Here is a 144,179-nt window from a genome sequence, read left to right as displayed (position 1 = left end):
TCTGGTGAACGGAGCAAACATGCTCAGTAAGTGGCTTCTGGCACATGTGGCGCTTTAAATACCTGTTCAGACAGGTGTGTGGTTGCCGCCCTGACATCACGAGGGTCCCTGGTCTGAGGATCACGCCACTGCTTTCACATCGGACCATCCATTCATATTAATCCTTACCTGACTGCGGAAAGCCCACAGCGATCAAATTACAAGGGAAAGACAGCCCTTTCCAATCAATGCTCAACCGAACCCTTTCAACTGCAAGAAATCCTTGCTACAGTGTTCTAATTCAGTTACCATGTGCAACTAGTACAGTTTGAGCATCGCCGTGTATACTTGCTGGCCAAGACCACAGGGAGTTCTCTCAAACAGTGCATTAAAGTAAATCATTTTAAAAAATGGCTATTTTCTGTTGTATACATTATTTTGAGAGAATATAAAGGTATTTGTGTGAATTTTGTGTTCAATAAAGTGAGATTTACCAGTGCTTGGAAATAGAACCGTTTTTACACTCCCTGTTGGCATTAACCAATTCCAGGTTGTTTTTGCACAGAAAGAAAGACTTCCATTTATATAGCACCTTTCACCGGATGTCTCAAAGTGAATGAAGTACTTTTAGAGTGTAGTCACTGTTTTAATGTGGGGAAACGCAGCTGACAACTTGTGCACAGCAAACTCCCACAAACAGCAATGTGATAATGATCAGATAATCTCCAGGCTCCTCCTCGTCCAGGCCAACATCCCAAGCATTGAAGCACTGACCACACTCGATCAGCTCCGCTGGGCAGGCCACATAGTTCGCATGCCAGACACGAGACTCCCAAAGCAAGTGCTGTACTCGGAGCTTCTTCATGGCAAACGAGCCCCAGGTGGGCAGCGGAAACGTTACAAGGACACCCTCAAAGCCTCCCTGAAAAAGTGCGATATCTCCACTGACACCTGGGAGTCCCTGGCCAAAGACCGCCCTAAGTGGAGGAAGTGCATCCAGGAGGGCGCTGAGCACCTCGAGTCTCTTTGCCGAGAGTATGCAGAAATCAAGCGCAGGCAGCAGAAAGACCGTGCAGCAAACCTGTCCCACCCACCCTTTCCCTCAACGACTATCTGTCCCACCTGTGACAAAGTCTTTGGCTCTTGTATCGGACTGTTCAGCCACCAAAGAACACACTTCAGGAGTGGAAGCAAGTCTTCCTCGATTCCAAGGGACTGCCTATGACTGCCTATTTAAATGGAGAAAGATTGCAAAGTGCCGCAGTATAGTGGGACCTGGGGGTACTTGTGCATGAAACACAAAAGGATAGTATGCAGGTACAGCAAGTGATCAGGAAGGCCAATGGAATCTTGGTCTTTATTGCAAAGGGGATAGAGTATAAAAGCAGGGAGGTCTTGCTACAGCTATATAAGGTATTGGTGAGGCCACACCTGGAATACTGCGTGCAATTTTGGTTTCCATATTTACAAAAGGATATATTTGCTTTGGAGGTAGTTCAGAGAAGGTTCACTAGGTTGATTCCGGGGATGAGGGGGTTGACTTATGAGGAAAGGTTGAGTAGGTTGGGCCTCTACTCATTGGAATTCAGAGAATGAGAGGCGATCTTATCGAAATGTTTAAGATTATGAGGGGGCTTGACAAGGTGGATGCAGAGAGGATGTTTCCACTGATGGGGGAGACTAGAACTAGAGGGCATGATCTTAGAATAAGGGATCGTCCATTTAAAACAGAGATGAGGAGGAATTTCTTCTCTCAGAGGGTTGTAAATCTGTGGAATTTGCTGCCTCAGAGAGCTGTGGAAGCTGAGACATTGAATAAATTCAAGACAGAAATAGACAGTTTCTTAAATGATAAGGGGTTATGGGGAGTGGGCAGGGAAGTGGTGCTGAGTCCATGATCAGATCAGCCTATTTCTTATGTTCATATGATGATGATGATCAGATAATCTGTTTTTGTTATGTTGATTGAGGGATAAATAGGCCAGAACACCAGGGATAACTGACTAAGGGTCGTCGACCTGAAACGTTAACTCTGTTTTTTTCTCCACAGATGCTGCCTGACCCGCTGAGATTTCCAGCATTTTCTGTTTTTATTTCAGATTCCAGCATCCGCAGTATTTTGCTTTTGTACCAGGGATAACTTCCCTACGCTTCTTCAAGGTAGTGCCATGGGATCTTTTACGTCCACCTGAGAGAGCAGACGGGGTCTTGGTTTAACATCTCATCTGAAAGACGGCACCTCCAACAGTGCAGCACTCCCTCAGTACTGCACTGGAGTGTCAGCCTAAATATTTGTGATCAAGTTCTTGGAGTGGGACTTGAACCCACAACCTTCTGACTCAGAGATGAGTGTGCTACCTACTAAGCTACAGCAGAGACTGCAGGAATGAAGATTTCTGTACAGTGACTGTCCCAACACTGTTCCTTGATCTCCAGATGTTTACTGCATCTGTTATGGCCTGGAGCAAGGGGATTTCCATCCTACCAGTTTGAACTGGATTAAAAAAAACAGGAACTATATATGACAGGACAGTGTTCTAACTGACTATACAAGCCATTCGAGGGAGAGTGCCTGAGGGGTTGTAATGAGGATGGCATGCCCTACTGGTGAAACATACTCTGGGAAACAAAATATATAATTCCGACTTCTGCTGACCAGACCTAGCACACAACCTTCATACAGGGATTCTGTTAAATCCCAACATGAGCCAAGTTCTGGGTCTCTCCCTTACTAAGCGCAATGGTTCACTCATTGATGTGCCACCTGGTAAAACTGCCTTCCAACAACCAACGTTGATTGAGATACCATTGAAGATAGTTCAATCTGAAAAAAATTACTTTACTCAGATTCGTCAGGAGAAATTATTTAAGAGTTGGCCTCCATCTCTGGTTTCCTTTACTAGCACGCTGGCAATAAGAAGGTGCCACAGATTTTGTGTTGCCTCCAATAGTTGCTGTTACAACAGAACTTATATCATTGCTACGTGTTGCACAACTAAACTAAAAATACGCACAGCAGATTTTCCAGTGGAAAGAAATGGACAAGAGTTCAGTCAAGAGGAGGTCTAAATAACCCTCACAAAACTGTTTCTTCAACACCCTCTAAACATAGCAAATGACAACCTAACACTGCCTGGGACCTGACTTTCCAAGTCCCAAGAGAAACCACTGGCAGCAACACAAAAGCTGTGGCTCCTTCCGACTGGAAGTCTGCTAGTAAAGGAAACCAGCCAAGTTTCTCTACAGTTCTGCTATTTCAGGACTGCCTCAGCATCAAACACAAAAACAACTATGAGCCACCAGGTTCACCCATTTATCAGCTGTAATTGGCCATTGCCTGTCAACTGTTCTTCATTTATAATTAAGACCATTGTTCTGCAGTAACAAATTAAGTTGAATTCCATTTTATTACATGCAATTCTGGAATTATTACCCTTGTTTCAAGGATTGAATTCCACAATTCTATCAGTTTGTAATTAGGTTACTGTCATATGGTGACAGAATAAATCAAATTCTGTTTCGATTACATGTAATTGCAGGATTTTCAACTGGTATTTTGAAGATAGCATTGCACAATTCTATTTTTTTGTCACTGCTTTATATTATGTATGATGCACGTAAGTATGATAACATAATACTTACAGCAATAACTTACATTTATATAGAGCCTTTAGCAAACAGACCCAAAGGGACTCAAATTCTAAATTCGAGGCATTTGGGGACCAGGAGCCAATGTACGTCAGCAAGTCCATGGGGTAATGGGTGAGAAGGACTTGGTGCTTGAGGCAGATTTTGGATGAGCTCAAGTTTATGGAAGGTGGAGGATGGGAGGCTGGCCAGGACAATATTGCAATTGTCAAGTCTGAAGGTAACAAAAACATGGATGAGGGATTTAGCAGGGCTGAGGCAGGGACAGAAACAGGTGATGTTACGGAAGTGGAAGTAGGCAGTCTTTGTGATGGATAGGATAGGGGGTCAGAAGCTCAGCTTTTGGTCAAATAAGTGATGAGGGCCTGATTCAGACTGAGACAGTGGCCAGGGAGGGAGATGGAATTTGTGGTGAGGGAGCAAATTAAATGGCTTTGTTCTCACCAACTTTTAACTGGAGAAAATTGCAGTTCATCCAGGGATGGACGTCGGAGAAGCAGCTTGACAGTGGAGGGCTCAAGAGAGATGGTGGAGAGGTTGTACTGGTTGTCATCAGTATACATGTGAATCCATTTCTTTGGATGGCATGGCCGAGGGGCAGCATGTAGATGAGGTCTAGGAGGAAGCATAAGATATATTCTTGGGGGACACCAGAGAGAACAGTGCAAGGGTGTGAAAAGATGCCATTGCTACGAATGGATATGTAAATGGATAATCAAGCGAGGGTAATCCCACTCAGCTGGACAACAGAGGAGGCGTGTTGGAGAAGGATAGTGCGGTCAACCACGTCAAAGGCTGAAGAGAGTTCGAGAAAGACACGAAGGAATAGTGCAGCATGGTCATAGCCACAGAGGATGTTATTTGTGACTTTGATTAAGGCCGTTTCCGTGCTGTGTCAGGGACGAAAACCTGGTTAGAGAGATTCAAACATAGAGTTGCGAGAAAGGTGGGCACAGATTTTGGAGGCGATAGCATGTACTAGGACTTTGGAGAGGAAACGATGTTGGAAATTTTTCAGCAGATTGCAAGTACAGCAGTGTCAAGCAGGAGTTGATGACAGCAGTTTTGAAAGGGAGGGGGCAGTGCCTGAGGAAAGGGAACTGTTTACTATTTTACCTAGCACGGGGGCCAGGAATGACCTATTCCGTGACCCCATGCTCCCAGCAGGGAGCTATGCCCATAAGGAATGCATCACTGGTGCACAGTCTGCGATTTCTCATGGTGTAAACCCTGAGTGTGATGGCCCACTGGGGGCATGGGATCATGGAATAAGCATTTATGCACTAAGACACACTGTCCAAAAACATTAGAAAGAAAGAAATAACTTGCATTCATTAGCAAGTTTTTTAAGTTTAAAAAATTGCTTATTGTGTGATGTCCTGGGTTTAAATACATCATAATTCACTTAAGTTAAAATGTTAACATGCACAATTTGTTTCAAAATATTTTGAATGCAACTCATGTCATTTTTCATTCTACCATCTTTAAATTAAGAGCCTATTTAAAGTTGTTCATCCTATTTGCAGGAAATCAATATTGATTCAATGAATCAAAGTGAAGAATTGTTTAATCCATTTAGGCAATGTGACAGAATAGCGTAACTGCATCAGCTTTAATTTTGTATTGACAGGCTGTCTAGTTTGATTCTTTCATGATGCACCGCTTTGGGTACTATTGAGGGGATGACTCATCAGGGGAGAGCAGCAGCAGCCAAGTTCATGGCACCACGGGTGGCTCTGCTGCACAGGAGGGCAGGAAAAAGAGTGGGCGAGCGATAGTGATAGGGGATTCTATTGTGAGGGGAATAGATAGGCGTTTCTGCGGCCGCAGCCAAGACTCCAGGATGGTATGTTGCCTCCCTGGTGCAAGGGTCAAGGATGTCACGGAGCGGGTGCAGGACATTCTGAAAAGGGAGGGTGAACAGACAGTTGTCGTGATGCATATAGGTACCAACGATATAGGTAAAAAACGGGATGAGGTCTTATGAGACGAATTTAGGGAGTTAGGAGTTAAATTAAAAAGTAGGACCTCAAAAGTAGTAAGCTCAGGATTGCTACCAGTGCCACGTGCTAGTCAAAGTAGGAATCGCAGGATAGCTCAGATGAATACGTGGCTTGAGAAATGGTGCAGAGGGAGTGATTCAAATTCCTGGGACATTGGAACCGGTTCTGGGGGAGGTGGGACCAGTACAAACCGGACAGTCTGCACCTGGGCAGGATCGGAATCAATGTCCTTGGGGGAGTGTTTGCTAGTGCTGTTGGGGAGGAGTTATACTAATAAGGCAGGGGGATGGGAACCTATGCAGGGGGACAGAGGGAAATAGAAGAGGGGGGCAGAAGCAAAAGATAGAAAGGAGAATAGTAAAAGTAGAGGGCAGAGAAACCCAAGGCAAAAATCAAAAAGGGCCACATTACAGCAAGATTCAAAAGGGCCAAAGTGTGTTAAAAAGACAAGCCTGAAGGTTCTGTGCCTCAATGCGAGGACTATTTGGAATAAGGTGGATGAATTAAATGCGTAGATAGCAGTTAACGGATACGATGTGATTGGCATCACGGAGACATGGCTCGAGGGTGACCAAGGCTGGGAACTCAATATCCAAGGGCATTCAGCATTTAGGAAGGGGAGACAGAAAGGAAAAGGAGGCGGGGTGGCGTTGCTGGTTAAAGAGGAAATCAATGCAATTGTAAGGAAGGACATTAGCCTGGATGATGTGGAATCGGTATGGGTGGAGCTGCGGAATTCCAAAGGGCAGAAAACGCTAGTGGGAGTTGTGTATAGACCACCAAATAGTAGTAGTGAGGTTGGGGACAGCATCAAACAAGAAATAAGGGATGTGTGCAAAAAAAGTACAGCAATAATCATGGGCGACTTTAATCTACATATAGATTGGGCTAACCTATCTGGTAGCAATGCGGTGGAGGAGGATTTCCTGGAGTGTATTCGGGATGGTTTTCTAGACCAATATGTCGAGGAACCAACCAGGGAGCTGGCCATCCTAGACTGGGTGATGTGTAATGAGAAGGGACTAATTAGCAATCTTGTTGTGTGAGGCCCTTTGGGGAAAAGTGACCATAATATGGTAGAATTCCTTATTAAGATGGAGAGTGACAAAGTTAATTTGGAAACTAGGGTCCTGAACTGAAGGAAAGGTAACTTCAACGGTATGAGGTGTGAATTGGCTAGAATAGACTGGCAGAGGATACTTAAAGGGTTGACGGTAGATAAGCAATGTTTAAAGATCACATGGATGAACTTCAGCAATTGTACATCCCTGTCTGGAGTAAAAATAAAACTGGGAAGGTGGCTCAACTATGGCTAACAACGAAAATTAAGGGTAGTGTTAAAACCAAAGAAGAGGCATATAAATTGGCTAGAAAAAGCAACAAACCTGAGGGCTGGGAGAAGTTTAGAATTCAACAGAGGAGGACTAAGGGTTTAATTAAGAGGGGGAAAATAGAGTACAAGAGGAAGCTTGCAGGGAACATAAAAACTGACTGCAAAAGCTTCTATAAATATGTGAAGAGAAAAAGATTAGTAAAGACAAATGTAGGTCCCTTGCAGTCGGATTCAAGTGAATTTATAATGGGGAACAAAGAAATGGCAGACCAATTGAACCAATACTTCGGTTCTGTCTTCACAAAGGAAGATACAAATAACCTTCTGAATGTACTAGGGGACAGTGGGTCGAGTGAGAATGAGGAACTGAAAGATATCCTTATTAGCCAGGAAATTGTGTTAGGGAAATTGATGGGATTAAAGGCCAATAAATCCCCGGGTCCAGATAGTCTGCATCCCAGAGTACTTAAGGAAGTGGCCCTAGAAATAGTGGATGCATTGGTGATCATTTTCCAACAATCTATCGACTCTGGATCAGTTCCTATGGACTGGAAAGTAACTAATGTAACGCCACTTTTTAAAAAAGGAGGGAGAGAGAAAGCAGGTAATTATAGACCGGTTAGCCTGACATCAGTAGTGGGGAAAATGTTGGAATCAATCATTAAGGATGAAATAGCAGCCCATTTGGAAAGCAGTGACAGGATCGGACTGAGTCAGCATGGATTTATGAAAGGGAAATCATACTTGACGAATCTTCTGGAATTTTTTGAGGATGTAACTAGCTGAGTGGACAAGGGAGAACCAGTGGATGTGGTGTATTTGGACTTTCAAAAGGCTTTTGACAAGGTCCCGCACAAGAGATTGGTGTACAAGATCAAAGCACATGGTATTGGGGGTAATGTACTGGCTTGGATAGAGAACTGGTTGGCAGACAGGAAGCAGAGAGTCGGGATAAACGGGTCCTTTTCAGAATGGCAGGTAGTTACTAGTGGGGTGCAGCAGGGCTCAGTGCTGGGACCCCAGTTCTTTACAATGTACATTAACGATTTGGAAGAAGGAATAGAGTGTTATATCTTCAAGTTTGCGGATGACATTAAATTGGGTGGTGGTGTGTGCTGTGAGGAAGACGCTAAGAGGCTGCAGGGTGACTTGGACAGGTTAGGTGAGTGGGCAAATACATGGCAGATGCAGTATAATGTGGATAAATGTGAGGTTATCCATTTTTGGGGCAAAAACACGAAGGCAGAATATTATCTGAATGGCGGCAGACTAGAAAAAGGGGAGGTGCAGCGAGACCTGGGTGTCATGGTTCATCAGTCACTGAAAGTAGGCACGCAGGTACAGCAGGTGGTAAAGAAGGCAAATGGTATGTTGGCCTTCATAACTAGGGGATTTGAATATAGGAGCAGGGAGGTTTTACTGCAGTTGTACAGGGCCTTAGTGAGGCCTCACCTGGAATATTGTGCTCAGTTTTGGTCTCCTAGTCTGAGGAAGGACGTTCTTGCTATTGAGGGAGTGCAGCGAAGGTTCACCAAACTGATTCCAGGGGTGGCTGGGCTGTCATATGAGGAGAGACTGGATCAACTGGGCCTTTATTCACTGGCGTTTAGAAGGATGAGAGGGGATGTCATAGAAACATATAAGATTCTGACGGGACAGGACAGGTTAGATGCGGGAAGAATGTTCTCGATATTGGGGAAGTCCAGAACCAGGGGACATAGTCTTAGGATAAGGGGTAGGCCATTTAGGACTGAGATGAGGAGAAACTTCTTCACTCAGAGAGTTGTTGACCTGTGGAATTCCCTGCCGCAGAGAGTTGTTGATGCCAGTTCATTGGATATATTCAAGAGGGAGTTAGATATGGCCCTAACGGCTAAGGGGATCAAGGGGTATGGAGAGAAAGCAGGAAAGGGGTACTGAAGGAATGATCAGCCATGATCTTATTGAATGGCGTTGCAGGTTCGAAGGGCCGAATGGCCTACTCCTGCACCTATTTTCTATGTTTCTATGTTTCATTTGAAATGTCAGCCATCCATTACAGATATGGCTTGATATAAAATGGAATTTTTTCCTTGTTAGTCCCTGGTGTGTGGGCCGTCTGGCAAGGCAACATTTATTGTCCACCCCTAGTTACCCTGATGGCGTAAGCATCAACCAGATAGTGTGGGCTGGAGTCATGCGTAGGCCAAACCAGGTAGGGCTGGCTGGATCTTTTTCTGCAGGACAGTTGAGTTTTTACAGCTATCCAGCACGGTCATGGTCATTTTTCTGGTGCCAGCCCACAAATGACCAGATTTATTAGATTCAATTTCACTTTGAGATTTGAACTCATGATTGCTGGGTTTCCTAGTCCAGTAGCACAACCACCAACTTACACTGTTGTTAAGTAGGCAAAAGTGGCAGCTAGCACCTGTAATCTAATAAAACATCCTAAAGCACTTCACAGGAGCATTATCAAATAGAATTTGGTACCAAGCCACATAATTATATATTAGGTCAAATGAGGTAGGTTTAAAGGGGTGCCTTAAAGGAGGAGAGAGTGGTAGAGAGGCGTAGAGGTTTATGGATGGAATTCCAAAGCTTAGGACACAGGCAGCTGAAGGCATAGCCACCAATGATGAAGTGATTAAAATCGGGGATGCGCAAGAATACAGAATTGGAGCAGCGCAGAGATCTTGGAGAGTTATAGGGCCAGAGGAGGTTAAAGTGATAGGGAGGGGCGAGGTCATGGAGAGATTTGAAAACAAGGATGAGAATTTTAAAATCGAGGCATTGCTGGTCAGTGAGCACAGGGGTGATGGGAAACGAGACATAGTGCGAGTTAAGATATGGGCAGCAGAGTTTTAGATGAGCTCAAATTTATGGAGGATGGAAGATGGGAGGCTGACCAGAAGAGCTTTTGAATAGTCATGTCTAGAAGTAACAAAGGCATGGATGAGGGTTTCAGCAACAGATGAACTGATGCAGAGGCAAAGTCAGGCAATGTTATGGAGGTGGAAATAGACGGTCTTAGTGATCGAGCAGATATATGGTCGGAAGCTCATCTCAGGGTCAAATATGACACCAAGGTTGCGAACGGTCTGGTTCAGCCTCAGGCAGTTGCCAGGGAGAGGGATGGAGTTGGTGGCTAGAGAATGGAGTTTGTACAAACAACAATGATATAAAGGCCAATCAATTTGTAGGCTTTTTTGTGTTGTTGGTTGCTAATTATTGACCAGGCATTGTGGGAACCCTCCACAAAAAGTAAACAGTCAGACAGGGTCTTGGTTTAATGTCCCACCTAAAAGACAGCATGTCCAACAATTCTGCCCTCCCTCAGGACTAGACTGGAATGCCAGTCAAGATTACATACTCAAATCTTGTAGATGGACTGGAACCTGTAAACTTGCGACTTAGAGGAAAGAGTGGTACCACTGAGCTAAGCTGACATTACAATATCTTTAAATAGGTGTTATATCTTGCGCGGAGTGGCATTTTGTTATATTTTGGAGGTTACGTTTTCCTATATTTTGTGTAGCATTGTGGTGGCCTGGCAGTAACTACTGTGCATCAAGTTCTCCTTTAGTTAACTAAAATGCAATATTAGAATACAAAAATATTAAACGTAGAGTTAAGAATTATAAAGTCAGATATGAAGCAAGTTGCCAAATCTTTGCTAATGCCTGGATTGGCCACTAAGTGCCAATAGTGGATAAAATTTCCTTTCCCTAATACTAATTTGCACAAAGACTTGCCATAAATAAACATTAAAATGGATGGGAGCTGTAATACTGATTTATATTTCATTATTAAGGATAATTTACATGTTTAATTTGTAAACTCATTGGTTGTAAGTTATGGGGCTATCCTTTACTGTACAAAAGCAAAACACTACGGATACTGGAAATCTGAAGTAAGTGTGTTCCTGAGCTTCTGTTCGCCTGTCATTTTAATTCTCTGTTCCACTCCCACACTGACCTCTGTGTCCTTGCCCTTCTACACTGTTCGAATGAAGCTCAATGTAAGCTCGAGGAACAGCACCTCATCTTTCGAATAAGCACTTTACAGCCTTCTGGACTCAATATCGAGTTTAACAATTTCAGATCATAACCTCTGCCTCTGTTTTTTCACATGGCCGCTAGTGATGATGCTGCCATTCCCTTTACACATCTTCTAGACTCATCTTTTGTTTCTTTATTTGTCCCATTACCATCTCCTTTTGCTTTGTACCATCGTACCGTTTGTCTTTTAATCTCTCCTACCTCACACCCTATCACAGACCGTCCCTTTTGTTCTTTCCTCCCCTCCCTCCTTTCCCTGCCCCTGCACTTGCTTAAAATCTGTTACATCTCTAACTTTTTCCAGTTCTGACGAAAGGTTATTGACCTGAAACATTAACTCTGTTTCTCTCTCCGCAGATGCTGCCTGACCTGCTGGGTATATCCAGCATTTTTGATTTTTGTCCTTTACTAGTGTTGTCCAATGCATTAGCCACTTGCCACATGGGACTAATTCGGAATCCGGACGTGGCTAATTGCATTTATAATTAGTAAATAAAAAACAAGTAATACCTGCTGTTACAAAAGCAAAATACTGCGGATGCTGGAATCTGAAATAAAAACTGAAAATGCTGGAAATCTCAGCAGGTCAGGCAGCATCTGTGGAGAGAGAAACAGAGTTAACGTTTCAGGTCGATGACCCTTCATCAGAAACATAGTTGCTGGTGTTGGGTTTATGATCTCAATCCTCATACTCATATGCATATGTACATTGACCTTTTTGTGCGTTTGTTGGTTAAAATGGGAAGACAGAAAGCAGAATATGCAAATTTTTTTGATCATTGTGAGTGCTTTACTTCCTTTGTTACTAATTGGAGGTAGATGTTTGATAAGTAAATATACACATGTGAAATACATTTACTTGTAGTGTGTGAGTGAATGTAAAGCGTTTGCTACTAAAATTAGTGGCTAAAATTGTATCGTCATAGCCACACCTGAAGCTAGTCAGCAATTTCTATTGGACAACACCATTATTTAATATGAAATATGAAGTCATACTATTGCTGAACCACACTATATCAGTTTCATTGTTATAGCATATTGAGAAATAGATCCTTAAAGGAACAGAATGGCTTCAGGGGTCATCATTAGCATTGTAAAGGATCTCCAAGTTTGTGTATATTTACAAGTACAGTTTGTGTAGACAGACATGTCACAATAAGATTACTTGACAGTACAAATTAGTTGTAATTATCATTCAAATAAAAAAAAAATACATCCATAGTGACAGAATCTCAACACAGCATGTAACTACCCTTAACTGAACACTTATTGATAATAAATTTAGTTTCACAAAAGGGACATAGTCGGTGTGAAAAATGGAAAAAATTCACACTTCAAAAGTTGGGATGTAAGGCATATTTCTGGGAATAGAGCAATGAGAGTTTTATATCCTGTAGCCATGTCATGGTTTACCTTACCTGGGAGCGTGATGCTAACGCCAGGTGCTAAAAATATAGAAAGTGTTCTATTTTCCAACACTGACGCAATTCACCTTGATGAGCATAAATTTGTTTTTAAAATCAACTGGAACAGATAGCAAGGCAACTGTCATCTTGTCCTTCATGTCTGCCTGTTTATCCTCTATGTCCCTTTACATTACAGATTGCAGTCTTGTGTTCAATAGTTATTTGTTATCAGAATTTTTAAAATTAGTAAGTCTTCATTTACTGAGTGTTATCACCGGGCGGGGGTGGGGGGTGGGGGGAGCAGTATACAGGGAGGCAGTCTCACAGCCATGTCCTCGTATCTTCATGTTTATAAAATAAATCTGCCATTAATTGTCAATTTTTATTTATGCATTTTTCTCTCTAACTTTCTCCCGTACCCTGCTCTCCTGATGGGGTACGGTTCCATAGGCCTTTACCCTCAAGTACCCTTATCTGAGTGACAATTATCAATGAGAGGGTTGTCCTATCAGGAGAGATTGAGTAGTTTGTGCCTATGCTATCTGGAGTTTAGAAGAATGAGAGGTGATCTAATTATGCTGAGAGATTGTTTCCCCGGATGGAGAGTCTAGTACTAGGGGACATAATCTCAGGATAAGGGGTCCAACACTTAAGACTGAGATGAGGAGGAATTTCTTCACTCAGAGGGTTGTGAATCTTTGAAATTCTCCACTCCAAAGGGCTGTGGATGTTGAGTCATTGGATATATTCAAGGCTGAGATAGATAGATTTTTGGACTCCGGGGGAATCAAGGAATATGGGGATCGGGCGGGAAAATGGAGTTGAGGTCAAAGATCAGCCATTGCGGAGCCGGTTCAAGGGTTCGTATGGCCTACTCCTGCTCCTAATTCTTATGTTCTTATTAATGTGTGATTCTTTACATTGAATGTCCATAGACTATGTTACTATGGAAAACATCACTATCATCCCTAGCTTATGGGATTCCTCTCTGTAATGAGCTTCTTAGCTTAAAATGTTTTTTTTCTTTAAAGAGAGATAGCACTCTCAAAAGTACGTATACACCTGCATACTTGGGAGAATTACATCTGCATGAAGTGCAAAAAAAGTTGATTACTAACAGACATACCTATCCAGTTATCAAGTACATCCAAGTGCTAGAAAACTATACTGTGTGTCACTTGGGTATGAATCAATGACACAATCTGATCGGGATAGCCCTAACATATTTGGCAGTTGTCAAACAATGCTTGCTTTACTGTATCCACCATAGAATTTACCTATTGTTTGAGAAAAGTTTCTCTATTTCACAGGCTGACTTCTCAAAGGCACAACTTTATTTCAAAGGATACAATAATTGGGCCTTTTGGATGTACCAGGTATGGTTTTGACCTAGCCATAAGAGGCAAGATGACAAGATGTAACTTCATGGATAGGAACATCATGTTATTCAAGTTAATTCCATGTAACAGGAAAGAAGCAGGCAGCTATTCTCATTCTAAGAAGTGTTTTCCATTTTTTTAGTAAGATCTGGTTATCAAAGGAACTCAGCTGATGGGTATGTCTGTTTAACCCTTTCTTTAGCTATTTCAAGGCTGCTAAAGTGTTTCAAACCTGAAGTATTATTTGGACAGACAACAATAATTATTTGTTACTGTTTCCATCTGTAAATTTATCTAAGACAAACTTGTTTGTTTGGTAGTTTAGTCTACGTGTCTGGTGTAACTGATATTAATTGTCCTCTGAAATGATATGGGCTTGTAGTGCAAATCCTGCATGTAAATTGAGCGTCAATAAGTGGGTCCATTGTTTGTATGAGGTATGCTATCCCAGATTATTTTTTGCACAAAGTCTCACTTTAGTTCATAGAAAGTTCAGGCTTTTATGGTGGACATTAGAAAAAAAAAGAGCTGATGGTGCCGGAATAATATCATAGCCAGTGCAATTCGGTTCTCACCACACACATCTAGAGCAGGGGGGGGGTCACTGGATAGGAATCAGAAATGGGAACCCTGACTAATTTTCTCACCCTTAACGGCATTGCAACAGATCATAGCACGGCTTGCCTGAGATCGGTTACTTCAGTGCAGACTGGGAATCAAACCTGAGTCCTTCATAGGCTGCATGGCTCACAGATGGTGTACTTTGCTTGTAAACCATCATTTAAAATTTTTTTATATCATCCTATGGAGTTTGGGATAGTTGATGACTTGATGTTGTAGATGTTATGGTCTTCTGAAGCAATATTCCAATGTAAATTCTGAGGCTTTGTTTTCTCACTGCTGATCTGGTTGCTGGCTGAGATCGCTCAGCCGGCACTCTGCTTCAGTGTCGGGCTGATCGCGTGGCACCACCACTCCCTGGTGGTCCAGATAGGTCCTTTTTTTCTTCTGCAGAGTCGGCAGTGTGGGCCCTTCCCTTTAAGTGAGGGAAGGGCCTCTCGGACGCGGCAGCGCTGCTGAGGTGCCCGCCCCGTTAGCGCTCCAGAAAGGAAGTGTCTAGGTGCGGCGGGAGATCGTGGCGGAGGTGCAGCGAGTGTTTTTGCGGCGGAGGAGCGGTGAGAAATCGTGGCGGAGGTGCGGTGAATGAGAGTACGGGACCCAGAAGAGCCGAGGGCCTGGGGCCTGCTCACACTGCGATAAGTGTGCGCATTAAGTCCGTTTATCCAGTCGTCCTGATTAACCTTGCCACTGGATAAAGGCCTAGCTCTGTCAAGTCCGTGTGGTGGCTGGTGTGCAACGGCCACTACATGTTAAAAAAATCCACGCACAGGCATCTTCCGCCCCCTCAATTGGAGTTCAGGACTAGAACATCGGGTCCTTCATTTAAACATCTGTGAACTCATTTGGAAGCAAGTCATCCTCGTTCGAGGGACTGCCTATTATGATGATGATGGTCTTCTGAAGGACAATGTTGGAAGCTCAGTCCAACCGTTGGATTGAACCTCCTTTTAGTAGGTATTAGTTAAAGAAAACTAGGAGTAAATACTACAATTGAACTTTTAGTTTTCATTTTGTAAATTTTGCAATTTTTAAGCAGATACAGGACATTTTTGATTTCAGTCTTTGTATAGTGTTTACTAAACAAATATTCAGAAAATAATCAAAAGGCATTGCATGATTGCTCATAAGACAGATCCCTCACATTGACACCAATCATAGAAAGCATATGCGCTTAATTCTGTCTTACATATTTGTTATGCCTTGAATAAAGAGTCAGACTAAATACTGCAAGCTCAAAGTAAGGTGTGACTATAGTCCTTTATTGCAGATCTCAGAGTGCCTCTCCAGCCTGTGAGGCCTCCTTATATACAGGTGCTCCCAAGGGATTGTGGGATCCCTTGGGACACCAGGGGATGAGCCCTCTGGTGGTTAGACACGGTATTTACAGGTTTACATACATAACAACACTCCCCCCAAAGTCAATAGTGTAACTATTTACAATGTGAGTAGATCTGGGGCCTTCCTTTCCCTGGTTGATCGTCTCGGTGCAAATGCTGGTTTTGGTGAGTCGTTTGTTGGGCCCTTTCTGGGCTGCTGCGCAGCTGGCCTTGCTGGGCTGCTGGGGCTGGTGAGTCCTGCTGGTCTGCTGCGGGTGATGAGTTCTGCTTCGTGGTCAACCACTGGGTCAGTTGCCACTTGTGTGTGTGTTGGAGGGTTGAAAATGGTGGAGTCTATTGTGGGTTGTTCTGGATAGTCTGTAAATCTGAGTTTGGTTTGGTCCAAGTGTTTCCTGCAGGTGAGTCCATTTGAGAGTTTGACCACAAACACCCTACTCCCCTCTTTGGCCAAAACAGTGCCAGGAAGCCACTTGGGACCTTGTCTATAGTTCAACACAAATACAAGATCATTTATCTCAATTTCGCATGACACATTTGCGCAATCATGATATGTATTCTGTTGAAGCCGCCTGCTCTCTACCTGTTCGTGTAGATCAGGGTGTACTAATGAGAGCCTTGTCTTAAGTGCCCTTTTCATGAGCAGTTCAGCAGGAGGAACCCCAATGAGCGAGTGGGGTTTTGTGCAGTAACTAAGCAGGACTTGGGATAAGCGAGTCTGCAGCGAGCCTTCAGTTACCCTTTTCAAGCTCTGTTTGATTGTTTGAACTGCGTGTTCTGCCTGATCGTTGGATGCTGGTTTAAACGGGGCAGATGTAACATGTTTGATCCCATTGCAGGTCATGAACTCCTTGAACTCGGCACTGGTAAAGCATGGCTCATTGTCACTTACAAGGACATCAGGCAGGCCGTGCAAGGCAAACATGGCCCGTAGGCTTTCAATGGTGGCAGCGGACGTGCTTGCCGACATTATCGCATTCAATCCATTTGGAGTACGCATCTATAACCACTAAGAACATTTTTCCCAAGAATGAGCCTGCATAGCTGACATGGACCCTGGACAATGGTTTGGAGGGCCAGGACCATAAACTTAGTGGCGCCTCCCTGGGTGCATTGTTAACTGTGAACATGTATTATATTGTGCACGCAGGACTCTAAGTCTGCATCGATACCTGGCCAACACACGTGGCTATCGCTTTCATCATTACGATGCCTGGATGGGTGCTGTGGAGATCACTAATGAAAGTGTCCTTTTTTGGCACCACTACCCGATTACCCCGTAGGAGGCAGTCTGCCTGTATAGACATTTCATCTTTGCGCCGCTGGTACGGCTTTATTTCTTCCTGCCTCTCTAACAGGACACTGGACCAATTCCTGTGGAGCACACAGTTTTTTACTAAGGACAGTAAGGGGTCCTGGCTCATCCAGGTTCTAATCTGCCGAGCGGTAACAGGTGATTGCTCACTCTCGAATGCTTCCATTACCATGACTAAATCTGCAGGCTGTGCCATCTCCACTCATGTGGTGGGCAATGGCAGCCTACTGAGAGCATCAGCACAGTTTTCTGTGCCCGGCCAGTGGCGGATGGCGTAGTTGTATGTGCCTTTTGGCTAAGATCAAGTGTAGTATCTGTTCTTAGATAGGAGGTGGGTGGGATGGCTTGACCCATCCACCTCCACGGAGGTGTGTGGGGGACCTGACCCATCCACCTCCATGGCACGAACCTGGTATTGCAGTACTTCCAGGAACGGTGCAGTGGCTCTAGGCCTTTTGGCTAAGAGCATTGGCGCAGAGTGATCCTTGAATGGGCCCAAGGTGACCTCCGGCGTTTGTGATTTGACAAAGAATTGGAACGATTGGCTACGAATTTCCCCCAAAAAATTAAAAATCTGTTCTTATCAGTTTAATATCCCCTATGGGGACATGATATTGAATTGATTTTTGGACAGGGAGCTGGATCAGGGGCATGCCCCGTCCACTCCATGCACCGACCTGGTATTGCAATATTTCCAGGAACGGTGCAACTTCGCCTCTCGGCCTTTTGGCCTAAGATCAAACACATTTGCGCAAAGTGATCTTTGGCGTTAGAGTTGATCTGGAACGAAATTGGATAAAACATTTTTTTTTTAAAAAACACGTGTGCGCCCATCTCTGGAAGCGGGCCGATGCATTCTTATTTATCCCCTTGCTTTCAGAAAAGAGGGATATAAGCGGCTTATGGTCGGTTTCCAATTCAAATTTGAGCCCGAGCAGATATTGATGCATTTTCTTTACCCCGTAAACACACGCTAACGCTTCTTTTTCGATCATACTGTAGGCCCTCTCAGCCTTAGACAGACTTCTGGATGCATAAGCAACCGGTTGCAATTTCCCAAATTGATTAGCTTGTTGCAATAAACACCCGACCCGTACGACGATGCATCACATGCTAGTACCGAATGTTTACATGGATCGTACAACACAAGCAATTTGTTTGAACATAACAGCTTCCTAGCTTTCTCAAAGGCATTTTCTTGGCTTTTACCCCATACCCATTCATCTCCTTTACGCAGTAAAGAGTGCAGGGGTTCTAACAATGTGCTAAGACCCGGTAAGAAGTTAGCAAAATAGTTCAGGAGTCCTAGAAACGACCGCAGCGCGTCACGTTCTGTGGTCTCGGTGCGTTCTTGATTGCCTCCGTCTTCGAATCGATGGGCCTGATGCCATCCGCCGCGATTCTTCTCCCCAGGAACTCCACTTCAGGCGCCAGGAAAACGCACTTCGAGCATTTTAGCCTGAGCCCCACATGATTAAGCCGACTAAGAACCTCCTTCAGGTTCTGCAGGTGGTCGATGATGTCCCGACCTGCAACCAAGATTCATCCTGGAAGACCATAGTGCGTGGGACCGACTTCAGCAAAACTTTCCATGTTCCTCTGGAATATCGCCGCAGCCGATCGAATCCCAAACGGGCATCTGTTGTAAATGAAGAGACCTTCGTGCGTGTTGATGCAGGTGAGGCCTTTCGATGATTCCTCCAACTCCTGCATCATGTAGGCCAAGGTCAAGTCAAGCTTTGTGAACACTTTCCCTCCCGCCAGCATCGCAAATAGGTCGTCTGCCTTTAGTAGCGGGTATTGATCCTGCAGTGAGAAACGATTGATAGTTACTTTATAATCACCACAGATTCTGATGGTGCCATCTCCCTTGAGGACTGGAACAATTGGGCTGGCCCACTCATTGAATTCGATCGGCAAAATGGTGCCTTCTCGTTGCAGCCTGTCCAGTTCGATCTCCACTCTTTCTCTCATCATGTAAGGTACCACTCTCGCCTTGTGATGGATGGGTCGTGCCCCCGGAAACAAATGGATCTGCACTTTTGTTCCTTGGAACTTCCTGATGCCTGGTTCGAACAGCGAGGGGAACTTATTTAGGACCTGGGCACATGAGGTGTCGTCGATGGACGAAAGCGCTCGGACGTTGTCCCAGTTCCAGCGTATCTTTCCCAGCTAGGTTCTGCCGAACAGCGTGGGGCCATCGCCCGGTAACTCATGCACCGCTCCATTGTAGGAAACCTTTACGGTAGCACTGCCGATTACGGGAATCAGTTCCTTTGTGTACGTTCTCAGTTTAGTATGAATGGAAATCAGGACTGGCCTTGAGGCCTTGCTGCATCACAATTTATCGAAAGTCTTTTTGCTCATTATGGACTGGCTTGCGCCCGTGTTCAGCTCCATGGACACTGGGAGTCCATTTAATTCAACCTTCAGCATTATCGGGGGACACTTTGTGGTAAATGGGTGCACCCCATATACCTCTGCCTCCTCGGTCTGAGGCTCTGGTTTGTCATGATCCACCGTGGATCTGTCCTCCTTTGCAACATGGTGGTTTGCAGGATTAGCAGGGTTTGCAGCTCGCCTGCACATGCGGTGGAGGTGTCCCATTGTTCCACAGCCCTTACAAATGTATCCTTTGAAGCGGCACGAATGGAAACGATGATCACCCCTGCAGCGCTAACAAGGGGCAGGCGTGTAAGTTCTGCCCAGTACATTTCGATTCAAAAACAACGTTACTTTGTTTACAGAACTTGCAGCAGCACTTGTGTGCTGAGAAATTTATTTGGTATTGTCACTGATGGAGATAAACACCTGGGCTATCGCTATGGCTTTACTCAAGGTTGGGGTCTCTACAGTCAAAAGTTTTCAAAGCATTACTTCATGGCTAATGCCAAGTACAAAGAAGTCCCTGAGCATATGCTCCAAGTGTCCTTCAAATTCGCAATGTCCTGCATGGCGCCTTAGCTCGGCGACATAGCTCGCCACTCCCTGGCTTTCAGACCTCTTGTATGTGTAGAACCGATACCTCGCCGTCAGAACACGTTCCTTCGGGTTTAGATGCCCCTGGACCAGTGTACACAACTCATCGTATGACTTGTCTGTGCGTTTCGCTGGAGCGAGCAGATTTTTCATGCGGCCATACGTTGGTGCCCCGCTAACGGTGAGGAGGATCGCCCTTCGTTTGGCAGCGTTCGCTTCTCCTTCCAGCTCTTTGGCCACGAAGTATTGGTCGAGTCGCTCCACGAAGGTTTCCCAATCATCTCCCTCTGAAAATTTCTCCAGAATGCCCATGGTTCACTGCATTGTTGCGGTGGGGTTCGTCATTTGTATCTCGTCGCCAGTTGTTATGTCTTGAATAAAGAGTTAGACTAGATACTGTGAGCTCAAAGTAAGGTGTGACCGTAGTCGTTTATTACAGATCTCAGAGTGCCTCTCCAGCCTGTGAGGCCTGCTTATATACAGGTGCTCCCAAGGGATTGTGGGATTCCTTGGGATGCCAGGGGATGAGCCCTCTGGTGGTTAGACATGGTATTTACAAACATAACAATATTGTCATCCCTGTGTGAGCGGTACTGAAATGGAAAAATACAGAACTCAGCAACAGCAACTTGCAGATATATAGGGCCTTCAATATAGTAAAATATCCCAAGGCGTTTCACAAGGGCGTTATCAAACAAGATTTGACACCGAGCTACAAAAGGAGATATCAGGATGGATGACCAAAAGCTTGTACAAAGATATAGGTATTAAGAAGCGTCGTAAAAGAAGAGAGAGGTAGAGAGGCTTAGGAAGTGAATTCCAGAGCAGTGGGCCCAGGCAGTTGAAGGCACAGCCACCAATGGTGGAGCGATTAAAATCGGGGATGCGCAAGAGGCCAGAATTAGAGGAGTGCAGAGCTCGCGGAGGGTTGTAGGTTTGTAGAGGATTCTGAGAAAGGGATAGGAAAAGCCATAGAAACATAGAAACATAGAAAATAGGTGCAGGAGTAGGCCATTCGGCCCTTCGAGCCTGCACCACCATTCACTAAGATCATGGCTGATCATTCCCTCAGTACCCCTTTCCTGCTTTCTCTCCATACCCCTTGATCCCCTTAGCCGTAAGGGCCATAACTTACTCCCTCTTCAATATATCCAATGAACTGGCATCAACAACTCTCTGCGGCAGGGAATTCCACAGGTTAAAAACTCTCTGAGTGAAGAAGTTTCTCCTCATCTCAGTCCTAAATGGCCTACCCCTTATCCTAAGACTGTGTCCCCTGGTTCTGGACTTCCCCAACATCGGGAACATTCTACCCGCATCTAACCTGTCCTGTCCCGTCAGAATCTTATATGTTTCTATGAGATCCCCTCTCATCCTTCTAAACTCCAATGTAAAAAGGCCCAGTTGATCCAGTCTCTCCTCATATGTCAGTCCTGCCATCCCGGGAATCAGTCTGGTGAACCTTCGCTGCACTCCCTCAATAGCAAGAACGTCCTTCCTCAGATTAGGAGACCAAAACTGAGCACAATATTCCAGGTGAGGCCTCACCAAGGCCCTGTACAACTGCAGTAAGACCTCCCTGCTCCTATACTCAAATTCCCTAGCTATGAAGGCCAACATACAATTTGCCTTCTTCACCGCCTGCTGTACCTGTATGCCAACTTTCAATGACTGATGAACCATGACACCCAGGTCTCGTTGCACCTCCCCTTTTCCTAATCTGCCACCATTCAGATAATATTCTGTTTTCGCGTTTTTGCACCCAAAGTGGATAACCTCACATTTATCCACATTATACTGCATCTGCCATGCATTTGCGCACTCACCTAACCTGTCCAAGTCAACCTGCAGCCTCTTAGCGTCGCTCTCACAGCTCACACCACCACCCAGTTTAGTGTCATCTGCAAATTTGGAGATATTACACTCAATTCCTTCATCCAAATCATTGATGTATATTGTAAAGAGCTGGGGTCACAGCACTGAGCCCTGCGGCACTCCACTAGTCACTGCCTGCCATTCTGAAAAGGTCCCGTTTATCCTGACTCTCTACTTCCTGTCTGCCAACCAGTTCTCTATCCACGTCAGTATATTACCCCCAATACCATGTGCTTTGATTTTGCACACCAATCTCTTGTGTGGGACCTTGTCAAAAGCCTTTTGAAAGTTCAAATACACCACATCCACTGGTTCTCCCTTGTCCATTCTACTAGTTACATCCTCAAAAAATTCCGGAAGATTTGTCAAGCATGATTTCCCTTTCATAAATCCATGCTGACTTGGACCGATTCTGTCACTGCTTTTCAAATGAGCTGCTATTTCATCCTTAATAATTGATTATAACACTTTCCCCACTACTGATGTCAGGCTAACCGGTCTATAATTACCACCTTTCTCTCTCCCTCCCTTTTTAAAAAATGGTGTTACATTAGCTACCCTCCAGTCCATAGGAACTGATCCAGAGTCGATAGACGGTTGGAAAATGATCACCAATTCATCCACTATTTCGAGGGCCACTTCCTTAAGTACTCTGGGATGCAGACTATCAGGCCCTGTGGATTTATCAGCCTTCAATTCCATCAATTACCCGCCTAATAAGGATATCCTTCAGTTCCTCCTTCTCACTAGACCCTCAGTCGCCTAGTACTTCCGGAAGGTTATTTGTGTCTTCCTTCGTGAAAACAGAACCAAAGTATTTGTTCAATTGGTCTGCCATTTCTTTGTTCCCCATTATAAATTCACCTGAATCCGACTGCAAGGGACCTACGTTTGTCTTCACTAATCTTTTTCTCTTCACATATCTATAGAAGCTTTTGCAGTCAGTTTTTATGTTCCCTGCAAGCTTCTTCTCATACTTTATTTTCTCCCTCTTAATTAAACCCTTTGTCCTCCTCTGCTGAATTCTAAATTTCTCCCAGTCCTCAGTTTGTTGCTTTTTCTGGCCAATTTATTTGCCTCTTCCTTGGATTTAACACTATCCTTAATTTCCCTTGTTAGCCATGGTTGAGTCACCTTCCCCGTTTTATTTTTACTCCAGACAGGGATGTACAATTGTTGAAGTTCATCACTGTGATCTTTAAATGTTTGCTATTGCTTATCCACCGTCAACCCTTTAAGTATCCTTTGCCAGTCTATTCTAGCCAATTCATGCCTCATACCGTCGAAGTTACCTTTCCTCAAGTTCAGGACCCTAGTTTCCGAATTAACTGTGTCACTCTCCATTTTAATAAAGAATTCTACCATATTATGATCACTCTTCCTCAAGGGGCCTCACACAACAAGATTGCTAATTAGTCCCTTCTCATTACACATCACCCAGTCTAGGATGGCCAGCTCTCTGGTTGGTTCCTCGACATATTGGTCTAGAAAACCAGGAAATCCTCCTCCACCGCATTGCTACCAGTTTGATTCGCCCAATCAATATGGAGATTAAAGTCGCCCATGATTACTGCTGTACCTTTATTGCACACATCCCTTATTTCTTGTTTGATGCTGTCCCCACCCTCACTACCACTATTTGGTGGTCTGTACACAAATCCCACGAGCGTTTTCTGCCCTTTGGTTTTTCGTAGCTCCATCCATACTGATTCCACATCATTCAAGCTAATGTCTCTCTTTACAATTGCATTAATTTCCTCTGTAACCATCAACGCTACCCCGCCTCCTTTTCCTTTCTGTCTATCCTTCCTAAATGCTGAATACCCCTGAATGTTGAGTTCTCAGCCTTGGTCACCCTGGAGCCATGTCTCCGTGATGCCAATCACATCATACCCGTTAACTGCTATCTGTGCAGTTAATTCACCCACCTTATTCCAAATACTCCTCGCATTGAGGCACAGAGCCTTCAGGCTTTTCTTTTTAACACACTTTGACCCTTTATAATTCTGCTGTAAAGTGGCCCTTTTTGTTTTTTTCCTTGGGTTTCTCTGCCCTCCACTTTTACTATTCTCCTTTCTATCTTTTGCTTCTGTCTCCATTTTATTCCCCTCTGTCTCCCTGCATAGGTTCCCATCCCCCTGCCATTTTAGTTTAACTCCTCCCAAACAGCACTAGCAAACACTCCCCCTAGGACATTGGTTCCGGTCCTGCCCAGGTGCAGACCGTCCGGTTTGTACTGGTCCCACCTCCCCCAGAACCGGTTCCAATGCCCCAGGAATTTGAATCCCTCCCTTCTGCACCACTGCTCAAGCCACGTATTCATCGGAGCTATCCTGCGATTCCTACTCTGACTAGCACATGGCACTTGTAGCAATCCTGAGCTTACTACTTTTGAGGTCCTACTTTTTAATTTAACTCCTAGCTCCCTAAATTCGTCTCATAGGACCTCATCCGGTTTTTTACCTATATTATTGGTACCTATATGCATCACGACAACTGGCTGTTCACCCTCCCTTTTCAGAATGTCCTGCACCCGCTCCGAGACATCCTTGACCCTTGCACCAGGGAGGCAACATACCATCCTGGAGTCTTGGTTGCGGCCGCGGAAACGCCTATTTATTCCCCATACAATCGAATCCCCTATCACTATTGCTCTCCCACTTTTTCTCCTGCCATCCTGTGCAGCAGAGCCAGCCACAGTGCCATGAACTTGGCTGCTGCTGCTCTCCCCTGATGAGTCATCCTCCTCAACAGTACCCAAAGCGGTGTATCTGTTTTGCAGGGGGATGACCGCAGGGGACCCCTGCACTACCTTCCTTGCACTGCTCTTCCTTTTTGTCTTCCATTCCCTATCTGGCTGTGGACCCTTTACCTGCGGTAAGACCAACTCACTAAATGTGCTATTCACATCATTCTCAGCATCGTGCATGCTCCAGAGTGAATCCACAGTCAGCTCCAGTTTCGCAACGCGGTCCGTCAGGAGCTGGAGGTAGATACACTTCCCGCAAACGTAGTCGTCAGGGACACCGGAGGCTTCCCTGATTTCCCACATGGTACAGGAGGAGCATAACACGTATCTGAGCTGTCCTGCCATGACTTAACCCCTAGATTACCTTAATCTGGCAAAACAATGCTAAATGTTTCTTACTGAAATAGAAAAGAAAAATAAAAGCTACTCACCAATCACCAGCCAATCACTTACCCCCTTGGCTGTGACGTCACCTTTCGATTTCTTTCTACTTCTTTTTTGCCTTCTCTCCCTGCTGCAGCTGCACTGGTTGGTCTCTCGCTGACTGCCACCGCCTCAGGAACCCTCGCTGGGTCTTTATAGGCCTCACTCACACTGCTCCCGTCTCTCGCTGACTGCCACCGCCTCAGGAACCCTCGCTGGGCCTTTATAGGCCTCACTCACGCTGCTCCAGCCTCTCGCCGCCATGAGTTCTAAGGTGGCTGGTGAGTCCAGTGCGGGATCGACAGACTCTGTCACAGGTGGGGCAGGTGGTGGTTGAAGGGACCGGTGGGTGGGATGCTTGATTTGTCATACGCTCCTTCGCTGTTTGTACTTGACTTTGCTTGCCATGACAGAGCACGCAATAGAGTGCCTGTTTTGGGAGTCTTGCATCAGGCATGCAGACTACATGGCCTGCCCATCGGAGCTGATTGAGTGTGATCAATGCTTCGATGCTGGGGATGTTGGCCTGAGAGAGAACACTGATGTTGATGCGTCAATCCTGTCAATGGATTTGCAGAATTTTGCAGAAGCAACATTGGTAGTACTTCCCCAGTGCTTTGAGGTGCCTACTGAAAATAGTCCATGTTTCTGAAGCATATAGGAGGGCGGGAATCACTACTGCTCTGTAGACCATGAGCTTTATGCTGGATTTGAGGTCTTGGTCTTCAAACATTCTTTTCCTCAGACGACCGAAGGCTGCATTGGCACACTGAAGGCGATGTTGGGTTTCATCATCGATGTCTACCCTCGCTGACAGGAGGCTCCCAAGGTATGGAAAGTGGTCCATGCTGTCCAAGGTCTTGTTGTGGATCTTGATGATCGGGGGTGGGGGGGCGGTGCGGGGAGTACTGTGAGGCGGGGGCAGGTTGGTCGAGAACCTTTGTCTTATGGATGTTTAATGTCAAGCCCAGACTCTTGTACGCTTCAGTGAAGGTGTCAACGATGGTTTGGAGTTCGGCCTCCCAGTGTGCGCAAACGCAAGTGTTGTCTGCATACTGTAATTCAATGACAGAGGATGGGACAACCTTGGAACTAGATTCAAGGCGACGGAGGTGGAACAATTTCTCATTCGTCCTGTGGATTAGCTCCACTGCAGCGGGGAATTTGTTGGAGGTTAGATGAAGCATTGCAGCGAGGAAGATTGAGAAGAGCGTTGGTGCGATGACACAGCCTTGTTTGACCCCAGTCTGCACTTGTATTGGGGTCTACGGTGGATCCATTGTGTCATGTATTCAACCATCATTGTAACCCATGTATAAACTGACCTAAGTTATACACTGTGAGAACAATGACCACTAGGTGGTGAGCTTGTGGGAGACACTCCTAACCTGGACTTTCAGGTATAAAAGGGGAAGCTCCACCCACCTTCATCACTTGAGTGCTAGCAAATAAAGGTTACTGGTCACAGAGTGAAATTTGAAGAAGGGGCCTCATGTGCATTTATACTGTATAGTAAGGACATATTATTGGCGACAAGAAACTAGGATTTAAACCACGCGAGCATGGCCACTAGCAGCACAGACGAGAGGTACTGTGTTGGGGATGATTAGGACGATTTTATTGAGAGACTGCAGCAAAGTTTCATCACTAAGGAATGGTTGGGACAGGAGTCGGCCGAGAAACGCAGGGCTCATCTCCTGACGGTTTGTGGATCCAGGACGTACTCCCTTCTAGCGCCAGAGAAGCCGGCGGACAAGACTTTTGAAGAGCTCGGTAAGTTGATCGGGGAACACCTTAAACCGGCGAGCAGCATGCACATGGCGAGACACCGGTTTTATACGCACGGCGGCGAGAAGGGCAAAGCGTTCCAGACTTCGTGGCAGATCTCCGCCGCCTGGCGAGCCTATGTAAGTTCCCAGATGCATGCAGAGCGGAGATGCTGCGAGACTTTTTTATTGAGGGCATCGGGCTCTGGGGTTTTCAGGAAATGATTGAGACTAAAGACTTGACCTTGGAAATGGCGGCCTTGATGGCCCAGACTTTTATCTCGGGGGAGGTAGAGACCAGAATGATGTTTGACAAAAATCTGGGCTCGAATGCAGCAAATGGACAGGGAGTCAACATTGTTAAAACGGCACACAGTTCTCCAGGCAGACAAGGGCAATCGGACATGCCCCAACATGTAGTCGAACCCAAAGGGGGAATTCAACAGAGACAATGGCTAACTGAACGGCGATTCACGCCATCGCAAGGGACAATGCGGCCAGTAATGGGGCCATCAATATCTGTTAATGGTGCACTTAAGGACAGTCACAGAGACAGTCAGAGACGATCGACTGGTAATGGACTTTTTGTTTCCAACAACGGCTCATGTTGGAGGTGTGGAGGCACACACCCAGCCAGAGTTTGCAGGTATCAGCAATATACCTGCAGAAATTGCAACGTCAGCGGTCACTTGGCGCGTATGTGCAGGAAGCCTGCAGCAAGGTTGATGTACGAGGAGGACGGGCCCGATGTAAGCCCTACGAGGCCAAATGTACACTGGGGGAAATTGCTGGAAGCTGAAGTACAGCGAGTTCATGTGGAGCACATATACAGTTCATACACCAGGACGCCACCGATAATGATGAAAGTGCTCCTCAATGGCATCCCAGTATCAATGGAGCTAGACACGGGGGCCAGCCAGTCCCCGATGAGTATCAAACAGTTCGAAAAGTTGTGGGCGTCCAAGACCAGCAGGCCAAAATTATCGGCGATTGACGCACAGCTATGGACATACACAAAGGAGATCATTGGCAGCGCCATGGTAGTCGTGACACACAAAGATTCAGAGAACAGGTTGCCACTCTGGATTGTCCCGGGGGACGGTCCCGCACTACTGGGGAGGAGTTGGCTTGCTGTCATGAACTGGAAATGGGGCAATGTCAATGCAATTTCTTCTGTGGAGCGAGTATCATGCTCACAGGTCCTGGACAAATTTGACTCGGTATTTCAACCCGGCATTGGCACTTTCATGGGGTCCAAGGTAGTGATTCACATAAACCCGGACGCCAGGCCAGTACGCCACAAGGCCAGAGCAGTGCCGTACGTGATGTGGGAAAAGATAGAAGGCGAATTGGACCGCCTGCTGAGGGAAGGCATCATCTCGCCAGTCGAATTCAGTGACTGGGCGAGCCTGATTGTGCCGGTGCTCAAGGCGGATGGGTTGGTCAGGATATGTGGTGATTACAAGGCCACCATCAATTGGATGTCACTCCAAGACCAGTACCTGCTACCGAGAGCGGAGGACCTCTTTGCAACGCTATTCGGTGGCAAACTTTAAAAACAATTGGACCTGACCTCAGCTTACATGACCCAGGAGCTGGCGAGTGAGTCAAAGAAGCTGACCACCATCACGACACACAAGAGATTGTTCGAGTACAACAGATGTCCGTTCGGGATTCGTTCGGCTGCCACGATCTTTCAACGAAATATGGAAAGCCTCCTCAAGTCGATTCCAGGGACGCTGGTTTTTCAGGACGACATCCTCATCACGGGTCGCGATACTGAAGAACAACTCCACAACCTGGAGGAGGTGCTACGCAGACTGGACCGGGTAGAGCTGCGACTGAAAAAGGCGAAGTGCGTCTTCCTAGCTCCAGAGGTAGAATTCCTGGGGCTGAGGGTAGCAGCAGATGGGATCAGACCTACTGCGTCCAAGATGGAAGCAATCCAGAGAGCACCCAGACCCCGTAACACGATGGAGCTGCATTCGTTCCTGGGGCTCCTGAACTATTTTGGCAACTTTCTTCCCAAATTGAGCACGCTGCTAGAGCCGCTACATGTACATGTGCTCTGGGGGGACAGTCAGGAAAGGGCTTTTGATAGAGCATGCAATTTGTTGTGCTCCAACAATCTGTTAACGCTATATGACCCATGTAAGAAACTTGTTTTAACGTGCGATGCGTCATCCTATGGTGTTGGGTGTGTGTTGCAGCATGTTAATGCCAAGGGTCAGTTATAGCCAGTAGCTTATGCCTCCAGAAGTCTGTCCCAGGCAGAAAGGGGATACAGGATGGTAGAAAAAGAGGCGCTTGCATGTGTATATGCAGCAAAGAAAATGCACCAGTACCTGTTTGGCAGGAAATTTGAGCTGGAGACAGATCACAAACCCCTAACATCCCTTTTGACCGACAACAAGGCCATAAATGCTAACGCATTGGCCCGCATACAGAGGCGGGCACTCATGTTAGCCGCCTATGACTATACAATTCTGCACAGACCGGGCACTGAAAACTGCGCCGATGCACTCAGCAGGCTCCCACTAGCCACCACTGAGGGGGTTACCGAGCATGCTGCTGAGATGGTCATGGCTGTTGAAGCTTTCGAAAGCGAAGGCTCACCCATGACAGCCCGTCAGATTAAAGTCTGGACAAATAGAGACCCGCTACTGTCTTTAGTCAAGAAATGTGTCCTGAATGGGGACTGGGCAGCCACGTACAGTGCATGCCCTGAGGAATTTAAATCATTTCACAGGCGCAAGGATGATCTCTCGATTCAGGCCGATTGCATACTGTGGGGAAACCGTGTAGCCATGCCCCAGATGGGCAGAGAGGTGTTCATCAGAGAACTCCACAATGAGCACCCGGGCATTCTCACGATGAAGGCAATTGCCAGGTCACACGTTTGGTGGCCAGGGATAGACGCAGACCTGGAACTTTGTGTTCGCAGGTGCAACACGCGTGCCCAGCTGGGCAATGTGCCCAGGGAAGCCCCCCTTAGCCCTTGGTCCTGGCCCGTCAAGCCATGGTCACCCATCCATGTGGACTACGCAGGTCCTTTCATGGGGAAAATGTTTTTGGCTGTAGTAGACGCCTACTCCAAATGGATCGAGTGTGACATTTTAAATTCAAGCACATCCTCTGCCACGGTAGAAAGTCGACGGGCAATGTTCGCCGCCCACGGTCTACCGGATGTCTTGGTCAGTGACAATGGCCCATGCTTCACAAGCACTGAATTCCAGGACTTCATGGCAGGCAATGGAATTAACCATGTCAGAATGGCACCGTTCAAGCCGGCCTCAAACGGCCAGGCGGAACGAGCAGTGCAGATAATCAAACAGGGAATGCTCAGAATCCAAGGGGGTTCCCTACAAAGCCGCTTATCACGCCTCCTGTTGGCCTACAGATCCCGACCACACTCGCTCACAGGGGTTCCACCATGAAAAGGACGCTCAAAACCAGGTTATCCCTTATACACCCCACCATGAAAGAAATTGTCGCGAGCAGGCGTCAGTCACAATGTGACTACCATGACAGGAATGCGAGGGCGCGAGGTATCAATGTCAATGACCCTGTTTTTGTCCTCAACTACGCTGCAGGGCCCAAGTGGCTCGCAGACATTGTGATTGCCAAAGAGGGGAGTAGGATTCTGGTAGTTAAACTTACCAGTGGACAAATCTGCCGCAAGCATGTGGATCAAACAAAAAGGAGGTTCAGCAATCCCATAGAAGAAGCAGAGGAAGAATACGATGTAGAGTTCACTCCACCACAGGTGACCGAACACCGGAACCAAGTGGAGGAGAGCCCAGTCACTGTGGGCAGTCCGGACAGGCCTGAGGCACCGCAAACAGCAGACACTCAGGCAAGCACCCAACAACCGGAGCCCCAACTCAGGCGCTCGACAAGGGAGCGTAACCCACCAGAGAGATTCAACCTGTGATCCCAATAAGACTTTGGGGGGGGGGGGGAGGTGATGTCATGTATTCAACCATCATTGTAACCCATGTATAAACTGACCTAAGTTATACACTGTGAGAACAATGACCACTAGGTGGTGAACTTGTGGGAGACACACCTAACCTGGACTTTCAGGTATAAAAGGGGAAGCTCCACCCACCTTCATCACTTGAGTGCTAGCAAATAAAGGTTACTGGTCAGAGTGATCTTCTCTCAAGCATGGGCCTTGTGTGCATTTATACTGTATAGTAAGGACATATTACATTGGATCACGGCTTGCATGTCATCGTGAAGCAGGCAGAGGATGGTGACAACATTTTTGAGGTCAGCCGAATTTGAGGAGGACACAATAATCCCTTTCGGTCGACAGAAGCGAAGGCCTTTGTGAGGTCAAAAGGGCATGTGCAGAGGTTGGTGCTGCTCCCTACATTTTTCTTGGATTTGACACGTGGTGAAAATCATGTCCGTTGTGCCTCTAAGTGGGTGGAATCCATATTGCGACTCTGGAAAGAGCTCTTCAGCCACTGGGAGGAGACGATTGAGGAGGATTCTTGTGATACTTTTTCCTGTGGCAGACAGCAGGCTAATTACCTGTGGAGATACCTATGTAATTACCGCAATCAGTTGTCAAACGGGAAGGAGGAATAGACGTGAAGTTATCATGTGTCTGAGATTTCTTTTACTGAGTAATGGTATTATCACCTGCAGAATATAATACACATCCGTTGTATGAACTACCTGAAAGACTGCTGATGTGGTACCTTTGTTTAAGAAAGGAGAAAGGGATAGGCTGAGTAATTACAGGTCTGTGAGCCTAATCTCATTGGTGGGAAAATTATTGGAAAAAATCCTGAAAGACAGGATAAATCTGCATATGGAAAGGCAAGGATTAATAAGGGACAGTCAGCACGGATTTGTTGAGGGAAGATCGTGTTTGACGAACCTGATTGAATTTTTTGAGGAGGTAACCAAGAGGGTCGATGAGGGTAGTGCGTACGATGTAGTGTATATGGACTTTAGCAAAGCTTTTGATAAGGTCCCACATGGTAGACTGGTCATGAAGATTAAAGCCCATGGGATCCAGGACAAAGTGGTTAGTTGGATCCAAAATTGGCTTAGAGGTAGGAAGCAAAGGGTAATGGTTGATGGATGTTTTTGTGAATGGAAGATGTTTCCATTGGGGTTCCGCAGGGCTCAGTACTGGGTCCCTTGCTTTTTGTGGTATATATCAATGATTTAGATTTGAACATAGGGAGTATGATTAAGAAGTTTGCAGATGACACTACAATTGGCTGTGTGGTTGATAATGAAGAGGAAAGTCATGCACTGCAGGAGGATATCAATCTACTGGTCAGGCAGGCAGAGCAGTGGCAAATGGAATTTAATTCAGAGAAGTGTGAGGTAATGCACTTTGGGAGGGCTAATAAGGAAAGGGTATACACATTAAGCAGTAGGCCATTTAGAAATGTAGATGAACAAAGGGACCTTGGAGTGCTTGTCCACAGATCCCTGAAAGTAGCAGGCCAGGTGGATAAGGTGGTTAAGAAGGCATATGGAATGCTTGCCTTTATTGGCCGAGGCATAAAATACAAGAGCAGAGAGGTTATACTTAAATTGTATAATACTCTGGTTAGGCCACAGCTGGAGTACTGCGTTCAGTTCTAGTTACCGTATAATAGGAAGGACGAGATTGCACTAGAGAGGGTGCAGAGGAGATTTACTAGGATGCTTCCTGGAATGGAGAATCTTAGCTATGAGGACAGGCTGGATTTGTTCTCATTGGAACAGAGGAGTTTGAGAGGAGACCTCATTGAGGTGTACAAAATTTTGAGGGGCCTGGATATAGTGGATAGTAAGGGCCTATTTCCATTGGTGGAGGGGTCAATTACAAGTGGATTTTAAGGTGATTGGTGGAAGGTTCAGAGGGGATTTGAGGGGGGGGGCTTCTTCACGGAGAGGGTTGTGGGGGTCTGGAATTCACTGCCTGGAAAGGTGGTGGATGCAGAAACTGTCACCACATTTAAAAGGTGCTTGGATGGGCACTTAACATGCCATAATCTGCAGGGTTATGGATCTAGAGCTGGTAAATGGGATTAGACTGAATAACCTCTTGTTGGCTGGTGCAGATACGATGGTAAGTACTGCAGGGAATCGAATATGGCCAGGGTGATCTCCTGGGCTAGTTTCAATCACCTGGATGGGTCGGAGAGGAATTCTCCCAGATTTTTTTCCCCCCAATTGGCCTGGGTTTTTATCTGGTTTTTGCTTCTCCCAAGAGATCGCATGGCTCCAGTTGGGGTGGAGTGTAGAATGTTTCGGTGTAAGGGGTGTCGCCGTTGTGTGGGACGGACTGGTTGGGCTGGGTGCTCTTTACCTTTTCGCCATTGTTCATTGTCGGTTTATATGTAACCTTCAGGGCCGCTGACCAAGGGCCGTGTGGTTCTTTTGTTGGCCGGCGCGGACATGATGGGCCAAAATGGCCTCCTTCTGCGCTGTAGATGTATGTTTCTATGTTTTCAGCTGAAGGTAAGATTAAACTGTTCACATCAACAATCACATCAATGCTCACTGGGGGTGATTGTGACTCCTGTCTCCATGGGAAGGTATTTTGATTTCCCCCCCCAAAACTTACCTTTGGTTGGCAGCTGCAGGGATTGCATTGCATGGTGGCTGTGTTCTTCACCAGGTACAGGGTGAGAATGGGTAGGATTTTTTAAAGGTTTTTTGTAAAGCATTTTCAGATACATTATTAGATTTTTTTGTAGAGTTGTGACCTGTTAGAAATTAAATAAAGCCACCAATGAGGTTTTTAAACCAAAAAATCGTAACTTTTGGTTTCTTACCAAATGTTTTAAGAGTTTGTCTCACGAGTAATGAGGTAGTGTGATCGCTTGCCATCGCTGTGTATGATTTTATGGTTATTATCACTTCCTTCAAAACAAACAGAACTGGGAGGCAGTAGAGAGTAAGAAACCGTCATTGTTCACTTCTCTGTGTCTTCGTTCACTTACTGTTTGGACATGAAGTGAAACAACTTGCAACCTCACAAAAATATTAATGAAGTTGACGACTGAAAGGTAAGGTGTGGCGAACTTTAAAGTTAAATGGTTTAATTTGGGCCCCAAGAAGTTCTGGACTGCCTCAGTCCGTTGATTTATTCCGTGTTGTACAACATGTCTATGAGAAAAAGTAGGAGCTTTGTATCGGGAAGAAGTTGGATGGAGTGAAGCGCTGGTGATGGAGTCAATGAGCTAAATATAGACAACACCGGAAGATGATGAATTCTCCGCTGGATGGGGGCGGTGATTAAATAAAGAGTGTGAAGAGCGAGTCATGTAGGCCCGAATCACTGCTGGATTATTTTCCTGTAATTTGCAAATCATGTTCGGGGCAACGAGGTAATCAGGATTGTTTCAAAAGCACGCCACGCAGCAGGCGGTCGGGCTATTTGATACAGTGCGAGAGGTAGGAAGTGAGAGAGAGCACAGACCGTGGAGAACGGTTCAGAGAGCAGAGAGAGAGAGCAGGGACAGAGAGAGAGAGAGAGCAGGGACAGAAAGAGAAACTAGGGAGGGAGAGAGAGAAAGAGCAGGGACAGAGAGAGAGACAGAGCAGGGACAGAAAGAGAAACTAGGGAGAGTGAGAGAGAAAGAGCAGGGACAGAGAGAGAGAGAGAGAGAGCAGGGACAGAAAGAGAAACTAGGGAGAGAGAGAGAGAAAGAGCAGGGACAGAGAGAGAGAGAGAGAGCAGGGACAGAAAGAGAAACTAGGGACAGACAGGGAGAGAGAGAGAGAGAGAGACCAGGGGCAGAGAGAACGAGAGACCAGGGGCAGAGAGAGGGACTGTTATATATGCAGACTGGATGTACTCTCTGTGTAGTCACTGCATAAGATGGAGATTTGTTTACCTGATGAACTATCAATTAGGTTTACACTGTGTATATACTATGCTGGCACCACTAGAGGGTGCAACTTGTGGAGACTGGGGTTTCCTGCCCTGGTGGCAGGGGCTGTATAAAAGGGTAGCCGCCATGCGGCTGCCTCACTCTGGAGTTACGAATAAAGGACCAAGGTCACTACAGTTTTGAGTACAACACATTGCCTTGTGGAGTCATTCATAGGTACGTTACAGACATAACAACTGGCGACGAGAATACAGACTTTCACGCGATTACGGCTACCGTTGGCACACTAAAAGACTTTGCAGAAGGTGATGGTTGGGATGCCTTCACGGAAAGGCTCGAGCTATATTTTGTGGCAAACGACCTGGCAGGGGAGACGGACGCATCGGCGGAGAAGCACAAGGCTATACTGCTGACCAGTTGTGGGCCCTAGGTCTACTGCCTTGTCAGGGACTTGCTGGCACCCACAAAGGCCAAGGATAAGACATATGATGACTTGACTGAACTAATTCGCGACCAACTAAAACCAAAAGAGAGCAACCTCACGGCCAGGCACAGATTCTACACTTACCACAGACCTGAAGACCAGGAGATTGCAAAATATGCGGCCGACCTCAGGAGACTTGCGGCACCGTGTGATTTTGGCACGCACCTCAACGAAGCATTGCGAGACATCTTCGTTATAGGAATTGGACACGAGGTCCTCCTTCACAAGCTATTATCTGCCGATGCCACAGTCAACCTGCTGAAGGCCATCAGCATCAGTCAGGCGTTCATGACCTTGACCTGCAGCACCAAGTAAATTATTCATCCTGTGGACTCAAACCCAGCAAGTACTGTACACAGAATGGTGCCTTTCACAGGCAAGACTGTAGAATGTGGCTCTGCCCAGGTCAGAGAGCACAGACCTCAGGGTTCCAGAACTCAGAGTCCGCCGAGGGGTGCTAATCGAGTAGCACCATGCTGGCGTTGCGAAGGAAGTCATAGGGCTCACCAGTGTCGGTTTGCTGAGTACATATGCAAAGCCTGTAACACGAAGGGCCACCTCCAGCGCATGTGTAAAAGAAATACAACCGTCTAGCAGAGGAGTCGGTAGATGACTTTGACTCCAGTGGGGAGTATGATTATTTGGCCAGAGAGCCTCAAGAAGAAATGTATGGAGTGTATATCTGCACCACCGATTGTCCTCCAGTGAAGTTGGAAGTCGAGATAAACGGCGTTCCAGTCTTCATGGAAGTGGACACAGGAGCGAGCCAGTCAGTGATGAGCCAGGATGCCTTTGAGAGGCTATGGAACGAAAAACGACTCGAGCTGGTTCCAGTACAGGAAAAGTTGAGCACCTACACCAAGGAGCTGATCCCAGTCCTTGGTAGTGCGGATGTAAGTGTAATCCGTAATAGTGTGGTGCAAAAGTTACCTCTGTGGATTGTTGCAGGTGATGGTCCAATGCTACTTGGAAGAAGGTGGATGGGGAAGATCCAGTGGAAATGGGAAGACCTCTTCACTCCAGCAATCGATGTCCCCAGTGCTCAGAGTCAGAGCAAAACCTCACCTTCGCTTGGGCCAGGCACCAGAGAACAGACCAGCATGAATGTGTGGCAATGATCCGACCGGAACGACCTAAAAGTACCTTCCTGGCTCCAGTGGCAGGACTCCTGGGGAGGAAGATCGAATTCACAGTCATTCTTCCAGCTTTTGTGGCAGAATCGTGTAGAGAAGGATCAAGGCAGTCGACCTCGAGGACAGAGGCAAGACGACATCCCTGCTGCAGTGAGGTGCAGTGTGGTTGAAAAAAAAGATGGCCGCAGCAATACCACGAGGTGCAACGCTGAGGACCAACATGTGGTGTCTAAAAAAGGATTTGATTGGGGTAAAGCCAGCAGGGTTCTCTTAAAGGAGACCTGCAACCAACTGAATTTAAAGAGACATTGTATGCATGGCAATCAATGTAATGAACCGATTAAGATTGTGAACAAAATGTTGCGAGATGTCAGTACTATTCCTAATGTAAAGAACAAAATGTTGTTGTGAGATGTCGGGAATAGTGTCCCCAAAAGTAGCAAGCGAGTGAATTCGGGAGGGTAAAGGCGTGGATCCTGATGCCCTGCCCCAGGTGTCCCCACAAGTTATAGGCCAGCAACCTCAGAAGGGTTAAGGCACTGATCCTGATGCCCTGCCCAGGTCTATCCCACACTCCAGGCACCCGATGGCACTATTCGCCACAGACCTGGAAATGAAAACGGTGCCAATGCGTGCAGTCGGCCGGTGTTACCCACCACCCGGTTGGAGACGGCGCAGCCCCCAGACCCAATCGCTACATCAGCCATGTCCGGGAGCGAAAAGTCAGAACCAACGAGTTCCCCAAATGGGACCTGGAACAGCCAGGTTCCCAGTACCATTAGAGAGCAGGCAGAAGATTCTGCAGCTCTCAACAGAGGACAGGGAGGCCACACACATCTGTGGCTTTGCCCACCACTAGGCAACGGCAAAGGCCCTGAGTCCTGGCAAGGTGAGTGAACCAAGCCCACCCCGCTAGCAGGGGGCGCAGCGCTGCCATCAGACGACTAGGACCCCGTCCGGCTGCTCTGGAACCAGCGTCCTCGCATACCTGTACTGCTACCTCAGTACTGACCATGACTGAACCATGAATGCAATCTACCCAATCCTGGCGCACGACCATAAAACATAACGAATGCAAGTCACTGAACCAAGGTGTCACGATACAAACTGTAAACCTCTTTGTACTTGCACTGTGTCTGATCCTGTATGTTAATGTAATGGGCCAGATGCATGATCCCGCTGTGGGGATTGGGGGGATGGAGAATGGATGTATGTAGCCACGGACACACACGGATCAAAGCCAGAACCCACTGGAACCTCACTGCATCATCGAACCATCCAAACTGGTAACCACTACCCAACATTGTGGCAAAAGGACTTGGGGGTTAACAGGGAGAGAGCCAAGTCAAAGCACAGCCAAGGTGCAAGGGCTATTGGCACTTAAGTCTGGGGAGAGCTAAGCCAGAGCACATAGTGAAAAGGTAATTTGCACAAAGGACTTGGGAGATATGCTCTTTGTATAGTCACTGTATAGTTGCATAAGATGTTTACTTGATGTTCTATCAATAAGGCTTACACTGTGTATATACTATGCTGGTACCACTAGAGGGTGCAACTGGTGGAGACTGGGGTTTCCTGCCCTGGTGGCAGCGGCTGTCTTAAAGGGTAGCCACCATGCGGCTGCCTCACTCTGAAGTTACGAATAAAGGACCAAGGTCACTACAGTTTTGAGTACAACACATTGCCTCGAGGAGTCATTCATACGTATAGTACAGGCATAAAAGAGACGAGGGACAGAGAGAGAGAGAGAGAGAGAGAGACCAGGGGCAGAGAGAGAGAGAGAGAGAGAGAGAGACCAGGGGCAGAGCGAGGGAGAGAGAGACTGGGGGCACAGAGAGAGAGAGGGGGACCAGGGGCAGAGAGAGAGAGAGAGGGGGACTAGGGGCAGAGAGAGAGAGAGGGATCAGGGACAGAGAGAGAGAGGGATCAGGGGCAGAGAGAGAGAGAGACTGGGGGCACAGAGAGAGAGAGAGAGAGACTGGGGGCAAAGATAGAGAGAGAGGGACCAGGGGCAGAGAGAGAGAGAGAGGGACCAGGGGCAGAGAGAGAGAGAGAGGGACCAGGGGCAGAGAGAGAGAGAGACCAGGGGCGGAGAGAGAGAGAGGGAGACCAGGGGCAGAGAGAGAGAGAGAGAGAGAGAGAGAGACTGGAAGCAAAGAGAGAGAGAGAGAGAGAGAGCAAGGGACCAGGGGCAGAGAGAGAGAGAGGAATCAGGGACAGAGAGAGAGAGAGACTGGGGGCAGAGAGAGAGAGAGAGAGACCAGGGGCAGAGAGAGAGAGGGATCAGAGGCAGAGAGAGAGAGAGAGAGAGAGACCAGGGCAAAGAGAGAGAGAAAACCAGACAAAGAGAGAGAGAGACCAGGGGCAAAGAGAGAGAGAGAGAGAGAGAGAGAACCAGTCAGAGAGAGAGGGACCAGACAGAGAGAGAGGGACCAGACAGAGAGAGAGAGAGACCAGATAGTTCAGAGTCTAACTAGAGGGATGGCAGGGCAGCTCAGTCCTGTGGACTGCACATCCTATGGCATGTGGGAAGTCCTGGATGATTCGCGCAGCCTGAACAACCACATGTGCAGGTGGTGTCTCCAGCTGCACCAACTCGAGCTCCGTGTTTTGGAGCTTGAGTGGCGGTTGGAGTCACTGTGAGACTGAGAGCTATGTGGTTAGCACGTTTCCAGAGATGGTCACCCCGCAGCTTAAGAGTGTGCAGGCAGATAGGGATTGGGTGACCGCTGGACAGAAGAGGAGGACTAGGCAAGTAGTGCAGGAGTCCCGTGATTCCATCTCGCTCTCCAACCGGTACATTGTTCTGAGTACTGGTGAGGGCGATGGTGGCACTGTGGAGCGCTGCCAAAGCCAAATCTATGGCACCATGGGTGGCTCAGCTGCACAGGGGGCGAGGAAGAAGAATGGAAGAGCTATAGTGGTAGGGGATTCAATAGTCAGGGGAGCAGTCAGGCATTTCTGCGGCCGCAGACGTGACTCTAGGATGGTATGTTGCCTCCCTGGTGCCAGGGTCAAGGATGTCACTGAGCGGCTGCAGGGCATTCTGTGGGGAGAGGGTGGACAGCCAGAGGCTGTGGTCCATATCGGGACCAATGACATAGGTAGAAAGAGGGATGAGGTCCTGCAGGCAGAGCTTAGGGAGCTAGGAGAGAAATGAAAAAGCAGGACTTCAAAGGTAGTAATCTTCGGATTACTCCTGGTGCCACGAGCTCGTAAGTACAGAAACAGGAGGATAGAGCAGATGAATGCGTGGCTGGAGAGATGGTGTAGGCGAGAAGGCTTTAGTTTCCTGAGGCATTGGGACCGCTTCTGGGGGAGGTGGGACCTGTACAAGCCGGACGGGCTGCACCTCAACAGAGCCGGGACCAATATCCTCGCGGGTGGGTTTGCTATTGCTATTGGGGAGGGTTTAAACTAGCTTGGCAGGGTGATGGGAACCTGAAAATAGATTCAGTAGGGAGGGGAGTAAAGCTGAAATTAGAAAGCAAAAATAAAGAAAGTGAGTTTGAAGGAGAGATGAAACAATCGGGGGAAAAAAGGGTAAAAAATCAAATTTAAAGGCTCTTTGTCTAAATGCACGTAGCATTTGTAACAAAATAAATGAGTTGACAGCACAAATAATTTCTGTTATGTATTTATGCTTGGGGTCACCAGATACCAGGGTGCGCCACTGTTGGAGGTCATCGGGCTGTGCGCGGTCACTGGTATATAAGCGCGGTTACCATGTCACACGGGTTACTTTGGGCACGAATAAAGTTGGATCAGGTTTACACCTGAGGCAGTTTACAGTCACAAGTCTTTTGAGGCAATACATTCATTACATTTGGTGATGAGGTAACTTAAGAACCTTTGCATGTACAATGGGCACTATTGGAATTCTGGAGAGATTCGCAGATGGCGAGGATTGGGAGGATTTTATCGACCGCCTGGATCAGTATTTTGTGGCCAACAAAATAGAGGGAGAGGCTGACGCAGTTCAGCGCAGGGCGGTTTTCCTCCATTTGTGGTCCAAAAATTTATGGCCTCATGAAGAATCTTCTCTCGCCTTTATGTCCTCTAACGGACAAAGAATATGGGGATTTGTGTGCTTTGGTGCGTGACCATCTTAAGCCAAAAGAGGGGATCATCATCTCACGCTACACACTTCTACACGCATGTTCGTGCTGAAGGCCAGGATGTATCGGGATTCGCCGCCGACCTGCGATGTCTTGATGAGCCGTGTATGTTCGGGAACGTGTTGGAAGACATGCTGCGAGATTTCTTCGTGATAGGCATCAACTATGATGTGATTCTTCGGCAGTTATTGGCCGAAGAGAAGTTTTGAGCAAGGCTATCGCGACGACCCAGGCATACATGACGACTGATGATAATCTGAGGCAGATATCATTGAAGAGTCGGAGTTCCACGGCAGGTACTGTAAACAAGATTGTGTCATCGTTTGGCAGAGCTGCTCATGGCAGGGCCTACTTGTAAGGTGGGGGGGTTTGGTCTCTATGAGGGGGTCAGGTTCCCTTCTGACTAACTTGAGCAGTTCGAATTGCTCCCACTCCCTTGGGTTCTAGACTCTGGATTTATTTGGGGGGTGTGACAAAAGTGCAAAGGACACTGGTTTGATGCAAAAGAACTTTGGTTTTATTACAGTCAGGGTAATACAGGCTTACTACTCTTGTAAGAGAATACAAGGCCAAACTTACAATCACTCTAATAAAGGACAATACAAGGAAAGGTACAAGGTCAAACTTATAATCACTCTAATAAAGGACAATACAAGGAAAGGTACAAGGTCAAACTTATAATCACTCTAATAAAGAACCATACACTACATATTTAAATGGGGATATAGTAAAATTATACCTCCCACCTCCCAATACCTAATTCTAGCTAGGTTGGACTCCAGGGCAAGCAGGGACCATGCTTACCAATCCTTTTGACAATTAACGGTAGATTGCGGTTTTGGGGTTCGCTGGATGCGGTAGGGTCTGCTTGTCGTACCCCGAACGTCGGAGAAGACTTCTAGCTGCGTAATCTTCAATTGGGTTGAAACCGCTGATGCGGTAAGGTGCATTTTGGATCTGTGGGGTAAGTATCCATTTTCTTTGGTTAGAAATAGGTTTCTACAGTCTTTTAGGTAATGTTTTACCTGTTGGTAGGTCAGGATTAGATTGTAGAGTGGAAACTTTTCGATTCTTCGGTTTTTCCCCGTTGGAGTTTTGTTCGAGTTTGGTCGATCGCGGTGGTTTTACCGTTGATACCACGTTGGCTGTGGTCGGTTGCTGCCGCGATAGTGATGTTCTTCCTTCCTTCAGGACTTCAGGACTTCGAGGCTGGAGAAGTTAGTTTACAACTGTCGCGTTGGTTTCTCTCCTTGTCTTGACACAAGCGTGGTCTCGGTTGTATACCCAAGTATGTCATACCCTCTGTTGAAAACAGGGGCCAGTTTTACGATTTCAGAGTTCTAATCTTGGTGTCAAATTAGTTCAAAATCCTTTGTATAAATTTGGCGGGCTTGGTTCTTCTTTGTAATATTTTGGCGGGCTCGTTTAAAGTTGATATATTTTGGGTGAGTTGATGTCTGAAAACTGTTTCCTGATGGAAATATTAGTTTGGCAATTGCAATGTCCTTTGTGCTTAGTTTTTGCATACAGGCTGGATTGGGCCTCTTTGTGATGTATATCCTGAAATGGTTTTCCAGACTCATGTTGATGGGTAGCTATCTCTGGGTGATTTTGTGATGTTAATGTCTCTTGTGGAGAAGGAATCTCAAATACTCATTCCTCCAGACAGGTTAACTTAGTCCTCACACCCAGGTAGCCTCACTTAATCAGACTGTCTCCTGCTAGTTCCTTAGGCCCGCTCACAGCCTTGAATTTGACTTTTAAAAATACAAAATTCTATTAAAGTTCGTAGTTTCTTCCATAAACACTTTAGAGTTCCAAACTTTTTGGTAGATAGTCCCAAATTAAATTTCCTTTCGAATGAGCCCAAACACTGGCGGGGTTCTTGTGAATTTTGCACCTCCTTCATACTCGACTGCTTATGTGAAACCTGTAAAGCTGCTCAAAGTCTGGCAACTGGTACGAATCCGATTTCACCCTGTTGGCAATCATCGGCCTTATCTGTTGGTTCAAACAGTACTCCTGTAATAGCTGTTCGAAAGTGGAGCATCTTCACAGAATGTGCCCACAACTGAGCAAGCGTGCTGCTGCTCATCACATTGCTGATGATGACCAGTCCAGTGCTGGCCCGGATACACAACCCGAGGAGGAAGTGTATGGTCTGTATTCATTCGTGGGAAGGAGCCAGCCGATAATTGTTAATGTGAAGCTGAATGGCGTGCCTGTATCAATGGTGCTGGACACGGGTGCGAGTCAGTTGATAATGAGCCAAAGGACATTCGACAAGCTGTGGGACACTGAGGCTGTGAAGCCTAAGCTGAGTCCAGTCAATGCCAAGTTGCGTACTTACACTAAGGAACTCATACCGGTGATTGGCAGTGCAGTAGTCAAGGTGTCATATGATAGCGTGGTTCATGATTTACCGTTATGGATTGTCCCAGGTAATGTTCCAATGTTGTTTGGCAGGAATTGGCTCAAGAAAATCAAGTGGAATTGGAATGATATCAAAGCGTTGTCATCGGTGGATGACACTTCGTGTGCTCAAGTGTTGCAGAAGTTTCCTTCTTTGTTTGAACTGGGCATTGGTAATTTTACTGGAGCCAAGGTGCAGATTCACCTGGATTCTGATACAAGACCTGTTATCATAAAGCTCAGTCTGTTCCCTACATGATGAGGGAGAAGGTTGAAATTGAGTTTGACAAACTTCAACGTGAAGGGATCATATCTCCGGTCGAGTTTAACGAGCGGGCCAGTCCTATTGTTCCTGTGTTGAAGAGTGATGGCACTGTCAGGATTTGTGGAGACTACAAGGTTACAATTAACCGATTTTCGAAACAGGATCAGTACCCGTTACTGAAGGCTGATGACCTGTTCACCATGCTAGTTGGTGGAAAGTCGTTCACTAAACTGGATCTGACGTCGGCCTATATGACACAGGAGCTTGTCGACACTTTGAAGAAACTCACCTGCATCAACACCCATAAAGGAATGTTTGTCTACAACAGGTGTCCTTTTGGAATTCATTCGGCTGCAGCCATATTTCAGAGGAATATGGAGAAACATAGGGGCCAAGTTTCGGCCTGAGTTGCTCCTGTTTTTTTGGAGTAACTGGTTTAGACTGGAGTATTTTAGAAATTTGAATTCTCGGCATTTACTTTGCTCCAGTTCTAGTCAGTTAGAACAGTTTCACTTTGGAACAGAATTTTTTTTCAAAAGGGGATGTGTCCGGCCACTTATGCCTGTTTTCAAAGTTTAGGCAGTGAAAACTTACTCCAAACTAACTTAGAATGGAGTAAGTGAAGATTTTTGTAGGTTCGAAAAAACCTTGTCTACACTTTAGAAAATCAGGCATAGATTACAAATTAGGCGTAGGGAACGAGGTGGGGGAGAGAGGAGGGGGGAAAGGGAAGTCATTAAATTCTACAATCAATCCTTAGTTATACTTATACAAATATTTTACAAATAAATCCAACCTGAATAAAAATTTATAAGCAAAGAAAAGATTAAATAAACCATGTTCTTACCTGTGTGAAACAGCAACAGCCTTCGAGCTGCTGTGCTTCAGGCAGGCCTTTCATGTTGGAGACAGGCAGGGGTGTGGCGTCAGTGTCTCGACGGCAGCCCCAACAGCGGCAGCAAGCAGCCTTCGAGCTGAGCTGCGGTGCTTCAGGCATTCTCTTAGTGGCTGGCCGCGAAGAATCAACACCAGACGGACGTGAGGCCATTCGGCCATGGGATAGCAGCGGCGTCAGTGGCTGGCCAGCAGCCAAACAATCAACACCGGCTCTTTAAGGTGCTTGAGGCCATTCGGCCACGCTTTAGGGGCGGCATCAGTGGCTCGACGGCAGCCGAAGATACAGCAGCAGCCTTCGAACTGTGAGGAGGACTGAGGCCATTTGGACAGGGAGAGGCAGCCACATAGACAGTTTTATGCTTAAATTTACAGAATGGGTGCTGCATTGTCAACACCACATATTATGCAATGGTTCGCCATCAATTCACTGCATAGGAGAGAATTGATTAGAGCTCACCGCACCAGGAACGTCGTAGCCCGTAGATTGATGGGCAGGAGACCTTACCCACGTCGACAATATCGAGCCAGGCGCTCATAGCTGGACATGAGCGAGGCTGATTGTGTGAAAAGGCTGCGTTTTCGCAGAGGAGTTGTCACTGAGATCTGTGATATGGTGAGAGCAGATTTGCAGCCCAGAAGCAGAACGCCAACTGTCCTGTCTGTTGCAGTGAAGGTAACAGCTGCACTTTCTTTCTATGCCTCGGGATCGTTTCAGGCTACAACTGGAGATGTGTGTGCCATCTCTCAACGTGCAATACATGCCTGCGTTTACCAGGTCACGGCTGCACTGTATGCGCGAAGGAATGACTTCATCAATTTCCCAATGACCGCACAAGCGATCCATGAGAGGGCTGTGAGCTTCTTCAGGATTGCCGGCTTTCCAAAGGTACAGGACTGCATTGATTGTACCCACATAGCCTTGCGAGCACCTGTGGAGGATTCTGAGCAGTACCGAAATAGGAAAGGTTTCCACTCTATCAGTGTGCAGCTCGTGTGTGACGACAAGCAGCGCATCATGTCAGTCGATGCGAGATACCCTGGCAGCACCCATGATGCGTTCATCCTACGCGACAGCGTTCTATCTGACATGTTTGAGCAGCAGCCAGAAGGGCAGAGCTGGCTACTGGGAGACAAAGGGTACGGCCTGACCACCTGGCTCATGACGCCCCTACGCGTGACATGGACAGAAGCTGACCGTCAATACAACATGGCGCACATTGCGACGCGCAGCATCATTGAGAGGACCATTGGCATATTGAAACAGCGTTTCCGATGCCTGGACCATTCCGGAGGACACTTGCTATTCTCTCCTCAGATTGTCGGTCACTTCACTGTTGTGTGCTGCATGCTTCATAACTTAGCCATCATGAGGCAGCAGGAGCTGGTAGTGGAACCAGTAGATCTACGTGAGGGTCCAGTGCATGATGATAGTATTACGGAAGAGCAGGATGTGGATGATAACGATGATCAGGAAAGCATGCAAGTGCCTGATGCCGGAGCACGAGGTCGGAGGAGGGCTGTCCATCGTGCCCCTTTAACGATTGCTTGAGCCTTGTGCCAGCAGCTCATCTGTGAACGCTTCAACTACTGATGCCTGAGGGCTCTGCGACCACTTTTGCGTATGGACATGTTTATTCTTTGCAGTTGTTCCTACGTTGTGTTGTGTTAATGGAACATGAAACAGTTTTAATGAAAAAATATTTTATTGAAAAGTTAACGTCACTCTAATAAAATATTTGTTGTATCAAACTATACTTTTTAATATGACTCTTGAAGATCACTTAAAAACTTTAAGATCACTTATAAACTTGTAAAGTTACAAAAGTTATACAAAATTTCTATGTGAAAAATTTTACACTCGAAGATCACTTACACTTCAAGATCACTTTATAGATGCAAAATTAAATAAGTTACAGAATGTGAGAGCATTTACACTATAAGATCACTTGAAAACCCTGAGATCACTTATATGTTGTAAAGTTACAAAACTTACAAAACAGTTTCAGTGTGAAAAATCTTACACTTTGAAGAACACTTAAACTTCAGGATCACTTTTTAGGTGCAAAATTAAATAAGATACAAAAAAATGTGAGAGCATTTACACTATAAGATCACTTAAAAACCATAAGATCCCTTATAAGTTGTAAAGTAACAAAACTTACAAAACAATTTCAATTTGAAAAACGCTACTACAGCTACATCAAGAACAAGAACAAAAGCAGCAAAGAAAGGCTGCAACCATGTCTCATCCATATCTCAGTGAATGTTCACTTCCTCATGGGGGTGTCATTTGATTGGCTGGGCTGTGTGCCCTTATTGCAGCAGCTACCTCAACCAGGCCCTCCCTGACGGCCTGTGCCGACACTTGCATGCCCTCCCTGACGGCCTGTGCCGTCGATTGCACTCCCTTGGGCATTCCCTCCCTAAGTTCCCGTGTCATTACTGCTATTTCTCCCGTCAGGACCGTCAACTCTTCACCTACTGCACTGACGCCATCGATGAGTGATCGGGTAAGCTCATTGGTCTCCATACCCAATGCCACAACCTGAGTCACATCTGTTGCACGCTGCATCTCAGGAGAGCGTGTCTTCAATCTCCTTCTCCTCTGCCTGGGTCTGCCTTGTGGCACCACTACACTGGGAGGCGCGGGCACGGACGGTGGGATGCTCGGTGTTGCAAGCGGCACCACTACACAGGGAGGCGCAGGCTGGGACTGTGGGACGCTCTGTGTTCCAGACGGCTGAACTGGAGGGAGAGGCTCGGGCTGGAATGATGGGACGCTCTGTGTTCCAGACGGCTGAACTGGAGGGAGAGGCTTGGGCTGGAACTGTGGGATGCTCTGTGTTGCAGATGGCAGAACTAGAGGGAGAGGCTCGGGCTGGAACGGTAGGACGCTCTGTGTTGCAGACGGCAGAACTAGAGAGAGAGGCTCGGGCTGGGATGGTGGGGCACTCGGTGTTCCAGACGACAGCACTCAAGTGCGAGCCATGGGCTGGGATGGTGGGTGAATGGGTGTAAACTGCTCCATGATATCAGCAGCAACACTGGGACCCGCAGCGTTGGAATCAAAACCATAGTAGGTGAAACCAGAACCTATGCGAGAGGGAGGCGCAGGCTGGGACGGTAGTGCACTGACTGTAGAATGCTGCATTATACCAGCAGCACCACTGGGACCCGCAACATCAGAAGCGAAACCATGGAAGGTGGAACCAAGACCTGTGCTAGGGGTTGAAACTCTGATGCCCCTTGATGGGGGCTCATAAACATTAAATTGGAAGCTCTCCCCTGCAGACATTTCAGTCATCACTGCCATCATCCAGTCTGGATTGTCCGCAGCTGGTTGTACTGGTTCTTGTTCTGTACCCTCAGGATCCTCAGGGTTAGCAACAGCAGCATCGTCATCATCATCATCATGTTCTGCAAAATACATCAGAACAGTCAAATGCTTAACAGCAAGGGAGGGGGCAGGATGGGTGGCATGAGTATTCTCACACATAGCAGGCCAGGCAGCAGGTTGATTTAAAGGGCCACGATGCATTTTCAGGACTTACCCTCTTCCTCGCGTGTGGGCCCAGCTTGTGCTGTACCGATTGCTTTTCTCCATGTACGACTCATCATAGCAGCTACCCTTTGTTCCAAGGGTGTCAGTGGATGCAGATTGGGCGTGCCTCCTCCTGTTCGAGTTGCTTCCCTTTTGTTGTGGGCCAATTTCTTCTGCAAAGAGTAAAATATAACTTTTTACAGAGTGTGTCAGTCTGCAAGGTGGGACATACAGATAGTCAGGTTACAATTACGATTAAATTAAAAATGGGAAATATTACTTACACTAACTACTTGACCAAGGTCGTGCCATTTCTTTTTACACTGACTTCCAGATCTCATGGTATGCACCACTGCGCAGTAATCTTCTGCAACTTGGTTCCAGCGTTTCTTCATTTCTTTTGGTGGCACTTTTATGCGACCTCTGTTGCTGGTATCTAGCTCCTGCCATCTGCTCAATTACGTTGACTAATATCTCCACTTCCTCATGCAAGAAATTCTTTGTTCTTGGTGGACGTTGATCCATTGCAAAGTTAAATTGGCACTCTTATTTCTCAAAACACACAGTCCTTAATTTGCATGCACCAATGCAGCACCGGTTCTGCAAGTTTAGCAGTGAAAAGCTGAACTCACTGATTTCAGCAGGTGATTTATTCAACAGTGCTGCTAAAAGCACTCCCTCATACACAAAAATATCACAAAAATTAAATTGCAAGCCTTTCCAGGGGTCCAAGAGACAAATCTTCACTTTTTCTCCAGTCCCTTTAAAAATGGCCGAGTGCCAATGTTTGTTTGACACTGCGCGTGCGCGCACGCTCCAACGCGCACGCGCAGGGTTGCCGGCACGACGTTGGCTCATTTAAATTAGACCCGCCCCCCCACTGCTGACAGAATTGGCGCGAGTGTTTGGCTCCGCCCCCCGCTGTGAAGAGCGCGACGTGCCAAGCACAGATCGAGCTCCGAGGAGCCGGAGAATGTTGCAGTTTTTTTCATGCGCACTTTTAGTTGCGAAGAACAGGCATACAGCTCGGGGCTGCGCCGTTTTCGGCGTGGCTGGAAACTTGGGGCCATTGAAACATAGAAACATAGAAAATAGGTGCAGGAGTAGGCCATTCGGCTCTTAGAGCCTGCACCGCCATTCAATGAGTTCATGGCTGAACGTGCAACTTCAGTACCCCATTCCTGCTTTCTCGCCATACCCCTTGACCCCACTAGTAGTAAGGACTACATCTAACTCCTTTTTGAATATATTTAGTGAATTAGTCTCAACAACTTTCTGTGGTAGAGAATTCCACAGGTTCACCACTCTCTGGGTGAAGAAGTTTCTCCTCATAAGGCTTACCCCTTATCCTTAGACTGTGACATCTGGTTCTGGACTTCCCCAACATTGGGAACATTCTTCCTGCATCTAACCTGTTTAAACCCGTCAGAATTTTAAACGTTTCTATGAGATCCCCTCTCATTCTTCTGAACTCCAGTGAATACAAGCCCAGTTGATCCAGTCTTTCTTGATATGTCAGTCCCGCCATCCCGGGAATCAGTCTGGTGAACCTTTGCTGCACTCCCTCAATAGCAAGAATGTCCTTCCTCAAGTTAGGAGACCAAAACTGTACACAACACTCCAGGTGTGACCTCACCAAGGCCCTGTACAACTGTAGTAACACCTCCCTTCCCCTGTACTCAAATCCCCTCGCTATGAAGGCCAACATGCCATTTGCTTTCTTAACTGCCTGCTGTACCTGCATGCCAACCTTCAATGACTGATGTACCATGACACCCAGGTCTCGTTGCACCTCCCCTTTTCCTAATCTGTCACCATTCAGATAATAGTCTGTCTCTCTGTTTTTACCACCAAAGTGGATAACCTCACAATTATCCACATTATACTTCCTCTGCCATGCATTTGCCCACTCACCTAACCTATCCAAGTCACTCTGCAGCCTCATAGCATCCTCCTTGCAGCTCACACTGCCACCCAACTTAGTGTCATCCGCAAATTTGGAGATACTACATTTAATCCCCTCGTCTAAATCATTAATGTACAATGTAAACAGCTGGGGCCCCAGCACAGAACCTTGCGGTACCCCACTAGTCACTGCCTGCCATTCTGAAAAGTACCCATTTACTCCTACTCTTTGCTTCCTGTCTGACAACCAGTTCTCAATCCACGTCAGCACACCACCCCCAATCCCATGTGCTTTAACTTTGCACATTAATCTCTTGTGTGGGACCTTGTCGAAGGCCTTCTGAAAGTCCAAATATACCACATCAACTGGTTCTCCCTTGCCCACTCTACTGGAAACATCCTCAAAAAATTCCAGAAGATTTGTCAAGCATGATTTCCCTTTCACAAATCCATGCTGACTTGGACCTATCATGTCACCTCTTTTCAAATGTGCTGCTATGACATCCTTAATAATTGATTCCATCATTTTACCCACTACTGAGGTCAGGCTGACCGGTCTATAATCCCCTGTTTTCTCTCTCCCTCCTTTTTTAAAAAGTGGGGTTACATTGGCTACCCTCCACTCCATAGGAACTGATCCAGAGTCTATGGAATGTTGGAAAATGACTGTCAATGCATCCGCTATTTCCAAGGCCATCTCCTTAAGTACTCTGGGATGCAGTCCATCAGGCCCTGGGGATTTATTGGCCTTCAATCCCATCAATTTCCCCAACACAATTTCCCGACTAATAAAGATTTCCCTCAGTTCCTCCTTCTTACTAGACCCCCTGACCCCTTTTATATCCGGAAGGTTGTTTGTGTCCTCCTTAGTGAATACCGAACCAAAGTACTTGTTCAATTGGTCTGCCATTTGTTTGTTCCCCGTTATGACTTCCCCTGATTCTGACTGCAGGGGACCTATGTTTGTCTTTACTAACCTTTTTCTCTTTACATATCTATAGAAGCTTTTGCAGTCCGTCTTAATGTTCCCTGCAAGCTTCCTCTCGTATTCGATTTTTCCCTGCCCTAATCAAACCCTTTGTCCTCCTCTGCTGAGTTCTAAATTTCTCCCAGTCCCCGGGTTCACTGCTATTTCTGGCCAATTTGTATGCCACTTCCTTGGCTTTAATACTATCTCTGATTTCTCTTGATAGCCACGGTTGAGCCACCTTCCCTTTTTTATTTTTACGCCAGACAGGGATGTACAATTGTTGTAGTTCATCCATGCGGTCTCTAAATGTCTGCCATTGCCCATCCATTGTCAACCCCTTAGGTATCATTCGCCATTCTATCCTAGCCAATTCCTGCCTCATACCTTCTACTGAAGTCTGTTCCTAGAACTGTCGTGTTTCAAGATGACATTCTGGTCACAGGTCACGACACTGCTGAACATCTGAACAATCTTGAACAATCCTACATCGTCTGGGCAAAGTGGGACTCAGGCTGAAACGCTCAAAGTGTGTCTTCAAGGCACCTGAAGTTGAATTCCCGTGGAGGAAGATTGCTGCTGATGGCATCAGGCCTACTGATTCGAAAACCAAGGCCATCAAAAATACACCCAGGCCTCAGATTGTTATAGAGCTACGTTCATTCCTTGGGCTACTCAACTACTTTGGTAATTTCTTACCCAGATTGAGCACTTCGTTAGAGCCACTGCACGTGCTACTCAGAAAAGGCGTCAACTGGGTCTGGGGTGTGTCTCAAGATAGAGCCTTTGAGAAAGCGAAGAAACTGCTCTGTTCAAACAAGTTGCGTATTCATTATGATCCGTGTAAGCATCTTGTATTGGTCTGTGATGGTTCATCATATGAGGTTGGCTGTGTACTCCAACAAGCAAATGAGTCAGGTAAGCTTCAACCTGTTGCGTATGCTTCGAGAAGTTTGTCAAAGGCGGAAAGAGCTGACAGCATGGTAGAAAAATAAGATTTGGCCTGTGTGTATGGGATCAAAAAGATGCATCAGTACCTGTTTGGTCTTCGTTTTGAACTCGAAACGGATCACAAGCCACACATTTAATTGTTTTCGGCAAACAAAGGTATTAATACCAATGCATCGTTCCATATCCAGAGGTGGCCATTGATATTGTCTGCCAATGATTATGTTATTCATCATAGACCTGGCACTAAGAATTGTGTAAATGCACTGAGTCGTCTGCCATTGCCCACATCTGAGGTGGAGACGCCTCAACCTGCAGATCTACTGTTAGTAATGGATGCTTTTCAGAGTGAAGGAACTCCTGTCACTGATCAGTAATTTAGGATCTGGACCAGCCATGACCCTATTTTATTGGTTGTGAAACATTTTGTCCTCAGTGGTGATTGGTCTGCAATACCTATGGAAATGTGTGATGAGACCAAACCTTACAACCGTCGCCAAAATTAACTGTCCGTTCAGTCAGATTGTTTACTATGGGGTAATCGTGTTGTTATACCAAAGAAAGGTAGAGAAAAATTTGTACGTGAACTACATCGCACTCATCCTGATATTGTCATGATGAAAGCTATTGCTAGGGCTCATGTATGGTGGCCTGGAATTGACCATGATCTGGAATCATGTGTGCATCAGTGCAATACTTGCATACAGCTAAGTAAAGTTACAGCGGAATCTCCGCTGAGTCTTTGGTCGTGGCCATCTAGAAACATAGAAACATAGAAAATAGGTGCAGGAGCAGGCCATTCGGCCCTTCGAGCCTGCACCGCCATTCAATGAGTTCATGGCTGAACATGCAACTTCAGTACCCCATTCCTGCTTTCTCGCCATACCCCTTGATCCCCTTCGTAGTAAGGACTTCATCTAACTCCTTTTTGAATATATTTAGTGAATTGGCCTCAACAACTTTCTGTGGTAGAGAATTCCACAGGTTCACCACTCTCTGGGTGAAGAAGTTTCTCCTAATCTCGGTCCTAAATGGCTTACCCCTTATCCTTAGACTGTGACCCCTGGTTCTGGACTTTCCCAACATTGGGAACATTCTTCCTGCATCTAACCTGTCTGAACCCATCAGAATTTTAAACGTTTCTATGAGATCCCTTCTCATTCTTCTGAACTCCAGTGAATACAAGCCCAGTTGATCCAGTCTTTCTTGATAGGTCAGTCCCGCCATCCCGGGAATCAGTCTGGTAAACCTTCGCTGCACTCCCTCAATAGCAAGAATGTCCTTCCTCAAGTTTGGAGACCAAAACTGTACACAATACTCCAAGTGTGGCCTCACCAAGGCCCTGTACAACTGTAGTAACATCTCCCTGCCCCTGTACTCAAATCCCCTCGCTATGAAGGCCAACATGCCATTTGCTTTCTTAACCGCCTGCTGCACCTGCATGCCAACCTTCAATGACTGATGTACCATGACACCCAGGTCTCGTTGCACCTCCCCTTTTCCTAATCTGTCACCATTCAGATAATAGTCTGTCTCTCTGTTTTTACCACCAAAGTGGATAACCTCACATTTATCCACATTATACCTCATCTACCATGCATTTGCCCACTCACCTAACCTATCCAAGTCACTCTGCAGCCTCATAGCATCCTCCTCGCAGCTCACACTGCCACCCAACTTAGTGTCATCCGCAAATTTGGAGATACTACATTTAATCCCCTCGTCTAAATCATTAATGTACAGTGTAAACAGCTGGGGCCCCAGCACAGAACCTAGCGGTACCCCACTAGTCACTGCCTGCCATTCTGAAAAGTACCCATTTACTCCTACTCTTTGCTTCCTTTCTGACAACCAGTTCTCAATCCATGTCAGCACACTACCCTCAATCCCATGTGCTTTAACTTTGCACATTAATCTCTTGTGTGGGACCTTGTCGAAAGCCTTCTGAAAGTCCAAATATACCACATCAACTGGTTCTCCCTTGTCCACTCTACTGGAAACATCCTCAAAATATTCCAGAATATTTGTCAAACATGATTTCCCTTTCACAAATCCATGCTGACTTGGACCTATCATGTCACCTCTTTCCAAATGCGCTGCTATGACATCCTTAATAATTGATTCCATCATTTTACCCACTACTGAGGTCAGGCTGACCGGTCTATAATTCCCTGTTTTCTCTCTCCCTCCTTTTTTAAAAAGTGGGATTACATTGGCTACCCTCCACTCGATAGGAACTGATCCAGAGTCAATGCAATGTTGGAAAATGACTGTCAATGCATCCGTTATTTCCAAGGCCACCTCCTTAAGTACTCTGGGATGCAGTCCATCAGGCCCTGGGGATTTATTGGCCTTCAATCCCATCAATTTCCCCAACACAATTTCCCGACTAATAAGGATTTCCCTCAGTTCCTCCTCCTTACTAGACCCTCTGACCCCTTTTATATCCGGAAGGTTGTTTGTATCCTCCTTCGTGAATACCGAACCAAAGTACTTGTTCAATTGGTCTGCCATTTCTTTGTTCCCCGTTATGACTTCCCCTGATTCTGACTGCAGGGGACCTACGTTTGTCTTTACTAACCTTTTTCTCTTTACATATCTATAGAAACTTTTGCAATCCGTCTTAATGTTCCCTGCAAGCTTCTTCTCGTACTCCATTTTCCCTGCTCTAATCAAACCCTTTGTCCTCCTCTGCTGAGTTCTAAATTTCTCCCAGTCCCCGGGTTCGCTGCTATTTCTGGCCAATTTGTATGCCACTTCCTTGGCTTTAATACTATCCCTGATTTCCCTTGATAGCCACGGTTGAGCCACCTTCCCTTTTTTATTTTTACGCCAGACAGGAATGTACAATTGTTGTAGTTCATCCATGCGGTCTCTAAATGTCTGCCATTGCCCATCCACTGTCAACCCCTTAAGTATCATTCGCCAATCTATCCTAGCCAATTCACGCCTCATACCTTCAAAGTTACCCTTCTTTAAGTTCTGGACCATGGTCTCTGAATTAACTGTTTCATTCTCCATCCTAATGCAGAATTCCGCCATATTATGGTCTCTCTTCCCCAAGGGGCCTCGCACAATGAGATTGCTAATTAATCTTCTCTCATTACACAACACCCAGTCTAAGATGGCCTCCCCCCTAGTTGGTTCCTCGACATATTGGTCGAGAAAACCATCCCTTATGCACTCCAGGAAATCCTCCTCTACCGTATTGCTTCCAGTTTGGTTAGCCCAAACTATGTGCATATTAAAGTCACCCATTATAACTGCTGCACCTTTATTGCATGCACCCCTAATTTCCTGTTTGATGCCCTCCCCAACATCACTACTACTGTTTGGAGGTCTGTACACAACTCCCACTAACGTTTTTTGCTCTTTGGTGTTCTGCAGCTCTACCCATATAGATTCCACATCATCCAAGCTAATGTCTTTCCGAACTATTGCCTTAATTTCCTCTTTAACCAGCAATGCTACCCCACCTCCTTTTACTTTTATTCTATCTTTCCTGAATGTTGAATACCCCTGGATGTTGAGTTCCCAGCCCTGATCATCCTGGAGCCACGTCTCTGTAATCCCAATCACATCATATTTGTTAACATCTATTTGCACAGTTAATTCATCCACCTTATTCAGGATACTCCTTGCATTAAGACACAAAGCCTTCATGCTTGTTTTTTTAACACCCTTTGTATTTTTAGAATTTTGCTGTACAGTGGCCCTTTTTGTTCTTTGCCTTGTGTTTCTCTGCCCTCCACTTTTACTCATCTCATTTCTGTCTTTTGCTTTTGTCTCCTTTTTGTTTCCCTCTTCTCCCTGCATTGGTTCCCATCCCCCTGCCATATTAGTTTAACTCCTCCCCAACAGCACTAGCAAACACTCCCCCAAAGACATTGGTTCCGGTCCTGCCCAGGTGCAGACCGTCCGGTTTGTACTGGTCCCACCTCCCCCAGAACCGGTTCCAATGCCCCAGGAATTTGAATCCCTCCCTGCTGCACCACTGCTCAAGCCACGTAAGCCATGGTCGAGGATCCACATCGATTTTGCAGGCCCTTTCCTGGGAAAGATATTTTTTGTTGTGGTGAATGCATATTCAAAGTGGATAGAGTGTATTATTATGTCATTCAGTACGCCTACAGCTACTATTGAGAACCTTCATGTCATGTTTGCTACTCATGGCTTGCCTGACATTGTTGTGAGTGACAATGGATCTTGCTTCACAAGTCTGGAGTTTCAAGAGTTCATGAAACTCAATGGTATTAAACATGTGAGGTCAGCCCCATTCAAACCTGCTTCTCATGGTCAAGCAGAGCATGCTGTTCAAACGATCAAGCAGAGTATGAAACGTGTAACTCAGGGTTCATTTGCTTGTCCTGTATACTGCTCAGTTACAGGACCAGACCTCATACGCTTACTGGGGTCTCCCCTACTGAACTACCAATGAAGAGCAATCTCAAGACAGGTCACAGGGCTGTACGTGCGCGTGCGCGGTCACTGGTATATAAGTGCTGGTACCATGTTACGCGGGTTACTTTGGGCGCAAATAAAGTTGGATCAGGTTTACAGTAACAAGTCTTTTGAGTCATTGCATTCGTTACAATTACAAATCAGTATGATTTCATAGCCATTACAGTGGTTGCAAGGTGACCAGGACTGAGAAGTAAATATTCAGGGGTACTTGACAATCCGGAAGATCAGACAGACAGAAAAAGGAGGTAGGGTAGCTCTGTTGATAAAGGATGGAATCACTGCAATAGCGAGAAATGATATTGGCTCAAATGATCAGGATATTGAAACAGTTTGGGTGGTGATAAGGAATAATAAGGGGAAAATGTCACTGGTGGGTGTAGTCTACAGGCCCGCTAACAGTAGCAACTCTGTTGGTCAGAGTATAAAGGGAACAGCAATAATCATGGGTGATTTTAACCTCCATATTGATTGGAGAAATCAAATTGGTCTGGGTAGCATTGAGAAAGAGTTCATAGAGTGCATAAGGGACGGGTTCCTTGAGCAGTATGTAACGGAACCAACCAGGGGGCAGGCTATCTTAGATCTGGTCCTTTGTAAAATCTCCTAGTAAAGGATCACCTCGGAATGAGTGATCATAGTGTGGTTGAATTTCAAATTCAGATGGAGGGTGAGAAAGTTGGATCTCAAACCAGTGTACTAACCTTAAATAAAGGAGACTTACAAAGGTATGAGGGCAGAGTTGGCTAAAGTGGACTGGGAAAATAGATTAAAGTGTAGGACGGTTGATGAACAGTGGCATACATTTAAGGAGATAGTTCACAACTCTCAAGAAAAATATATTCTAGTGAGGAGGAAAGGGTATAAAAGAAAAGATAGCCATCCATGGCTAACTAAATAAATAAAGGACGGTATCCAATTAAAAACAAGGGCATACAAAGTGGCCAAAACTAATGGGAGGACAGAAGATTGGGAAGCTTTTAAAAGCCAGCAAAGAATGAATAAAAAAATGATTAAGAAAGGGAAGATAGACCATGAAAGTAAACTAGCACGAAATATAAAAACAGACAGCAAGAGTTTCTATAGGTACATGAAAAGGAAAAGAGTGGCTAAAGTAAATGTTGGTTCCTTCGAGGACGAGACCGGGGAATTAGTAATGGGGAACATGGAGATGGCAGATACTGTGAACAAATATTTTGTATCAGTCTTTACTGTAGAGGACACTAACAATATCCCAACAGTGGATAGTCAAGAGGCTATAGGGGGGGGGGGGGGACTTAACACAATCACAATCACTAAGGAGGTGGTACTCAGTAAGATAATGGGACTAAAGACGGATAAATCCTGATGATGTGATGGCTTGCATCCTAAGGTCTTAAGACAAGTAGCGGCAGGGATAGTGGATGCATTGGTTGTAATTTACCACATTCCCTGGTTTCTGGGGAGGTCCCAGCAGATTGGAAAACCGCAAATGTAACGCCTTTAATTAAAACAGGAGACAGACAAAAAGCAGGAAACTATACACCAGTTACACTAACATCTATGATTGGGGAAAATGTTGGAGTCCATTATTAAAGAAGCAGGAACAGGACATTTGGAAAAACATAATTCAGTCAGGCAGAGTCAGCATGGATTTATGAAAGGGAAGTCATGTTTGACAAATTTGAGGATGTAACGAACAGGGTGGATAAAGGGGAACCAGTGGATGTGGTGTATTTGGACTTCCAGAGGCATTTGACAAGGTGCCACTTAAAAGGTTACTGCACAAGATAAAAGTTCATGGGGTTGGGGGTAATATATTAGCATGGGTAGAAGATTGGCTAACTAACAGAAAACAGAGAGTCGGGATAAATGGTTCATTCTCTGGTTGGCAATCAGTAACTAGTGGGGTGCCGCAGGGATCAGTGCTGGGGCACCAAATATTTACAATCTATATTAATGACTTGGAAGAAGGGACCGAGTGTAACGACGCCAAGTTTGCTGATGATACAAAGATGGGAGGAAAAGCAATGTGTGAGGAGGACACATAAAAATCTGCAAAAGGACATAGGGCTAAGTGAGTGGGCAAAAATTTAGCAGATGGAGTATAATGTTGGAAAGTGTGAGGTTATGCACGTTGACAGAAAAAAAATCAAAGCGCAATTTATTATTTAAATGGAGAAAAATTGCAAAGTGCTGCAGTACAGCAGGACCTGGGGGTACTTGTGCATGAAACACAAAAAGTTAGTATGCAGGTACAGCAAGTGATCAGGAAGGCCAATGGAACGTTGGCCTTTATTGCAAAGGGGATGGAGTATAAAAGCAGGGAAGTCTTGCTACAGTTATACATGGTATTGGTGAGGCCACACTTGGAATACTGCGTACAGATTTGGTTTCCCAGCACTGATCCCTGCGGCACCCCACTGGTTACTGATTGAGTAGGTTGGGCCTCTACTCGTTGGAATTCAGAAGAATGAGAGGTGATCGTATCGAAACGTATAAGATTATGAGGGGCCTTGACAAGGTGAATGCAGAGAGGATGTTTCCACTGATAGGGGGTGTTATGTATGTAAACCTCTAAATACCATGTCTAACCACCAGAGGGTTTATCCCCTGGAGTCCCAAGGGATCCCACAATCCCTTGGGAGCACCTGAATATAAGAAGGCCTCACAGGCTGGAGAGGCACTCTGAGATCTGTAATAAAGGACTACCATCACGCCTGACTTCAAGCTTGCAGTATCTAGTCTGATTCTTTATTAAAGACATAACAACTGGCGACGAGATACAGACGACGAACCCCACCACAACAATGCAGAGAACCGTGGGCATCCTGGAGAAATTTTCGGAGGGAAATGATTGGGAAACCTTCGTGGAGCGACTCGACCAATACTTCGTGGCCAAAGAGCTGGAAGGAGAAGCGAACGCTGCCAAACAAAGGGCGATCCTCCTCACCGTTTACGAGGCACCAACGTATGGCCTCATGAAAAACCTGCTCGCTCCAGCGAAACCCACAGAAAAGTCATACGATTAGTTGTGCACACTGGTCCGGGAGGATCCAAACCCAAAGGAAAGGCGAGGTATTGGTTCTACACGTACAAATGGTCTGAAGTCCAGGAAATGGCAAGCAACATCACCGAGCTAAGGCGCCTTGCAGGACATTGCAAATTTGAAGGGCACTTGGAGCATATGCTCAGGGACTTCTTTGTACTTGGCATTGGCCATGAAGTAATCCTTCGCAAACTTTTGACTGTGGAGACCCCAACCTTGAGCAAAGTCATAGCGATATCCCAGGCATTTATCTCCACCAGTGACAATACCAAATAAATTTCTCAGCACGCTAGTGCTGCTGCAACTACTGTGAACAAAGTAACGTTTTCGAATCGAAATGTACAGGGCAGGATTTACATGCCTGCAGCTGCACGTCCGCAGATGACTCAGAGTCCACCATCAAGGGTGGTGAATACAAGGCCATTAACATCTTGTTGGCGCTGCGGGGGTGATCATCGTTTCCATTCATGCCACTTCAAATATACGTTTGCAAGGGCTGTGGAACAATGGGACACCTCCAACGCATGTGCAGGTGAGCTGCAAACCCTGCTAATCCTGCAAACCACCATGTTGCAAAGGAGGACAGATCCATGGTGGATCACAACGAACCAGAGCCTCAGACCGAGGAGGCAGAGGTATATGGGGTGCACACATTCACCACAAAGTGTTCCCCGATAATGCTGAAGGTTGAATTCAATGGACTCCCAGTGTCAATGGAGCTGGACATGGGCGCAAGCCAGTCCATAATGAGCAAAAAGACTTTTGATAAATTGTAGTGCGTAAAGGTCTCAAGGCCAGTCATGATACCCATTTGTACCAAACTGAGAACGTACACAAAGGAACTGATTCCCGTAATCGGCAGAGCTACCGTAAAGTTCTCCTACAATGGAGTGGTGCACGAGTTACCACTCTGGGTGGTACAGGGCGATGGCCCCACGCTGTTTGGCAGGAGCTAGCTGGGAAAGATACGCTGGAACTGGGATGACATCCGAGTGCTTTCGTCCGTCGATGACACTTCATGTGCCCAGGTCCTAAACAAGTTCCCCTCACTGTTCGAACCAGATATCGGGAAATTCCAAGGAGCAAAAGTGCAGACCCATTTGATTCTGGGAGCACGACCCATCCATCACAAGGCGAGAGCGGTACTTTACATGATGAGAGGGTGGAGATCGAGCTGGACAGGCTGCAACGAGAGGGCATCATTTCGCCGATTGAATTCAATGAGTGGGCCAGTCCGATTGTTCCAGTCCTCAAGGGAGATGGCACCGTCAAATTCTGTGGTGATTTCAAAGTCACTATCAATCGTTTCTCACTGCAGGATCAATACCCGCTACCAAAGGCAGACGACCTATTTGTGACGCTGGCTGGAGGTAAAATGTTCACAAAGCTGGATTTGACCTCGGCTTTGATGACACAGGAGTTGGAGGAATCATCAAAAGGCCACACCCGCATCAACATGCACAAAGGTTTCTTCATTTATAACAGATGCCCATTTGGGATTCGATCGGCCGCGGCGATATTCCAGAGGAACATGAAAAGTTTGCTGAAGTCGATCCCGCACACCGTGGTCTTCCAGGATGACATCCTGGTTACAGGTCGGGACACTGTCGAGCACCTGCAGAATCTGGAGGAGGTTCTTAGTCGGCTTAATCATGTGGGGCTCAGGTTAAAACGCTCGAAGTGCGTTTTCCTGGTGCCTGAAGTTGAGTTCCTGATGAGAAGAATCGCAGCGGATGGCATCAGGCCCACTGATTCAAAGACGGAGACAGTCAAGAACGAACCGAAACCACAGAACATGATGGAGCTGCGGTCATTTCTAGGACTTCTGAACTATTTTGCTAACTTCCTACCAGGTCTTAGCACATTGTTAGAACCCCTGCATGCTTTACTGCGTAAAGGGGATGAATGGGTATGGGGTAAAAGCCGAGAAAATGCCTTTGCGAAAGCTAGGAAGCTGTTATGTTCAAACAAATTGCTTGTGTTGTACGATCCATGTAAGCGTTTGGTACTAGCATGTGATGCATCGTCGTACGGGGTTGGGTTTGTATTGCAATGAATTTGGGAAATTGCAACCGATTGCTTATGCATCCAGAAGTCTGTCTAAGGCCGAGAGGGCCTACAGTATGATTGAAAAAGAAGCGTTAGCGTGTGTTTACAGGGTAAAGAAAATGCATCAAAATCTGGCCGGGCTCAAATTTGAATTGAAAACCGACCATAAGCCGCTTATATCCCTCTTGTCTGAAAGCAAGGGGATAAATACGAATGCATCGGCCCGCATCCAGAGATGGGCGCTCACGTTGTCCGCACACAACTACGCCATCCGCCACAGGCCGGGCACAGAAAACTGTGCTGATGCTCTCAGCAGGCTGCCATTGCCCACCACATGGGTGGAGATGGCACAGCCCGCAGATTTAGTTATTCGAGAGTGAGCAATCACCCATTACCGCCCGACAGATTAGAACCTGGATGAGCCAGGACCCCTTACTGACCTAAGTAAAAAACTGTGTGCTCCATGGTAATTGGTCTAGTGTCCCGTTAGAGATGCAGGAAGAAATAAAGCCGTACCAGCGGCGCAAAGATGAAATGTCTATACAGGCAGACTGCCTCCTATGGGGTAATTGGGTAGTGGTGCCAAAAAAAGGCAGGGACACCTTCATTAAGGATCTCCACAGCATCCACCCAGGTATTGTAATGAAAGCGATAGCCAGATCCCATATGTGGTAGCCCGGCATCGATGCAGACTTAGAATCCTGTGTGCACAAATGTAATACATGTTCCCAATTAAGCAATGCACCCAATAAGATGCCACTAAGTTTATGGTCCTGGCCCTCCAAACCGTGGTCCAGAGTCCATGTCGACTATGCAGGCCCATTTTTGGGAAAAATGTTTTAGTGGTTGTAATGCGTACTCCAAAGGGATTGAATATGTGATAATGTCGGCAAGCACGTCTGATGCCACCATTGAAAGCCTACAGGCCATGTTTGCCACGCACGGCCTGCCTGATGTCCTTGTAAGTGACAATGGGCCATGCTTTACCAGTGTCAAGTTCAAGGAGTTCATGACCTGCAATGGGATCAAACATGTCACATCTGCCCCATTTAAATTAGCGTCCAACGGTCAGGCAGCAGTTCAAACAATCAAGCAGAGCCTGAAAAGGTTAACTGAAGGCTCACTGCAGACTTGCTTATCCCAAGTCCTGCTTAGTTACCGCACAAGACCCCACTCACTCACCGGGATCCCTCCCGCTGAACTGCTCAGAAAAAGGGCACTTAAGATAAGGCTCTCATTAGTCCACCCTGATCTACACGAACAGGTAGAGAGCAGGCGGCTTCACAGAATACATATCATGATCGTGCAAATGTGTCACGTGAAATTGAGATAAATTATCCTGTATTTGTGTTGAACTATGGACAAGGTCCCAAGTGGCATCCTGGCACTGTTTTGGCCAAAGAGGGGAATAGGGTGTCTGTGGTCAAACTCTCAAATGGACTCACCTGCAGGAAACACTTGGACCAAACCAAACTCAGATTTACGGACTATCCAGAACAACCCATAATAGACTCCACCTTTTTCGATCCTCCAACACACACACAAGTGGCAACCGACACAGTGGTTGACTACGAAGCAGAAAGAACCCATCACCCGCAGCAGCCCAGCAGGACTCACCACCCCCAACAACCCAGCAAGGCCAGCTGCACAGCAGCCCAGCGAGGGCACAACAAACGACTCACTAAAACCAGAATTTGCACCGAGACGATCAACCAGGGAAAGGAAGGCCCCAGATCGATTCACATTGTAAATAGTTACACTATTGACTTGGGTGGGGAGGCGCGGAGTGTTGTTATGTATGTAAACCTGTAAATACCATGTCTAACCACCAGAGAGCTTATCCGCTGGAATCCCAAGGGATCCCACAATCCCTTGGGAGCACCTGCATATAAGGAGGCCTCACAGGCTGGAGAGGCACTCTGAGATCTGTAATAAAGGACTACAGTTGTACCTTACTTTGAGCTTGCAGTATCTAGTCTGGCTCTTAATTCAAGGCATAACAGGGGGGACTAGAACAATAGGACATAATCTTAGAATAAGGGGTGTCCATTTAACACTGAGATGAGGAGAAATTTCTTCTCTGAGGTTTGTGGATCTGTGGAATTTGCTGCCTCAGAGAGCTGTGGAAGCTGGGACATTGAATACATTTAAGATAGAAATATTCAGTTTCTTAAATGATAGAGAATAAGGAGTTATGGAGAGCGGGCAGAGAAGTGGATCTGAGTCCATGATCGGATCAGCCATGATCGTATTAAATGGCGGAGCAGGCTCGAGGGGCCGTATGGCCTACTCTTGCTCCTATTTCTTATGTTCTTATGAGATACCAGACAGACAGAGAGAGAGAGGAAGAGAGACCAGGGGTGGAGAAAGAGAGAGAGAGAGACAGGGGTGGAGCAAGAGAGAGAGACACCAGGGACAGAGAGAGAGAGAGAGAGAGAGAGAGAGCGAGACCAGGGGCACAGAGAGAAAATAGGGACAGAGACCAGGAGCAGAGAGAGAGAGAGAGAGAGAGATCGGGGTGGAGAGAAAGAGAGAGAGAGAGAGAGAGACCAGGTGCAGAGAGAGAGAGAAAGAGAGACCAGGGGCGGAGAGAGAGAGAGAGAGAAAGAAATCAGGGACAAAGAGAGAGAGACCAGGGGCAGAGAGAGAGAGAGAGAGAGCAGGGACAGAGAGAGAGAGAGAGAGATAGACCAGGGACAGAGAGAGAGAGAGAGAGAGAGAGAGAGCGAGCAGGGACAGAGTATTAAGTATGGAAGAACTCCACAAGACTGAGTACTGTGAGCTAAAACTGATGTGATCTTAGTCTCTTCAATACAACTCCAGAGTGCCTAAACAGCATAGCAGACAACCTTTTATACTCCCTTGCAAGAGGTGTGCAGGTGACCCTTGGGCCTCCAACTGTTGCACCCTCTGGTGGCAAGTCTTACACAGTTACAATGTTTACATACATAACATCACTTCCCCCCCCCCCAAAGTCTTTGATACAAATTATGGCAAAACCAGGCGATTATCCTATAAGAGATAATCCGACTGGATGGACATTTCATCTTTGCGTCGGTGAAACGGCATAATTTCATCTTGCATTTCCCCGGGAACGGTCGACCAGCTCCCATTGAGGACACAACTTTTTACAAGTGATAGCACAGGATCCTGGCTGGTCCAGGTCCTGATCTGGTGAGCAGTAATGGGTGACCCCTCGCTGTCAAAAGCATCCATGACCAGAAGCAAGTCTGTGGTCTGCGCCATTTCCACCCCGGTAGTGAGCAATGGTAGCCAACTGAGGGCATCAGCACAGTTGTCAGTGTCTGGTCTGTGGTGGATAACATAGTCATAGGCGGACAATGTTAGTGCCCATCTTTGGATGCAGGATGAAGCATTGGTGTTTATACCTTTGCTTTCTGAAAACAGCAAAATGAGCGGTTTGTGGTCGGTTTCAAGCTCAAACCGAAGTCCAAATAGGTATTGGTGCATTTTCTTAACCCCATATGCACATGCTAACGCTTCTTTCTCGACCATATTGTAGGCTCTTTCAGCTTTAGACAGACGTCTAGACGCGTATGCAACTGGTTGAAGTTTGCCCCATACATTGGTTTGCTGTAACACACAGCCGACCCCGTACGAAGATGCATCACAAGCTAGCACTAATCGTTTACACGGGTCATACAGTACAAGTAACTTATGAGAACAAAGTAGGTTTCTGGCCTTCTCAAAGGCTGTCTCTTGACCAGTCGTCACCCTTATGTAGCAATGGTTCTAGCAAAGTGCTTAACCCAGGTAGAAAGTTACCAAAATAGTTGAGGAGTCACAGGAACGAACGCAGCTCCGTCATATTCTGTGGTGCATTCTTGATGGCCTCTGTCTTTGAGTCTATGGGCCTGATGCCGTCTGCCGCAATCTTTCTCCCCAAAAATTTGACCTCTGGCGTCAGGAAAACACACTTGGAACGTTTCAGCCTGAGTCCCACTCTGTCTAGTCGACTTAGAACCTCTTCCAGGTAGTGAAGGTGTTTGGTGGTGTCACGACCGGTGATCAGGATGTCGTCTTGAAACACAACGGTGCACGGAACCGATTTCAGCAGACTCTCCATGCTTCTCTGGAGGATGGCAGCAGCCGAGCGAATCCCAAAAGGACACCTGTGGTATATAAACAGTTCTTTGTGCGTGTTGATGCACGTCAATCTTTTCGAAGATTCAGCCAGCTCCTGTGTCATGTAGGTGGAGGTTAGGTCCAACTTGGTGAACGACTTCTCTCCCGCTGACATTACGCACAGGTCATCCGCCTTGGGTAGCAGGTACTGGTCTTGTAACGAGACTCGGTTGATCGTTACCTTGTAGTCTTCGCAGATTCTGATCGTGCCACCGCTTTTCAACATTGGAACAATCGGACTGGCCCACTCATTGAACTCAACTGGCGATATGATTCTCTCTCGTTGAAGTCTATCCAGTTTGATTTCGACTTTCTCCTTCATCATATATGGAACTGCTCGAGCCTTGTGATGAATGGACCTTGCATCGGGGACTAGATGGATCTACACCTTGACACCTGTGAAATTGCCGATGCCTGGTTCAAATAGCGCCGGAAACTTGCTCAGCACTTGGGCGCAAGAGCACGAAGATAGTGCTTTGATGTCATCCCAGTTCCATCGAATCTTTCCCAGCCAGCTTCTGCCAAATAGCATTGGGCCATCGCCTGGTACAATCCACAATGATAAATCATGCACAGCTCCATTGTACGATATCTTAACTGCCACACTGCCAATGACTGGTATGAGCTCTTTGGTGTAGGTGCGCAGCTTTGTCTGAATCGGGCTGAGTTTTGGCCTTTGTAGCTTGTTGCCCCACAGTTTCTCAAAAGCCTTCTGGCTCATAATTGACTGACTCGCCCCCGTGTCCAACTCCATTGATACCGGAATACCGTTCAGTTTCACTTTCAGCATGATAGGAGGGCTCTTGGTCGTGAAGGTGTGTACCCCCTACCTCTCGTTTGTTCTGTGTGATCCCCGCCGGATCGATCATCCTCTGCCGACTCTGCCACGTGGTGAGTCGCAGCACTCTTGTACATTCGCTGGAGGTGCCCCATTGTTTTGCAGCCTTTGCACACTTAGTGCTTGAATTGACATTGATGGGCTCGATGATTACCCGCCCAGCGCCAACATGGTGCATTCACGGCTGATGGTGGACTCTGAGTCATCCTAGGTCTTGCAGCTGCAGACGTGTAGACCCTGTCATATGCAGTTCTGCCTGCTAGCGACGTTATTTTATGCACAGTATTTGCTGGTGAGCTTCGATGCTGGGAAGATATCTGTCTGGTATTATCGCTTGTGGATATGAATGCCTGGGCTATCGTGATGGGCTTGCTCAGGTCTAGGGATTCTGCAAAGAATGACCTTGTGGTCGATGCCAAGCACAAAAAAGTCCCGCGGCATTTCCCCCAAAAATCCAGCAAATTCACAAGTTCCCGCAAGGCGTCTCAGGTCGGCGACATAACTCGCCACACCCTGGCCTCGGAGCGGTGGTGCATGTAGAAGCGATACCTGGCCATTATGACGCTCTCCTTCGGCTTGAGGTGGTTTTGAACCAGCGTACACAACTCAGTATATGTCTTCTCTGCTGGTTTCTCCGGTGCTCGCAGATTCTCGTAGAGGCCATATATTGTGGACCCACACACGGTGAGGAGAATCGCCCTGCGCTTGATCGCTTTATCGTCCCCATCCAGCTCGTTAGCCACGAAGTACTGGTCGTGACGCTCAATGAAGGCTTCCCAATCATCACCCTCTACAGATCTCTCTAAAATACCAGCGGCAGCCAAGACCACGTGAAAGTTTGTAATCTGTTTCTCGTCGCCAATTGTTAAGTATGGAAGAACTCCACAAGACTGAGTACTGTGAGCTAAAACTGATGTGACCTTAGTCTCTAATACAACTCCAGAGTGCCTAAGCAGTATGGCAGACAACCTTTTATACTCCCTTGCACGAGGTGTGCAGGTGACCCTTGGGCCTCCAACTGTTGCGCCCTCTGGTGGCAAGTCTTACACAGTTACAATGTTTACATACATAACATCGAGAGAGACACCAAGGGCAGAGAGAGAGACACCTAACAGAGAGAGATAGAGAGAGAGAGCAGATAGATAGACCAGAAACACAGAGAGAGAGAGAAACCAGGAGCAGAGAGAGAAAGTGTTCAGTAAGGGGACATTGAATGGGAGGGCCGATTAATGTAAATATTTATACAATAGGGCTTCTATCCGTTAGAAAAGGGCGGGTGTATTTGTTCTCTAATGCAATCAATCCAAAATTAGACTCTGTAAAGTCTTTATATATTATAAATTTACATAAGACATTTTATAAATAAGGTTATTTTATAACATAAACCTTTATTTATAAGACTAAAAAATAATGACTTTATATAAGACCTCACTTTATATATCTAAATGACCAAATAAAAAATGTCTTATAAATTTACTCCCATAGTCAAAATATATATTTCTCAAATATATATATTATTATATAAAAATTACATATATAACAGACTCCATTCTTGCAGCTGATGTTATTTGAAAGATGCAGCATCAATTTTCTGACACGCGCTTATAAAACCCCATGGAGTTGGGTTTTTCGATTTGATACATGTTTTTTTTCCAAACTTAAGTTGTTGATGCATTTCTCGATGCTGCCTGCGACTTCCTCCAGGATGTGAGGCAGAAAGTGTTGGTGTTTTCAGTGTTGGAGCTCCGATCGCCGCTGGGTGCATGGAGAGAGAGAACTACCTCCCAGCAGTTATAAATACAGTGTACAGAGCGGGGAGGGGGGAATTTGTCCAGGAATTTCTGCAAATTAAATTAAACTAGTTTGAACAGAGTGTTGGGGAGGAGTCTAACCGTAAACGCTTTGCAAAACGGGCTTACACAATCTTATGTGGTGTTAAACTGAATTTGTATTCTCACTCGCTTCAATCCAGAGACAGAAATCCCAGTACCGAATTCCAGATTTACATTGTAAATTTAGCATCGGTGCAAAACTGAAATCCCTTTACACCAAACCTGGTGTGTAAATGTACCCTGAAACTCAATGCAATCTGTGTTTTAAGAGATAGAACCTGACACGTAATCTTAACATGTGCATAAAAGTACATGTCAAAATTTAAATGAAGTTTAGATTTACGAGCCTGGGTTCACAGGGTTAACAATTAGTATTCTGTATCTAATTAGTTTTCGTTTCTCGTTCGATTTCTGAAAGCCAATTAAAATTGGGTGTAGGCTGAGAGAGGCATCATGTCCCGGCTACACGAGTCTCCACAAGCCCAGCGAAGGAGGGCATTCCAACTGTACCACCACATTTTGTTCGAATGTGTATTTTGTAGAACTGCGTGCCATCGTGCTCCGTCCTTCAGATAGATAGACAGCAGAGGGCTGAGCTGGTTGCCTGCTCCACAACAACCCATAAAATTACCCCCCCCCCTCCCCGCATGACGCAACATAAGCTGCAATTCAAACACGTGTAAACTAGCTGGGACTTAATTTATCCTTCCTCACATTGAATTACTGGGTTATGTGAGATATGTGCAAGTGTTGAGGATACGTGGGGAGATGTGTAAGAGATACATTTGGGAAAAGTTCACCTATACAAGGATCTCATGAATTGACAAGGCCTGTTGATCCCCAGTATTTCGATGGGAAAATGTGCAGACGACAAGGGCCACCGGTTTGATTTCTTTTCTGGGCTGTTACCAGACCTCTGCCAGATGACTGTGGAGACCCTGCGATTGGTCTCTGAGGAAAGGAGGGGGAAACCATTCCTGTTCGTCGCCCATTATGAACAGGATTCCTCTGACTGCTTAACTATAATTCTTGTTGGGTGATGTCGAAATCTCGACTCTCAATATAAGACTCTTAACACAATCAGCTCCGGTAGATGTTCCTTTAATAAGTTTTACTTGCAGCAAGGGAGAGTCCCGTCCAGTCAAAGGCTAAGCGGAGACTCTCACTGTGGTACAGATTCACAATATATTCATACAGTAGAACAAACAAGTTATGATTCCACCCTGTGTATTGGTTCTGCCTTTGCAGTCAGCGAAAACAGATAAAGAGTTCTCCAATCAGTTAATGATTACCACATCCTTGTCTGAGTCTTTTACATATTTTCAAATGTCTCCTTTGTCAGTGTTTTTGGTGGGCTAGTGAGCAGTAACTCGATTAGGGTGTGATAATGTGCTATCACTGGTTTTGCATTGTTTTAGGATTGTCTAGTTTCCTGGCCATCTATTTGGGCCCATGATTTCCATAGTGGTTGATTGGGTAATTGGCTTCTTGCATATTTTGGACGAGTTCTGTAGTTGAGATAATGGCTGATAATTTGATTATCTCTTAGGGGGTGAATTGGTGCTGCATTTTTACAACCTTTATCTTGCCCTTCTAAGGTCTGGCATAGCGACAGACTATTGATAATACAGGGGAGCACAATGTGTGGTACTTATCTCAGCAGGACAGTCCTTCTGTTGTCTGATGGTTATTAATCAGTTATCAGCAGTTTCAGTCAAGGTTAGCATGTTTATGCAAACAGACTGTTTGCTGCAGAAGCTTCTGGCAGGATCGGGACTCCACTTTGTTTTATTGCAAAAAGGGCACATGAAACAGTGCATGCAACTTTAAAAATACATTTCCACATTCCCCCCTTTTGTCCTTCACAAGGACAACTTAATCCATTCTAATCTTGCATTGTCTTTCTATTTCCATTCCCACACAAGAACCTTCAGTGGTTGTTGTTATCTTGGTTGGTAACACTGTTTTTCCCAACCTGGCACAGCAACACTTAACTAAGACAAACAAAAGATATAGGGCGAATACTATCAGCAAAAATATGATCAAACCCTGTACCAAAGATCTCCCTAGGGATCCCAACCATCCAGATGCCCACTCCCACAAGGTGGTACCGTCCTGGCCAATAGTTTATTTGTACTCTATTACCTTTTTCCTAATATATTCAGCTAGACTGCTGATCTCTTCTGAATTATCCTTCGTTTCTGACACCTTGGTAAGGTTTGTCCTATTTTGCACTATTAACCATTCTGCCATTTCTGATTCATTAAAGGGGACGGATCTTAGGGGAATACCCCCTTCGGAGTGGACAGGTACATGGGAACATATCCAACAGTTAGACAAGTTTCTTTCTTGAGCATACTTATGACTCAGCGCCATAAATACATTTTCTTGTAGTTCCCTTTGTTCACGTTTCTGTACCCCTGGTACTATCAATAACGCAAGGCACAACCCTGTTAAGCATAGCACTATCAGTCCCCATAGTCCGTACAGTTCCTTATTCGTTCTTCCTTTTTCTGTTCCTCTGGTTCCTTCTTTCCTTCCTCCTAGTCGGGTGCCCTTTTGCAATAGGACGCATGGATCCATGTTGGTCTTTCCTTTACCTTAATTGCAGTATTAGTCACCAGCAAGACCTGGTATGGTCCTTCAAATCTTGGTTGTAGACTGCTTTTCCTTTTAAAGATTTTGATGTAAACGAATTCTCCGGGCTCCTGATTATGACACTTCCCTTCCGCTGGCTCGACTTGAGCTTCTTTTACCTGCGAATGAAAGCTGGAAATACATTTGGTTAGCGCAATACAATAATTCAACATATTTTCTTCCATTTTATGGACGTCCATTTGTTTTGCAGTAAATGGTGCTGTACAAGATAGTCGTTGGGGACGTCCCATAACTATCTCATGCAATGACAGGCCTGTTGTTCTGTTGGTTGCAGATCGCATTACCATCAAAGCTAAGGGCAGCAGTTCTATCCATTTTAGTCCAGTGTCATTGCGTAATTTTGCTAATTTATTTTTAAGCATTCCATTATATCTTTCAACAAGTCCAGCTGATTGTGGATGATAACTGCAATGAAAACGTTGGTTAATCTGTAAAGCTTTACACATTTCTTTTGTAACAGTTCCCGTGAAATGTGACCCATTATCACTAGAAAGCTTAGCAGGAATTCCGAAGCGCAGTACGATTTCTTTTAACAAGAATTTAGCAACAGTAGTGGCATCGGCCTTTTTACATGGGAAGGCTTCAATCCATCTAGAGAACACATCTACAATAACTAATACATACTTAAATCCCATACACATAGGTAATTCAATAAAATCCATTTGTAAATGTACAAAAGGCCCGACTGGATTTGGGTGGGAGGCAGATTCTACTTTTTCCGTCTTACCCGGATTCATTGTCTGACAGGTAACACAATTTTCACAGATTTGTTTTGCAATTGCCGAAATACCTGGTGCATACCAAGTTGCCAAAATATAATCTGCCATCCCCTCTTTGCCCGTATGTGTGAATGTATGAACACATCGGGCAATCCATGGAAGTAAGGATTTGGGCGCCACCACGCGGCCGTCATGGTAAACCCATATTCCTTCTGGATTTTTATAACATTGATCCTTTGTCCAGGTCAACACCTCCTCCATACTGGCCTGTGTCTGAAAAGCTAGCACATCATTTATAGTGGGTGGCGGATCTGAGCAATTATTTTTCCTTAGTGGAAACAATGACACCTGCACCCCCCCTTTTGACAAAGCTGCTGACTTAGCTGCATTATCAGCTCTGGCGTTTCCAAGTGCTACCTTATTCAACTGGCCTGTATGTGCTTGCCATTTGGTAATGGCAAGTTTTAAGGGGCGTTGAATGGCTTGCAGAAGATTTTCTACTTGTTCTGCATTCTTGATGGTGGTTCCTGAAGAAGTCAGGTACCCGCGAATTTTCCAGATTTGTCCATAGTCATGCGTTACTCCAAAAGCATACCTGGAATCAGTATAGATATTAACTGTTTGTCCTTCAGCCAGAATACAGGCTCGAGTTAATACAAATAATTCGGCTTGTTGGGCTGAAAAGGAGTCTGGAAGAGAGGCTGTTTCGACAACATTAAACTGGGTTACAATTGCATAAGCCGCTTTAGGTTGGCCCCTATCATTTTGTAAGGCTGATCCGTCAACATAGTACACTAGATCAGGGTTACACATTGGTACATCTGTTAAATTGATACGTGGTTTAGTCACTAATTCGGTTACCATTTCACATGAATGGGGTTTGCTGTCTTCTTCCGTGGGGAGTAGAGTGGCTGGATTTAAGGTAGTACATCTTTTAATGATAAGGTTCGGATTTGATAACAGTTCAACTTCATATTTAGTGGTTCTTGCAGAAGTTAGGTGTTGAGTGGCACATTTAGTAAGTAAAATCTCGACAGAGTGTGAGATATATAAAACGGTTTGATGATTTAGAGTTATTGTCTGAGCCTGTTGTACAGCGTAATAAGCTGCTGCCAAAGAAGGAAGACATCCTGGTAGTCTGCGTGCCACTGGATCTAGTTGGGTACTGAAATACACTATCGGTCGCTGCCTGTCTCCATGTAACTGAGTCAAAACAGATTGTGCAAAACCCGACTTGTGATGAACAAATAAGTTAAATGGCTTTGTGTAATCTGGTAATCCTAAGGCTGGTTCTGAAGTGAGGTACTGTTAAAGATTCTGGAAAGCATTCCGGGATACTTCATTCCAAATCAACTTTTCTGAGTGAGGGCATGGACATGTCAAACAATGGTCTAACGATCTGAGAATAATTCATAATCCATTGCCTGCAATATCCTGACATGCCGAGGAAATGTTTCATTTCTCTCTTGGTTATTGGTAGTGGAGCAGAGCAGATTGCTTTTACTCGTGTCTTGTGTCAATTGTCTCGTATCGCTGACCAATCGTGTCCTAGATACCGAACCCTTTCTGAGACAAATTGTAACTTCGCCTTTGATACTTTGTGTCCTTTTGAGGCCGAGATTTTTAATAACACAAGAGAATCTGTTTCGCAGGCTAATTTGGAGGGTGAGGCGAGCAGTAAGTTATCAACATACTGCACAAGTGTAGAACCTGCTGGTAAAATTACATCTTCCAGATCCTTCTTTAAGCATTGTGAAAATATAGTAGGACTTTCGGTAAATCCCTGTGGGAGTCTTGTCCATGTATATTGGCGTCCTTTATACGTGAACGCAAACAGGAATTGGGACTCTGGGTGAATGGGTATTGAGAAAACTGCTGAACATAGATCAATCACCGTATTATACGTTGAGTTTGCCGGAATACTCGTAAGTATAGTCGCAGGATTGGGCACCACCGGATAAGTTGGGAATACAGATTCATTCACAGCTCGTAGGTCTTGGACAAACCTCCATTTGTCACTATTGGGCTTCTGAACCGGAAAAATCGATGTGTTACACGGACTTCTCATTTATGCTTATAGTGATTCACAGATCACAGAATACAAAGTACTTGTTTTATAATTGTGTGCCCAACTTCTGTTTTAGAAGCTGAACATATTTGCTCTGTAACTTCAATTTTATGATAGTGTCTCATAAATTACATCTTTTTAAGCTTCAGCTTCTGACGCAGTAGTTGTGTAATTTTATTAAAAAAGCTTCCAAACCCAAGATTTTCCAATACAACCAAAATGTTTATAAAGGAGAATTACCTGAAATACCTCAAAATCCCATTTCAAATATTGTACTGCCAATCTTTTATTTAAAACTCTTTTTACTGAGCTAGAAGCTTTCATGTCAAGGTTTTACACAAAGAAAAATGGGGGTGTACTTCCTCAGCCTCGAGAGACCCACACAGGCTTTTTTTTAAAAGGCATTATAACTTCCCTTCTCCGTTCTTTATCTCATTCCTAGACTAAATTTATTGTCTTTTAACCCAATGTAATCAATGATTGCGTGTTTTCTTTTGACAAGTGGGCGTGCCGAAATTTATTTTTTAAAACCAACAGGACCACGCATTTTTTTATCTTTTGCTCAACAAACCTATCCTTTGTGCATTTCCTAGTTCTGTAACTTATCATCCGAATAAATCCACACCTGCGTTTCTAACTTAAAATGTAATTCAATTCTAGGTTCACACTTTCTTAAAACTTCCCACATACAGGACAACATTACACTACAAAGGGTTAAAAAAAACTTTCACTCAGTACGAAAAAGTGGGTGGAGCTAAAACAGCAGACAGCTCCACCATTTTCTCAAACAGGCTTTCAGACATATGAAAATTCATTAATTCCCACCTCAAATATTCTGCAGTCAAAAATCACACAAGCACTCTCATTCAAAGACAGACATTCACAAAGGTCTCTCTTCATTCAACAAAGCATATTATTTGGCCAGCTCTATTTTTGGATCCATACGTCACTTAAGATAGTCACTATCAGTTTTTTAAAAAAATTCTTACATATTGATTTACTTCCTCTGTTAATTTTACGTGGGCTCGAAGAATCGGAACCCAGGCCTTTTCTATTACTTTCTTTTTACCTCTTCTACCTGGGTCTCTGTCTATAAGACACTCCTCTAGACATGTTATTCTTTCTAAATTGAATGAACCATCGGGTGGAAATGGCCTGTTTTCATCCTTAGTCCATTTTACTCATTTTTTTTAGGTGGTCAATTGAAGACTGACCACAATTCTGGAGCATAAAATAGGCTGGTGTGCCCTTTGGTGGTGTTTTACTTGCTCCGGCACCCATTCTGGATGATTAAGATTTTTCACAGTTTCTGATCTCACAATCCTTTCGGTCAACCGAGTTCTCTACGCCCACTTCTCCTGGCCGTCACGTGGCCTAAAAAGGTTCTTAATTCAGGCTCAGTCTGGGTGTGTGAGATATATTGACACGAACCAACTGTAGTTGATCAATCAGTTACTGTTTCTTTTCTCAATCAATGCTTGTTTTTCCGAATCACAATTTTCCCTAGTGACTCTTCCTGTTTCTCTAATTACAATGTCGCACAAAAGTATTGAACACAACAGTATAACAAGGACAACTAGGACAATCAACATCCACGCGGGTATACAAATCATAGCCTTAAACTCTATCTAAACAAATAGTCAATTCTCAGTCTGCGTTGTACGCCACTACAGACCGAGTCCTTAACTTATCTGAATAAAATTCCCATTATGGTCCTATCACACAAGGACCCCGATCCTATCACACAAGGACCCTGTTCCTTCTAAGGCAGTCCTATCACACAAGGAACTTTCCTTTAGGGACTTGTATTATCCTATCAAACAAGGATAATCTTAATAAAATTCCTTTATGGTCCTATCACAAAAGGACCCTGATCCTATCACACAAGGATAATCGATCGATAACGCTCTTCTTACCTTTTACTATAGAAAATCTCCCCAGGCTGTTTCAGGATTGGATATATTCAGGATCAGATCCCTTCTGCCTACAAGCTGAGAAGGAAAGGATTACAAAAATAACTTTAGCTCTTAAATTTCGAGACTCATAGATCGCAGTACCTCCACTGTGGACAACAGATTACATATGCGATTCAACAGTAAAGAGACCCCTTGTGAGCAAAAGGCTCACCTTATTCTGGCCAGTTAAGCCCTTCACTGAAGAGGCACTATGCCAACATCTGTTCACTCACAGAGTAGAGAGTAAGCGATCTCGGTGGAACCTCTAAGAAGTAACTGTCGAAATCTCGACTCTCAATATAAGACTCTTAACACAATCAGCTCCGGTAGATGTTCCTTTAATAAATTTTACTTGCAGCAAGGGAGAGTCCCGTCCAGTCAAAGGCTAAGCGGAGACTCTCACTGTGGTACAGATTCACAATATATTCATACAGTAGAACAAACAAGTTATGATTCCACCCTGTTTATTGGTTCTGTCTTTGCAGTCAGCGAAAACAGATAAAGAGTTCTCCAATCAGTTAATGATTACCACATCCTTGTCTGAGTCTTTTACATATTTTCAAATGTCTCCTTTGTCAGTGTTTTTGGTGGGCTAGTGAGCAGTAACTCGATTAGGGTGTGATAATGTGCTATCACTGGTTTTGCATTGTTTTAGGATTGTCCAGTTTCCTGGCCATCTATTTGGGCCCATGATTTCCATAGTGGTTGATTGGGTAATTGGCTTCTTGCATATTTTGGACGAGTTCTGTAGTTGAGATAATGGCTGATAATTTGATTATCTCTTAGGGGGTGAATTGGTGCTGCATTTTTACAACCTTTATCTTGCCCTTCTAAGGTCTGGCATAGCGACAGACTATTGATAATACAGGGGAGCACAATGGGTGGTACTTATCTCAGCAGGACAGTCCTTCTGTTGTCTGGTGGTTATTAATCAGTTATCAGCAGTTTCTGTCAAGGTTAGCATGTTTATGCAAACAGACTGTTTGCTGTAGAAGCTTCTGGCAAGATCGGGACTCCATTTTGTTTTATTTCAAAAGGGTACATGAAACAGTGCATGCAACTTTAAAAGTACATTTCCACAGTGACCCTTGAGTATGTGCTGTCTCTTTGTTCATGCAAGATATATTTTGTATTATTTCACTTGTGGTCTCATAATCCTAATTTAGTTATCTGTAACTATAAGAAGGAACTTTATATAGCATTTATAGAGCACCTTTCACAATCTTGGGACGTCCCAAAGCACTTTATAGCAAACAGTGTACTTTTGAAGTGTAGTTACTATTGTAATTTAGGGAAATGGGGCCACCAATCTGTGCATAGCAAGGTCCCAAAAATAGCAAATGAGATAAACGATCAGTTGATCCGTCGTCCAGATGGGTGGGTCTGCACCCACCTGGCTCCATTCTTATCTCTCTAATCGTAGCCAGCGAATCATCTGCAATGGCTTCTCTTCCCGCCCCTGCATCGTTACCTCTGGTGTCCCCAAGGATCTATCCTTGCCTCCCCCCCCATTTCTCATCTACATGTTGCCCCTTGGCGACATCATCCGAAAACACAGCGCCAGTTTCCACATGTACGCTGACGACACCCAGCTCTACCTCACCACCACTTCACTCAACCCCTCCACGGTCTCTAAATTGTCAGACTGCTGGTCCGACATCCAGTTCCAGATGAGCAGAAATTTTCTCCAATTGAATATTGGGAAGATCAAAGCCATTGTTTTCGGTTCCCGCCACTAACTGCGTTCCCTAGACACCGACTCCATCCCTCTCCCCAACATCTGTCTGAGGCCGAACCACACTGTTCGCAACCTTGGTGTCACATTTGATCCTGAAATGGGTTTTCAATCACATATCCGCAGCGTAACATCACCCGTCTCTGGCCTTGTCTCAGCTCATCCGCTGCTGAAACCCTTATCGATGCCTTTGTTACCTCTAGACTTGACTATGCCAACGCACACCTGGCTGGCCTCCCACAATCAACCCTTAGTAAACTAGAGGTGATCCAAAACTCGGCTGCCCGTGTTCTGATTAGCATCAAGTCCCGCTCACCCATCACATTGGCTCCCGGTTAAGTAGCGCCTCGATTTCAAAATTCTCATCCTTGTTTTCAAATTTCTCCATGGCATTGCCCCTCCCTATCTCAAATCTCCTCCAGCCCCACAACCCCCACCCCCGAGATGTCTGCACTCCTCTAATTCTGTCCTCGAGCATCCCTGATTATAATCGCTCAACCATTGGTGGCCGTGCCTTCTATTGCCTAGGCCGTAAGCTCTGGAATTCCATACTGAAACCTTTCCACCTCTCTACCTCTCTACCTCGCTTTCCTCCTTCAAGACACTGATTAAAATCTACCTATTTGACCAAGCTTTTGGTCACCTGCCCTAATTTCTCCTTGTGCGGCTCGGTGTAAATTTTTTAATCTCATAATATTCCTGTGAAGCATCTTGGGACGTTTCACTATGTTAAAGGTACCATATAAAGCCAAGTTGTTGTTGTTGTTAATGACATTGGTTGAGGGATAAATGTTGTCCAGTACACTGGGAGAACTTTGTTGTTCTTCGGCAAATAGAGCTATGGGATGTTTTACATCCACTTGAAAGGGCAGGTGGGGCTTTGGATTAATGTCTCATTCAAGAGACAGCACCTGTAACTCCCTCAGCCTAGATTATGTGCTCAAGTCCTGGAATGAGGCTTGGCCCATGAATTTCTGACTCAGAAGCACGAATGCTACCACTGAGTCAAGGCTAAATATAAGACTTCTTTCTGTGATGTATGTTTAATTTGTTTACAAAATTCTGTATCTATTTCCACCACATGCTCCAGTCTTAACAAATCCTTATTTCCTCTCCTTAATGCAACAAAGATGCAGTTATACCATAAATAGAGAAGGCACAGGAGATGGCAAGGTGAAAGGGATGAATAGGAGAGTTGAAATGGAGGGAGAGGTTTAAGGAAGACAAGAGTGCAGTGAATTCAGAGGAGAGATGTCAACGAGAACAGAGAAGGAGATTGAAATCACCAAAATGAGAAGTTACAGTTCAGAGGCTGAGAAAGGAAAGGAGGGAGGATATCAATGAGAAATTGGGTTGGGTGTTTGGGGGTGGGGAGGTGGTGGGGGTTAGGGGGGTAGACAATGGGGTTTTTAAAGAAGTGGTGACAAGTGTGGAGTGAGATGCTCGAGGAGAGGGTATCACAGGACTAGAAGGAGAGATCAAGTTTTGATTTGATGATAAGGAGGACACCATCATTATGATGATTGGGGCAGGGCAGATGGTGGATAGTACAGCCAGGAAGGGAGGCTTCAGTAAGGAAGAAGCAGTTGTCACTCCTGAGCCAATAGTCAGTGAAAGGCCAGGATGTCAATGCAATCATCCACTAGGACCTTGTTTGCAAGTGAATGGACATTCTGGAGGGAAATGTGGAGGAGGCGGTGATTGTTGATCCGCTAGGTGAGACCAAGGAAGCAGTGGTGGGTGAAGTGAGTGAGATAGAAAAGAGGTTGATGAGGTTAACGCTCAGTGTGCTGGGCGGGAAGGTTGCTAAGGGAGAAAGATGAGACAGATAGGGTTGCTGATCATAAGGTGGCAGTAATGGGTGTTTTAATGGGCCTTTTGGAAAATGACAAGACAAGCTGTGGGCTTATTGAAGGGGATTCAAGCTTGGGATGGCAGCAGGACAGTAAGAAGGTGAGAAGCAGTGATGGATTGTGATAGGGTTTGGAGGACAAAGTATCTTAGGGAGGAGAAATGAAAGATGGTGTGACTGGGTGACAGGAAGAGAAAGAGACAGGAGAGAAGACACTGACAGGGGCCAAGAGAAAAAAGAAAGGGAGATAGAAGTAATGGGCTTGGGTCCGAGTGCCAGACCAAATGTGCATGCGAATGGACACAGAGGGAATTCAGGTTACATAGGCACAGCAGAGATCAGGAGGGACATGTTCTGATCATAAACAGAGCACAGTGAGATGATGATATGAAAGAGTTAAGTTAAAGATTGAGGTCCTGTTGGAGGATGAAGTTCACTTGTAGATAGGGTGTAGTCAGTTTGGAGCATTGACGAACCAATTTCTCAATTCAAACAGGGTTGTTGAGAGGGAGTGAACCCAGAAGCCGCTTGAGGGACAGAGTGTCACTGGGCACGTCGCTGGAGATTGTCCAGTGCAATCAAAGGACCAAGGTGGCGTGGAGAATTGACACTGAGCCAGCAGAGATTGATCCATGGGGCCAGCAGAGGTACTTATTGGTCTCAAATGTTAGCACTGTGGACCAACGGATTTGACAGAACAGCAGAGGAATAAGGAGCAGTGGGAGTGAAACCTGAGGATCAAGGGGAGGTTTCCTCCCTGTCCTCTGTGCACTGACAAGTCTCTGTACAGATGACCGAGCTGCTCTCGAGGAAGAGCTGTAGGAAGGGGAGGAGCACACAAGATAAGGAGCAGCAGCAGGAACCTTAGAAGCCAGCCCATCTCATTCCAGTGAAAGGTGATGGAGAAGTTCGAAGGATTTTTATTTTATTATTCGTTCCTTGATGTGGCTGTCGCTGGCAAGGCCGGCATTTATTGCCCTTCACCAATTGCCCTTGAGAAGGTCGTGGTGAGCCTCCTTGAACCGCTGCTGTCCGTGTGGTGAAGGTACTCCCACAGTGCTGTTAGGGAAGGAGTTCCAGGTTCTGACCCAGCGATGATGAAGGAATGACGATATATTTCCAAGTCAGGATGGTGCATTCTTGGAGGGGAGCTCCCATGTGCCTGCTGCCCTTGTCCTTCTAAGTGGTAGAGGCCACGGGTTTGGGAGGTGCTGCCGAAGAAGCCTTGGCGAGTTGCTGCAGTATATCTTGTAGATGGTATACATTGCAGCCGCAGTGCGCTTGTGATGCAGTGAGTGAATGTTGAATGTGGTGGATGAGGTGCCAATCAAGTGGGCTGCTTTGTCCTGGATGGTGTTGAGTTTCTTGAGCGTTGTTGGAACTGCACTCATCCAGGCAAGTGGAGAGTATTCCATCACACTTCTGACTTGTATCTTGTAGATGCTGGAAAGGCTTTAGGGCATCAGGAGGTGAGACACTTGCCGCAGAATACCCAGCCTCTGACCTGCTCTTGTTGCCACAGTATTTATGTGGTTGGTCCAGTTAAGTTTCTGGTCAATGATGACCCCCAGGATGTTGATGGTGGGGGAATTCGGCGATGGTAATGCCATTGAATGTCAAGGGGAGGTGGTTTGACTCTCGCTTGTTGGAGATAGTCATTGCCTGGCACTTGTGTGCCACTTATCAGCCCAAACCTGAATGTTGTCCAGGTCTTGCTGCACATGGGCGTGGATTGCTTCATTATTTGAGGAGTTGCGAATGGAACTGAACACTGTGCAGTCATCAACAAACTTCTGACCTTATGATGGAGGGAAGGTCATTGATGAAGCAGCTAAAGATGGTTGGGCCTAGGACACTGCCCTGAGGAACTCCTGCAGCGATGTCCTGGGACCTGCAAACACCTTTTTTGTGCTAGGTATGACTCCAGCCAATGGAGAGTTCCCCCCTGATGGTGGTAAAGCAGAGATCATTCAGGAACATTCTAAGGATAAGGGGTAAGCCATTTAGGACCGAGATGAGGAGAACCTTCTTCACTCAGAGAATTGCGAACCTGTGGAATTCTCTACCACAGAAAGTTGTTGAGGCCAGTTCGTTAGATTATATTCAAAAGGGAGTTAGATGAGGCCCTTACGGCTAAAGGGATCAAGGGGTACGAAAAGAAAGCAGGAATGGGATACTGAAGTTGCATGATCTGCCATGATCATATTGAATGGTGGTGCAGGCTCGAAGGACTGAATGGCCTACTCTTGCACCTACTTTCTATGTTTCTATGTTTCTATGAACCTGGGAGTAGAATCCAGATGTGATTAAGTGATTTATAAAAACAAAATTTTTTTCTTAAAATAAGCTTAAAATCTGAAGTATTTAATCAGAGGATAATGGAACGTCAAAAAGATGAACAATTGGAAAAAAAACAAATTGCTTGAGGGGTTAATGGTGGGAAGAAATATTGCTAGCTGTACTGTCAAAGAGATGGCAGGAACAGTAGCGCCATCTGATGGTGTGACCTGGTACTGCAGAGCACAAGTTGTATACGAGAAACTTTGAAATGTACACAAGTAGAGTGGCCTTGAATTTCCTCTGTATTTGCGGCCAGAGGCACGTGTAACCTGAGCACAGACCAATTACGTGGCTTAAAAGATAGTGGAATTGTGGGCATGAGTGATGCACTTCATTACAATATGCCCAAATCTCTTCTATCTTTTACGGCCATCTGTCGATCCCTCTGCCTGAAATCATCTCCACTTATAAAACAAGCCATGCCCCCAAGTTACAGAGCCCCATACATCAGTTTTTTAAATTGCGCTTGCTCAGAGACCCTCTTAAAATTTCGACCAACTTGTCAGGTGCAGCAAGAAATAGTCATCTTTCTGCTGTTTTGTTGCAAGCTTTAATGCGTTTTTTAAAATAAATTATCCTCACAGACCTTATATTTTCTGTTCCTTTTAATACACTTTTATGCCAGAAGTATAAGTCACATTAAAAATTGAAAAGCTTTCCCGATTACAGGTTCTTAAACATGTGTGCCTAACCTGCATGAATGGTAGTTGAAGTTGAACATTTTATTTTCTTATTTAAAGAGGAATAAATAATGCAAGTTTGGCGCTTTGCTTGGGCCCCGACTGTTTACGTGGATTTACGTCCATTTTTACATTTGGGTGCAATCTAATTAGATTAGTGGGGAATTCCGGTGTATCTTGATTTCAGGAGAATGTGCACCGGATTTTCAAGTCTAACTTCTGGGATGGGCCCAGACAGGAAATTCAAAGCCTGGATGTTTTACAACACAATACGTAGTTACTGGGTGTATCTTTCAGTTCATGGAAAATACATCTTTAAATCTGCGACTTTGGTGCACACAAACACACTTCGGAGCAATTTTGACCCAAGTGCTTTTACAGTCTCAGTAGAACAAATAAAAAAAGAAAAGAAAATCACGTTGAAAAAGTACTTGGATGTGCACTTAAAGAGCTTAATCTACAGGGCTATAAACCTAGAGCTGGAAGGTGGAATTAGGCTAGATAGCTCTTTTTCAACCTGCACGGACATGATGAGTCGAATGGCCTCCTTCTGTGTCATAATTTTTCTCTGATTCTCTGATTCTATGAAAAGAAAGCTTTGCCTTTCACAACCTCAGTGATGTTGATGTAATTTATGGCACACAGGATGGGATATATATTTAACATGGTACATAGCAAATGGTCTGAAGGATGCTTCCTGCTCTGGGTGGAAAATCTTGTTAGCTGCTATGAAGTGCCTGATTTTGCCAACATACGCCCGCCCTGACTTCTGGCCAAATTCTACCGAAAACAATCATTGCAATTGTCTTTTTCAGGTTATGTAACCTTTGACAGATTTGAAGCTACCTACTGCTGTGCTGATTGCTCATGGTCTTCATGGACAGTGTCCTCCTCACTACCAGAACTTCAACATGTTTCTCCACATCTCGAAGGACATGCAGCTCCAGGTCAGTGAACCTCACTTTACGTGATCGGCAGAGAGGGGGTAGGGAAAATCAACTCCAGCGGTACCCTGCTCCTGACAAAATGCCTAGAACACGACCTTGTCATCACTAACGCTGTGTTCCACCAGAGGGACAAGTACAAGGCATCGTGGCAACACCCTCGCTCCAAACAGTGGCACCTGCTCGACTATGTCATTGTCCGAGCCAGGGATCGCAAGGATGTGCATATCACCCGCGCCATGACAGGAGCTGACAACTGCTGGACGGACCACCGCCTAATCTGTTTCATCATCAACATCAATATAGCCCCAAAGCAGCGACAGCAGCAGAAACAGTGCCGCAAAAAAATCAACACCGGGGCACTCAACGATCCAGCTAAGAAAGCCCTATACAGCCACCGCCTCATTGCTAACGTGGTGACTCTTGATGACCCCTGTTACGTATCGAATAACTCCACGAGGCTAAGTACAGTGAGCTAGTTCAGGCATGACCTTACTCCAATTTATTTAATCGCAAAGTGAGGATTCAACATGGCTGCCAACATTATATACACGGCTTGCACGTGTCTGCCAGTGACCATTAGGACTCTGACCGTCGCGCCCTCTGGTGGCAGGCAAAACCCAGTTAACATACGTAACATCATTCCCCCCCAAAGTCCTTGGTACAGGTTGTATTTACAATTTGAGACGGTCCAGGGCCTTCTGCTCCCTGGTTGATCTTCTCAGTTCAAACCCAAGCTTGGGTGAGTTAGTAGGACCATTGCTGCATTGCGGAGCAGTCGGTTTGACAGGACTGTCGGGGATGGTAGGCTCGTCTTCATGAATGACACAAGGGTCAACCGATGGTTGGATGTGTGTTGGTTGGTTGATGATGTCATCTTCAATTTGTTCTGGGTTGTCTGTGAATCGCAGTTTGGTTTGGTCGATGTGCCTCTTGCACTTTTGGCCATTTAACAGTTTGACTACAAACACCCTGTTCCCCTCCTTGGCCAAAACCATGCCAGCAACCCACTTTGGACCATGACCATAATTCAGGACAAACACAGGCTCATGAACAGCAATATCACGTGATATGGCCGCGTGATCGTGGTACCGTTGCTGCCGTTGCCTTCTGGTTTCGACATGATCATTGAGATCCGGGTGTACAAGGGAGAGCCTGGTTTTGAAGCCTCACTTCATTAACAGCTCGGCAGGAGGGACCCCGGTGAGTGAGTGGGGTCTCGTCCAGTAACTGAGCAGAATGTGGGACAAGCGGGTCTGTAGGGAGCCGTAAGTCACGCGTTTTAGGCTCTGCTTAATGGTTTGGACAGCCCACTCCGCTTGACCGTTAGACGCGGGTTTGAAAGGGGCAGACCTGATATGCTTGATGCCATTACGGGTCATAAACTCTGAACTGGTGAAACACGGTCCGTTGTTGCTGACAAGGACGTCGGGCAGGCCATGGGTGGCGAACATGGCCTGGAGGCTTTCAATAGTGGCTGTGGACGTGCTGGATGACAAGATTACGCATTCAATCCATTTGGAGTAAGCATCCACTACCACTAAAAATATTTTGCCGAGAAAGGGCCGACAAAGTTTATGTGGATCCTTGACCACAGACTCAGCGGAATCTCCACAGGTGCGTTACTCAGTTGCATGCAAGTGTTGCACTGATGCACGCATGACTTCAAGTCCGAGTCAATGCTGGGCCTTCAAACGTGAGACCTGTCAATGGCCTTAACATGACAATGCCTGGGTGGATACTGTGTAAATCTCGCACAAAAGTTTCCCTGCCTTTTTTTGGCATGACAACACGATTACCCCATAACAGACAATCAGACTGAAGAGACAATTCATCTTTGCGGCGGCTATAATGCTTAATTTCATCCTGCATTTCCCTGGGAATGGCAGACCAATTTCCATTTAGGACACACCTTTTTACGCTTGACAGTACAGGATCCTGGCTGGTCCAGGTCCTAATTTGGCGAGCCGTGGCGGGTGATCCCTCGATCTCGAAGGCATCCATGACCAGCAGCAAGTCTGGGCTGTGGCATTTCCACCCCGGTTGTGGGCAATGGTCGCCGGCTAAGCGCATCAGTACAGTTTTCAGTACCTGGTCTGTGGCGGATGACATAATCATAAGCAGATGATGTCAGTACCCATCTTTGGATGCGGGACAAGGCATTGGTGTTTATACCTTTCCTCTCAGAAAACAATGAAATAAGCGGCTTGTGGTCTGTTTCAAGCTCAAAACGAAGCCCAAACAGGTATTGATGCATTTTCCTAACCCCATTTACGCATGCTAAAGCCTCTTTCTCTACCATACTATAGGCTCTTTCAGCCTTAGGCAGACTTCTGGATGTGTATTCGACTGGTTGGAGTTTGCCTGATATAGTGGCTTGCCGGAGCATACAACCGACCCCATATTATGAGGCGTCGCAGGCCAGCACTAACCGCTTACATAGGTCATAGTGTACTAGTAATTTATTGGAACATAGCAGGTTCCTGGCCTTCTCAATGGCTCTGTCTTGAGATTTGCCCCAAATCCGGTCGTTACCCTTTCTCAGCAACGTGCAAGGGCTCTAGCAATGTGCTCAAACTAGGTCGAAAGTTACCGAAATAGTTGAGAAGACCCAGGAATGAACGCAGCTCCGTCACACTCTGGGGTCTGGGTGCATTCTTGATGGTCTTTGTCTTCGAGTCCGTAGGCCTGATGCCGTCTGCTGCAATCTTTCTCCCCAGGAATTCGACTTCTGGTGCCATGAAAACGTACTTGGAGCGTATTAGCCTGAGTCCAGGTTGTGCAGGTGTTCGGTGGCGTTGCAGCTAGTGATCCGGATGTCACCTTGGAACACGACGGTTCTCGGGACGGACTTCAGCAAACTCTCCATGTTTCTCTGAAATATGGCTGCCGCCAAGCAAATTCCGAAAGGGCATCTGTGGTATATAAACAGTCCTATGTGCGTGTTGATGCACATCAGTTTTTTCGAAGATTTGACCAGCTCCTGTGTCATGTAAGTGGAGTTAAGGTCCAATTTGGTGAACAACTTCCCCCCCGCTAACATTGCAAACAGGTCGTCAGCCTTGGGTAACGGGCACTGATCCTGTATTGAGACTCGCCGCAGATCCTGACCGTGCCATCATTTTTCAACACCGGGACAACTGAACTGGCCCATTCGCTGAACTCGACTGGTGATATGATTCATTCCCATTGAAGTCTGTCCAGTTTGATCTCGACCTTCTCCTGCATCATATACGGAACCGCCCGAGCCTTGTGATGGATGGTTCTTGCACCCAGGCCTAGCTGGATCTGCACTTGGCTCCCGTGAATTTGCTGATGCCTGGTTCGAACAACGAGGGAAACTTGCTCAGCACTTGAGCACACGAAGTGTCATCCACTGATGATAAGGCTTTTAATATTATTCCAGTTCCATTTAATTTTCTCAAGCCAACTCCTGCCGAACAGCATTGGGCCATTGCCTGGAATGATCCACAACAATAAATCATGCACAGCTCCATCGTACAATACCTTTACTGCCACGCTGCCAATGACTGGTATGAGCTCTTTGGTGTAGGTATCTAGCTTCGCATTGATTGGGTTCAGTTTGGGTCTTTTTGCCTTAGTGTCCCACAGCTTTTCAAAAGCCCTCTGGCTCATTATTGACTGATTCGCACCCGTGTCCAATTCCAGGAATACTGGAACCCCATTTAATTTAACTTCCAGCATTATCGGAGGACTTTTGGTAAAAGAATGTACACTATACACTTCTTCATCCTGTACCTCGGGTTGAGTTGCCTGTGCTGCTTGATCCACGCTGGATCGATCATCCTCAGTCATGTGGTATGTCGCAGCACGCTTGCTTGGTTGCGGACACATTCGCTGAAGGTGCCCCATTGTTGTACAGCCTTTGCCCACATATTGCTTGAATCGGCATTGATGGGCCCGATGCCAACAAGGCGAGATTTGATTCACCCCCGATGGCGGACTTTGAGCAGTTACAGGTTGCATGAATGCGGGCGAGTAGTCCCTGCCATGTGCAGCTCTGCCTGATGACGATATTATTTTATGCACAGTACTTGCCGTTGAGTTTCGATGCTGGGAAGATATCTGTTTCGAGTTTTTATCCATGGACATGCATGCCTGGGCGATTGTGATGGCCATGCTCAGGTCTAGAGATTCAGCAGCCAGCAGCTTTCGAAGGCTGACTTCGTGGTCAATGCCAAGCACGAAAAAGTCCCGCAGCATTTCCTCCAATGCAGCTCCGAAGTTGCACGACCCAACGAGACATCTCAGGTTGGCGACAAATTCCGCCATGTTCTGGCCCTCGGAGCGATTGTGTGTATAGAAATGATACCTCGCCATGATGATGCTTTCCTTCGGTTTAAAGTGGTTCCGAACCAGCGTAAGTCTTCCGAATTCATTGTAAGTCTTATCCATTGGTCAAGTTGGTGAGAGTAGATTCTTGATAAGGCCATAAATTTTTGACCCACAAACGGTGAGGAGAACCGCCCTGCGCTTAATTGTGTTATCGGTTCCTTCCAATCCGTTGGCTACGAAGTACTGGGCGAGGCGATCAGTGAAATCCTCCCAGTCTTCCCCTTCCACGAATCTCTCCAAAATTCCAACAGACATGGTTGCGTGAAAATTCGTATTTTTAACTCGTCGTCATTGTTAAGTATCGAATAACTCCACGAGTATAAGTATGGTGAGTTAGTTCAGGCATGACCTGACACCAGTTTATTTATTCTCAAAGTGAGGATACAACATGGCTGCCAACATTATATACATGGCTTGCACGTGTCTGCCAGTGACCATTAGGACTCTGACAGTCGCGCCCTCCGGTGACAGGTAAAACCCAGTTAACATACATAACAATCCCGAGATGCAGAATGCCCACAGCGCTTGCTCTGCACTCCAGGCCACTATAACCAGTACTTGCGAAGAGACGCTTGGTCACTCAACCAGGAAACACCAGGACTGGATTGATGAGAATGACCAGGAGATCCAAGAGCTAATAAATCGCAAGCGCAGGGCATTTCTGAACCTAAAACAACAACCCAACTCGGGAGCAGCAAAGCAGCATTACAGACGGCTTAAGGCCGAGGTCCAACAAAAAACCCACGACCTAAAGAATAGATGGTGGGTGGAGAAAACACAGGAGATTCAGCAGCTGGCCGATAGCCATGATATGTGAGGATTCTTCACTGCAGTCAAGCCCACCTATGGCCCAAGCACCCAAGGCCCCACCCCACTGCTGGACAAAAACGGGGAGACACTCATCAAGGACACCGAGGCAGTTAGAACCCACTGGAAGGAGCACTTTGAAAATCTCCTTAACTGAGACTCTGCCTTTGACCCTTGACTCCATCCTGCAGCATGCTACCCACCACCATCTCAGCAAAACCCCAGCTTTGCACGAGGTAGAAAAAACGCCATCCGTCAACTCAAGAACAAAAAGGCTACGGGAGTTAATCGAATTCCCACTGAGGCACTAAAGTATGGTGTAGAGGCACTAGTGGCACGAATGCATGACCTCATCTCTCTCATCTGGAAGGAGGAGAGCATGCCGGGAGATCTCAGAGATGCAGTAATCATGACCATCTTTAAAAAAGAGGACAAGTCCGACTGCGGCAACTACAGAGGAATCTCCCTGTTATCAGCCACTGGGAAAGTCATCGCTAGAATCCTCCTCAACCGTCTTTTCCCTGTGGCTGAGGAGCTCCTCCCGGAGTCACAGTGCGGATTCCGTCCACTACAGGGTACAACGGACATGATCTTTACGGCGCAACAACTGCAAGAGAAATGCAGGGAACAGCATCAACCCTTGTACATGGCCTTCTTTGATCTTACAAAAGCCTTTGACACTGTCAACCGCGAGGGACTATGGAGAGTCCTCCTCCGTTTCGGCTGCCCCCAAAAGTTTGTCACCATCCTCCACCTGCTCCATGACGACATGCAAGCCGTGATCCTGACCAATGGATCCATCACAGACCCAATCCACGTCCGGACCGGGATCAAGCAGGGCTGTATCATCGCACCAACCATCTTCTCGATCTTCCTCGTTGCAGTGCTCCACCTCACACTCAACAAGCTGCCCGCTGGAATGGAACTAAACTACAGAACCAGTGGGAACCTGTTCAACCTTCGTCTTCTCCAGGCCAGATTCAAGACAGTCCCAACTTTTGTTGTCAAACTACAGTACGCGTACGATGCTTGCATCTGCACACATTCAGAGACTGAACTCCAAGACACAGTCAACATCTTCACTGAGGTGTACGAAAGCAGGGGCCTTACACTAAACATCCATTAGACAAAGGTCCTCCACGAACCTGACCCCGCCACACAGCACTGCCCCCCAGTCATCAAAATCCACAGCACGACCTTGGACAACATGGACCACTTTCCGTACCTTGGGAGCCTATTATCAGCAAGGGCAGACATCGACGACGAGGTTCAACATCACCTCCAGTGCGCTAGCACAGCCTTCGGTTGCCTGAGGAAGAGAGTATTCAAAGATCTGGCCCTCAAATCTGGCACCAAGCTCATGGTCTACAGGACTGAGTGATACCCGCCCTCTTGTATGGCTCAGAGACGTGGACCATATACAGTAAGACACCTCAAATCACTGGAGAAATACCACCAACGATGTTTCCTCAAGATCCTGCAAATCCCCTCGGAGGACAGACGTACCAACATTAGCGTCCTTGGTCAGGCCAACATTCCCAGCATCAAAGCACTGACCACACTCGACCAGCTCTGTTGGGCAGGCCACATTGTTCGTATGCCCGACACAAGACTCCCAAAGCAAGCGCTCTACTCGGAACGCCTACACGGCAAGCAATCCCCAGGTGGGCAGAGGAAACATTTCAAGGACACCCTCAAAGTCTCCTTGATAAAGTGCAACATCCCCACCAACACATAGAAACATAGAAACATAGAAAATAGGTGCAGGAGTAGGCCATTCGGCCCTTCTAGCCTGCACCGCCATTCAATGAGTTCATTGCTGAACATGCAACTTCAGTACCCCCTTCCTGCTTTCTCACCATACCCCTTGATCCCCCTAGTAGTAAGGACTTCATCTAACTCCTTTTTGAATATATTTAGTGAATTGGCCTCAACAACTTTCTGTGGTAGAGAATTCCACAGGTTCACCACTCTCTGGGTGAAGAAATTCCTCCTCATCTCGGTCCTAAATGGCTTACCCCTTATCCTTAGACTGTGACACTTGGTTCTGGACTTCCCCAACATTGGGAACATTCTTCCTGCATCTAACCTGTCTAACCCCGTCAGAATTTTAAACGTTTCTATGAGGTCCCCTCTCATTCTTCTGAACTCCAGTGAATACAAGCCCAGTTGATCCAGTCTTTCTTGATAGGTCAGTCCCGCCATCCCGGGAATCAGTCTGGTGAACCTTCGCTGCACTCCCTCAATAGCAAGAATGTCCTTCCTCAGGTTAGGAGACCAAAACTGTACACAATACTCCAGGTGTGGCCTCACCAAGGCCCTGTACAACTGTAGCAACACCTCCCTGCCTCTGTACTCAAATCCCCTCGCTATGAAGGCCAACATGCCATTTGCTTTCTTAACTGCCTGCTGTACCTGCATGCCAACCTTCGATGACTGATGTACCATGACACCCAGGTCTCTTTGCACCTCCCCTTTTCCTAATCTGTCACCATTCAGATAATAGTCTGTCTCTCTGTTTTTACCACCAAAGTGGATAACCTCACATTTATCCACATTATACTTCATCTGCCATGCATTTGCCCACTCACCTAACCTATCCAAGTCGCTCTGCAGCCTCATAGCATCCTCCTCGCAGCTCACACTGCCACCCAATTTAGTGTCATCCGCAAATTTGGAGATACTACATTTAATCCCCTCGTCTAAATCATTAATGTACAGTGTAAACAGCTGGGGCCCCAGCACAGAACCTTGCGGTACCCCACTAGTCACTGCCTGCCATTCTGAAAAGTACCCATTTACTCCTACTCTTTGCATCCTGTCTGACAACCAGTTCTCCATCCATGTCAGCACACTACCCCCAATCCCATGTGCTTTAACTTTGCACATTAATCTCTTGTGTGGGACCTTGTCGAAAGCCTTCTGAAAGTCCAAATATACCACTCTACTGGAAACATCCTCAAAAAATTCCAGAAGATTTGTCAAGCATGATTTCCCTTTCACAAATCCATGCTGACTTGGACCTATCATGTCACCTCTTTTCAAATGCACTGCTATGACATCCTTAATAATTGATTCCATCATTTTACCCACTACCGATGTCAGGCTGACCGGCCTATAATTCCCTGTTATCTCTCTCCCTCCTTTTTTAAAAAGTGGGGTTACATTGGCTACCCTCCACTCCATAGGAACTGATCCAGAGTCAATGGAATGTTGTAAAATGACTGTCAATGCATCCACTATTTCCAAGGCCACCTCCTTAAGTACTCTGGGATGCAGTCCATCAGGCCCTGGGGATTTATCGGCCTTCAATCCCATCAATTTCCCCAACACAATTTCCCGACTAATAAGGATTTCCCTCAGTTCCTCCTCCTTACTAGACCCTCCGACCCCTTTTATATCCGGAAGGTTGTTTGTGTCCTCCTCAGTGAATACCGAACCAAAGTACTTGTTCAATTGGTCCGCCATTTCTTTGTTCCCCGTTATGACTTCCCCTGATTTTGACTGCAGGGGACCTACGTTTGTCTTTACTAACCTTTTTCTCTTTACATATCTGTAGAAACTTTTGCAATCCGTCTTAATGTTCCCTGCAAGCTTCTTCTCGTACTCCATTTTCCCTGCCCTAATCAAACCCTTTGTCCTCCTCTGCTGAGTTCTAAATCTCTCCCAGTCCCCGGGTTCGCTGCTATTTCTGGCCAATTTATATGCCACTTCCTTGGCTTTAATACTATCCCTGATTTCCCTTGATAGCCACGGTTGAGCCACCTTCCCTTTTTTATTTTTACGCCAGACAGGAATGTACAATTGTTGTAGTTCATCCATGCGGTCTCTAAATGTCTGCCATTGCCCATCCACAGTCAACCCCTTAAGTATCATTCGCCAATCTATCCTAGCCAATTCACGCCTCATACCTTCAAAGTTACCCTTCTTTAAGTTCTGGACCATGGTCTCTGAATTAACTGTTTCATTCTCCATCCTAATGCAGAATTCCACCATATTATGGTCACTCTTTCCCAAGGGGCCTCGCACAACGAGATTGCTAATTAATCCTCTCTCATTACACAACACCCAGTCTAAGATGGCCTCCCCCCTAGTTGGTTCCTCGACATATTGGTCTAGAAAACCATCCCTTATGCACTCCAGGAAATCCTCCTCCACCGTATTGCTTCCAGTTTGGTTAACCCAATCTATGTGCATATTAAAGTCACCCATTATAACTGCTGCACCTTTATTGCAGGCACCCCTAATTTCATGTTTGATGCCCTCCCCAACATCACTACTACTGTTTGGAGGTCTGTACACAACTCCCACTAACGTTTTTTGCCCTTTGGTGTTCTGCAGCTCTACCCATATAGATTCCACATCATCCAAGCTAATGTCTTTCCGAACTATTGCCTTAATTTCCTCCTTAACCAGCAATGCTACCCCACCTCCTTTTCCTTTTATTCTATCTTTCCTGAATGTTGAATACCCCTGGATGTTGAGTTCCCAGCCCTGATCATCCTGGAGCCACGTCTCCGTAATCCCAATCACATCATGTTTGTTAACATCTATTTGCACAGTTAATTCATCCACTTTATTGCGGATACTCCTTGCATTAAGACACAAAGCCTTCAGGCTTGTTTTTTTAACACCCTTTGTCCTGGCAATCCCTGGCCATAGACCGCCCTAAGTGGAGGAAGAGCGTCCAGGAGGGCGCTGAGCACCTCGAGTCTTGTCGCCGACAGCTTGTAGAAAGCATGCGCAGGCAGCGGACAGAGCGTGTGGCAAACCAGTCTCCCCACCCACCTTTCCTTCAACGACTGTCTGTCCCACCTGTGAGAGACTGTAATTCCCATATTGGATTGTTCAGTCACCTAAGAACTCACTTTTAGAATGGAAGCAAGTCTTCCTTGATTCCGAGGGACTGCCTATGATGATGATGATGATGACATAATCTCCATTCAACCAATCTTTAAATACTTGTTTCCTCAGTGGCCAATTAAATGCTAACGTGTATACTTAACAAGTGCAATAACAGCTTTATTACTGGCGTATCCTCATTAAGCTGTTCACTGCCCACTAATTCTAGAGGATTTGCAAATCGTAGAAACTATACAAATAAAATGATGTGCAGCCACCACTTTAAAACTGCCCCATTAAATTCTACAAAAGACGCATTATTGATCTGTAGTCAGCTAAAGGAAAAAAATACAGCATTTAGGGCCCAAGTTTCCACATGATTTGCGCCTGATTTTTAGGAGCAACTGGTGGAGAACGAACTATCTTAGAAATCACAATTCTCCACATTTTTTTTTCTGCAGTTCTAGTCAGGTAGAACAGTTCCACTTTGGAACAGAATTTTTTCTTCAAAAGGGGGCGTGTCCGGCCACTGACGCCTGATTTGAAAGTTTCCACAGTGAAAACGTACTCCAAACCAAGTTAGAATGGAGCAAGTGAAGATTTTTGTAGAACTGAAAAAACCTGTTCTACACATTAAAAAATCAGGCGCAGGTTACAAATTAGGCGTCCAGAACGAGGTGGGGGGGGGGGGAAGTCATTAAATTCTATAATAAATCCTTATTTATACTTACACAAATATTATACAAATAAATCCAACCTGAATAAACATTTATAAGCAAAGAAAAGATTAAATAAACCATCTTCCTACCTGTGTGAAAGTGCTTCAGGCAGGGAGAATTCTGCGGGGGGGGGGGAGGAGGAAGCCGTTCGTTCCCGCGGGGGGGGGGGGGGGGGGGAGGGGGAAGCCGTTCGTTCCCCCGGGGGGGGGGGGGAGGAGGGAAATGACTGCCTGAACTTTCTGAGGCTTCCTGCACCCTTCTCACTGCTGCAAGAAGCCTCAGTGCTGATGTGCTGATGGTAATGTGCTTTTATTAAAAAATGTTCAAAAATTAAACAGCTACAAAGAACTACAAAAATGGCCGAGTGCCAATGTTCCCTTCACACTGCGCGTGCGCGAACGCTCCAACGCGCACGCGCAGCGTTGCCGGCAGGAAAAAAATCTAATTTAAATGATACCCGCCCCCTCCCACTTACAAAATCGGCGCGAGTGTAGGCTCCGCCCCCCTGGGCACCGCGCCAAGCAGACACGGAGCTGCAGGGCGCTCCAGAATCGCGCGGTTTTTTTCCGGCGCCGTTTTCGGCGCGAAAAACGGGCGCCCAGCTCATTGGTGTTCCCCTTTTTTTATCGTGTGGAAACTTGGGCCCTTAATGTTGGAGATATATCTCCTGAAGCAGTTTCGCAACCCACTCCTGTGGAAACTGTCCTATGTAAATTGTAGGGCAGATATATTGACTTCCAAAACAACAACTGTCTATGCACGGGTTTAGAAATGTACAGTTGTTTTAAAGCTGTTGGCAACAATTATTTCTCATGCTGATAACCATTCTCATTGGCCGTGGAAGGACTGCATTGGCCAACAATGGTGATGCTACTTTGTGGGAACCTAGTTACAACTATTTTGTTGCATCCGTAAATCCGTACATCAATAAATCATTAAATCAAGTGCCCCCAATTAAAGAGGGGCACTAAAACTGACAATTAAACAAATTAGACTTTAAACATTAAATGGTCAAATTAAAATTTGGTTGCCGGGGGAGCCTAGGTTACAGTCACAGTTTTTAGCCACCTTATATTTCTGCAGCTTGTGAGAGGCAATGGTGCTGTTGAGGTGTGTGTTCAAATCAGCTGTTTTACTGGTGGGGGGCACTACTTCTGCTTTATTGGTTGTGCAGATCTTCCATCTTTCCTAGTTTTTATTTTATATCAACACAAACATGAGTGGTATAAGACACACTGCTCCACTCCGCAATCATCCTAGCCCCCTTACCGTGGCATCTTCCCATGCAAGTACAGAAGATGCAACACCTGCCCTTTTACCTCCTCCCTTCCCACTGTTCAGGGCCCTGAACACTCCTTCCAGGTGAAACAGCGATTTATTTGTACTTTCTATTTTGTATACTGTATTCGGTGCCCAAGATGTGGTCTCCTCTACATTGACCATTTTGCAGAGCACCTTTGTTCAGTCCGTAAACGTGACATCGAGCTTCCAGTCACCTGTCACTTTAATTCTCTGCTCCACTCCCACACTGACCTCTCCATCCTAGGCCTCCTACACTGTTCCAATGAAGCTCAATGTAATCTCGAGGAACAGCACCTCATCTTTTGTTCAGGCACTTTACAGCCTTTTGGACTCCACATCGAGTTCAGACCATAACCTCTGCCCATATTTTTTTAATGACCCCTGGCCCCCACCCTTTGTATTCTCTTTCCCATGGCAGCTGGTGATGATTCCGCCATTCACACCCCATCTAAATCCCCAGGGCCTGATAGGCTGCATCCCAGAGGACTTAAGGAAGTGGCCCTAGAAATAGTGGATGCATTGGTGATCATTTTCCAACATTCTATTGACTCTGGATCAGTTTCTATGGACTGGAGGGTAGCTAATGTAACATCACTTTTTAAAAAAGGAGGGTGAGAGAAACGAGGGAATTATAGACTGGTTAGCCTGACATCGGTGGTGGGGAAAATGTTGGAATCATTAAAGATGAAAGAGCAGCGCATTTGGAAAGCAGTGACAGGATCGGTCCAAGTCAGCATGGATTTATGAAAGGGAAATCATGCTTGACAAATCTCCTAGAATTTTCTGAGGATGTAACTAGTAGAGTGGACAAGGGAGAACCAGTGGATGTGGTGTATTTGAACTTTCAAAAGGCTTTTGATAAGGTCCCACACAGGAGCTTGGTGTGCAAAATCAAAGCACATGGTATTGGGGGTAATGTACTGACGTGGATAGAGAACTGGTTGGCAGACAGGAAGCAGAGAGTCAGAATAAATGGGTCCATTTCAGAATGGCAGGCAGTGACCAGTGGGGTGCCGCAGGGTTCAGTGCTGGGACCCCAACTATTTACAATATACATCAATGATTTAGATGAAGGAATTAAATGTAATATCTCCAAGTTTGCAGATGACACTAAGCTGCGTGTCGGTGTGAGCTGTGAGGAGGATGTTAAGAGGCTGCAGGGTGTCTTGGACAGTTTAGGTGAGTGGGCAAATGCATGGCAGATGCAGTATAATGTGCAAAATGTGAGGTTATCCACTTTGGTGGAAAAAACAGGAAGACAGAATATTATCTGAATGGTGACAGATTAGGAAAAGGGGAGGTGCAACGAGACCTGGGTATCATGGTACATCAGTCATTGAAGTTTGGCATGCAGGTACAGCAGGCGGTGAAGAAGGCAAATGGCATGTTGGCCTTCATAGCTAGAGGATTTGAGTATAGGAGCAGGGAGGTCTTACTGCAGTTGTACAGAGCCTTGGTGAGGCCACACCTGAAATATTGTGTTCAGTTTTGGTCTCCTAATCTGGGGAAGGACATTCTTGCTATTGAGGGAGTACAGCGAAGGTTCACCAGATTGATTCCCGGGATGGCGGGACTGACATATGAGGAGAGACTGGATCAACTGGGCTTGTATCCACTGGAGTTTAGAAGAATGAGAGGAGATCTCATAGAAACATATAAAATTCTGACGGGATTGGACAGGTTAGAGGCAGGAAGAATGTTCCCATTGCTGGGGAGTTCCAGAACCAGGGGTCACAGTCTAAGAATAAGGGGTAAGCCATTTAGGACCGAGATGAGGAGAAACCTCTTCACTCAGAGAGTGGTGAACCTGTGGAATTTTCTATCACAGAATGTTGTTGAGGCCAATTCGTTAGATGTATTCAAAAGGGAGTTAGATATGGCCCTTACGGCCAACTGGATCAAGGGGTATGGAGAGAAAGCAGAAAAGGGATACTGAGGTTGAATGATCAGCCATGATCTTATTGAATGGTGGTGCAGGCTCCAAGGGCCAAATGGCCTGCTCCTGCACCTATTTTCTATGTTTCTTAGCTTGTTCCATTACCATCTCATTTTTGGCCATCATCCCTTTCGTCTCTTAAATCGCTTCTGCTTTACACCCTATCATAGACCTTCCCCTTTGTTCTTTCCTCCCCTCCCCTTTTCACTGCCCCTGCACTTCAAGAATCTGTTGCATCTTGAGCTTTTCCAGTTCTGATGAAAGGTCACAGAGCTGAAACGTTAACTCTGTTTCTCTCCACAGACGCTGCATGACATACTGAGATTTCCAGCATTTTCTGTTTTTACTACAAACATAGAGTGGGCGGCCCTGCTTGGAACTGAATTTAAATTAGTTAATAAAGTCAATCAGAAGCTAATCTATTAAGGGGTAGATTCCAGCAAACTGCCACAATATTTGTCACTGTTACAAAGCAGCATTTTAGATATTTTATATAATCTTTTCTTAAAAGGGGAGATTAACTTTAATATTTACATACTTGACAGGATCCTTTGACTGTCAATCTAGAAACTATTTTGGAGAAACCTCAAGGCCAAAGACTTTGAAAAAACTGATGCTGCACTTGACTGATTCTCAGCTATTTGCTTTGATGTGTGGTACAGAAAAAAGGACAAATTTTCACTGTGAATTCGGCCCCAGTGAAAGTTTAGAGGTAAGACTTTGTGTTCACACTATAGAATAAAACTATCTTGGACTCATAACTGAGATAAACTCCAATCATCCTGGGAATCTCACGGGCAGGGATATCTGACTGATTTGCGGAGTTTGCCTGGAATTGATCATCGACCTGCCCGATGATCCAGAATCCATTCTCCGGTATCAGTTTCATCTCTGTCTTCCTCTTCACAGATTCTGCGGCTACTTCCAGAGTCCAGTGCCGATTCCCCACCACTTCCACCTCCCAGTAGTGATTCCTCGATGTGAATCCCTCCGATCCCAGCACAGATTCCCAGGCTGTAAACCGCTCCTCATTGTCAGGGAGAATCCTCGCTGTCCGGGTCAATTTCACATTCTTCAGATCCTTTGACACCTCAAACCATGAATTTGCTGTTTCTGTATCCAGGGTTAGAGAGACTGGGAAGAAAAGGGCAGAATTAGAGCTTAAGTACAGGTTCTGAGTGTAGATTAAACCAATCAACAGTAAAGACTAAATGGAGCAAGAGGTATTGTGCAACAGAGCTGATCTCCAGTTGGGATGGGTCATCCTTGCCACTGGACCAAGACCTAGCTCTGTCAAGCCCGTAAGGTGGCTGGTGTGCAACGGCCACCACACGTTAAAAAAATCCACACACAGGCATCTTCCATCCTTGAGGATGTAGTTCAGGTTCTTCTTTCGAAACACCTGTGAACTCATCCTTTTTTTGGCATGGAAGCAAATCATCCTCGTTTCGAGGGGCCGCGTATGATGAGCGCTGCCAGTTTACTTTCATTTGCAGTTGACCCCTAATTTGTATCTGATTTCAGCCAGTAGTTTGGCATTCCTGCCTAATCGTGACAAGCTGTGAGCAGTTGATGGTGCTCCTCGCAACTGGAAGCTTTAACTTTGAAACTGTTAAAGTTTCCTGTATATGAAAGGGCTGATTAACACAACAAGCTTCTGGAGGTAATTTTTAATGGTCTCTCATTTTGCCTAGTGATACTGACAAAACTGGTGTCAGCTGCGGCTCAGTTAGTAGCACTCTTACTTCTGAATCAGAAGCACTTAAATACTGAGGGAGTGTTGCACTGTTGAAGTTTCTGTCTTTCAGATGAGATGTTAAGCCAAGTTGGCCATCTCAGGTAATGTAAAAGATCCCATGGCACTATGTGAAGAATAGCAGGCAAGTTCTCCCTGGTGTCCAGACCAATATTATCCCTCAATCAACATCACCAAAATAAATTACTTAATTTTTATTTAGTTGTTTATGGGATGTGGACATTGCTGGCAAGGCCAGCATTTATTGTCATTCCTAATTGCTCTTGAGAAGATGAACCACTGCAGTCTGTGTGGTAAAGGTATTCCCATAGTGCTGTTAGGGAGAGAGTTCCAGGATTTTGACTGAGCGACGGTAATGGAACGGCAATATATTTCCAAGTCAGGATGGTGTGTGACTTGGCAGGGAAATTGCAGGTGATGGTGTTTCCCTTGCTGCCCTTGTCCTTCTAGCGGTAGAGGTCGCAGGTTGGGAGGTGCTGCTGAAGAAGCCTTGGCGAGTTGCTGCAGTGCATCTTGTAAGTGGTACACACTGCAATTATCTGGTCACTTATCACATTTCTGTTTGTGGAAACTTGCTGTGTGCAAATTAGCTGCTGATTTTCCTATCATAGGCAATCCCTCGGAATCGAGGAAGACTTGCTTCCACTCTTAACATGAGTTCTTGGGTGGCTGTACAGTCCAATACGAGAACCACAGTCTCCTGTCACAATTGGGACAGATAGTCGTTGAGGGAAGGGGAGGGTGGGACTGGTTTGCCGCACGCTCTTTCCGCTGCCTGCGCTTGATTTCTGCATGCTCTCGACGACGAGACTCGAGGAGCTCAGCGGCCTCCCGGATGCACTTCCTCCACTTCGGGCGGTCTTTGGCCAGGGACTACCACGTGTCAGTAGGGATGTCGCACTTTATCAGGGAGGCTTTGAGGATGTCCTTGTAACGTTTCTGCTGTCCACCTTTGGCTCGTTTGTCATGAAGGAGTTCCAAGTAGAGCGCTTGCTTTGGGAGTCTCGTGTCTGACATGTGAACTATGTGGCCTGCCCAGCAGAGCTGATCAAGTGTGGCCAGTGCTTCGATGTTGGCCTGGTCGAGGACACTAATGTTGGTGCATCTGTCCTTCCAGAGGATTTGTAGGATCTTGCGGAGGCATCGTTGGTGGTATTTCTCCAGCGACTTGAGGTGTCTGCTGTACATGGTCCATGTCTTTGAGCTATACAGGAGGGCGGGTATTACTACAACCCTGTAGACCATGAGCTTGGTGGGCCTGGTCTTCAAACACTTTTCCTCAGGCGGCCGAAGGCTGCACTGGCGCGATTTTCCTATATTATAACAGTGACCACAATTCAAAAAGTACTTAATGGGCTGTAAAGCACTTTGAGCGGTCTTGAGGTTATGAAAGGCTCTATAAAAATGCACATCAATATTTCATTCTTCCAAATTAGGAATTCTGCTTCGAACCAGACAACGTTGTTTATCAAGAACTTAATATCTGTCTAAGCCTTCAACTTGAGTGACAGTAACAGCAGGTAAGGTGGCACGGGCAAATGCACAGTGCAGTGACTATTTAAAGTTAAGTGCACTTTAGACTTACTGCTGGGTATGTTTGGGAAATACTCTCGTTGATTATAGTAGGTGGGACTTAATAAAGCTGCTGCTATGATTCATGTACTTCTACATTTGCAGAACAACCATTTGATTTGGGAGGAATATCTTCCTTTCGCCCCCACCCCCAACCTGGTGTTCTCCTCAACATTCTGTATAAGCAGTTTATTCCACAAGAGGCAGCGGAAAAATGCATGGTAATTGTTTTTTTATTGTTTGAGTGCTAAAGGTAGAAATAATTTTTGTGCTGTCATTTCCTCCAGTGTTTAATTTATCTGCTCGGTACATTATTTTGTAAACGTTTCTAGGCTAAGGATTACCGTTGCGGGCAAATGCTCAACACATTTCTAAGATAAACCTCTGCCCACTACTTTAAGAAAATTTTGTTAATGCCTGTGTTAGAATAATGAATAGAAGAATTTAAGTTGTCCATTGTGATCAGCAACAGTCATCTCTAGCCTGATGTGATTTTGTACATTTTTTGTTTCACTTTTCACAATGAATGCATAAATATGTAAATCACGAATGAAGGATCTTGTATGCATAGTAGAGAATTCATGCTAATTTAGAGTTTAAGGAGATGATTTTCACCTTTGCCGGGGATGCAAATTGGGCAATGAAGTCAAAAGCAAAGTCGGGCAGGGTGTATAACAGGCGGCCGATCCCCTAATGCCCATTTGTGCCCCTGCCAAAGGTGACCTGTACTCCCAGATATCTGAAACTTTCAGATTTGCAAAACCAAACCTGAACCTTTTTGTAAGTGTCGATAAAGCTACTAGATTCTAGCGTGGTTCCACCCTATGCTAAGGAATCACACTCAGAGCTGCCTCCATTTTGAGGTTGACTATCACATGTTTTACAGATGCCTCACTATTAGAAGGCTGCATCCCCACCACCTCTGCTAATACTAGGCTCCACCAGAATGTTACCAGGGCTCCCGGGGTTAGATTATGAGGAGATATTACATAAACTAGGCTTGTGTTCCCTGAAATATAGAAGGTTAAGGGGTGATTTGATTGAGATTTTTAGAATTTTGAAAGGAATTGATAGGTAGATGGAGATAAACTGGTGGGGGAACCTAGGACAAGGGCACGGAGGAAAGGGAGAGTGTAGTGACCTGCTACCCTTGTCTGCACTTGTGAACTGGTTTCAGTTCTTTCTGCCCTGTTCAGTCCTGCGTTTAAGGGAGTTGGGAGTGCCAGCTCCCTGCAGGCTGAGTGTGGCGTCTGGATTGGTGAAAGGCCCAGGAGTGTGAGGCTCCTGTCTTGTACCTCTTAGAGAAGGGCTTCATCAGAGAAGCCAGTTGGGCTTCTGCCTGCTGCCCTGGTGTGGTGCCCAGTGGCAGAGCTGGCACCTATATGGGGATGATGGTGCCAATCTGGACTGATGAAAATTGTCAGTGAAATCACTTGTTATCTGTTCACCTTGCTGTCAGAAAGTGCACTGCTGCTGCTGCTGAACTTTCCTGGAAAAGGTGGGGGGCGCTGGTCAGCAACTTGTTCCGACACTTGAGTTACATCAGAGCTGTAGTAAATATATTTCAATTAGCCTATGCCAGGAAACTTGTGTGTAAATCCTTCTGGTACAACAGTGGCATAACTGATGTCAAGGAAATTCAGGGCCAATATTACATGGTTGAAATGAAAACAAAAACTGTGAATGTTGACAATCAGGGAAAAAACGCACAGAAAATGCTGGAAATGAACAGCCGGTCAACCGGCATCGAACAGAGAAAAGTTTCTTGGGTTGATGCCCCATGAAAACTAGTTCGACAGAACTGAATGATTACCTTACATGATGTTTTTATTTATTAGATTCAAAGGAAATTGCAATGTCAAAGGAACCCAGAGCAGCCGATTCTGCTACTGAAGAGCCCAATAACAGCCTCCCCACTCCGAAATACACAGACGGTGGCTACGGATGGGTTATAATGGCCTCGTGCTTCGTTATAACCGGACTGTCGACGTCCTTTGTGAAAACATTTGGAATCTTTTTCCTTGACATCAAGGCGTACTTTGACGCACTCGCCTTTAAGGTTTCCTGGATCAGCGCGATCATTGTGGCTGTATTTCATTTGGGTTGTAAGCATCAGTCATTGATCTTGGTAATGTAACTTTCCAAATGTAGTCCTCACCCTGACATTTCATAACGTTAATGCTCTTTTAACAGGAATGTAATGACTGAGCAAAACTTAGGGCTACTGTGCCGAGTTAGTGCTGGGTTGAATAAATGTTCAGGTCTCGTAATATTTGAGGGACCTTTCAACCTTTTATGGCCTGTTGGTGATTTTACTCACTACTTACTTACTTGTGTACAATTTTACCTCCAAATTGATGCGCCCATTTTAAAACTGAATTACTCAAAAATTGCAAATGTTTGTGCGTATATGACTGATCCCGAAAACACTTGTCAGGGAGCAGTGGGAGTTCGAGGAGGCGGTGTGGCAGTGTTGGTGAGGCCTACAAAAGACCCAACGTTGTCGGGGAGCAGTGGGAGTTTGAGGAGGCGGTGTGGCAGTGTTGGTGAGGCCTACAAAAGACCCAACGTTGTTGGGGAGCAGCGGGAGTTCGAGGAGGTGGAGCGGCATCATTGGTGAGGCCTACAAAAGACCCAACGTTGTCGGGGAGCAGTGGGAGTTCGAGGAGGCGGTGTGGCAGTGTTGGTGAGGCCTACAAAAGACCCAACGTTGTTGGGGAGCAGTGGGAGTTCGAGGAGGCGGAGCGCCAGTGTTGGTGAGGCCTACAAAAGACCCAACGTTGTCGGGGAGCAGTGGGAGTTCGAGGAGGCGGAGCGCCAGCGTTGGTGAGGCCTACAAAAGGCCCAATGTTGTTGGGGAGCAGCGGGAGTTCGAGGAGGTGGAGCCGCATCATTGGTGAGGCCTACAAAAGGCCCAACGTTGTTGGGGAGCAGCGGGAGTTCGAGGAGGTGGAGCGGTATCATTGGTGAGGCCTACAAAAGGCCAGCCGGTGCAGCTGCAGGGCGAGAGGGCAAAAAAGAAGTAGAAAGAAATCGAAAGGTGACATCGCAGCCAAGGGGGTAAGTGATTGGCTGGTGATTGGTGAGTAATTTTTCTTTTCCTTACCCGTAAGTAACCTTTTAGCATTGTTGCCAAATTAAGTTAATCTAAGGATTATTCATGGCAGGAGAGCTTGGACACGTGTTATCTCCTCCTATGCTATGTGGGAAGTCAGGGATGCTTCGTGTCCCTGACGACTACATTTACGGGAAGTGCATCCACCTGCAGCACCTGATAGACCGCATTGCGACGCTGCAGCTGCGGGTGGATTTACTATGGAGCATCCGCAATGCTGAGGACGTCGTGTATAGCACATTTTGTGAGTTGGTCACACCGCAGGTAAAGGGTACACAGCCAGATAGGGGATGGGTGACCAACAGAAAGAGCAGTGGAAGGAAGGTAGTGCAGGGGTCCCCTGCGGTCATCCCCCCTGCAAAACAGCTACACCGCTTTGGGTACTGTTGAGGGGGGTGACTCATCAGGGAATGGCAGTAGCAGCCAAGTTCATGGCACTGTGGGTGGCTCTGCTGCACAGGAGAGCTATAGTGGTAGGGGATTCTAGTGTAAGGGGAATAGATAGATGATTCTGCGGCTGCAACCGAGACTCCAGGATGGTATGTTGCCTCCCTGGTGCAAGGGTCAAGGATGTCTCTGAACGGGTGCAGGACATTTTGAAGAGGGAGGGTGAACAGCCAGTTGTCGTGGTGCATATAGTACCAACGATATAGGTAAAAAACGGGATGAGGTCCTACAAGACGAATTTAGGAAGCTAGGAGCTAAATTTAAAAAGTAGGACCTCAAACATAGTAATCTCAGGATTGCTACCAGTGCCACATGCTAGTCAGAGTAGGAATCGCAGGATAGCTCAGATGGCTACGTGGCTTGAGGAGTGGTGCAGAAGGGAGGGATTCAAATTTCTGGGACATTGGAACCAGTCCTGGGGGAGGTGGGACCAGTACAAACCGAACGGTCTGCACCTGGGCAGGACCGGAATCAATGTCTGAGGGGGAGTGTTTGCTAGTGCTGTTGGGGAGCGGTTAAACTAAAATGGCAGTGGGACGGGAATCTATGCAGGGAGACAAAGTAAAAATGGAGGGCAGAGAGGCAAAAAAGGGCCACATTACAGCAACATTCTAAAGGGGCAAGGTGTTAAAAAGACAAGCCTGAAGGCTCTGTGCCTCAAAGTGAGGAGTATTCGGAATAAGGTGGACGAATTAACTGCGCAGTTAGCAGTTAACAGATATGATGTAATTGACATCACGGAGACATGGCTCCAGAGTGACCAAGGCTGTGAACTCCACATCCAGGAGTATTCAACATTTAGGAAGAATAGACGGAAAGGAAAAGGAGGTGGGGTGGCATTGCTGGTTAAAGAGGAAATTAATGCAATTGTAAGGAAGGACATTAGCTTGGATGATGTGGAATCTGTATGGGTGGAGCTACGAAATACCAAAGGGCAGAAAACGCGAGTGGGAGTTCTGTACAGACCACCAAACAGTAGTAGTGAGATTGGGGACAGCATCAAACAATGCGTGCAATAAAGGTACAGCAGTTATCATGGGCGACTTTCATCTACATATTGATTGGGCTAACCAAACTGGTAGCAATGTGGTGGAGGAAGATTTCCTGGAGTGTATTAGGGATGGTTTTCTAGACCAATATGTCGAGGAGCCAACTAGAGGGCTGGCCATCCTAGACTGGGTGATGTGTAATGAGAAAGGACTAATTAGCAATCTTGTTGTGCGAAACCCTTTGGGGAAGAATGACCATAGGTAGAATTCTTTATTAAGATGGAGAGTGACAGTTAATTCAGAGACTAGGGTCCTGAACTTAAGGAAAAGTAACTTTGATGGTTTGAGGCATGAATTGGCTAAAATAGACTGGCGAGTGATATGTAAAGGGTTGATGGTAGATAGGCAATGGCAAACATTTAAAAATCACATGGTTGAACTTCAACAATTGTACATCCCTGTCTGGAGTAAAAATAAAATGGGGAAGATGGCTCAACCGTGGCTAACAAGGGAAATTAAGGATAGTGTTAAATTCAAGGAAGAGGCATATAAATTGGCCAGAAAAAGCAGCAAACCGGAGGACTAGGAGAATTTTGTAATACAGCAGAGGAGGACAAAGGGTTTAATTAGGAGGGGGAAAATAGAGTATGAGGAAGCTTGCTGGGAACATAAAAATTGACCGCAAAAGCTTCTATAGATATGTGAAGAGAAAAAGATTAGTGAAAACAAACGTAGGTCCCTTGCAGTCAGATTCAGGTGAATTTATAATGGGGAACAAAGAAATGGCGGACCAGTTAAACAAGTACTTTGGTTCTGTCTTCACGAAGGAAGACACAAATAACTTTCCGGAAATACTAGGGGACCGAGGGTCCAGTGAGAAGGTGGAACGGAAGGAAATCCTTATTAGGCAGGAAATTGATGGATTGAAGGCCGATAAATCCCCGGGGCCTGATGGTCTGCATCCCAGAGTACTTGAGGAAGTAGCCCTAGAAATAGTGGATTCATTGGTGATCATTTTCCAACAGTCTATCGACTCTAGATCACTTCCTATGGACTGGAGGGTAGCTAATGTAACACCACTTTTTAAGAAAGGAGGGAGAGAAAATGGGTAATTATAGATCGGTTAGCCTGACATCAGTAGTGGGGAAAATGTTGGAATCAATTATGAAAGATGAAATAGCAGTACATTTGGAAAGCAGTGACGGGATCGGTCCAAGTCAGCATGGATTTATGAAAGGGAATTCCTGCTTGACAAATCTTCTGGAATTTTTTGAGGAGGTAACTAGTATCGTGGATAAGGGAGAACCAGTGGATGTGGTGTATTTGGACTTTCAAAAGGCTTTTGACGAGGTCCCACACGAGATTGGTGTGCAAAATTAAAGCACATGGTATTGGGGGTAATGTACTGATGTGGCTAGAGAACTGGTTGGCAGACAGGAAGCAGAGAGTCGGGATAAACGGGTCCTTTTCAGAATGGCAGGCAGTGACAGGCAGGCAGGGTGCCGCAGGGCTCAGTGTTGAGACCCCAGCTATTTACAATACACATTAATGATTTGGATGAGGGAATTGAGTGTAATATCTACAAGTTTGCAGATGACACTAAGCTGTGTGGCAGTGTGAGCTGTGAGGAGGATGCTAAGAGGCTGCAGGGTGACTTGGACAGGTTAGCTGAGTGGGCAAACGTGTGGCAGATGCAGTATAATGTGGATAAATGTGAGGCTATCCACTTTGGTGGCAAAAACACGAAGGCAGAATATGAAAAGGGGAGGTGCAACGAGACCTGGGTGTCATGGTACATCAGTCATTGAAAGTTGGCATGCAGGTACAGCAGGTGGTGAAAAAGGCAAATGTTATGTTGGCCTTCATAGCTACAGGATTTGAGTATAGGAGCAGGGAGGTCTTACTGCAGTTGTACAGGGCCTTAATGAAGCCTCACCTGGAATATTGTGTTCAGTTTTGGTCTCCTAATCTGAGGAAGTATGTTCTTTCTATTGAGTGAGTGCAGCGAAGGTTCACCAGACTGATTCCCGGGATGGCAGGACTGACATATGAGGAGAGACTGGATCAACTGGGCCTGTAGTCACTGGAGTTTAGAAGAATGAGAGGGGATCTCGTCAGAATTTTTTAAAAATTCTGACGGGACTGGACAGGTTAGATGCAGGAAGAATGTTTCCGATGTTGGGGAAGTCCAGAAGTAGGGGACATAGTCTAAGGATAAGGGGTAAGCCATTTAGGACTGAGATGAGGAGAAACGTCTTCACTGAGTTGTTAACCTGTGGAATTCCCTACCACAGAGAGTTGTTGATGCCAGTTCATTGGATATATTCAAGAGGGAGTTAGATATGGCCCTTACGGCTTAAGGGATCAAGGGGTATGGAGAGAAAATAGGAAAGGGGTACTGAGGTGAATGATCAGCCATGATCTTATTGAATGGTGCTGCAGGCTCGAAGGGCTGAATGGCCTACTCCTGCACCTATTTTCTATGTGGTCCTTTTTAATGTGTTTTTTTAATACATTAGATATGTAGACGAGGAGTGAAGAGGAGAGTGAGATTAGACTAGACAGCTGATGTGGAGAAAAACAACGGAGACTAGATGGCCAAAATGGCCTGTGGCATTCTATGATAGTTTGTGCTTCCATTCTTGTATGCCACATTAATTCTCACCATGTTGTTTGCTTGTTATTAATTCTAATCTCATTCAAAATGAATGCTTCATAGATTTTAAAAGTCTGAGATTAGAATAAACATTGCTATTTAACTGTGTTTTATTGTTTCTGCAGCTCCAATAGCCAGTGCTCTCAGTCTCCTGCTGTCACACAGAGTTATCATCATCATCGGTGGGATACTCTCCATGCTGGGAGTGCTGCTTGGATCCTTCGGCTTCAGTCTGTTGTGGATGTATCTCACAACAGGTTTCCTCGTAGGTAATCGAGTGAGTTAAACTAACATCAGTGCGTATATATGCATTGACCTGGAGAGTGAAGTTCTTTAAACGGGGTTGTTCAGATGACTGTTGGGAAGCACTCAAATTAAGCTTTCCGGGTCTGAGGTTATCTGAACCTCTTGATTTACAATGACTTTGTACTAAAATTTTCCTTTTATAAAATGTAATGTTATAATTTAATTGTTAAATAATGTCAAGTGTATTAACATTCCAAGGAACAGGCATTTTAAGAATGGTTGAGCTGTGTGGGTTGTAGCTATGTTTATATCCAATCATCTGACCCCATTACCTTCCGAGCAGCATGTGGTGGACCAAAAATAGATGGCTTCTCCCTTAGACCAGTTAATCTGAACAGCCAGCTATTTTAGAGGACTGCTGGGTAAAGACTAACAAACATAAATGAAACCTACTCTTTCAAACACACATTAAAAATTAGCTTAATTTTTTATAAACAGGCACATAGAATACAAAGCATAGAAGTAATACCAAACTATACAAATCTTTGGCCAGGCTGCAGCTAGAATATTGTATCCTGTAAGGTATTTAAAATATATATTTCTGTGTTTTCCTTCAGGTTTGGGAAATGGATTTGCTTGGGTCCCCTCAGTCAGTCTGGTCACCCAGTACTTCACAGAACGGAGGCCATTGGCCAACGCCCTTGCCAGTTGTGGAGAGTGTGTCTTCACCTTCATCTTTACACCATTCTTCCAGTGGCTTGTCATCCAGATGTCATGGCAGCAAGCAATGACGATCATTGCTGGTATCCAGCTGAATCTATGTGTCTGTGGAGCTCTGATGAGGCCCTATCGTCCACAAAAGAAAAGTCTGAATTCTACATCGCCATCTGCCACTACCTCCGGGAAGGATTTATGCAGCACAAGTCCAGAGCATAAGAAGAAGCCTGCTCATTTTATAGATTTACCTCTTCTGAAACAACCAAAGTTTATTTGTATGGTCTTCTTTGGGTTTTTCTCTGTAATGGGTTTCCTTGTTCCTGCCATCTATTTAATTCCTCATGCTCAAAATATTGGAATCTTGGATTTTCAAGCAGCATTATTGATGTCTTATTGGTCAGCAGCTGACCTCATTGGGCGAATCGGGTGTGGTTGGTTAGCTAATCTACGTCTTATGAAATCAATCCGCCTTGCAATAATAATGATTACTATTTTAAGCATAGCTCTCATGCTTTTCCCTATAGCTAAGAATTACACACTGCTCGTCATCTTCAGCTGTATTTGTGGGTTCTTCTTCGGGACCATATTGGCCCTTCTCGTCACGATGCTGACTGATGTGATGGGAATTGAGAAACTGGACAATGCGCTTGGGTTGATTATGTTCTTCAGGAGTTTTGGGTGCCTTATAGGACCAACACTGGCAGGTAGTGTTCTTCATTATCATCTGTCAGATTTCCTTTACTTTTCACTGATTCTGTATCTGTGATGACAGAAGGTTAAGGAATTGTCATTGTTATCGAGAGGTTTTATTGCCTCCTCATGATATCGATATTGAAAGAGACTTGGATTTATATAGCACCTTTCACGACCACCGGATGTCTGTGTTTTACAGCCAATGAAGTACTTTTGGAGTGTAGTCACTTGTTATGTAGGAATATTGCAGATATTGACACGATGAGCCAAAATGGCCGCCTTCCATGCTGTAAGTTTCTATGATATTGCCGCTGTAGCAAATGCTACATCTGTTCTTGTGCACAATTTGTGACATTGGAGAATGATGTCAGGCAGTTGCTTTACCTACTAATAACCTTTCACCTCTGTGACTTAGTTTTCACCTGGCTATGTGGGTTTTATGTGAAGAGTTCAGGTGGTAGCAACCTATTCTTGCACACAGCACCAAGCTGCCCTTCACTTTACCTAATTGGCAATCTAACGCAATGCAGAGTATTGATGGTTGGAGGTGGAAAGATTCTCACTGGCATATAAAAAAGGAGCACTTTTTACGGTTGGGATTAGATTCCTTCTTGGAGTGGGAAAATAGAGCTTTGCTGTGCATGTGGAGCACGCTGCACATGACCTCGGAGTGTTACATTCAGTATTTTTGACACAAATTAATCCAAAAATACATTTTTAAATGTCTACTGTATGGCATGAGAGTTTCCTTTTTGTGCCCATCAAAAATGAGCCTACTAGAGAGCTGTCATTTTGACTGTTCTGGCTGGTATCGGGTGAATTCTTCTGCACCATGCTGCAGTGAATGGGAATCAGTATTCTTTGTGGTCTTTTTGTGCAAAAATGAAATGCTATTTAAAAAGTTGCATATTGCATTTAAAAAGTATTTACCCTCTTTTAAAAAAAAAGCCAGTGACAAAATACATATTCAGAGAGCAGACCTCTGTCATTGACCTGTTACCAAGGCAGCCAGAAGGAACATGTTGACAATCTATGTGGTCATCAAATTCCAATATTAAAATACTCATCCACAGACATAGGATCAGGCTGTGTGACTCATGGGCCCTTTGGCCTAAATGAGAGAGGCCTTTCTTTTCCTGAATATTTCTAATTCACACAAGTGAATTATTAGATGGAAATACAATGACCTCGTGAGGTTAACAGACCTGAAGCATTCTGGCAATGTGTCAGCTATTCATAGAAGGCTGTTAAAATTTGTTTCCATAGAATTATAATCTTGAAGACAGCAGATCAGAGATGACTATTTTTTTAACTTTATAGACAAGTGCTGTTAAGCTCACTATATAGTGAGAAGGAGCTAGGGATTGTTCAGTATGACATTAAAAAAATTACAAAATATAGATCTCTGAAAGATTTAAGCTGTATCAATATCTGTAGGACATGTAGTTTTCAAAATTATTGAATGGTACAGCCCCAGTCTTTTACTACTTTCTCTTTCTTTCCCTTTTTTATTTTAATTATTTCCAGTTAAAAATGACTCTTCAATGGGCCAAATAATGTGGAGCAGATGTATATAATAATTAATTTTTTTTTCTGTCGGGTTGGATGTTGTCAGGTTTAGGAACCTCGACATCCAAACCACTAAGACAGCCAGGTAAGAGAGAAATCCAGTTTGCCTTCTATGGAGGTGCATGCTCTTTCCCACCCCACTTACCCAAGGCCAGAGGATTTGGGCAGAGGTTACCAAGAGCCAAGGCTTAGGGATTCCCAAGTGTCTGTAGAGGTAGTGTTGGACCATAGAGCACTCTTTTTTTTTTGCCTAATAAAGAAGCTGCTGCTTATCTAGTGACGACCACCCGGCCCATTAGGGTATTGGCTTGTATGGTTGCCTGCAACTAAGAGGGAAGAATCCCAGCCTCGCGTAAGAAGTTTTTATCCAGGTCTAGTCGGTGAGACAGGCTTGATGATCAGTGGTCAACAGTACTGTCAACCTGCTGGGACAGATTTTGGACTAAAGGTGAATTTCCACAGGGTTTTTCCTGCTTATCTGCCATAACTTTAATGGAAGCGTCGCTGAAACTCGGTTTAAAAATAGGAGTTAAATGCCGTTAATGCCATTTTTCCAGAGTTTCTTTGGCTCTTCAGCCGAAATTATGGAGGATGAACAGGAGAACCCTCATGGAAATTCACCACAACCGTCTGTCACAGAAGACTGACTCAGTTGCTATCTCTTATTGTCAGCTGTATCACCTTGGATACACCTTTACCCCAAAGAGGCCTTGTTTACCAACCTCCAACCCACCCTTCCTCCACCGCCACCAGGAGAATAGTCATTCATTGATCATTAGACAGGCAGGAACTCCTCCTGAGTAACATGGTGAGCAGCATAACTCCAAATGTTCCACCAGACAGAGGTGCAGAGCTTCAGCAGCAACTGCTTCCCACTCTGTAACCCAGTCGGGGTAGACACTTAAGCCTAGATATATGATCAGCCTCCCAGCAGCTGATATCCCATAGCTTCCAAGATATAAAGGACGTCTGCCTTTCTCATGGTAGGAAGGCCTGTGTAGGATACCTTGCAGCATGCCAGTTACCTTGATTTCCAAATGTTCAAGTTCAGTGCCATGTATCAGGTTTATTTGTTGTTAACTGCTTAACCTAGGTCATTATGTACCTGACTGGCAAAGAGATTGACTTTGCCACCAGGGTGCTTAGCAACAGAGCGTAGGCTGGATTCATCATTTCTCGCAATAATTTCACAATTTTTTTCACAAATCCTCCTATACATGGGCCAAGGAAAGTTCTTCTGTTGCATGCCCAGGTGATCCAAACTATCAAGTAGAATTTATCGACACACATCTTACATGGAACAAGTTAAACCTGCATTGGAACTTTGATGGATAGGGCCGTGCCTTCAGCTGTCTGGGCCCTAAGCTCTGGAATTCCCTCCCTAAACCTCTCCGACTCTATCTCTCTACTTTTAAAATGGCTCTTAAAACCTATCCTAATATCTCCTTCTCTGACTAAGTGTCGAGCTTTGTCTTATAATGCTCCTTGGGATGTTTTGCTGTGTTAAATGCACGTTGTTGTGATATATTGTCGTGCTTTTTGTTATAATGAGACTTTATAATGAGGAGGAGGTCTTTAACCAAATTACTGCTGTAAGTGAGATTAGAATATGTCTGTACCATAACATTCCCTGTTGTACCTGGTAAATAAAAAATCAGATTTGGAGTTACTGTGTGTTTCTCTGTTGTTGCAGGGTTACTGGTGGACCTGACCAGAGACTACAGCAATGGGTTCTATATTGCTGGAGGAGGGATGTTCATTGCGGCTTGCTTTCTCATCCTAGCTGACTATTTTGTGAGCTGTGAGCAGAATTCCAGTCAAGGCACAAAGAAGGAGGTGGAAGCTTTCATTTCTCAACACCAACCTTGGGAAGAAGCAGAGAAAGAGAAGCTTGGGACCGACAGGACGAATGGCTCAGAGTTAGAACTAAAGAATAAGGTGTATGAATGAAGATCTACACAATGTTTGGACTTTTCCTTCAGATCAATCCCTCCATTTGGGGGTCTAGTACGCCTTGAGACTCGGGGACATTCCTTGCACCAGCGCACACATGGATGAAAGTTTAGTGCACTATGAAATATATCCAAGTTCATCACTACAGAGTGCATTTTCAGAGAGTGCCATGCAGGTTTGAAGATCAGTTGTCTTCTGATTTCACTAAAAGTACCATTAAAACCAAATGCAATTTATTTTAAAAAGTTTTTGGGTGTGATTTTTTTCATTCCTCCTGCAATATTTGAGTAGGCCAAAGTCATTTCTCTCTGCAGTGATGTTGCTCTTTTTTACCTGCACAAAGGATCTTTTTCTGTCTAGTTTTGCGAGTTTCCAGCTCCTAGATCACGTTTTATACACTTTTTTTTTGTTGGCTTTTCACCTCCAAACTTTCTGTGCTTTTTGTGCGTTCTATTATTGTTTGTTTCTTCTGGGTGGCAGAGGAGGAGGATTGGCTGCAGGAGCCCCCATCAATTGGGAACAGGTAAGTAGGGCTGTTCGTAGGAGACCATACCGAGCACATAGGCTGAACAGGCCAGGACTCACTTTCCTGGACTGATCTGAAGCACAATGCAGCAGGCGACTGTGCTTCTCGAGGCGGACCTCTGCATCCTCGTTTTAACAGGGCCTGCTTGACCAGGCAGCCATGCTTTGCCAGTGGCTATCAAAGTCGCTGCAGTCCTTAACAGTAAAAGGGAATATTATTTGAATGGGGAGAAATTACAACATGCTGCGGTGCAGAGGGACCTGGGGGTCCTTGTGCATGAATCCCAAAAAGTTAGTTTGCAGGTGCAGCAGGTAATCAGGAAGGCGGATGGAATGTTGGCCTTCATTGCGAGAGGGATGGAGTACAAAAGCAGGAAGGTCCTGCTGCAACTATATAGGGTATTGGTGAGGCCGCACCTGGAGTACTGCGTGCAGTTTTGGTCACCTTTCTTAAGGAAGGATATACTAGCTTTGGAGGGGGTACAGAGACGATTCACTAGGCTGATTCCGGAGATGAGGGGGTTACCTTATGATGGTAGATTGAGTAGACTGGGTCTTTACTCGTTGGAGTTCAGAAGGATGAGTAGCGATCTTATAGAAACATTTAAAATAATGAAGGGGATAGACAAGATAGAGGCAGAGAGGTTGTTTCCACTGGTCGGGGAGACTAGAACTAGGGGGCACAGCCTCAAAATACGGGGGAGCCAATTTAAAACTGAGTTGAGAAGGAATTTCTTCTCCCAGAGGGTTGTGAATCTGTGGAATTCTCTGCCCAAGGAAGCAGTTGAGGCTAGCTCATTGAATGTATTCAAGTCACGGATAGATAGATTTTTAACCAATAAAGGGATTAAGGGTTATGGGGAGCGGGCGGGTAAGTGGAGCTGAGTCCACGGCCAGATCAGCCATGATCTTGTTGAATGGCGGAGCAGGCTCGAGGGGCTAGATGGCCTACTCCTGTTCCTAGTTCTTATGTTCTTATGTTCTCTTCACCGCTGGTTTCTTCCAGTTTGCTACAGCGGACATCAGCTGAGGTGTGAGTTCGGGGCCCAGAAGAGACGAGGGCCCAGGGGCAGCACGGGCCAGCTCACACTGCGATATGTGTGTGCTCTAGGTCTGTGCAGCAGAACTGGTCTCCAGTCGTCTTGGTTAATCCTTGCCGTTGGACCAAGACCTAGCTCTGTCAAGCCCGTGTGATGGCTGGTGTGCAACGGCCACTGCACGTTTAAAAACCTTCCACCCTTCAACATGTAGTTCGGGACCTGGAATATCAGATCCTCATCGAAACACCTGTGAACTCATCCCTTTTTGGTGTGGAAGCAAGTCATCCTCGATGCAAGAGTCTACCTAAGAGTTATACTCCAGTCAGCATTAAGTAGATCACCGATGCCCTGTTCACCAGGTCTAAATGGTACATCACCTTTCCCAGTGACCTCAACAGTTGACACATGTTAGCTCGGGGATCTGCAGCAGCAGCTGGCTTCCCCTGCATGGAGGGCGGCATTGACTGCACCCATGTTGCCATCAGGCCACCACAATACCAGCCAGCAACATCTGTAAATAGAAAAGGCTACTATTTGTGAATGCGCAGCTTGCTGTTAATCCTACGAAGAACCCAGCGGAGTTGTCTGCAGCAGGACAGGTATGGTTTGAGGGTGTGGCGAAGAAACAAACCTTGCTGGCATCCTGAAAGTGGGAAACACACGCCCCTTCCATTTTGTAGAACAAACCTTTCCTCCAGTAACACTATCGAGTGTTTACACTCAGCAAACTGCCCCACCTCCCTAATCAAGAAATCTCCTTCTTCTTGAAGGAACTGGCACGCAGTACTGTGATAAGGAAACCTGAAAATATTCCACTGCTTCAAGTGCTTTATCAAAAACATCAATGCAATAAAACCACGGCAATCATTACAAAATATGTTTGACGCCAGGGGCAGATATGAAGGCACTTCTACATCAGAGAAGTGTAGCCAACAGCAGACACACAGTTTTCCCACTGAGGGCTGTGCTCCTAAATATAGCCAGGAACGGATGGTACTATTGATCCATGAGTCTGCTGTCAGATTAAGTGTCTCTTGTCTTGCAAGCTAAGTACAGGCAGCAGCTGTGCTCCTCTATGATTAGATTGCCATAGTACACAGAATAGGGGGGAGCAGTGTATAAGACTAATTTAAAAAAAAGTATAAAAGTGCTTTATACTTTATAATACTTAAAAGTATGATTAAAAATTAAAAGCACTTCTTAAAAATCAAAAATGATTTTTGACCAGAACTTCAGGCAGATACCTAACCTATTAATGAAAGCAAATATGTAACTAGCTAGCTCCTGTACATCGTATAGTGGTTACTGGTTGACTTAACTAAATTTTAAATATTGAACAAAAAAGAATGATTTACAAAATTGTTAAGGGGCGATTTTAACTCTCCTTAAATAGCAGGAAAGGAGCGGGGAACAGTTAAAACAGGACGGCTCCATTTCTCATCGATTTGCAGTTTCAATGCCGCTGCTTGTGGCAGCAAATGAGACTCATAGGAACATAGGAAATAGGAGCAGGAGTAGGCGATTTGGCCCTCGAGCCTGCTCTGCCATTCTATAAGATGAGGGCTGATCTGATCTTGGGCTCAACTCCACTTCCCTGCCCGCTCCCCATAACCCTTCACTCCCATATCTTTCAAAAATCTGTCTATCTCTACCTTAAATATATTCAATGACCCAGCCTCCACAGCTCTCTGGGCAGAAAATTCCACAGATTTACAACCCTCTGAGAAGAAATTCCTCCTCATTTCAGTTCTAAATGGGCGATCCCTTATTTTTAAACCATGCCCCCTAGTTCTAGATTCCCCCACGAGTGGAAACATCTTCTCTGCATCTACCCTGTCAAGCTCCCTCACAATGTTATAGGTTTCAATAAGATCACCTCTCATTCTTCTAAACTCCAATGAGTAGAGGCCTAACCTACTCAACCTTTCTTCATAAGTCAACACCCTCATCTCAGGAATCAACCTAATGAACCTTCTCTCAACTGCCTCCAATGCAAGTATATCCCTCCTTAAATAAGGAGACCAAAACTGTACACAGTACTCTAGGTGTGATCTCATCAATACCTTGTACAGTTGTAGCAGGACTTCTCTGCTTTTATACTCTATCCCCCTTGCAATAAAGGCCAACATTCCATTTGCCTTCCTGATCACTTGCTGTACCTGCATACTCACTTTTTGTGTTTCATGCACAAGGATCCCCAGGTCTCTCTGTATTGCAGCACTTTGCAAATTTTCTCTATTTAAATAATTTGCTTTTTTTGTTTTTCTTGCCAAAGTGGTAACCTCACACTTTCCTCACACATTATACTCCATCTGCCAAATGTTTGCCCACTCACTTAACCTGTCTATATCCGTTTGCAGATTCTTTGTGTCCTCCTCGAAACCTGTTTTTTCACATATCTTTGTATTATCAGCAAACTTGGCTACATTGTACTTCTTCACCCAGAGAGTGGTGAACCTGTGGAATTCTCTACCACAGAAAGTTGTTGAGGCCAATTCACTAAATATATTCAAAAAGGAGTTAGATGTAGTCCTTACTACTAGGGGGATCAAGGGGTATGGCGAGAAAGCAGGAATGGGGTAGTGAAGTTGCATGTTCAGCCATGAACTCATTGAATGGCGGTGCAGGCTAGAAGGACCGAGTGGCCTACTCCTGCACCTATTTTCTATGTTTCTATGTTTCTATGTTCCTTCATCCAAATCATGAATATAGATTGTAAATAGTTGAGGCCCCAGCACCGATCTCTGTGGCACCTCACTAGTTACCGTTTGCCAACTGGAAAATGACCCATTTATCCCGACTCTTTGTTTTCTGTTAGTTAGCCAGTCCGTTATCCATGCTAATATATTACCCCCAATCCCGTGAGCTTTTATCTTGTGCAGTAACCTTTTATGTGGCACCTTATCGAATGCCTTCTGGAAATCCAAATACACCACTGGTTCTCCTTTATCCACCCTGCTCGTTACATCCTCAAAGAATTCCAGCAAATTTGTCAAACATGATTTCCCCTTCATAAAACCATGCTGACTCTGCTTGACTGTATTATGCTTTTCCAACTGTCCTGTTACTGCTTCCTTAATAATGGACTCCAGCATTTTTCCAACGACAGCTGGATTCTGGCATTTGCAGCCACTCCTTAGCCGGGCGCATGTCAGAAAGTCAGTGAGGCCCTCTAAGGTAAGTTTTTAAAAAATAGTTCCCTACATGTGGCCTGGAAGAGCTGGAATGCTCCACTGGCTCCCATTTAAAAAAAAAGTCGCGGCCTCTGCTGCTCCTGTCTCCCCATCCCTTGCCCGCTGTGAGACCCTGCAAACACCCCCAGATGCAGAGTTACCTTGTTGCTGGCAGATTTCTGATGCCCAACTTTCATCCTTCCTGTTGGCCAGTTGTTGCTTCCTGCCAGAAACAGCTGACCAGCAGAACTCAAATGATGACCGGCAGTTAAACTCTGCCCGGCCTCCGCTCATGTAGGCTTCCCACCGGCAGTTAAAATTGGCCCGTAACAGTTTTACAATTCGCATGTTGTCACTAGAACAAACCGTGAGACTGTATTTTGGTTTATAATAATATGTAAAGATTATACATTTCCCTGGTTCAGTGAAATAAAGATGAATATTGTTGCCATGGGACTGACATGGTGCAATGTTCAAGGAGTGTGGGTCACATGGTGTGAGTCATGATGCTGCAGTGTTGCTGCAGGATGGCATATGGTGCACTGGGAGTCACATGGTCCATACTGCTGCAATATGATTTGGGTGGTGAAAAGATGCAATGATGACATAATATGAATCATGTGGGCCAGGTGATGGTGCATTGTGGGTCACGTGACGATGCATCGTGGGTCATGTGATATAATGGTGCAGTGAGGGTCATGTGTTGTAATGGTGCAGTGTGGGTCACATGGTATAGTGTTGCTGCAGTAAGAATCATGTGATGCATTGATGTTGCAGTATGTGTCACACTGTACCATGATAGTGCAGGGTGGGACATATCTTCATAAGATCTCAGTTAGAGTACTGTGTGCAGTATTGTGCTCCACAGTATATGAAGGATGTTGAGGTTTTAGATTCACTAGATTGCTTTATAAGGAAATACAAATACAATGAAAGATTTGAAAAATTGTTGCTTTTTCCATTAGAACAATGCAGATTACAGGGCAATATGATAAAGTGTTTAAAATTATGAAAAGATGGGACAAGGTAGTTGGAAGCAGACTGTTTTCAGTAGTTGAGGGCTCTGGATTGAGGATCCATAAATAACCAGATCAGATATAAGTTTAGACAGAGATTACACAAATCTTCTTTATACAGAATTGAGAGTCTGTGGAATTCATTCCCAGGGCTAGTGGTTGATGCAGACACTGTTATATATGTAAACTTGTATTTACTCTGTACAGCCACCAGAGGGCTCATCCCCTGGAGTCCCAAGGGATCCCATCATCAGGTATTTAAGGAGGCCTTACAGGTTGGAGAGGCAGTCTGGAGACCTGCAATAAAAGACTAAAGTCACACTTTACTTTGAGCTCACAGTATTCAGTCTGACTCTTTCTTCATACACAACAACTGGCGACATGATACAAATAGCGAACCCAACAATGCAGAGAATAGTGGGCATCCTGGAGAAATTCTCGGAGGGAGATGATTGGGAAACCTTTGTGGAGCGACTCAACCAATACTCGTAGCCATCGAACTGGATAGAGAAGTGAACACTGCCAAATGAAGGGCGATTCCCCTCACCATCTGCGGGTCAGCAACGTATGGCCTCATGAAAAATCTAACTTGCTCCAGCGAAACCCACAGAGAAATCGTACGATGATTTGTGCACACTGGTCTGGAAGCATTTGAACCCGAAGGAAAGCGTTCTGATGGCGAGGTACCGGTTCTACACCTACAAAAGGTCTGAAGGCCAGGAAGTGGCGAGTTATGTCGCTGAGCTAAGATGTCTTGCAGACCATTGTGAATTTGAAGGACATTTGGAGCATCTGCTCAGAGACATTTTCGTACTTGGCATTGGCCACAAAACCATGCTTCGCAAACTTTTGAATGTAGAGACCCCAACCTTGAGTAAGGCCATAGCGATAGCCCAGGCGTTCATTATACGAAGCAAATCTCTCAGCACACAAGTGCTGCTACAAGTACTGTGAACAAAATGATCTTGTTTTCAAATCACAATGTACAAGGCAGGTCACACATGCCTGCAGCTGCACGTCGCAGATGTCTCCAAGTCTACCATCAAGGGTGATGAATGCAAGGCCATTAACACCTTGTTGGTGTTGCGTGGGTGATCGTTGATTCCATTCATGCCGCTTCAAATGGTACGCTTGCAAGGGCTGTGGAACAATGGGACACCTCCAACGAGTGTGCAGGCGAGCTGCAAATCCTGTTAATTCTGTAAACCACCATGTTGCAGAGGAGGACAGATCCATGGCGGATCACAGTGAACCAGAGCCTTAGACCAAGGAGGCAGAGGTACATGAGGTGCACACATTTACCATAAAGTGTCCCCCGATAATGCTGAATGTTGAACTAAATGGACTCCCGGTGTCAATGGAGCTGGACACAGGCGCAAGCCAGTCCATCATGAGCAAAAAGATTTTCGAAAAACTGTGGTGCAGCAAGGCCTCAAGGCCAGTCGTAACTCCAATTCGCACGAAACTGAGAACTTATACAAAGGAACTGATTCTCGTAATTGGCAGTGCCACCGTAAAGGTCTCCTACGATGGAGCGGTGCACAAGCTACCAATCTGGGTGGTACTGGGCGATGGTCCCACGCTGTTCGGCAGGAGCTGGCTGGGAAAGATATGCTGGAACTGGGACAACATCCGAGCGCTATCGCCCGCTGACGACACTTCGTGTGCCCAGATCTTAAACAAGTTCCCTTTGCTGTTTGAACCAAGCATTGGGAAATTCCAAGGAGCAAAAGTGCAGATCCACCTAATTCCGGGGGCGCGACCCATAGAGAGATACACGATAGAGAGGGTGTAGATCGAGCTAGTCCAGCTGCAATGAGAGGGCATCATTTCACTGATCGAATTCAATGAGTGGGTCAGCCCGATTGTCCCAGTCCTCAAGGGAGACGGCACCGTCAGAATCTGTGGCGATTAAAAAGTAACTATCAATCGTTTCTTCCTGCAAGACCAATATCCACTACCAAAGGCCGATGACCTCTTTGCAACACTGGCGGGAGAAAAGAAATTCACGAAGCTGGACTTGACTTCAGCCTATATGACGCAGGAGCTGGAGGAATCATCGAAGGGCCTCACCTGTATCAACATGCACAAAGGTCTCTTCATTTATAACAGATGCCCGTTGGAATTCGATCAGCGGCGGCAATATTTCAGAGAAAAATAGAAAACTTACTGAAGTCGGCCCCGTGCACGGTGGTCTTCCAGGACGACATCTTGGTTACAGGTCGGGATACAGTCAAGCATCTGCAGAACCCGGAGGAGGTTCTTAATCGACTCAACTGTGTGGAGCTCAGGTTAAAACGCTTGAAGTGCAATTTCCTGGTGCCCGAAGTGGAGTTTCTGGGGAGGAAGATTGCGGCGGACGGCATCAGGCCCACCGATTCGAAGACTGAGGCAATCGAGAACGCACCGAGGCCACAGAACGTGACGGTACTGCGGTCGTTTCTTGGACTCCTGAACTACTTTGGTAACTTCTCACAGGGTCTCAGCATACTGTTAAAACCACTGCACGCCTTACTGCGTAAAGGGGATGAATGCGTATGGGGCAAAAACCAAGAAAATGCCTTTGTAAAAGGTAGAAAATTGTTATGCTCAAACAAATTGCTTGTGTTGTATGATCCATGTAAGCATTTGGTACTAGCATGTGATGCGTTGTCATATAGCGTCGGTTGTGTATTGCAACAAGCTAATGATTTTGGGAAATTGCAACCGGTTGCTTATGCATCCAGGAGTCTGTCTAAGGCTGAGAGCCTACAGCATGATTGAAAAAGAAGCGTTAGCGTGTGTCTATGGGGTAAAGAAAATGCATCAATACCTGTTTGGGCTAAAATTTGAATTGGAAACTGACCATAAGCCACTTATATCCCTATTTTCCGAGAGTAAGGGGATAAATACCAATGCATCGGCCCGCATCCAGATGTGGGCGCTCATGTTGTCCGCATACAACTACGCCATCCGCCACAGGCCAGGCACAGAAAACTGTGCCGATGCTCTAAGTAGGCTGCCATTGCCCACCACGGGGGTGGAAATGGCGCAGCCCGCAGATTTAGCCATGGTTATGGAAGCATTTGAGAGTGAGCAATCACCCGTCACTGCCCGGCAGATCAAAACCTGGATGAGCCTGGACCCCTTATTGTCCCGAGCTAAAAACTGTGTGCTTCACGGGAGCTAGTCCAGTGTCCTAGTGGAAATGCAGGACGAGATAAACCCATTCAAGCAGCACAAAGATGAAATGTCTATACAGGCAGACTGCCTTTTGTGGGGTAATCGGGTAGTGGTTCCCAAGAAGGGCAGAGACACCTTCATCAATGACCTCCACAGTACCCACCCAGGCATCGTAATGATGAAAGCAATAGCCAGATCCCACGTGTGGTGACCTGGTATTGATGCGGACTTAGAGTCCTGTGTGCACAGATGTAACACATGCTCGCAGCTAAGCAATTTGCCCAGGGAGGTGCCACTAAGTTTATGGTCTTGGACCTCCAAACCATGGTCGAGGGTCCATGTCGACTATGCAGGCCCATACTTGGGCAAAATGTGGTTGTAGATGCGTACTCAAAATGGATTGAATATGTGATAATGTCGGCATGTCCGCTACCACTACTGAAAGCCTGCGGGCCATGTTTGCCACGCATGGCCTGCCCGATGTCCTTGTGAGCGACAACGGGCCATATTTTACCAGTGCTGAGTTCAAAGAATTCATGACCCGCAACGGAATCAAACATGGTTTAAACCAGCATCCAATGGTCAGGCAGAGAGAGCAGTACAAACCATCAAGCAGGGATTGAAGAGGGTCACGGAAGGCTCACTGCAGACTCGCCTATCCCGAGTCCTGCTTAGCTACTGCACGAGACCGCACTCACTCACTGGGATCCCACCTACTGAACTGCTCATGAAAAGAGCACTTAAGACAAGGCTCTCGTTAGTTCACCCTGATCTACATGAACAGGTAGAGAGCAGGCGGCTTCAACAAAGTCAATATCATGATAGCGCAAATGTGTCACGCGAGATTGAAATCAATGATCCTGTATTTGTATTGAATTATGGACAAGATTCCAAGTGGCTTAACGGCACTGTCATGGCCAAAGAGGGGAGCAGGATGTTTCGGGTCAAACTGTCAAATGGACTCATTCACCGGAAACACTTGGACCAAATCAAACTCAGATTTACGGACTAGCCTGAGCAACCCACTTTGGACCCTATCTGCTTTGACCCCCCAACATACACACCAGTGGCAACCGACACCGCAGTTGGCCATGAAGCAGAACCCATCATCCACAGCAGCCCAGCAGAACTCACCACACCAGGCAGCCCAGCAAGTCCAGCCACACAGCAGCTCAGCGAGGACCCAACAGACAATTCACCAATATCAGCATTTGCCCCAAGACGATCAACCAGGGCAAGAAGGGCCCCAGCTCGACTCACCTTGTAAATAGTTACACTGTTGACTTTGGGGGGAGTGTTATTATATATGTAAACTTGTATATACTCTGTACAGCCACCAGAGGGCTCATCCCCTGGAGTCCCAAGAGATCCCATAATCCCTTGGGAGAACAGATATTTAAGGAGGCCTTACAGGTTGGAGAGGCACTCTGGAGACCTGCAATAAAAGACTAAAGTCACACTTTGAGCTCACAGTATTCAGTCTGACTCTTTCTTCATACACAACAGACACTATCAACATTCAAGTTTAGATTGGATAGATGGGTGAAGGAACAGGGAATAACAGGATGTGAGAACAGGGCAGGTAAATGTGATTAGGACTATTTGTTCACATGGAACGCAAATGCTGATATGGACTGGTTGGGCTGAATGACCTGCTTCTGTGTTATAACTTCTACATATAACTAAAAAGGAATTCTGTGGGTACATTGGGATATTCAAGGTAAGATTAGACCCACAGAGATGAAAGAGACAGGCTTGTACTGGAGAATAAGTGAATGGCAGAAATACTAAGTAAGTTTCACAGAGGAGGTAAATGATTGAGATTGTAGAACCATCAGAGATGCTCAAAGTTAAGGTAGATAAGACTGGGAGCTGATGATTTGTATGCAATTCTCTGGAAAAGAATCTTGTGCCAGAGGACTAGAGAGTGGCAAATGTGACATTCTTCAAAAATGGAGTCAGAATTAAGAGAGGAAATGTCTCCATAATATCGTCCACCTCCACTCCTGCCTCAACCCATCTGCTGCTGAAACTCTCATTCACTCTTGTCACTTCCAACCTCGACCATTCCAGTACTCTCCTGGGTGACCTCCTATCCTCCACATTCGTTAAACTTCAGCTCATCCAAAACTCTGTTGCTCGTATCCTATCTCACACCAAGTCCTGCTACCATCACTCCTATTTTTGCTGATCTACATTGGCTCCTGAACCTCTGGACCTCCAGCCTCATGTTTAAATCTTTTGATGGCCTCACCCCTCCCATTTCTGTAACCTCCTCCAACCCAACAACATAGAAACATAGAAAATAGGTGCAGGAGCAGGCCATTCAGCCCTTCTAGCCTGCACCGCCATTCAATGAGTTCATGGCTGAACATGAAACTTCAGTACCCCCTTCTGCAGAACTCTCTACTTCTCCGACTCTGACCTCTTGGGCTGGATTTGGGGCTTTTTAGATTTCGGGGCATTAATCGTGGCAGAGCATTAAAGTTTGCGCCTGAAAATTGATTGCGCCTTTGAATGCAAGTTTCGGTGAAAATGTAAGTTGGAGAAGCGAGGCATCAAATCAGTTGTTGCACAACTGATTTTGTGCACTCGAGCCGAAACCTGTGGCGTTAATGGAGGCGGCCATTTTGCGCATGCGCAATGATATAATTTTTTCCCGGTTGCAAACGCTAATGCAGGGCGTGGCAGCTTCCTGCCCGCATGCACCTATAAACTGCCCCACTTTAACCACTTCTGCAGAAGTGGAGGAGCAGGAGGGAAAGCAGCATGCCAGGTGCTTCATCAATGAGGCGAGTGAGGCCTTAGTGAATGCAGTTGAGAGGAGGTGGTCCTCACTCCATCTTGCTGGTGGAGCCAGACCATTCCCACCTGTTTTTAAGAGGCTGTGGAGGGACATTGCTGACGAGGTCTCTGCTGCAGACACTGTGTCCAGAACTGACACACAGTGTCATAAAAAGGTCAACGACATTACCAGAGTCATCGGGTGAGTACCATTTGCATTTATGTATGCCTCCATGACTTCTAACATGAATCTCATACACTATGTGAAATCTTTTATGCTTATGGTCCCTCTCAACAGCCTGTGGGGCTGGCTTTCACAATGCATAAGATGAAGACTTACTTCTGCATCCATTGGCTTCTAATGATCCATGCACATAAACTCAATCATTTATATCCTTCCTCGCAATACACTGTCACTACGCCTTTCAGAAAGATCATCTACAACCCCCATGTTACATCCCTCTAACCTTACAATTCCTCACGAAACACATGCAATATCCAAACAGATTGAACGGAAGCCACTCGAACATTCACACAGTATCCCCTATTGTACAACGTTAGGTATATGTGCCACAACAGCAGAGAAACCCTTTCTGTACCCTTCCTATTTTTCTCTTTGCAGTCTAAGCACTCCCACAACAGACGGGAGACGTTGCACACAGGCAGAGGGCTGCCCCAATTATTGCCATTGAATAATGTCGAGGAACGGGTGTTATCCCTCATAGGTGTACCAGCTCGAACAGTTGCCGGGGGCGATGCTGAGCCCCCTTCAGGTAGTGAGGGTATGTAAATAGATAGAGCGACTGAAGAGACTGCATTGAGACATATAATGAAGTGGCAACGGGCCTTCAATGAACATGCCACCTTCCTCCTATCACCCTGCCCCCTCCCCTACTGCTAACCACACGTCTGTTGTTTCCTACTTGCAGATGACCAGCCACAAGTGTGAGACACTGCTCTCGTGCATAGCGGGCATTCACTGTGAGGATGTGCTGTGTGTGGTCGCAAACCAACTGTACGTTTAGGGAGTCATATCCCTTTCGGTTTTTGAACACCTCTGCATTGTGTAATGGTGTTTGCAGGGCGACATGTGTGCAGTCAATGGCTCCTTGAAACTTGGGGAAGCCTGTAAATTGTCCAAACCCTAGAGCCTGCTCATCTGGCTGTCCCTGCTCATTGGAAACTATATGAAGTCCATTCTGCGGTGTACAGTGCCCTTGTAACCTGGTGAATGCAGCAATGTGCAGCGTGCTGAGAGATGCTGCCTATGTCCTCTGCTGCTGCCTGGAAGAAGCCGGAGGCATAGGAGGCCATCACCACAGTGACCTTCACCTTGACGGGCAGCACAGTCCTGTTGGTGCTGGTAGGCTCTCGGCCTGCTTGTAGGAGCTGACATATCTCTGTCATCTCTTCTTTTCGGAAGCGCAGCCTTCTGACACATTGCGTGTGGACATATGAGCGACATTCCCTTTAAACCCATGGGGGGTTAGGCCTCCTCCCCAAACATCTGCGACCTCTTCGAATCCGTGGCCCAACATAGCCAAGAACCCTTCTTCCATAAAAGTGCTGTTTGCAACTCGGAGCCTCACGCAGCGTTCTGAGCACAACGGTAGCAGTCACTGACAACTGCGATATAAGATCCTCCAGCTTCCGTTTAAAAATGCAGTGAGAGCAACGAAGCATCTGGGAGCTTGGTGAACGGTGAGACCAACAAATGGCTTACTGCGCCATGCTCCACCGTCAGCTGCTATGTCATTTGCAATGCATCCTGTAGCACCATGTACCGTGTATAACATGCACTGCAGCAACTCATCACGGCTTCTTCGGCAGCACCTCCCAAACCCACGACCTCTACCACCTAGATTGATAAGGGCAGCAGGTACATGTGCATAGGAACACCACCACCTCCAAGTTCCCTGCCAAGTTAGATACCATCCTGACTTGGAAGTATATCACCGTTCCTTCATCGTCGCTGGCTCAAAATCCTGGAACTCTCTCCCTAACAGCACTGTGGGAGTACCTTCAACACAGGGAGTGTAGCAGTTCAAGAATGTGGCTCACCATCACCTTCTCAAGGATAATTAGGGATGGGCATTAAATGCTGGCCTTGGCAGTGCTACATCTGGGGGGTGGGGTGGTGCGGGGGGGGGGGGGGGGTTGAGGGGCTGTTGGGGGAGGTTCTTTGGAAGAAAGATAATACCTCATTAAAATAAACCTCCAGAAATAATATCAAGAACTGGTGATGAAACTCCAGTATACAACCTGGATCATAGCTTAGAAAAAACCCTGAATCACTGAGTGCGTTGTTCTAAGTTCATTTTAATTATCTAATTAACCTTGGACCTGCATACAGGGAGTCAAACACGCACAGGATATTTGCTTTGGCTCACAGCATCATTTGTTATGCAGCTTGCAGCTGAGCGAGCAAAAAGGAGCCAATTATTTGGAGGAACTGGTAAGCAATCAGCTTGATGTGTGGCACCCAATTGTCCTTGTGATGAATTTGTGCAGCAATGAGATATCATTCAGATATTTTCTGCTCGGCTTCTGCATGTGTTGTGCTATGGAAATTCCCTACAATTCAGGACCAAGTCACAACTCTATCACAACTTTTTCCAGTGAAAGGGCAGAGTTGGAAATTTCCACATTATTTTGATTGGGTTTGCATAGAACTGCTGTCTAGTGCTGGCTTGTGACGGATGGGCCTGTATGTAAATTGCATGAATGTTGTTATGTATGTTATTTGGGTTTTACCTGCCACCGGAGGGCGCGACTGTCGGAGTCCTAATGGTCACTGGCCATGTATATAATGTTGGCAGCCATGTTGAATCCTCACTTTGAGAACAAATAAACTGGAGTAAGGTCATGCCTGAACTAGCTCACCGTACTTAGCCTCGTGGAGTTAGTCGATTCTTAACAATTGGCGAGGAGTTAAAAATACGAACTTTCACGCAACCATGTCTGTTGGAATTTTGGAGAGATTCGTGGAAGGGGAAGTCTGGGAGGATTTCACTGATCGCCTCGACCAACAGATTGGAAGGAACCGATAATGCAATTAAGCTCAGGGCAGTTTTCCTCACCGTTTGTGGGTCAAAAATTTATGGCCTCACCAACTCGACCAACGAATAAGACTTATGATGAATTGTATGCGCTGGTTCGGAACCACTTTAAACCGAAGGAAAGCATCATCATGGCGAGGTATCGTTTCTATAGGCACAATCGCTCCCAGGTCCAGGACGTGGTGGAATTTGTCAGCGGACTGAGATGTCTCGCTGGGCCGTGCAACTTTGGAGTGCGTTGGAGGAAATGCTGCGGTACTTTTTCATGCTTGGCATTGGCCACGAGGTCATCCTTCGAAAGCTGCTGGCTGCTGAATCCCTAGACCTGAGCAAGACCATCACGATCGCCCAGGCGTGCGTGTCCACGGACGAAAACTCAAAACAGATATTTTCCCAGCATCGAAACTCACCGGCAAGTACTGTGCATAAAATAATATCGTCGGCAGGCAGAGCTGCACATGGCAGGGACTACTCGCCCGCGTTCGTACGACCTGTAACTGCTTAAAGTCCGCCATCGGGGGTGAATCAAATCTCGCCTTGTTGGCGTTGCGGGGGCTATCATCGGGCCCATCAATGCCGATTCAAGCAATACATGTGCAAAAGCTGTGCAGCAATGGGGCATCTTCAGCGAATGTGTCTGCAACCGAGCAAGTGTGCTGCGACACACCACGTGGCTGAGAATGATCGATCCAGCGTGGCTCAAGCGGCACAGGCAACTTAACCCGAGAAGTGTATGCGATATATTCTTTTACCAAAAGTCCTCCAATAATGCTGGAAGTTAAATTAAATGGGGTTCCAGTATCCATGGAATTGGACACAGATGCAAGTCAGTCAATGATGAGCTAGAGGGCTTTTGAAAAGCTGTGGGACACGAAGGCAAAAAGACCCAAACTGAGCCCAATCAATGCAAAACTGCGTACCTACATCAAAGAGTTCATACCAGTCATTGGCAGTGCAGCAGTAAAGGTATCGTACGATGGAGCTGTGCATGATTTATCATTGTGGATCATTCCAGGCAATGGTCCTACGCTGTTCGGCAGGAGTTGGCTTGAGAAAATTAAATGGAACTGGACCGATATTAAAGCCTTATCAGTGGATGACGCTTCATGTGTTCAAGTGCTGAGCAAGTTTCCCTCGCTGTTCGAACCAGGCATCGGCAACTTCACGGGAGCCAAGGTGCAAATCCACCTAGGCCCGGATGCAAGACCCGTCCATTACAAGGCTTGGGCAGTTTTGTACATGATGAGAGAGAAGGTCGAGATCGACTGGAAAAACTTCAACAGGAAGGAATCATATCACCAGTCGAGTTCAGCGAATGGGCCAGTCCAATTGTCCCGGTGTTGAAAAGTGATGGCATGGTCAGCATCTGCGGCGACTACAAGGTAACGATCAACCGAGTTTCAATACAGGATCAGTACCCATTACCCAAGTCTGACGACCTGTTTGCAATGCTAGTGGGGGGGGGGAAGTCATTCACCAAATTGGACCTGACCTCCGCTTACATGACACAAGAGCTGGTTGAATCTTCGAAAAAACTGACGCACATCAACACGCACAAAGGACTGTTTATATACCACTAAAAAGAGGCAGCTCGTGCAGAGCACGGAGTGCAGCAGCAAAGAGTGGCATTCGTGAGTTTGGTAAGTGGGTGAGCTTTAAGGGTTATTCTCTTTAAATCATTTGGAGGCTGGAGTAAATTGTTAGTGGCAATTGCCAGTAGCTTCTAAGTAAGTAGCAGTTTAATTTAAAGGAGAAAAGTTAAATAGTTGGGAATCTTTCTGGTTTAAACAGAGAAAAACAAGGTAACTCTCCAGTAGAAGGCAATTAACAGCTAGTTAAAACCAGTTCTGTAAACAACTGACCAGTAATGAGTCATCTGACCTAGATACAGTTTAAAAAGAGGCAGCTCGTGCAGAGCACGGAGTGCAGCAGCAAAGAGTGGCATTCGTGAGTTTGGTAAGTAGGTGAGTTTTAAGGGCAAGCAGGGGTGGCAGGTGCTGTTTTGTCTTGTTTTTCCTACGATTGCTGACACTAGAGCAGCTGATAAGGAGTGTGAGAGTAGGAGACGGAGGCCCAGAGACCAGCCCAACCAGCTGCAGACAAAGATAGAAGGGTGTGAAATCGAGAGGTGACATCACAGCCAAGCTGGTAAGTGGTTAGCTGTTCGACTGGTAAGTATAACTCTCTTTTAGACTGACTTTTAGATTGGTTTAATTGGCAGCGAACTACTAAGTAGCTGTTTGGTGTTGAAGTAAATTTTAGTAAGTAAATTAATTTCAGGGTTAAGTCATGGCAGGAGAGCTCGGACCCGTGTCATGCTCCTCCTGTGCTATGTGGGAAGTCAGGGACACTTCCAGTGTCCATGACTACTATGTGTGCGGGAAGTGTGTCCAGCTGCAGCTCCTGACAGTCCACATGATGCCACTGGAGCTGCGGATGGACTCACTCTGGAGCATGCGCGATGCTGAGAATGTTGTGGATAGCACATTTAGTGAGTTGGTCACACCGCAGGTAAAGGTTAGGACAGATAGTGAATGGGTGACCAAGAGACAAGGCAAGAGCAGGAAGGTAGTGCAGGAGTCCCCTACGGTCATCTCCCTCCAAAACAGATATACCGTTTTGGATACTGTTGGGGGAGATGACTTACCAGGGGAAGGCACCAGCAGCCAGGTTCATGGCATCATGGGTGGCTCTGCTGCACAGAAGGGCGGGTAAAAGAGTGGGAAAGCTATAGTGATAGGGGACTCTATTGTAAGGGGAATAGATAGGAGTTTCTGCGGCCGCAACCGAGACTCCAGGATGGTATGTTGCCTCCCTGGTGCAAGGGTCAAGGACGTCTCGGAGCAGCTGCAGAGCATTCTGGAGAGGGAGGGTGAACAGCCAGTTGTCATGGTACATGTAGGTACCAACGATATAGGTACGAAGTGGGAAGAGGTCCTACAAGTTGAATTTAGGGAGCTAGGAGTTAAATTAAAAAGTAGGACCTCAAAGGTAGTAATCTCTGGATTGCTACCAGTGCTACGTGCTAATCGGAGTAGAGGGAGCAGGATATTTAGAATAAATATGTGGCTTGTGCAGTGGTGCAAGAGGGAGGAATTCAAATTCCTGGGACATTGGAATCAGTTCCGGGGGAAGTGGGTCCTGTACAAAAGTGACGGTCTGCACTTGGGCAGGACAGGAACTGATGTCCTGGGGGTAACATTTGCTAATGCAGTACGGGAGTGTTTAAACTAATATGGCAGGGGGATGGGAACCTATGCAGCGAGACAGGGCAAAGTAATATGGAGCCAGAAACAGATGGTAGAATTGTAAAAAGCAATAGTGGAAGGCCGAGTAAACAAAGGCAAGAAACAAAAAGAGCCACACTACATCATAATTCTAAAAGGACAAAGGGTGTTAAAAAAACAAGCTTGAAGGCTTTGTGTCTTAATGCAAGGAGTATCCATAATAAAGTGGATGAATTAACTGTGCAAATAGATGTTAACAGATATGATGTGATTGGGATTACAGAGACGTGGCTCCAGGATGATCAGGGCTGGGAACTCAACATCCGAGGGTATTCAACATTCAGGAAGGATAGAATAAAAGGAAAAGGAGGTGGGGTAGCATTGCTGGTTAAAGAGGAGATTAATGCAATAGGTAGGAAGGACATTAGCTTGGATGATGTGGAATGTATATGGGTAGAGCTGCAGAACACCAAAGAGCAAAAAACGTTAGTGGGAGTTGCTCCAAACAATAGTAGTGATGTTGGGGATGGCATCAAACAAGAAATTAGGGGTGCATGCAATAAAGGTGCAGCAGTTATCATGGGTGACTTTAATATACATATAGATTGGGCTAACCAAACTGGAAACAATACGGTGAAGGAGGATTTCCTGGAGTGCATAAGGGATGGTTTTCTAGACCAACATGTCGAGGAACCAACTAGGGGGGAGGCCATCTTAGACTGGGTGTTGTGTAATGAGAGAGGATTAATTAGCAATCTCGTTGTGCGAGGCCCCTTGGGGAAGAGTGACCATAATATGGTGGAATTCTACATTAGGATGGAGAATGAAACAGTTAATTCAGAGACCATGGTCCAGAACTTAAAGAAGGGTAACTTTGAAGGTATGAGGCGTGAATTGGCTCGGATAGATTGGCGAATGATACTTAAGGGGTTGACAGTGGATGGGCAATGGCAGACATTTAGAGACCGCATGGATGAACTTGTACATCCCTGTCTGGCGTAAAAATAAAAAAGGGAAGATGGCTCAACCGTGGCTATCTAGGGAAATCAGGGATAGTATTAAAGCCAAGGAAGTGGCATACAAATTGGCCAGAAATAGCAACGAACCTGGGGACTGGGAGAAATTTAGAACTCAGCAGAGGAGGACAAAGGGTTTTGATTAAGACAGGGAAAATAGAGTACGAGAGGAAGCTTGCAGGAACATTAAAACGGACTGCAAAAGCTTCTACAGGTATGTAAAGAGAAAAAGGTTAGTAAAGACAAACGTAGGTCCCCTGCAGTCAAAATCAGGGGAAGTCATAACGGGGAACAAAGAAATGGCAGACCAATTGAACAAGTACTTAGGTTCGGTATTCACTAAGGAGGATACAAACAACCTTCCGGATATAAAAGGGGTCAGAGAGTCTTAATAAGAAGGAGGAACTGAGGGAAATCCTTATTAGTCGGGAAATTGTGTTGGGGAAATTGATGGGATTGAAGGCCGATAAATCCCCAGGGCCTGATGGTCTGCATCCCAGAGTACTTAAGGAGGTGGCCTTGGAAATAGCGGATGCATTGACAGTAATTTTCCAACATTCCACAGACTCTGGATCAGTTCCTATGGAGTGGAGGGTAGCCAATGTAATCCCACTTTTTAAAAAAGGAGGGAGAGAGAAAACAGGGAATTATAGACCGGTCAGCCTGACATCGGTAGTGGGTAAAATGATGGCATCAATTATTAAGGATGTCATAGCAGCGCATTTGGGAAAAGGTGACGTGATAGGTCCAAGTCAGCATGGATTTGTGAAAGGGAAATCATGCTTGACAAATCTTCTTGAATTTTTTGAGGATGTTTCCAGTAGAGTGGACAAGGGAGAACCAGTTGATGTGGTGTATTTGGACTTTCAGAAGGCTTTCGACAAGGTCCCACGCAAGAGATTAATGTGCAAAGTTAAAGCACATGGGATTAGGGGTAGTGTGCTGATGTGGATTGAGAACTGGTTGTCAGACAGGAAGCAAAGAGTAGGAGTAAATGGGTACTTTTCAGAATGGCAGGCAGTGACTAGTGGGGTACCGCAAGGTTCTGTGCTGGGGCCCCAGCTGTTTACATTGTACATTAATGATTTAGACGAGGGGATTAAATGTAGTATCTCCAAATTTGCAGATGACACTAAGTTGGGTGGCAGTGTGAGCTGCGAGGAGGATGCTATGAGGCTGCAGAGTGACTTGGCTCGGTTAGGTGAGTGGGCAAATGCATGGCAGATGAAATATATTGTGGATAAATGTGAGGTTATCCACTTTGGTGGTAAAAACAGAGAGACAGACTATTATCTGAATGGTGACAGAGTCGGAAAAGGGGAGATGCAACGAGACCTGGGTGTCATGGTACATCAGTCATTGAAGGTTGGCATGCAGGTACAGCAGGTGGTTAAGAAAGCAAATGTCATGTTGGCCTTCATAGCGAGGGGATTTGAGTACAGGGGCAGGGAGGTGTTACTACAGTTGTACAGGGCCTTGGTGAGGCCACACCTGGAGTATTGTGTACAGTTTTGGTCTCCTAACTTGAGGAAGGACATTCTTGCTATTGTGGGAGTGCAGCGAAGGTTCACCAGACTGATTCCTGGGATGGCGGGACTGACATAAGAAAGACTGGATCAACTGGGCTTGTATTCATTGGAGTTCAGAAGAATGAGAGGAGATCTCATAGAAACGTTTAAAATTCTGACGGGGTTAGACAGGTTAGATGCAGGAAGAATGTTCCCAATGTTGGGGAAGTCCAGAACCAGGGGTCACAGTCTAAGGAAAAGGGGTAAGCCATTTAGGACCGAGATGAGGAGAAACTTCTTCACCCAGAGAGTGGTGAACCTGTGGAATTCTCTACCACAGAAAGTTGTTGAGGCCAATTCACTAAATATATTCAAAAAGGAGTTAGATGTAGTCCTTATTACTAGGGGGATCAAGGGGTATGGCGAGAAAGCAGGAATGGGGTACTGAAGTTGCATGTTCAGCCATGAACTCATGAATGGCGGTGCAGGCTCAAAGGGCCGAATGGCCTACTCCTGCACCTATTTTCTATGTTTCTATGTTTTTATGTTTCTAATGCCCTTTTGGAATTCGCTCGGCGGCAGCCATATTTCAGAAAAGCATGGAGAGTTTGATGAAGTCTGTCCCGAGAACCATCGTGTTCCAAGATGACATCCTGATCACCGGTAGTGACTCCGCCGAACACTTGCACAACCTGGAAGAGGCTTTACGTCGTCTGGACAGAGTGGGACTCAGGCTGTTTCCTGGGTTTTACCTGACACCAGAGGGCGCGACTGTCGGAGTCCTAATGGTCATTGGCAGACACGTGTCTGCCAGTGACCATTAGGGCTCCGACAGTGTATATAATGTTGGCAGTCATGTTGAATCCTCACTTTGAGATTAAATAAACTGGATTAAGGGCACGCCTGAACTAACTCACCATACGTAGCCTCGTGGAGTTATTCGATATTTAACAAATGTCATGGGGATGTAGATGTCCATGCAATCATGGAGAGGTGCATAGGTTTTTGAAAACATATTAGTGAACTGCTGGCTGCAGAGCAATATTAGAGTGGGACGAATTGGATAGCTCTTTCAAAAAGCCCGCACAGGCACGATGGGCTGACTGGCCTTTTCTTGTGCTGTATGATTGTATAATTCACAGCTTTGTAATTGTTTCAGGTATCATTTAAATATAAAACACATAGGGGTGGGAATTTGGTTTGAGGCGGTGACACCACTTGGTTGTTAAATTTAGCGCTGGACAATGTTTACCGCCTCCAACTGGGATATTCACTTTTAGCGCCCCAAGAGGGGACTGGAGCGCTAAGGGAAGCGTTCCACACCCCTCTTAGGGCGCGAACCCTGATTCCTGGGGTGCTATCGCGGGAGCACTGCTGGTGCTAGGAAACCGGTATCCTCGCGTTTAAAGGGGAGGTCAGCTGGATCACCCGAAAAGTTAAAGACAAGCCAAGGTAGCTGGTACACTCATAATAAAGGATGAAACTGAGTACTGTGTACAATGAGCAAGTGTGACCTTAGTTCCGTTAATAAGACTCCAAGAGTGCAGGTACCTCGTGCATGGCCTGCTTATATACTGTGCTCCCAAGGGATGCTGGGCTCCCCTGGGACTCCAACAGGTGGGCCCTCTGGTGGTCAGGTGTCTTGCAGTTTACAAAGGGTTAAATACATAACATCACTCCCCCGTGAAGTCAACAGTACACTTATTTACAAGGTGAGACGATCTGGGGCTTTACGCTCCCTTGTCGATCGTCTCGATACAAATGTGGGTGTGGGTGGATTGGTCAGTTCTTCACTGGGCTGTTGGGCTGTTGGAACTCATCACCCTTGCCACGCTCTGGGGATGATGAGTTCAGCTTCGTGATCAACCATGAAGTCAGTTGCCACTTATGTGTGTGTTGGAAGGTCAATGTTGGTGGTGTCCTCTTCGGGTTGTTCGTAGCTGTTGGTGAACCGCAATTTGATTTGGTCCAAATGTTTTCTGTGCGTGGCAAACATGGCTCGTAGGCTTTCAATGGTGGCCGTGGATGTGCTTGCAGACATTATTGCACATTCAATCCATTTTGAGTAAGCGTCCACGAAAACCAGAAACATTTTGCCTAGGAATGGGCCCGCATAGTCTACATGGATCCTCAACTACGGTTTGGAGGGCCATGACCACAAACTTAGTGGTGCCTCTCTGGTGCATTGCTCAACTGAGAGCAAGTGTTGCACTGGCGCACGCATGACTCTAAATCTGTGTCGATGCCAGGCCACCACACATGGGATCTGGCTATGGCTTTCATCATTACGATGCCTGGGTGGGTGCTGTGCAGTTCACATATGAACGCATCTCTGCCTTTCTTGGGCAAGACCAAGCGATTGCCCCACAATAGACAATCCGCCTGCAAGGACAATTCGTCTTTGCGTCTGTGGAACGGCTAATCGCCTTCTGCATCTACACTGGGATGCTGGACCAGCTCCCATGAGGACACAGTTTTTTACCAAGGACAATAAAGGTCCAGGTCCTGATCTGGTGGGTCATAACGGGGGACTTCTCGTTCACGAATGCATCCATGGCCATGAGCAAGTCTGCTGGCTGTGCCATTTCCACCGTGGTGGTGGCCAATGGTAGCCGACTGAGAGCATTTGCGCAGCTCTCTGTGCCTGGTCTGTGGCGGATTACATAGTTGTATGCCGACAGCATGAGTGCCCATGTTTGGATGTGGGCAGAGGCATTGGTGTTAATCCGTTTGCTCTCAGAGAACAGCGATATGAGCGGCTTGTGGTCAGTTTCAAGCTCAAACTTGAGGCCAAATAAGTACTGGTGCATTTTTTTCAACCTGTAGACGCACGCCAGAGCCTCTTTTTCAATCATGCTGTAAGCCCTTTCAGCCTTGGACAAACTCCTGGACGCATAAGCAACCGGTTGCAAAATCCCCGATTCATTAGCCTGTTGTAACACACACCCGACCCCGTACGATGGCGCATCGCAAGCTAGCATTAATCGTTTACAAGGGCTATACAGGAGAAGCAGTTTGTTTGAACACAACAAATTTCTGGCCTTCTTAAAGGCAGCCTCTTGTGAATTCCCCCATACCCAGTCATCTCCCTTGCGCAGTAGCGCATGTCGGGGTTCTAGCAGGGTGCTTAACCCAGATAGGAAATTACCAAAATAGTTAAGGAGTCCCAGGAACGACCGCAGCTCCGTTAAGTTCTGTGGTCGCGGCGCGTTCTTGTTGGCCTCAGTCTTGACGTCAGTGGGTCTGATGCCGTCTGCTGCGATTCTTCTTTCCAAGAACTCAACGTCCCGTGCCAGGAAAACACACTTCGAGTGTTTCAACCTGAGCCCCACGTGATCCAACCGACTAAGAACCTCTTCCACATTCTTCAAATGCTCGATGGTGTCCCGACCTGTAACCAATATGTCGTCCTGGAAAACTACTGTGCAAGGAAATGACTTTAGCAGGCTCTCCATGTTCCGCTGGAAGATAGCCACGGCCGACCGAATCCCAGATGGGCACCGGTTGTAGATGAACAGACCTTTGTGCGTGTTGATGCAGGTGAGGCCTTTTGAAGATTCATCCAGCTCCTGCGTCATGTAGGCCGAGGTCAGGTCCAGCTCGGTGAACGTCTTCCCTCCAGCCAGGGTCGCAAATAGGTCGTCTGCCTTGGGTAGCGAGTACTGGTCCTGTAGCGAAAACCGGTTAATCGTCACTTTATAGTCCCCACAAATTCAAACCATGCCGTCCTCCTTAAGTACCAAGACAATCGAACTGCCCCATTCGTTGAATCCACTGGCGCGATGATACCTTTATGTTGCAGCCTGTCCAGCTCAATTTCCACTTTTTCACGCATCATGTATGGTACCGCCCGTGCCTTGTGGTGGATGGGTTGCGTTCCGGGAACTAAATGGATCTGCACTTTCGCCCTTGAGAAGCTTCCAATGCCTGGCTCAAACAACGATGGGAACTTGCTCAGAACCTGGGTACACGAGGTGTCATCGACGAATGAAAGTGCTCAGATGTCATCCCAGTTCCAGCAGATTTTTCCCAGCCAGCTTCTGCCAAACAATGTGGGGCCATCCCCTGGCACAATCCACAGTGGGAGTTCATGTACTGCTCTGTCACAGGAGACTTTGACTTCTGCACTGCCAATTACAGGGATTAGTTCCTTGGTGTAAGTCCTTAGTTTGGTGTGAATGGGGCTGAGCTTGGGCCTGTGTGACTTTTTGTCCCACAGCCTGTCGAAGGCCTTTTTACTCATTATGGACTGCCTTGCCCCCGTGTCCAGTTCCATAGATACTGGAATGCCATTCAGTTCAACCTTCAACATTATTGGTGGACATTTCGTAGTGAATGTGTGTACCTCGTACACTTCTGCCTCCTCGGTACGAGTCTCCAATTCAGCCTGATCCACAGTGGATTGATCTTCCTCTGCAACGTGGTGGTTTGCAAGGTTTGCAGCTCGTCTGAAGGGAGACAGAGGGAAACAAAAAGGAGGCAAAAGCAAAAGACGGAAAGGAGATGAGGAAAAGTGGAGGGCAGAGAAACCCAAGGCAAAGAACAAAAAGGGCCACTGTACAGCAAAATTCTAAAAGGACAAAGGGTGTTAAAAGAACAAGCCTGAAGGCTTTGTGTCTTAATGCAAGGAGTATCCGCAATAAAGTGGATGAATTAACTGTGCAAATAGATGTTAACAAATATGATGTGATTGGGATTACGGAGACGTGGCTCCAGGATGATCAGGGCTGGGAACTCAACATCCAGGGGTATTCAACATTCAGGAAAGATAGAATAAAAGGAAAAGGAGGTGGGGTAGCATTGCTGGTTAAGGAGCAAATTAAGGCAATAGTTCGGAAGGACATTAGCTTGGATGATGTGGAATCTATATGGGTAGAGCTGCAGAATACCAAAGGACAAAAAACGTTAGTGGGAGTTGTGTACAGACCTCCAAACAGTAGTAGTGATGTTGGGGAGGGCATCAAACATGAAATTAGGGGTGCCTGCAATAAAGGTGCAGCAGTTATAATGGGTGACTTTAATATGCACATAGATTGGGTTAACCAAACTGGAAGCAATACGGTAGAGGAGGATTTCCTGGAGTGCATAAGGGATGGTTTTTTAGACCAATATGTCGAGGAACCAACTAGGGGGGAGGCCATCTTAGACTGGGTGTTGTGTAATGAGAGAGGATTAATTAGCAATCTCGTTGTGCGAGGCCCCTTGGGGAAGAGTGACCATAATATGGTGGAATTCTGCATTAGGATGGAGAATGAAACAGTTAATTCAGAGACCATGGTCCAGAACTTAAAGAAGGGTAACTTTGAAGGTATGAGGCGTGAATTGGCTAGGATAGATTGGCGAATGATACTGAAGGGGTTGACTGTGGATGGGCAATGGCAGACATTTAGAGACCGCATGGATGAACTACAACAATTGTACATTCCTGTCTGTCGTAAAAATAAAAAAGGGAAGGTGGCTCAACCGTGGCTATCAAGGGAAATCAGGGATAGCATTAAAGCCAAGGAAGTGGCATACAAATTGGCCAGAAATAGCAGAGAACCCGGGGACTGGGAGAAATTTAGAACTCAGCAGAGGAGGACAAAGGGTTTGATTAGGGCAGGGAAAATGGAGTACGAGAAGAAGCTTGCAGGGAACATTAAGACGGATTGCAAAGGTTTCTATAGATATGTAAAGAGAAAAAGGTTAGTAAAGACAAACGTAGGTCCCCTGCAGTCAGAATCAGGGGAAGTCATAACGGGGAACAAAGAAATGGCGGACCAATTGAACAAGTACTTTGGTTCGGTATTCACTGAGGAGGACACAAACAACCTTCCGGATATAAAAGGGGTCGGAGGGTCGAGTAAGGAGGAGGAACTGAGGGAAATCCTTATTAGTCGGGAAATTGTGTTGGGGAAATTGATGGGATTGAAGGCCGATAAATCCCCAGGGCCTGATGGACTGCATCCCAGAGTACTTAAGGAGGTGGCCTTGGAAATAGTGGATGCATTGACAGTCATTTTCCAACATTCCATTGATTCTGGATCAGTTCCTATGGAGTGGAGGGTAGCCAATGTAACCCCACTTTTTAAAAAAGGAGGGAGAGAGAAAACAGGGAATTACAGACCGGTCAGCCTGACATCGGTAGTGGGTAAAATGATGGAATCAATTATTAAGGATGTCATCGCAGTGCATTTGGAAAGAGGTAATATGATAGGTCCAAGTCAGCATGGATTTGTGAAAGGGAAATCATGCTTGACAAATCTTCTGGAATTTTTTGAGGATGTTTCCAGTAGAGTGGACAAGGGAGAACCAGTTGATGTGGTATATTTGGACTTTCAGAAGGCTTTCGACAAGGTCCCACACAAGAGATTAATGTGCAAAGTTAAAGCACATGGGATTGGGGGTAGTGTGCTGACATGGATTGAGAACTGGTTGTCAGACAGGAAGCAAAGAGTAGGAGTAAATGGGGACTTTTCAGAATGGCAGGCAGTGACTAGTGGGGTACCGCAAGGTTCTGTGCTGGGGCCCCAGCTGTTTACACTGTACATTAATGATTTAGACGAGGGGATTAAATGTAGTATCTCCAAATTTGCGGATGACACTAAGTTGGGTGGCAGTGTGAGCTGCAAGGAGGATTCTATGAGGCTGCAGAGCGACTTGGATAGGTTAGGTGAGTGGGCAAATGCATGGCAGATGAAGTATAATGTGGATAAATGTGAGGTTATCCACTTTGGTGGTAAAAACAGAGAGACAGACTATTATCTGAATGGTGACAGATTAGGAAAAGGGCAGGTGCAAAGAGACCTGGGTGTCATGGTACATCAGTCATTGAAGGTTGGCATGCAGGTACAGCAGGCGGTTAAGAAAGCAAATGGCATGTTGGCCTTCATAGCGAGGGGATTTGAGTACAAGGGCAGGGAGGTGTTGCTACAATTGTACAGGGCCTTGGTGAGGCCACACCTGGAGTATTGTGTACAGTTTTGGTCTCCTAACCTGAGGAAGGACATTCTTGCTATTGAGGGAGTGCAGCGAAGGTTCACCAGACTGATTCCCGGGATGGCGGGACTGACCTATCAAGAAAGACTGGATCAACTGGGCTTGTATTCACTGGAGTTCAGAAGAATGAGAGGGGACCTCATAGAAACGTTTAAAATTCTGACGGGGTTAGACAGGTTAGATGCAGGAAGAATGTTCCCAATGTTGGGGAAGTCCAGAACCAGGGGACACAGTCTAAGGATAAGGGGGAAGCCATTTAGGACCGAGATGAGGAGGAATTTCTTCACCCAGAGAGTGGTGAACCTGTGGAATTCTCTACCACAGAAAGTTGTTGAGGCCAATTCACTAAATATATTCAAAAAGGAGTTAGATGAAGTCCTTACTACTAGGGGAATCAAGGGGTATGGTGAGAAAGCAGGAATGGGGTACTGAAGTTGCATGTTCAGCCATGAACTCATTAAATGGCGGTGCAGGCTAGAAGGGCCGAATGGCCTACTCCTGCACCTATTTTCTATGTTTCTATGTTTCTATGTCTACACATTCGTTGGAGGTGTCCCATTGTTTTGTAACCATTGCACGCATAGTGCTTAAAGCGGCATTGATGGGGCCGATGATCACCTCCACAGTGCTAACAAGGTGTTAATTGCCTCGCATTACTGATTGATGGTGGACTTTGGGTCATCTGAGGTCGGGCAGCAGCAGCTGGCATGTACGTTCTGCCATGTACGTTCTGCCATGTACAGTTCTGCTTGAGACCGACATTACTTTATGCACAGTACTGGCCAAAACATTTTTACTCTGTGAAATCTGTTTGGCCTTGTTGCTGGTGGACATAAATGCCTGGGCTATTATTATGGCTTTACTTAGATTCGGAGTTTTGACAGTTAACAGTTTGCGAAGGATTGTCTCATGTCCAATGCCCAGTACAAAAAAGTCTCTGAGCATTTGTTCTAGGAATCCCTCAAACTCTCAATGTCCTGCGAGGTGCCTTAGTTCGACGACATAGCTCGCCACTTCTTGGCCCTCCGATCATTGACACGTGTAGAGCTCGCCATCAAAACACTTTCCTTAGGATTTACGTGCTCCCGGAGCAGCGTACACAATTCTTCGTAGGATTTCTCTTTTTGCCGGGACCAGGAGATTCTTCATGAGGCCATAGGTTGTTGCCCCACAGATAGTGAGGAGGATCGCCCTTCATTAAGCAGCGTTCTCATCCCCTTCCAGCTAGTTGGCCATGAAGTATTGGTCGAGTCTCTCCACGAAGGCCTCCCAATCATCCCCTTCTGGGAATTTCTCCAGGATACCGACTGTTCATTGCTTTCTCGCACAGTTGTTCGTTACTTTGTCGCCAATTGATACACTCATAATAAAGGATGAAACCGAGTACTGTGTACAATGAGCAAGTGTGATCTTAGCTCTTTTAATAAGACTCCAGAGTGCAGGTACCTCATGGGTGGCCTACTTATATATTGTGCTCCCAAGGGATGCTGGGATCCCTGGGACTCCAACAGGTAGGCTCTCTGGTGGCCAGGTGTCCTGCAGGTTACAAAGGGTTAAATATATAACAGTAGTTAAACCACAGTGTCCAGCATCTTGGAGAGATGTATTAATGCGAAAAATTTCATTTCAACTGCCCACCTGCTCCTCCTCAGACATATCGCCCTGGCAACTTCTCCATGATGCCTGCTTTCCCTGTCGGAAGTGGCGCCAGGCACAAAGACAGGCAAAAGCAGTCAAGTTCGCGTCTGCAGCACTATGGGGGCGTTGTACACTCGGTGCCGTTACGGAGTGGGCGGCGCTAACGAGCGCAGAGCAAACTTTCAACACCGCCTCTAAACCTTCACTGAAGTTTGCGGCAGGCGCTGTCAGTGTGGTGCTTGGGCGGGAGGTGCTTAACGCTCCGTTAGCGCCCCTCTGACTAACCAACTAAATTTCTCCCCCATACACTTTTAATTTTGTGGAACAGTTTTATTTGGTTTTAGTGAGTATTTATGCTGCTGGCATCTTTTAATGTAGGCAGGAGTTCTGTGCACATAATTATCGTCATACTGAAGAATCAATATGGCATTTAAAAGGGAATTTGAATAGCATCTTATCATGTTTCAGAAATTTCCCAAAGCACTTCATGTAGTGTGAACCACTTCGAAGTGCAGAGATTGTTGATATGCAGGCAGACATAGCACCCATTTTATATCCAGCAAGATTGTGCAAACAAACTGATCAATTCATCTCTTTTTTTTGCGCATCGATTGAGAAAGGAATGTTCGCGAGGACACCAAAGAAAATTCTGCCTCTTTGAGTCGTGTTGTGGGATTTTTAACGAACCACCAGGCAACCAAGGCCTAGGTTTAACATCTCATCTGAACAATAGCTTCTCTGACAATGCAGCACTCACTCAGCACTGCGCAAAAAGTGTCAGCTCAGAGTTTGAGTTCAAACCCCTAATATGGGGTTCAAATCCACAATCCCTTGACTGAGGGGCAGCATTGCTACCAACTGAACCACACTACTACTTTATTACTACAATCTGATTGGCAAATCATTTGTTCATTGCATGATTATATATTCCATAGATTGAGGGCATCCAACACATGTAACGACTTAAAATAATACAAAAGTACAAAAGTGAAGTACAAATGCTTTACAAAGTCATTGGAAACCAAATAATGTGTTTAACCTTGAATATACTGTGAAAAACATTGTTTATTTGTACTAGTGTATGCAAACTATGAATTGTATTTACCTTTATCTTGGGTAAGCTTTGGCACAGTGCTAATCTTCATATTTTATTTTGCACAATGTCACGTTCTCCCTGTTTACTTTTTGTCTTTGAACCTCTCTCGCTCTCTTACTATTTATACTTGTTCTTGTATGTTCATATGTTAAAGTTTGATTTAACATCGCTGCTTCTTCTTGACCTGGTTGCCGTCCTGCTCATTTGCTTTTCGCCACTGAATCACCACTCAGGTTTGCTTACATCCTAGACACCATAGCCATGGTATTACATGCCCTAGTTGCCCATCAGTGTGGAGAAATTCACAGCTCTACTGAAATCCTACTGAACGTTTTGAAGAAAAATGGTGTAAAATATGCAAGCCTCTATTTAAGGAGAACACTGCAATGGTTACAATGTGATCCATTGAGATGACTCGTGGAACTAATTGAATATATTTTGTCACGTGTGTTATTTTTTTGTTTCCAATCAATGCATGGTTGTCAGCTGATGGGAAGAGATGGCTTTACTGAAAAATAGTTGATTCAGTGATTTACTGGTCAATAATGCATCTTTTATGTTTAAATTTGATTTTATAAATAGGATCACTGCATGCAGTTACCACATTAATGAGGAATGATTACAGCAGCAACAGCCATGGAATAAAAAGAGCTTATTTAATGTCAAAACCATCTGCTGATTATAGCTTTAAAAAAATGAATTATCTTAGTGATCAAATGTTTCCAAGTTGTTCCACATAATTCTTTAAAAAATATAAAACGGGCTTCGGTGACTTCATTTTATCTCTATGATATGAGCAGAATGCATTAAGTTAAATGGAGTACAGAGGCAAATATATATAGAACAGAGGGAATATAGAGAATACACATAAGAGCTGGGATTTTATATTCAGATTCCATTTGATTTGGGCAGAGCTGGAGTTAGGCAGGGGCATAAAATCGGCAAGGGATACATTTCGCTTGCTCCCTGCCAGCCGCCATCACTTCTGGAACTTTCCAGTGGACGTGATGGTGGTCGGTTAATACATCCAGCCAAATATTCAAATTGCATGATAATGATGGAGTGACAACATGGCTTGGATTATCCTCTTTGGGCAGAGATCTAGTGGGTCGGTACTTCCGCCTGCCCGACCATGCCCACCCCAGCCCAAACCCATTTTTCTGGATCAGTGCTCCACCATTAAGAGGGAGCCCACCAGCGGGGAGAGTAGAATGCCGGTGGTGCTGAAACAGAGGTGCCACTGCAATATCAGACGATCCAAGAAGGGATCTTAAAAGGGAAGAAGCCTCCTGAAGATTGAAATGAAGACTCCCATTGGAGGTCTTGACTGAGACTGAGGCCTTCACCAGGTAAGTCACGGGAGGTGTCTGCAGGAAGCGAAAGCTGGAAAAAGGCTCGCTCCCTCCATTTGTGTATTTATTGCCACCCTTCACATAGCAACGCCAGGAAATGTGGCAGTAAGCACACACATCCACTGGGATCCCCCGGGAGTGTTATTAAATTAAGGGAAGAAGAGAGGATATGCAATTTTGGCAATTCATTATGTAATGTATGTTACAGGAATGAATATTCTTAAATGTTTGAATAATAATTTAAAGAAT

At 45.8% G+C, this 144,179-nt stretch overlaps 2 protein-coding genes and 2 pseudogenes across 14 annotated transcripts in view; 3 read left to right on the top strand and 1 right to left on the bottom strand.

The window, feature by feature from the left end:
- Positions 1–38, bottom strand: part of pcsk9 (proprotein convertase subtilisin/kexin type 9) — a 27,027-nt gene extending 26,989 nt beyond the window's left edge. The window contains exon 1 of the mRNA XM_070886742.1: positions 1–38. This exon is cut by the window's left edge and continues 271 nt beyond it. The gene's annotated coding sequence lies outside the window, so the exon portion shown is untranslated.
- Positions 39–17,332: 17,294 nt separating this feature from the next.
- On the top strand, positions 17,333–17,504 carry LOC139269923 (U2 spliceosomal RNA; annotated as a pseudogene).
- A 90-nt stretch (positions 17,505–17,594) lies between these two features.
- LOC139269905 (U2 spliceosomal RNA) lies at positions 17,595–17,772 on the top strand (annotated as a pseudogene).
- Positions 17,773–33,755: 15,983 nt separating this feature from the next.
- LOC139268494 (monocarboxylate transporter 13) lies at positions 33,756–112,578 on the top strand. Of its 13 annotated transcripts, XM_070886728.1 has the most exons (9): positions 33,756–33,878; positions 82,553–82,684; positions 97,189–97,355; positions 99,836–99,919; positions 100,077–100,192; positions 101,810–102,076; positions 107,304–107,447; positions 108,042–108,845; positions 112,097–112,578. In XM_070886728.1, exons 5-9 carry the CDS (start codon positions 100,186–100,188, stop codon positions 112,351–112,353), a joined length of 1,479 nt encoding a protein of 492 aa, XP_070742829.1. In that variant the 5' UTR covers positions 33,756–33,878; positions 82,553–82,684; positions 97,189–97,355; positions 99,836–99,919; positions 100,077–100,185; the 3' UTR covers positions 112,354–112,578. The 13 variants fall into 13 exon arrangements, with proteins under 13 accessions (XP_070742829.1, XP_070742833.1, XP_070742831.1 ...); XM_070886732.1 differs by lacking the exon at positions 82,553–82,684; XM_070886730.1 differs by lacking the exon at positions 97,189–97,355.
- The last annotated feature ends 31,601 nt before the right edge of the window (positions 112,579–144,179 follow it).

This window comes from Pristiophorus japonicus, chromosome 8 (assembly GCF_044704955.1).
Source record: "Pristiophorus japonicus isolate sPriJap1 chromosome 8, sPriJap1.hap1, whole genome shotgun sequence".
NCBI classification, from domain to species: Eukaryota; Metazoa; Chordata; class Chondrichthyes; family Pristiophoridae; genus Pristiophorus; species Pristiophorus japonicus.
Note: the sequence above shows the minus strand (reverse complement) of the source record. Positions and strands in the feature narration are given on the sequence as shown.

Excerpts from the sequence above, each read along its gene's own strand:
- LOC139268494 (XM_070886738.1), top strand. Across the intron at positions 102,077-107,303 it reads GGCTGTATTTCATTTGGGTT|CTCCAATAGCCAGTGCTCTC; the intron begins GTAAGCATCAGT and ends TTGTTTCTGCAG. Across the intron at positions 108,846-112,096 it reads TATAGGACCAACACTGGCAG|GGTTACTGGTGGACCTGACC; the intron begins GTAGTGTTCTTC and ends CTGTTGTTGCAG.